Source organism: Dama dama, chromosome X (genome assembly GCF_033118175.1).
Source record: "Dama dama isolate Ldn47 chromosome X, ASM3311817v1, whole genome shotgun sequence".
Taxonomy (NCBI): Eukaryota; Metazoa; Chordata; class Mammalia; order Artiodactyla; family Cervidae; genus Dama; species Dama dama.
Window position 1 is genome coordinate 99,179,595 of NC_083714.1, and position 140,756 is coordinate 99,320,350.

General features: G+C 46.0%; 7 protein-coding genes, 1 non-coding gene and 1 pseudogene across 30 annotated transcripts in view; 2 read left to right on the plus strand and 7 right to left on the minus strand.

The window, feature by feature from the left end:
* The first annotated feature begins 12,592 nt into the window (after positions 1-12,592).
* LOC133053388 (U6 spliceosomal RNA) lies at positions 12,593-12,699 on the plus strand. The gene has a single exon (XR_009692281.1). It is a non-coding gene; the product is annotated as a U6 spliceosomal RNA (small nuclear RNA).
* Positions 12,700-22,816: 10,117 nt separating this feature from the next.
* On the minus strand, positions 22,817-29,621 carry WDR13 (WD repeat domain 13). 9 transcript variants are annotated; one of them, XM_061136226.1, is made up of 10 exons: positions 29,504-29,621; positions 28,991-29,070; positions 28,083-28,289; positions 27,215-27,324; positions 26,966-27,096; positions 26,068-26,375; positions 25,213-25,393; positions 24,751-24,892; positions 23,513-23,631; positions 22,817-23,090 (listed from the first exon to the last, which is right to left on the minus strand). In XM_061136226.1, the coding sequence occupies exons 1-10, from the start codon at positions 29,604-29,606 to the stop codon at positions 22,906-22,908; spliced, it is 1,566 nt and encodes a 521-aa protein (XP_060992209.1). In that variant the 5' UTR covers positions 29,607-29,621; the 3' UTR covers positions 22,817-22,905. The 9 variants fall into 9 exon arrangements, with proteins under 9 accessions (XP_060992209.1, XP_060992206.1, XP_060992205.1 ...); XM_061136223.1 differs by having other exon boundaries at positions 28,083-28,379; XM_061136222.1 differs by having other exon boundaries at positions 28,083-28,323; positions 29,415-29,562.
* Positions 29,622-42,165: 12,544 nt separating this feature from the next.
* On the minus strand, positions 42,166-45,707 carry RBM3 (RNA binding motif protein 3). Of its 4 annotated transcripts, none has more exons than XM_061137519.1 (7): positions 45,553-45,707; positions 44,809-44,928; positions 44,467-44,573; positions 43,720-43,825; positions 43,513-43,618; positions 42,821-42,887; positions 42,166-42,335 (listed from the first exon to the last, which is right to left on the minus strand). In XM_061137519.1, exons 2-6 carry the CDS (start codon positions 44,909-44,911, stop codon positions 42,827-42,829), a joined length of 483 nt encoding a protein of 160 aa, XP_060993502.1. In that variant the 5' UTR covers positions 44,912-44,928; positions 45,553-45,707; the 3' UTR covers positions 42,166-42,335; positions 42,821-42,826. The 4 variants fall into 4 exon arrangements, with proteins under 4 accessions (XP_060993502.1, XP_060993504.1, XP_060993501.1 ...); XM_061137521.1 differs by having other exon boundaries at positions 42,821-42,884; positions 44,809-44,983; positions 45,553-45,685; XM_061137518.1 differs by having other exon boundaries at positions 44,809-44,983; positions 45,553-45,684.
* A 9,489-nt stretch (positions 45,708-55,196) lies between these two features.
* Positions 55,197-68,255, minus strand: TBC1D25 (TBC1 domain family member 25). 2 transcript variants are annotated; one of them, XM_061137517.1, is made up of 7 exons: positions 67,980-68,255; positions 66,016-66,125; positions 64,757-64,911; positions 57,369-57,496; positions 57,040-57,228; positions 56,175-56,795; positions 55,197-55,793 (listed from the first exon to the last, which is right to left on the minus strand). In XM_061137517.1, the coding sequence occupies exons 1-7, from the start codon at positions 68,097-68,099 to the stop codon at positions 55,434-55,436; spliced, it is 1,683 nt and encodes a 560-aa protein (XP_060993500.1). In that variant the 5' UTR covers positions 68,100-68,255; the 3' UTR covers positions 55,197-55,433. The 2 variants fall into 2 exon arrangements, with proteins under 2 accessions (XP_060993500.1, XP_060993499.1); XM_061137516.1 differs by having other exon boundaries at positions 55,197-56,795.
* Positions 68,256-70,783: 2,528 nt separating this feature from the next.
* Positions 70,784-74,797, minus strand: EBP (EBP cholestenol delta-isomerase). 2 transcript variants are annotated; one of them, XM_061136355.1, is made up of 5 exons: positions 74,672-74,797; positions 73,344-73,655; positions 71,952-71,988; positions 71,700-71,830; positions 70,784-71,078 (listed from the first exon to the last, which is right to left on the minus strand). In XM_061136355.1, exons 2-5 carry the CDS (start codon positions 73,642-73,644, stop codon positions 70,855-70,857), a joined length of 693 nt encoding a protein of 230 aa, XP_060992338.1. In that variant the 5' UTR covers positions 73,645-73,655; positions 74,672-74,797; the 3' UTR covers positions 70,784-70,854. The 2 variants fall into 2 exon arrangements, with proteins under 2 accessions (XP_060992338.1, XP_060992337.1); XM_061136354.1 differs by having other exon boundaries at positions 73,344-73,705.
* Positions 74,798-75,912: 1,115 nt separating this feature from the next.
* Positions 75,913-86,269, minus strand: PORCN (porcupine O-acyltransferase). Its single transcript, XM_061137874.1, has 15 exons — positions 86,155-86,269; positions 85,342-85,514; positions 83,986-84,178; positions 83,608-83,651; positions 83,026-83,207; positions 82,815-82,945; positions 82,682-82,699; positions 81,444-81,458; positions 81,221-81,346; positions 80,959-81,059; positions 79,864-79,940; positions 79,708-79,771; positions 79,497-79,582; positions 78,361-78,471; positions 75,913-76,331 (listed from the first exon to the last, which is right to left on the minus strand). Exons 2-15 carry the CDS (start codon positions 85,475-85,477, stop codon positions 76,230-76,232), a joined length of 1,386 nt encoding a protein of 461 aa, XP_060993857.1. The 5' UTR covers positions 85,478-85,514; positions 86,155-86,269; the 3' UTR covers positions 75,913-76,229.
* Positions 86,270-110,048: 23,779 nt separating this feature from the next.
* FTSJ1 (FtsJ RNA 2'-O-methyltransferase 1) lies at positions 110,049-132,712 on the minus strand. Of its 7 annotated transcripts, none has more exons than XM_061137434.1 (13): positions 132,187-132,709; positions 130,119-130,283; positions 129,774-129,843; positions 129,585-129,675; positions 129,164-129,242; positions 127,705-127,757; positions 127,566-127,619; positions 127,377-127,479; positions 127,191-127,274; positions 126,410-126,513; positions 126,123-126,320; positions 125,879-125,920; positions 110,049-110,628 (listed from the first exon to the last, which is right to left on the minus strand). In XM_061137434.1, the coding sequence occupies exons 1-12, from the start codon at positions 132,473-132,475 to the stop codon at positions 125,888-125,890; spliced, it is 1,323 nt and encodes a 440-aa protein (XP_060993417.1). In that variant the 5' UTR covers positions 132,476-132,709; the 3' UTR covers positions 110,049-110,628; positions 125,879-125,887. The 7 variants fall into 7 exon arrangements, with proteins under 7 accessions (XP_060993417.1, XP_060993416.1, XP_060993415.1 ...); XM_061137433.1 differs by lacking the exon at positions 110,049-110,628 and adding an exon at positions 119,075-119,432; XM_061137432.1 differs by lacking the exon at positions 110,049-110,628 and adding an exon at positions 119,075-119,443.
* LOC133053378 (U4 spliceosomal RNA) lies at positions 124,699-124,780 on the minus strand (annotated as a pseudogene).
* Positions 132,713-138,742: 6,030 nt separating the features above from the next.
* Positions 138,743-140,756, plus strand: part of SLC38A5 (solute carrier family 38 member 5) — a 9,157-nt gene continuing 7,143 nt past the window's right edge. For all 4 annotated transcript variants that reach the window (XM_061137426.1, XM_061137428.1, XM_061137430.1 and 1 more), the window contains exons 1-3: positions 138,743-138,832; positions 140,262-140,315; positions 140,403-140,472. In XM_061137426.1, the coding sequence (XP_060993409.1) occupies positions 140,263-140,315; positions 140,403-140,472 (123 nt within the window). In that variant the 5' untranslated portion in view covers positions 138,743-138,832; position 140,262. The remainder of the gene's footprint in view (positions 138,833-140,261; positions 140,316-140,402; positions 140,473-140,756) is intronic.

Genomic DNA, 140,756 nt, shown 5'->3' on the forward strand with positions numbered 1-140,756 from the left:
TCAGTTGTGTCTGACTCTTTGTGACCCCGTGGACTGTAGCACGCCAGGCTTCCCTGTCCTTCACCATCTCTGGAGTTTGTTCAAACTTATGTCCATTGAGTCAGTGATGCCATCCAACCATCACGTCCTCTGTCATCCCCTTCTCCTGCCTTCAATCTTTCCCACCATTAGGCTCTTTCCCAATGAGTTGGCCCTTCACATCAGATGGCCACAAGTACTGGAGCTTCAGCTTCAGCATCATCAATCCTTCCAGTGAATATTCAGGGTTGATTTCCTTTAGGATTGACTGGTTTGATCTCCTTGCTGTCCAAGGGACTCCCAAGAGTCTTCTCCATCACCACAGTTCAAAAGCATCAATTTTTATGTGCTCAGCCTTTTTTTTATTGTGCAGCTCTCACATCCATACATGACCACTGGAAAAACCATAGCTTTGACAATACGGACCTTTGTATGCAAAGTGATGTCTCTGCTTTTTAATATGCTATCTAGGTTGGTCATAGCTTTTCTTCCAAGGAGCAAGCGTCTTTTAATTTCATGGCTGCAGTCACCATCTGCAGTGATTTTGGAGCCCAGAAAAATAAAGTCAGCCACTGTTTCCTTTGTTTCCCCAACTATTTGCCATGAAATGATGGGACCAGATGCCATGATCTTTGTTTTTTGAATGTTGAGCTTTAAGCCAGGTTTTTCACTCTCCTCTTTCACCTTCATCAAGAGGCTCTTTAATTCTTTTTGCTTTCTGCCATAAGGATGGTGTCATCTGCATATCTAAGGTCATTGGTGTTTCTCCAGGGAATCTTGATTCCAGCTTGTGCTTCATTCAGCTCTGCATTCTGCATGATGTACTCTGCATATAAATTAAATAAGCAGGGTGATAATATACAGCCTTGACGTACGCCTTTTCCAAACTTGAACCAGTCAGTTGTTCCACATCTAGTTCTAACTGCTGCTTCTTGACTTGCATACAGGCTTCTCAGGATGCAGGTAAGGTGGTCTGGTATTGCCATCTCTTTAATAATTTTCCAGTTTGTTGTGATCTACATAGTCAAAGGCTTTAGCATAGTCAATGAAGCAGAAGTAGATGTTTTTCTGGAATTCCCTTGCTTTTTCTATGATCCATCGGATGTTGGCAATTTGATCTCTTGTTCCTCTGCCTTTTCTATATCCAGCTTGTACATCTGGAAGTTCTAGGTTCACATACTGTTCCCACTCAGTACACCTGGCCTAGTGCACTCTTTCTCATTCAATGTGGGCCTGGGGTAGGATCTGAGAATTTATTTCTAACACGTCCCCAGTGATGTGGCTGCATCCTCGCTTTGAGACCCTGCGGCCTCATGCCTGGGTTGGCAAACAGAGGAGGACACCCAGAGCCTGGCAAGCTTGTGAGACCTGCAACCTCAGGGCTTGGTGGCTAGGACCCTCCTCCATGCCTTTAGCCTCCAGCATTTCTTGACAATTTGGGAAAATTGCGGGGATCTAACGTAGGGTTAACTCGTATCAATTTACAAAGCCTAGGTCGAGTAGAAATGAAATTCTAAGAAATACAGAACAGACTTTTGAACTCTGTGGGAGAAGGCGAGGGTGGGATGTTTCGAGAGGAATCGGGTGGAGAGGGAGGTGGGAGCGGGGATTGGGATGGGGAAGACATGTAAATCCATGGCTGATTCATATCAATGTATGACAAAACCCACTGGAAAAAAAAAAAGAATCAAAAGCTTAAAAAAAAAATAAATAAATATGTACATTTAAAAAAAAAAGAAATGAAATTCTAGAAGATGTCTCATCAGACTTTGCAGCTTAGACTTCAGATTTATTTCAGATTCATCAAAGGAGAAAGACTGGCAGTACTGCCGAAGTGAGCAGGTTTTCCGCAAACACTGCAGCAAGCAGCTTCCTTCCCAATCACCAAAGGGCTCTGCTGCGTTTTTTTCCGGAAGCGAAAGGCAGGCGAAGAGGCAGTGTAGATGGGGGTGGGGGTGAGGAATTAAGAGTTTCTTGGCATTTCTGGAGCAACATTGCCACCAAGAGGAAAATGCAACAAAGCCTCAAGCCATGTGAGCAAACAAAACGAGGCTGTTGTTCAGTTGCTCAGTTGTGTCCGACTCTTTGCAATCCCATGGATTGCGACACACCAGGTTCCCCTGTCCTTCACTATCTCCTGGAGTCTGCTCAAACTCATGTCCATTGTGTCGGTGATCCCATCCAATCATCTCATCCTCTGTTGCCCCCTTCTCCTCTTACCCTCAATATTTCTACAATACCAGAAAGAAAGGAATGCTTTGGTGGAACAGAAAATCCAGAAGTCATGAATGACTGACTCAGAAGCCAAATTGGAGATGATCTCAGTGAATTGTCGATGGGACAATCTGAGCATGAACAAGTTTGCAATGGTTTGAAATACATGAAATATAAACCTGGGTTTTTGTTTTGTTTTGTTTTGTTTTTTCCCCTGCATCATGTGGTCAGTGGGATATGTTTTTCCACCAGGGGAACCTGTTGTCCCTGCAGTGATAGTATTGAGTCTTAATCCCTGGACCACCAGGGAAGTCTTGGGAAACAGCTCTTTATGTTGGAAACTGATAAATATAGGGAAAGAATCAAGTGTCAATTATTGATCCTGCTTTTCTTATACAAGCAAAGAGTTGGGGGGGATCTTTTTATAAATATATTTGGGCTAATAAGTGAAAGAATAAGAGAATCAAAATATTCTACTTTGTCACCCCCTTGTAAATAAATGGATCCAGTCACTGCCCATCAATGACTTGTGACATCATAAAAAGAGACAACCAACAGTATGTGCCTAATTATGGGGGCGCAAAGCATCCACACTGACAAACCTAAACAGTGTGTTGAAAAGCAGAGGCATTACTCCACCGACAAAGTTCCATATAGTCAAGGCTATGGTCTTCCCAGTGGTCACATACAGTTGTGAGAGCTGGACCTTAAGGAAGGCCAAATGCCAAAGAATTGATGCTTTCGAACTGTGATGCTGGAGAAGACTCCTGAGAGTTCCTTGGACGGCAAGATCAAATCAGTCCATCTTAAAGGATATCAACCCTGAATATTCATTGGAAAGACTGATGCTGAAGCTGAAGCTCCAATACTTTGGCCACCTGATTCGAACATCTGTGGTCATCTGATACCAACAGCTGACTCATTGGAAAAGTCCCTGATGCTAGGAAAGATTGAGGACAGAAGGAGAAGAGGGCATCAGAAGATGAGATGGCTGGATGGCATCACCGATGCAATGGACTTGAACTTAAGCAAACTTCGGGAGATGGTGAGGGACAGGGAGGCCTGGCATGCTGTAGTCCATGGGGTGGAAAAGAGTTGAACATGACTGGATGACTGAACAACAACAATAATAAAGCATCCATATGAAGCCATCCTGAATATATATAAAAAAATCAGGGTAATGTGAAGGCTGAATGGATATTTGAAACTATTTAGGATTTCTTATTATTTTCTTAGATGAGAAAATGGTATTGAGGTTAGATTTTCTAAAAGAGTCCTTATCTTTCTGATACACATACTGACCTATTGTACATTAAAAAATATGATGTCTGAGATTTGCTTCAAAATAATCTGAAGGGTACATAGTGGATGGGATATATAGATGATTGGTCATGAGCTTATCAATTTTGGAGCTAGATGGTGGTATAGAATGTTCATTTTGCTGTTCTCTAGACTTTTGTGTAAGTTTCTAATATGCCCTAATACAAAGTAAAAATAAAATTATGGAAAGGCTGGAATTATGCCTTTTATAAACACAGTGCCCTTAATTCAGATCTAGCTTTGAATACACTCTTAGCACATATTCTATTTATATAATTTGTATACATACAGCTTGTATGAAATGGGACTTAATAAAGTTTTAGATGGCCTAGTTTCATACAATCCTGAGTCATCTCACAATTTATGAGTCATTTCCCAAATCCATGACACCTACTTCCTGTTAAGGAAGTAGCAGTTCAATCCATGTTTAGCATTTCTTTTTTCTGGTAAACACATGCATGAATTCATGTGGTACTGCATTTTATATGTATTTAATACATGGAATTATTGTATGTACATGAGGTCTAGTAAATACAGTCAGAGGGTCTCAACTTGCCCTGATCCATTTCATAGTGAATTTCATGTCTGAAATCCTTGTTTCTGCCACTTGTGAGAAATGAAGCTTCTCGCAATCAGCAGTGTTAGCCGTTAGTGTTACTTAAAACCCTGCAATGACTCCCCACTAAATAAAGGACACATTCTGTCCTTTAACAGTAGGGATGCCTTCTTCTCTTACATCTACTTCTGGTTTTGTCAGCTGTGGCCAAGCTGGAAGGAAGGTACTCAACACGCAGTGAAGGAGTCATTGTAACCTGGACCACAGCACCAAATGGGGCCCACTTCTTCCCAGGGAACAATGTGATTGACAGCCATTTCAAGGCTTCCAGAGCTGGGTTTGGAGCCTGTGCTGAAAAGATGTAGCACAGAAGGGGTGTGACTGCTGTCCTTAGGAAGGCCTGTTTGAAAACTTGGACACTGGTTAGTGTAAGAGACTGAATTGTGCCCCCACCCCAAATTCCTATGTTGCAGCCCTTCACCCAAAGTGATTGTATTTGGAGATAGGGCCTTTAAGGAGGTAATCAAGGTTAAATGAGGCCTTAAGCGTGGGGTCTCACCACCTAATGAGGCCATAAGGGTGGTGTCCTTAGATGAAGAGGAAGTTCAGTTCTGTTCAGTTCAGTTGCCTAGTCGTGTCTGACTCTTTGCGACCCCATGAACCGCAGCATGACAGGCCTCCCTGTCCATCACCAACTCCCGGAGTCCACCCAAACCCATGTCCATTGTGTCGGAGATGCCATCCAACCATCTCATCCTCTATCGTCCCCTTCTCCTCCCGCCCTCAATCTTTCCCAGCATCAGGGTCTTTTCCAATGAGTCAGCTCTCCACATCAGATGGCCAAAGTATTGGAGTTTCAGCTTCAACATCAGTCCCTCCAATGAACACCCAGGACTGATCTCCTTTAGGATGGACCAGTTGGATCTCCTTGCAGTCCAAGGGACTCTCAAGAGTCTTCTCCAACAGCACAGTTCAAAAGCATCAATTCTTCTGTGCTCAGCTTTCTTTATAGCCCAACTCTCACATCCATACATGACTACTGGAATTCCCATTTTGTTGTGATCCACATAGTCAAAGGCTTTAGTATAGTCAGTGAAGCAGAAGTAGATGTTTTTTCTGGAATTCCCTTGCTTTTTCTATGATCCACCAGATGTTGACAGTTTGATCTCTGGTTCCTCTGTCTTTTCTAAATCCAGCTTGTACATCTGTCACTTTACTGCTTGTATTGCTGCCAGCTCCTCAGACGCAGAATGCTTACTTTAGTCATCACTGTATTCTCAGTGCCTAGAAAAGAGTAGGGGCCCAGTGTCTGCTGAGTCATTGGTGGGGGTTGCTTAAAACAACAGAAATTTTGGGAATTCCCTGGCTGTCCAGTGGTTAGATACCCATGCTTTCACTGCCAAGGGCCCAGGTTCAATTCCTGGTCGGAAACTAAGACCTACAAGCCATGCAGTGCTGCCAAAAAAAAAAAAAAGAGAAAAAAAACCAGAAGTTATTTTATAGTTCTGGAAGTTAGAAGTCTGAAATCAAGGTGTTGGTGGCAGGGCCATGTTCCCTCTGAAGGCCCCAGGGGAGGGAACTTTCTTGCCTCTTCCAGCTTCTGGTGGGTTGCCAGCAATCCTTGGTGGCCCATAGCTTGCAGACTTATCACTCTAATTTCTGTATCCATTGTCACATGGCATTCTCCCCATGTGTGTATTTCTGTGCCTCTTCTCATCAGGATGCCAGTGACTGTATTCAGGGCTTGCCCTAATCTAGGATGACCTCATCTTAACTCACATCTTAATTACACCTGCAGAGACTGATTTCCAAATAAGGTCACATTCACAGGTTAAGACTTGAATAAACTTGGGGGGGCAGGGGAACACAGTTCAACCCACAACACCTTGTTTCAGCTATATCAGGATGCCTCATTGGTCAATGCTAATGATTACTGGCAATAATTTCTAATTTTCCCTGAGTACTTGCCATATTGTGGGCACTGGGCTAAGTACTTAATGTGCATTATTGCATATGATTCTCTCCCTCCACCATAGACACTATTATTATACCCATTTAATTGATAAGGAAACTGAGACCTGGTGAGGTGAAGCAACTTGTCAAGTTTCTCATTCAGTTAGTGGTAGATTATAATTTCCAAAATTATGGAAATTATACAGGTGGTAGACTATAATTTTAAAAATTATGAAAATCATACAGATTTCTCCAGACCACCTTACCTCTCTCCTGAGAAACCTGTGTGCAAGTCAAGAAGCAACAGTTAGAACTGGACATGGACTGGTTCAAAATTGAGAAAGGAATACATCAAGGCTGTATATTATCACTCTGCTTATTTAACTTATGTGTAGAGTACATCATGCAAAATGCTGGGCTGGATGAAGCACGAGCTGGAATCAAGATTGCCTGGAGAAATATCAATAACCTCAGATATGCAGATGACACTACCCTTATGGCAGATAGCGAAGAGGAACTAAAGAGCCTCTTGATGAAAGTGAAAGACGAGAGTGAAAAACCTGGCTTAAAACTCAACATTCAAAAAACTAAGATCATGGCATCCAGCCCCATCCCCTCATGGCAAATAGATGGGGAAACAATGGAAACAGTGACAGACTTGAATTTATTGGGCTCCAAAATCACTGCAGATGGTGACTGCAGCCATGAAATTAAAAGACACTTGCTCCTTGGAAGAAAAGCTATGACCAACCTAGATAGCATATTAAAAAGCAGAGACATCACTTTACATACAAAGGTCCTTATTGTTAAACTATGGTTTTTCCAATACTCATGTATGCATGTGAGAATTGGACCATAAAGAAGGCCGAGCATCAAACAATTGATGCTTTTGAACTGTGGTGTTGGAGAAGACTTTTGAGGGTCCTTGGACTGCCAGGAGATCAAACCAGTCAATCCAATCCTGAAGGAAATCAACCCTGAACATTCATAGGAAGGGCTGATGCTGAAGCTGAAGCTCCAATACTTTGGCCACCTGATGTGAAGGGCCAACTCATTAGAAAAGAGCCTGATGCTGGGAAAGATAGAAGGCAGGAGGAGAAGGGGGATGGCAGAGGACGTGATGGTTGGATGGCATCACTGACTCAATGGACATGAGTTTGAGTCAACTCTGTGAGAGAGTGAAGGATAAGGGAACCTGGCATGCTGCAGTCCATGGAGTTGCAAAGAGTCAGACAAGACTGAGCAACTGAACAGCAACAACATAATTTGCAAAAATGGTCGCAGCAACATTTCTGGCCCCACGTGCCTTTCTAGAACCTTGTCACTCCCCATCAAGAAGCAGAACCTTTTTCTTCTCCCTCTGAACCTGGGCAGAACTTTGTGACTGACTCAATGAATAGGGTATAGGGGAAGTGACACTATGTAACTTCCAAAACTGGTCATGAAAGGTACAACTTCCACCCTCCTCTCTGAGTCCTTGGCCTTGGAACCCAGCCATCATGCTGTGAGGAAGCCAAAAGCAACCACATGGAGAGGCCCGGGATACAACCAGCATCAACGTCCATCCATGTGAGTATAGGAGCCTTCAGATGACCCAGGCGCTTGTCTTCAAGTCCCCAGCTCTGGCTGCAGACAAAGAGGAGCAGAGACAAGCCATCATCACTGATGTAACCCTATGGGGCTGTCCCAGAGCTCTGTGGCCAGTCCTAGGGTGGGGGAGTGGGGGACAGGGCCTGGCGAGTAGATTGCTCCTGCTGGCTAGTGTGGCATTTCTTTCATAGGATCTTATGAGTCCAGGACAGTAGAATGGTGGCAACAGACTGATTTGGGGTGACTTTCAGTTGTGTTGTTTATAGGCCAAGTTCAAGGCTCCAGGCCTGAACATTCAGTGCCAGCCCTTGTGCTTGAGCTGCATGTGTATCAGCTCTCACCATGCCTTTTTCATGCCTCCAGTCTAGGGCACCTAAAGGTACAGAGGTGGTGGCAGGTGCCTTTACCTTGTATAGTGTCCAGGGCAATCATTGCCTCCACAGGCTCTGCACCAGGTATCAGGCAGTTCCCTGGGCCATGTCCACTCTCTCTAGGAACTTTCAAGACAATTGCCCCACAACTCCAGTCAGGTCTCTTGGCTCATCAATGTGGTGACATCATGCTCCCCCAGGTGGGTCTCAAGCCCTGCCAGATGAAGAAAATGGCAACCCACTCTAGTATTCTTACTGGAAAATTCCATGGGCAGAGAAGACTGGAGGTTTACAGTCCATGGGGTGGCAAGATGAAGAATGGACATTCTTTAAAAAAAAAAACTTCCCTGATGATCCAGTGGTTAAGGGTCCACCTGCCAGTGCAGCTCACACAGGTTTGATCCCTGGTCCAGGAACTAAGATCCCACATGCCATGGGGCTGCTAAGCCTGAGTGCCACAACTACTGAGCCCATGCACTCTAGAGTCTGTGCTCTGGAAGAAGAGAAGCCACTGCAATGAGAACCCTGCACACAACTAGAAAGTAAACTCCACTTGCTACAACTAGAGAAAGCCCGCTCCCAGCAATGAAGACCCAGTGTGGCCATAAATAAAATTATTTTTAAATGAAATTTATGTATTTATTATTATTATAGATTATTTTTATTTATTTATTTTTGGCCATGCCATGTGGCATGGGGGAATCTTAGTTCCCCAACCGGAGATTGAAGCCATCCATGCCCTGTGCATTGAGAGTGTGGAGTCCTAACCACTGGACTGCCAGGGGAGTCCAAGAATGGACATTCTTTCTACAGTTGAGACTTCTCACTCTGCCATGGGCACCATGCTTTCCTCCCCCATAGTGAGGATGTGTTGAAGGTAGGGGTGCAGTCAAGTTTGCAGTAGATCTCATTCTAGGAATGCAGTGATCATTGTTTAAAGAGTTAAAGAAAAGACATGGCTAGAAGTTTTCTTGTTCTACATTTATGATATAAAATTCCAAACAGAAAATTTAATATGACCAGAAAATGAAGTATTTTTGTTCACATTTCCCCATATACTCTGTGTAAGGTTTGCTGTTGTGGGTCTTATCAGCAAAACACAGAAGTATGAGGAATCATTGGAGGCCAGGATTTATGGGCAGCCCAATGGATGATGCGATGTCCCAAGTAAGATGTAACCAGCATTAAATAAATGCTATTAGGAAACTGCAGAGGCAAGAGCTCTACATTTTCCAGTACAAACAGATTCTAAAGAGCCATGGTATTGTGAGTAATAATGGCGTTGCTACCTTCTTGTGGTAGGAGATGAAATTAGCCAGGAATGGCACTGTGAGAAAATAGAAAATATATATTGTTTCTGCCCCCGAGTCCTGACACAGAGCTCCTGAACACCTTGTAAATTCCTACATGACAAGAGCACTAGCAGCCATATATTAACATGAATCAGCCATAGTTATACATGTTGATGTATGGCAGAAACCAATGCAACATTGTAAAGCAATTATCCTCCAATTAAAAATAAAAAACAGAAACAGAGCACTAGCAACATCTTTTATTCTATTGAGTGACTCTAGGTGGATCTGGATGGCTCCTGGATGGGGGCTGGTCACCAGAAAGACCACACCATAGTTAGAAGCTTGAAATTTTGAGCTCCACCTTCCATCCTTCAGAGAGGGGAAAGGGCTGGAAATGAAGTTAATAATTGATCATGCCTACGTGAGGAAGCCTCCGTAAAATTTCAATAGCATCAAGTTCTGGGAGCTTCCCAGTGGGTGAACCATCCACATACAAGGAGGGTGCTATACCCCAGTGCCACAGGGACAGAAGTTCCTGCACTAAGGAGTCTCCCAGACCTCACGCTAGGTATCTCTTCATCTGACTGTTCATCTGTTTCCTTTATCATGTCCTTTAATAAACTGGTAAACATAAGTATTCCCCAGAGTTCTGTGAGTTGCTCTAGCAAATTAATCTAACTTGAAGAGGAGGTCGTGGGAACCTCTGATTTGCAACCAAATCAGACAGAATTTGTGGGTAACCTGGGGACCTACTACTTGCAACTGGCATCTGAAGTGGGGTGAGGGGCAGTCTCGTGGGGCTGAGCCCTTAACCTCTGGGATCTGATGCATTCTCCAGGTAGATAGTGTTGGAATTGAGTTAAATTATAGGACACCCAGCTGGTGTCATAGAGAATTGCTTGATGTGGGGGGAAAAAACCCACACATCTTGTGTCAGAGGTGTTGTGAGTGTTCTGTGTGAGTAGTATAGGAGACACATTGGAAAGAGAAACACAGAAGGAGGTGGAAAACTTGGTTTTTCCCTACATGGAAGGTGAAGGATTTTTTTTTTTTCCTTTTTAGGCACATTTGACAAAAAAGAACATAAAGAACATAAGGAGATGGCTCCTGGACCTGAAGAGGAAGATGGAGACTGGAAATACAAAGATTATTCAGGTGTATTGACTATACAATAAACAGATACCTAAATATCTCTTCTTGAGAACTTACTGTAGAGCACAGGGAACTCTATTCAGTGCCTTGTTGTGACCTAAATGGGAAAGAAATTTAAAAAAGAGGGGCTATGTGTATATGTATGGCTGATTCACTTTGCTGTACAGTAGAAATTGACACAGTAGTGTAAAGCAACTATATTCCAATAAAAATACCTCTTCTCTACACTTTTTTCTAAATCCTCATCAATAAATCATAATACCACATATGGACCCATGATTTTCAATACACTTTTAATTCAAACTATTCATATAGATGGAGACATTGCAAAAATATTTGTCTGCGGCCCCAAATACCTTAGAGGCAATGTGGTAGGCAGCCTCTGAGATGGTCCCCAATGATCCCTGCCTCCTGGGGCTCATGCACTTATATCATCTCTTCCCCTTGAGTGTGGCCTAGATTTACAGAGTCACTTCTAACAAGTAGAACTAGGCGAAATGATGAGGTAGCATCTCTGAGGTTAGTTTATAAAAAGACTGCAGCTTCCGTTAGGTACACTCTCTCCTGCTGGTTTCCACTGTCCCTGCTGCCACCCATTACCTTTTCCCTCCCTCAACTGGAGCCCAGCCAATTATATAAAGAAGTACAGGCTATCCAGTGAAGGCAATGTGTAGGAGAGAGGCCTTGGAGGGGCTAGCTGCAAGAGGTACAAAGTAACACACCAGATACACTGTGTGGTCTCTTGCCCAACCTCCATTCATTCATTCACAGAGGCCCCCAAATTGTCAGATCATAAAGGCAAATACCCAATCATTGCTGCCACCGATGGGCAATAACTTGGTTACAATAAGCCCAAAACAAACATTTAACAGCCAGCAGGGCAGGCAGTTTGGCCTGGCCTTGACTGTCTATTTTTCTTTTCATCCCTGCAAGGAGCAGGGTGATATGCGGTAAAACTTTTTCCTGCACTATTGTTATTGACTGCCGCTGGAATAGCCTTTCTATAATGCCACACTTATCTTTGTGTTTTCCTTCTCAAGAACCTACAGTGGCTCCCTCCTTCCTGTAATCACATGGATTCAGCTGATCATTTCCTCCTCTTCTGTGCCAACCAGCCATCTGTCCAAATATGCATTGAGGCCGCAGCGCTCACCAGGCATCACAATCATCAAAAGCAAGGCCAGGGGTGGCCTCTGCTCTGAGTCTGCATCGCTGCATGGGTTTTAGGGGTCACCGGGAAGGCTGTTTTCCTGAGGGCAGAGGTTTTATCTGTTTTGTTTCTTGTTAAATCCTGCTGCAGTGCCTTGCAGGGTGTAAAGGCTCATGTAGTACATGTCAAAAGAATGAAAGAACTGACTCCCTAACCCTCAGCTGGGTCCAGAGGAAACTGACCCACAGAGTGGAGAGGTGACTGGCTCAGGACCATGGATTAAAAACCTGGGGCCCCACTCACTCACCCAGAGGCTACCTGTTTCTTTCCCAGCCCTCTCCCTGTACCTCCTAGACCCCCTTTCAAGGAAGCCCTGGCTGCAGTTGTCAGCTCTGCAGGGTGGGCCTCAGGTGATGAAAATCACCTCCCGAGGTCAATCCGTGCCAGCCCACATCTGATGACCCATCAAGGCCGAGTCATAAACCCCCATGGTTTCCTCCCGACAGGGGTCACTCTGATGGGCAGCCCTGGCTCCAGAGCTCCTCTTTGGGACCACCCAGACTCTGTGGGGCCCTCATCACAGATCAACTGGCCCTTCCCCCAATCCCACTTCCTCCTGCTTCCCTGCACAGGAACCAATTCCCTAATAAACATGTTATACCCCAAACTCCATCTCAAATTCTGCTTTCAGAGAACCTCCCTTCTGACACGGACTATTCTCCAAGGGCCCAGTAAAATGTCCCAGTGATCCCAGGGGCCTTAACACTGCCTCCAGTTCTACACCAGTTTGGGGGAAGCAGGTGAATACAATAGCTACCTCGTTTATCAACTAAATGGAGATGTCTAACTAGTTGAAAAAGTCAATGTATTTAAAGTTCACCTGAGAATACTGGAGGCACATGATGCAAAACAAAAGGTGCAGGAAATGACGGTGTGTATTTCACTGGTGCTGAGTTGTATTAAACTCAGTCCAGTGCTCGCTTTGGCAGCACATATACTAAAATTGGAACGATACAGAGAAGATTAGCATGGCCCCTGCGCAAGGATGACACACAAATTCGTGAAGCGTTCCATATTTTTATGAAACTATTCTGACTTCATTAAAAGAAAACTTTGTCTTAAATAAATAAATAAACTCAGTCCAACACAAGCAGGCAGGTGGGATGGAGCGTGAAAACACAGGGATGGCTTTTATTCAGAACACATCTCCATGTGGTTCTGACGGAATTGAAAAAAATCTAAAAGCCCAAGGGAACAGCAGATGGACTGCACTTTTCTGATCTGGGAAATCAGTCTTCCAAGAGCTCCTGAAACATGTAACATGCTGTGTAGCTCAAGAATCGTGTCAAACAGGTTATTTTAGCTTAAGACACACTCAACAATGAGAAGTAGAAAGCAATGATACTTGATGCTTGAATAATCTCTCTGATGCAAGAATGAATAAGACAAGATCAATCCTGTCAGGAAACTAGAGCATCACCTGGGACAGGTGGAGGAAACAGCCTCAGAGAATTCAGCCCAAACCTCATTTAGGGTGGTAGGAAGACCCTGATGTCTTAATTTTTAGAACTGAGTGCTAATTTCTAATCACTATTGCATCATGGTCTGAGAGTATGGTCATTGAAAGTTATTTTTTTAAATAACTTGAGGGCTTCTTGTGGTTCAGTAATAGAGTAGTGCACATCTTTTTTATTCAGACGAGGTTTTGAGGTAGAATTTGACCACGAGTGACTTCTCATTTTGAATAAAACCTGAAAATGGACCTGGAGTGGGGGATGTTCATAGATACAGAGAGCAGATTGGTGGTTGCCAGAGGTGGGGTGGGGGCAGTGTGAAATGGGTGAAGGGAGTCAAAAGGTACAAACTTCCAGTTATAAAACAAGTAAGGGGATATAATGTATCACATGGTGACTATAATACTGTAATATAATAATACTGTTAATAATACTGTGTTGCATATTTGAAAGTACTCTTAAAAGTTCTCATCACAAAAGAAAAATTGTAACTATATATGGTGATGGATGTTTACTAGACTTATGTGATCACTTCACAATATATACAAGTATCAAATCTTAATGTTTTATTATATTTACATCTGAAACTAATATAATATAGTATGTCAAGTATACCTCAATTAAAATTTTAAAAAACATAGGACTTCCCTGGTGGTCCAGTGGTTGAGAATCTGCCTTGCAGTACCCAGGACTTGGGTTCAACTCCTGTTTGGAAAACTAAGATCCCATATGCCATGGGGCAACTAAGCCACAATGAAAGATCCCACATGACATAACAAAAATTCCCCTGTGCCACAACTAAGACTGACACAACCAAATGAATAATAAATACGTATTCTTTTTTTTTAAAATGGGCCTAGAGTAGTCAAGAACTAATACGAATGTTAGACATTATACCTGTGGCCACTCATATTCACTGCAAGAGAGAACACCCAAGGCCATGAGAGTACCCTTCTTTGAGTCCAGAGGTGAGGAAAACAGATAGACCACTTCCTTTATTTTGCTGCATTTTCCACTAAACCTAACTGCAGGCCTATTTCATTTTTAAATGTCTAGCGTGAAGACTGTTCAACTTAATCCAGCCATAAGGAAAAGTTGGCAAGGATTCAATTGGCTATCTTCTAGTTCTTTAGCTGATAGTCTGGTCTGTTATATGGACTATAAAAACTCGTGACTACTATATTTTCAATCTTGATCATGCTCTGGATCAATAAAAAGGGTCCTTTTTTGACTGCTTAATGCTGTCAATTTAACTTGAATTTATATTGAACTTGAACTACTATTTTCTCTGTCTTTACTTTTCTCATACATTTTTGCTTAGTTAAAAAAATCTTTCTGAATTATTTTGATATAGACATTATTTGAATTTTGAATTTTTACTCAATCTGTGTGCCCAATCTGCATGATGCCCTTGTCACTTAATGTATGGAATTTTTTTTAATTATTATTATTATTTTTTTTTGTCATACATTGATATGAATCAGCCGTAGATTTACACGTATTCCCCATCCCGATCTCCCCTCCCACTTCCCTCTCCACCCGATTCCTCTGGGTCTTCCCAGTGCACCAGGTCCAAGCACTTGTCTCATGCATCCCACCTGGGCTGGTGATCTGTTTCACCATAGATAGTATACATGCTGTTCTTTTGAAATATCCCACCCTCACATTCTCACACAGAGTTCAAAAGTCTGATCTGTATTTCTGTGCCTCTTTTTCTGTTTTGCATATAGGGTTATCGTTACCATCTTTCTAAATTCCATATATATGTGTTAGTATGCTAATGTATGGAATTTAATCCATTAATATTTATCCTCAGAATTTTAATTCTGTGTTGTTTTATGTTTTCAGTGTTTTTTATGCCTCCTTGGTATTTCCTTCTTGGTCTACCTTTTGTTACAGAATCATTTCTGTTTTTCAAGTGATGGTAAATTTCTCTCTCCTGTTTTTAATTCAACTTATGATTATCTCTAAGTCTTTTTAAAAAATACTTTGTTGAATCTACCTTTATCTAATTATCCACAACAGAAATGAAGGATATCTATCCATTTCTTGTCTCCTCTGTGAATGGAGTGTGAATGCTCCTATGGTCATACAGACATGCGTTTGAATGCTCCGAGTCACAGAGATTGGCTACAGGCACAGCTGGGGTAACAGCTGGGATGCAGAGTCCCATGAGTCACACACAGAGTAATTTAGAAACAGGTCAGACAGACTGAGTGTAGACATTCCTGTATAACACAGACTGTGGTATGAACACTTCTGGAGTCATACAGACTAGGGTATTGATATGCTCAGGTCAAAAAGGCTAGGTGTGGACACTTCTAGGTACATATATCCTGAGGTAGGGACCTCCTGCAGTCACAGACTGGGGTGTTGACACTTTGGGGGTCTACAGACTGGAGTTTGGACACTTGTGTTCATTAAGACTGTGCTATGGAGACTCCTTGGCTCACACACAGTCAGGTATGCATGATGGGAGTGTCCATATTCCAGCCTGTGACTTCACTAGAATCTACATTTAGCTCTGTGAATGGTTTGGTCCACATTGCAATCTCCCACCCATTATATCTGATTGTAGCCTGTATTTCACCAGTAGTAACCACTTTGAAGTCCTTATAAGTTCAGTAGTTTTTATCTCCAATATTTGAATTCAGACAAGAAGGCCACTAATGCTAGAGTATTTACCATTAGTCCTGGTTTGAAGTTTTACTAAAGGGGCACAGATGATGAAAGACATAACAATGATCCAGGTTCAAGGTCAGAAAACAGGGCATGCATGATAGACTAATTACATGCCAGGGTCTGTGCTCTAAAACAAGAGTGTTGATGGTAAAATGATTAACTGTGTTTAAAGTCAGGCCAGAGGGTCAATAACAGTAGTTTCCTTATCAGAGGCCCCAGTGGAAGGCAACACCACCAGAAGGGAATTGACAGTGGAAGAATTAACAGGGACTGTGGTTCAAAGTCAGATAAGAGGAGCATTGATGGTAGAAGAATTAACACACAGGGTTCAATAATAATAGACCAGAAAAACCACTGATGGTGGAATAAAGAGACCCAGATTTAGGGTCAGATAAGAGAAGCTATTTTTTTATTTAGCTAACAATCATTCTGTTTGATTATATAGACAGAGTGGTGTTGATGTTAGAATAGTTAGCAAATGCTTGAATTCAGACTAGACAGGCATTAACAGTTAACAGAGGCCCTGGTTTAGGGTCAGTCCAGAGAAACAGAGATGGAGACAACTGAATATCTGGGTTTGAGGTCAGTCAAGAGGGGAATTCTAAAATAGTTCACAGAGCCTGGGGTTTGAATTCAGATTCCAGGAACACTGATATTGGAAGAAATAACTGTACCAGTTCAATGACAGACTCACAGGGCAGTCATCAGAAGATCAGGTTTGAGGTCAAGTCAGAGGGGAGTTAAATGGTGGCACATGTAACAGAGGTTTGAGGATAGGCCTGGTATGGATAGTTAGACAGTAGATCATTGAATCTGGAAGAGTAAACATTAGACAGGTGGGAGAGCAAGGATAGTAGAAAAGCTTTGATTAGGAAGCAGGATGACACTGAAGATGGGATGACAATAAAACAGGCCCTGTTTTGAGAACAGACCAGGATACTGTCACAGAAGTTAATAGTGGACCATGTCTAAGGTCAGACTAATGGAGCATTGTGACTCGTGTTAAAATGGCCTGGGTTCAAAGTCAGATCAGAGAGGTTGAAGGTTGAATAGTTCAAAAGAAGCCCAGGCACAACCAAGGTAGGAGTCTTAGATGAAGATTTAATAAGACATCTGGATTTGATCTGATACCAGAAGGACCTTTCAGTTAGAATATAAAGGCCTAGGTTCAGGTCATGTCAGAGGAGCAGTGATGGCAGGATACTTAACAGACACTTCGTTAAGGTGGACCAGAAAGGGCACTGATGGTGGAACTGTTAATAGAGGAGGTCAAACCAGAGAGGCTGGCATCTGAAAACAGTACAAAATTAGATCAGAGGAATTCATGTTGGAATAGTTAACAGAATTCTCCACTCACAGTCAGACCAGAGGGCTGATGATGGTCGAATAGTTTATAGAGGTCAGGGTAGCAGTAGAATAACAAAAGCTCTGGGTTTTGGTTGGATGTGAAGCCTATCATGTAGGATTAGTTAAGAAATTCTCATGTGGTATCAAAAGTGGTCTTGATGCCATGAGAGCCAGCAAAGTCTGAATTTGAGGTCATACCAGAAATGCCTTGATAATTCTAGAGTTCAAAAAGGCCCAGTCAGAGCAGAAAGCAAGGGATGGTGGGATACTAACTAGAGGGCTACATTCAAGTTTGAACCAAAGAACAGTCGGCAGAATTTCATTTCCAAATTAAGACCAGAGGGCTACTGATGATGGCGTGGTTAAGAGTTCCAGATCTGATGTCAAATCAGAGGCACAGTGATGATGGACAAGTTAACAGAGGCCCAGGTTTGACTAAGTTTATTTTTTATTATTTGTTCTTTAATTTCCCCTTAGATTGTAAGTCAAGAAAATCATGAAGATGAATTTAAAACAGAATGTCAACTCTGTTACTTCAGAATTTCACAAGGAGAAAACCCCCCAAGTCATGTATAACATCTATGATCAGTCATCTTGAATCCAGATGTAATAAAGAACATGAAAAATGTGAAGAAATGAAGGTGTTAGAGGAAAATGAGGTTCCCCCAAATGATGTTGAGGTTGACTAATCTTAGTTGAATCTGAGCATATTTTTGGTGCTCTGTACTATGCAGGAAAGAGTTAGCAGCAGGCCTGGAAAAGCCTGCTTCAATAGGGGTCCTTGGCTGGCATCTGGAAACTTCTGGGAAATTTCCACCACTCTCTTAACTGATAAGAGTGACTTGATGTGCCTGAACTGTTCACCCAAGCACTGCAGTTTATGCTAAATAGGTATTCTTTCAGGGAGTCTGGAAGCTGGGTATGTGCTAGGCAAGAGGGTACCTATATGACCAGCCCCCAGTAGAAACCATGGATGCTTCCCTGGTTGATAATGTTTCACATGTGCTATCACACCTGAGGGAATTAAGGGTGTCCTGTGAGGCTTTGCTGAAAGACACCTTGGAGGCTTGTGCCTCGTCTCCTCTGGATTTGACCCCTGTGTGCCATTTCCCTCTGCTGATTGTGCTCTGTATCTTTTTGCTGTAAAAATCATAGCCGTGCATGCTGAGACTGAGAATCCTTCTAGCAAATCACTGATTCTGTGAACAGTCCAGCTCTCTGGACTATCACCACTATCTCATCATCATTTACCTTAAGGTCTGTCAGATGGAACTAGCAGGTACAAATGCTTCTGGCTGCAAGTAACCACACTGTCCGGTAACAGTGGCTTGGATGAACAAGAGGTTACTTTCCTCCATCAACAGGACTGCTGGTGTTAGTTCAGCAGCTCAACTATGTTGGGCCAGGCTGGGGTCTCTGTGACTCTGTGGACTGAGCCTGAGGTCTCAAGGTGGTAGCTACACTTCCCCTTGATGCATCTGGAGCCAGTAGCCTATGAAGCTAGTGGGAAGGGAGCAAGTGGAGCAAGAGCCTCCTTGATATTACGGAACTTTGACATTTTCCGGGTGACTCAGGTCATTGACAAGGGATTTGGGTTATCTGTCTCCCTGCCTATACCCCAAAGTTTCTCTCCTCATTCAGTGCTCAGTAGCTCAGTCATGTCCAACTCTTTGTGACCATATGGACCGTAGCCTGCCTGCCAAACTCCTCTGTCCATGGAATTTTCAGGCAAGAATACACTCAGGGCTCCTCTCAAATACTGAACATTACTCTGTGGTCTCTGAGCTATTCCAGGTCCTGAATTTGGGCCCTGGGTAGGCTTGGGAGGAGGTGGGGGTGGCTTGGGGTTTCTCTGAGGTGGAGAGAGATTACTCATCCCCTTCCTCCCACAACAGGAGCCATCACCTCAGCCTTGGGGTCCATGGTTGCTCTGCACTGCCTTGGCGCTCTCAACACCTCTGCTCCCTACTTGCAGAAAACAACCAATGCCAACAACAGATATGGGGCTCACGGAGTGGCTGCCCCAAAGGTGGGGGGAGCCTAGGAACCTCAGCCTCTCTGAGGAGCAGGTGGAGTCCTGAAGACTAATAGGATGAAACCTCTGTGGTAGAAGCCAACATTCCCTACCTTAGCCCCTCTGCTGCTACCACCCCATCACTGCTTGCCTCAACTAATGCAGGGTCTCCTGACTGGCCCCCCTGCTCCTGCTCCCCTCCTTCAGTCTGTTTTCTCCACAGTGCCCAGGGGGATCCTCTCATAATGAAGTCAGACCATTCCCCTACTGTGCTCAAAATCTTCTGGGAACTCACCCCTCACTCAACAAAAAAGTTCAAGTCTTCACAGTGGCTCCTAAAGCCCTCCAGCATTGGACCTGTCCAACCTTATCTCCTACCAAACCTTGATCCAGCTATACTGGCCTCTATGATGGTCCTTCTGGCACACTCCAGCCTTGGCACATTTGCACTGCCTTTTCTAAACCTATAATATTCTTCTCCCTCACACACAGTGGCTCTCTCACTTCATTCAGGTGTTTGTATAAATTTCACACTGTCAGAGACTCCAGGCTTCCCAGGCGGCTCAGTGGGTAAAGAATCCACCTGCAATACAGGAGACGCAGGAGATGAGGGTTCAATCCCTGGGTCGGTAAGATCCCCTGGAGGAAGGCATGGCAGCCAACTCCAGTATTCTTGCCTGGAGAATCCCACGGACAGAAGAGCCTGGAGGACTACAGTCCATAGGGTTGCAAAGAGTTGGACACAACTGAAGCAACTGAGCATGCACAGAGACCCCAGATAGCCAAAGCAATCTTAAGAAAGAAAAATGGAGCTGAATTAGGCTTCCTGACTTCAAACTATACTACAAAGCTACAGTAATCAAAACATTATGGTACTGGCACAAAAAAACAGAACTATAGATCAATGGAACAGGACAGAATGTCTAGAAATAAACTTACATGCCTATGGTCAATTAATCCATGACAAAGGAGGCAAGAATAGACAATGGAGGAAAGACAGTCTCTTCAGTAAGTGCTGCTGGGAAAACTGGTCAGCTACATGTAAAAGGATGAAATTAGAACATCCCCTGAAACCATATACAAAAATAAATTAAAAATGGATTATAAACCTAAATGTAAGACCAGATACTATAAAACTCTTAAAGGAAAACATAGGCAAAACACTCTTTGACATGAACTGCAGCAATATCTTTTTGGATTCACCTCCTAGAGTAATAAAAATAAAAATAAACAAATGGGACCTAATTAAAGGCTTTTTGCACAGCAAAGAAAACCATAAACAAACCAAAAAAGACAATTTTCTCCCACAGAATGGGAGAAAATATTTGCAAATGATGTGATCAACAAAGGATTCATCTCCAAAATATACAAACAGTTCATGTGGCTCAATATCAAAACAACAAACAACCCTTGGGATCTCTCTGGGGGTCCAGTGGTTCCACACTTCTCTTGCAGGGGGCATGGGTTCAATCCCTGGTTAAAGAACTAAGATCTAGCATACTGTGTGGTGCCGCCAAACAAAAAACAAACAGGCAAAAATGAGCAGATGATCTAAATAGACATTTCCCCAAAAAAGACATACAGATGGCCAAAAAAGCACAAGAAAAGATGCTGAACATTACTAATTATTAGTGAAATGCAATTCAAAACTACAATGAGATATCGCTCACTGGTCAGAATGGCTATTATTAAAATTCTACAAACAATAAATGGTGGAGAGGATGTGGCAAAAAGAGAAACTCCCCTACACTGTTGGTGGGAATGTAATTTGGTACAACCACTATGGAGAACAGTATGGAGGTTCCTTAAAAAACTAAAAATAGAGCTACCATATGGTCCAGCAATCCCACTCCTGGGCATATGTCCCGAGAAAAACATAATTTGAAAAGATACATGCACGCCAGTGTTTACTGTAGCACTATTTACAATAGCCAAGACATGGAAGCAATCTAAATGTCCATCAACAGAGGAATGGGTAAAGATGTGATACACAGAGTTTCCCTGGTGGTCCAGTGGTTAACAGTTCACTCTGCAATGCAGTGACACCAGTTCAATCCCTGCTTAGGGAAGATCCCACATGCCACAGAGTAACTGAGCCCTTATGCCACAACTACCAAGCCCACACTCTAGAGCCCATGAGCCACAATTACTGAACTCACATGCTGCAACTACAGAAGCCCAGGTACCCAGAGCCCATGCTCTGCAACAAGACAGAAGCCACCACAATGAGAAGCCTGCACACCACAACAAAGAGTAACCCCCGCTTGCTCCAACTAAAGAAAGCCAGTCTGCAGCAATGAAGACCCCCATAGCCAAAAAATAAAATAAATCTTTAAAAAAAAGATGTGGTACATATATACAATGCAATATTACTCAACCATAAAAAAGAATGAAATAATGCCATCTACAGCAACATGGATGGAGCTAGAGATTATCACACTAGGTGAAGTCAGACAGAGAAAGATAAATATCATATGATATCTCTTATTTGCAGGATCTAAAAAGAACACAAATGAATTTATTAACAAAATAGAAACAGACTCATAGACTTGGAAAAGAAACTTATGGTTACCAAAAGAAAAGGTGGGAAGAAGGAATATTAATAAATTAGGAGTTTGGAATTAACATACATATACTTCTACACATAAAACAGATAACCAACAAAGACCTACTGTACAGCACAGGGAACTTGGTTCAACATTCTGTCACAACTTTATGGAAAAAGAATCTGAAAAAGAATAGATACATGTATATATATAGTTGAATCACTCTGCTGTACACCTAAAACTAACACAACATTGTACATCAACCATACTCCAATATAATATAAAATCTAAAAAAATAAATAAGGGTTTCCCTGGTGGCTCAGGGGTCAAGATTCTGCCTGTCAATGTAGGAGACAGTGGTTCGATCCCTGGTCCAGGAAGATCCCACATGCCATGGAGAAACTAAGCCCATGGGCCACAACTATTGATCCAGTGCTCTAGAGCCCGGGAGCCACCACTACTGAGCCCATGTGCTACAAATACTGAAGACTGTGCCACAAGAGAAACCACATCAATGATAAGTCTGCACACTGCAATGAAGAGTAGCTCCTGCTCACCGCAACTAGAGAAAAGCCCACACGGCAACGAAGACCCAGCATAGCCAAAAATAAATAAAATTATTTTATAAAATACATAAAAAATAAATTTTACATGGTCAGGAACATCTGTGATCATGATACCAAAAAGAGCCTAATCCTCCCCACCCTCTTGCAACTCTATCCCCTATCCTTTATTCTCACAACACTCAACTTTAGCTGACCCATTATATATTTTTGTTTATTATCTACCTGACTCCACTAGAATGTAAGCCTCACAAGGGCAACGATTTTTGTCAGTTTAGGTCACAGCTGTACCCTCAGTGCCTAGAACAGTTACTGGCATACAATAGGTGCTTGATAATGTCCGTCCAATGCATCACTGTGTAAAACATGTGAAGTAGTGCCTCTGACATGGCAGATGTTCATAAATGGTTGTTGAATGAATGAATGAATCAATGTACGAAGGCATGAATGAGGAGGTGAACCTCACCCCATTTTGGGTCCTAGAGCTGCCCTATCCCCCATCTCACCCCCTGCAGAACTGGAAGCCAGCCATCGGCACAACCACAGGAACTTTATTTACAAATACAAGACTGGGGCAGGAGGTGGGTGGGAAGGTGAACGGTAGCAAGGCTGGAAGTCTCCTACTTCTGCTCCCGCCTCCAGACGATAACCATGCCACTAGCGTCGCTTGAAGCCAGCAGGCTCTCATCACAGTTAAAGCTGACATCCAGCACGGGCGCACTGTGGCCCTGCAGCTTGTTGACGGCGGCCTTGGCTGCCCGCTCCACGTCAAAGAAATGCACGCACATGTCCTCACTGCCAGTCACTGCCCAGATGAGAGGAGAGACCATCAGGAGGTGTCGCAGGAGGCAGTGGGGTGCCCTGCATGTGGAGTCTCTGAGGTGTCTGAGGTGTTGATGGATTTATGTCCAAGGTGTGAAGTCCCAGGGCTAGGGGCCCTGGAGTATACCAGCCCTAGATGGGAGGTCACCTAGCTGTGTTGGTTCTGTGTCCAGAGTGTGAGGTCTCTGTGTTCTTTGTTGGTGGGGGTGAGGAGGGGTCTGTGTCTCAGGCTATGAGGTTTCTGGGGTGTTTGGGGGTCTGTGTTCAAAGTGTGAGGTTTCTTGGAGTTTCTGAAGCCCAGGAAGTCAGGGCATTGGGGTATCCTGATATTTGAGCCAGAACAGCACCACCCCTGGTCCCCAATCCTCCCTGGCCACCCAGACACCCCAATCCCATGGGACTCACCCACACAGGCCCCCTGGCGGAAGGACATGAGAGGGCAGAAGATACTGCGCACAGGGTGTGAGCTCTGCTCAATGGGGAAGCTTCTCTTCAGCTGCAGGGTCCCCTCATTGTCCACCACTCTGAGAGGAGGAGAAGAGTGGGTCGGGGGGCAGCATCAGCACCGGGGGAGACAAATGGTGGGCTAGCCTGTGTCCCCAACCCCCACACCCAAACTCCTTTCAAGGTTCATGAAATCCAGTTTTGAGACCACTGCATAAACGTATAAAGCATGGGCTAGAGTGCAATAGTGACCGTTTGGAAGCTGTATCTGTTGATATATGTGGGGAACCTCTTCTGTTTAACTCACTAGTTCCTTTCTCTAAGGATCCCTAAGAGATCCTGGAGTTAGGACACGCACAGAGAGGAAATGGCTGACCAAACTACAGGACCCCTGCACTGTGGAACACCATATGGCCATTCAAAGGAATGAACCCGAACTACTCCAGGAAGTCTGGGGCATTTCCACAGCAGTTTGGTAAGGAAAGCTTTCTGGCATATAGCCCAGGCTGAGAACTGCATTTAGGTGACATAACTGTGTGGAGATAGTAAAACTCCCTGCTTCAAAAAGAAAAAAAAAAGGAAGGAAAGAAAGCATGCCACTGCTCTAAGGGCATGCTAAGTCACTTCAGTCGTGTCCAACTCTTTGTGACCCCATGAATGGTAGCCTGCCAGGCTCCTCTGTCCATGGGATTCTCCAGGCAAGAATACTAGAGTGGGTTGCCAGGCCCTCCTCCAGGGGGGGTCTTCCCAACCCAGGGATCGAACCAACGTTTCTTACATCTCCTGTACTGGCAGGTGGGTTCTTTACCACTAGCATCACCTGGGAAGCTCTAAGGGGGCTCTAATCCATTTTATGGCTCAGTTTGCTCATCTATAAAATAGATATGATAATAGCACCCACCTCACAGGGTTTTTGTGAGGATTAAATGAGGTGATATGTATAATGTGCTTTGAACACAGCCTGGCCCCAGTAATTGCTATGAACATGCTAGCTACTACTATTACTATTACTTCTCCTATTGCATTACAGCTCCTATTGACGTTGCTATTATCATATTATTAGGAGACCAGATCTCCACCCTCAAGGAAGTTAATCTCCACCCTCCACAGCTCAGTCTGCTGGGAAGAGAAGGCTCTCATGCCAGTCTGACAGAGGGGCCAGGCTCCCCACCTCCAGGTGGCACAGAAAGGAGACCCACCTGTAGAGCAGCAGCTTGTTGAGGCAAGCATTGATGAGTAGTGAGGGGTCCCGGGCCTCACGGCTGACCCAGGAGCGGGCAGAGATGCTGGTCACGGGGCTGCCCTCGTGCACCACCAGACGCTTGGCTTTGGTCAGCTTCCCTGTGGCAGCAGAGAGGAGGCAGAGGTGAGTGCTAGGGCTGTGCACCAGGAGGGTGGGAGTACAAGCACCCAGATGCAGGTCAGGGGCCTGCCTGTGTGTGCTAAGTTGCTTCAGCTGTGTCCAACTCTTTGCGACCCTATGGGCTGATCCTGCCAGGCTCTGTCCATGGGATTCTCCAAGCAAGAATACTAAAGTGGGTTGCCATGCCCTCCTCCAGGGGCTCTTCCCAACCCAGGGATGGAACCTGTGTTTCCTGCAGCTCCTACATTGTAGGATTCTTTACCACTGAGCCACCAGGAAAGCCCGGGTGCCTGCCTACCTGTGGCCATGTCAAAGAGGAAGGAGAAAACACTGCCGCGGTCATCACCCGCCCAGAGAAGTCGGCCAGGGGCATCAAAGGACAGAGCGAGGACGCGGCCCGTCAGCTTGCTGGAACCACCCTTCACTTTCTTGCCCGTGGAGATGTTCATGACGTGCACATTGTGCTTGGCATTCCCCACCTGTGGGTGAAACCCACATACCATCACCCTGCTCCCAGCTAGTCCTCCTTCCTTGAGGCTGCAGTTGATGGAACTGGCTGATCCCTTATGCGCTCTCATTATAGGAGGGTGGGTCGATAGACTGCAAAGTGACCCAGGCTGGTAATCCTCCCCAGCTGGTCCCTCTTGCAATTTGACCAGAACAGACAGCTGCTCCCAGAACTAAAGGGAACTGTCTGGTCTTTCTTGGAGTCTTCGACTAGTCTAGGACATAAGATCCCAGAGCACAGGCTCACAGGGCCAACTCCCCCTACTCCCTGCTCAGGGCTGGGCCAGACTTTTCATTTCCTTCCCCTGCCCTCTGACTCTCCATCCAGATCAGACCACCAAAGAGCTGCCACTGGGACAAGGTTTCCAACCAGTAACCTTGCTCCCCAGCCAGCAACCCCTGCAGCTGGCAAATGGTAGGACTACTGCTGATGGGGCCGTGACCCTACCCACAGACTGCCCCATCCCCACAGTGAGCCCACCCCAGTCCAAGAACTGAGACCCTAGTCCTGCCTTGTTTCCCTCTGAATCTGGCCAAAGGAGGATGGAGGTGATGGACTAGAGGGGACTCCTTATCCCCATTCCCTGAGACACGCCCTCCCGGCCTGGCATCCCTCCCTTGGTGAGGGGGCGCCCTGGAGCCTGACCACGGTAAGGTTGTTGTTGACCGGCTGGAAGGTGCAGCAGAGCAGTTCGGCGCCGTCAGGGTCAGGGATCTCCCGGATGCAGCGGCCATCCTCAGAGGCCCAGATGCGCATGGTGGCATCAAGGGAGGTGGACACAAGGATGTCATTGGAGAGAGACCAGGCAAAGTCGGAGACCCCGCGGGTGTGGCCCCGCAGCACTCGGAGCACGGTGGGCGGGGCAGGTACCAGCTGGCACAGTGAGATGCTGCCATCAAGTGAGCAACAGGCCAGGCGGTGCCGGTCATCATTGGCGAAGCGCACCCTGGGGACTGCAAGGCCAAGGAGCCATTTGGGAGGGTCAGCATGCTCACCGAGTGCTTTCATTTATGGAAGCTTCTGACCTGTGAGCTGGGGGCCAGGATCCACTGCACCAGGCACAGTGGCCTCAGCAAAGGGCTTTCCTTGGCTGAGAAAGAGAGCTGGAACCTGGAAGGCCCTCTGCCAAAAACTCTCTAAATCTTGGCAGGTACCTTATGGACTGTAAATGACTTCTGTAGTGTGAAATGGCTTCCACATCTCAGTTAGCACTTTCTAATTACCAAGGTCTTGGCAGTTTGCAACCCATTCTGCCCTTTGCAAGGGGATTTCTCTGCAGCAGAGGCTTTAAGCTCCTTCAAGTGACTCACGACGCCAGAAGCCAAGTGCTCTTTTAAGCTGCTCAGTTCTTTTATGGTAGATAAAGTAACCAAGGCTTTGCAGATCACTTTGCAGAGGGCTTTTAGGTTTGTGAAAAGTTTGATGTATGGGAACTGCCCCATCAGAGGTGGACCCAAGACTCTGCATTCCAGAAAAGGAGGCACTGGGTTGCTGTCAGTTTGGGCAAATGCATGGTGATGGGACCCACCATCCACTGGCTCACCTGCCTCATCCACGTGCTGGTCAAAAACATGGTACATGCCTGCAAAGGCATAGTTCTCGCTCAGCGATGTGTCCCCAGCCATGGCTCGACTTGCTTCTGCCGCTGAGGTGGGCACCACGCTGCCTGGGGGCCTAGGCCCCAGTAGGAGTGAGGAGTAAGAGAAGGGAGGTACTAGCGTGTGGCCTTTCATTTTCCCGTGGCCCCTCCCCTCCTCACAAACCTCTTCTTTCAGCTGCCCCTGGTGCATACCTGTCCTCATAGACAGCACGGTTCATCTGTGCTTGCAGTTGGTAGGAGCCTCGGCTGACAGAGCGGCGGTGCCCACGGGCCCCCAGGGCCCGAGGATCATCTTCGAAGTCCTGGCAACAGAGGGTCAGAGTGGGCACACCTTGCAAACAGCCCTCAAGAACCTATAAGATCTAGAATCTTCAAAATATATCCAGAACCATGGGAACTTCCTGGCGGTCCAGTGGTTAAGACCACACTTCCACTGCGAGGGCGTGGGTTCAATCCCTGGTTGGAAAACTAAGATCCCATATGCCAGAACCAGATTCCTTCTCACCCCTTCCACAGCCACCACTGCTGGCACTACTGTGGTGGCCTCTGCATTAGTTCCCTTGCTCTTGCCCCACTCAGCAGATATTCAACAAATGTTCTTTGAACAAAGAATGAACACTTTTCCACCAGAAAACCACTTGATTTAGTCTCTTGCCTCATTCAAGTCTCAGCTCAACTGTCACCTCCTCAGAGAGGCCTTCCCTAATCATCTCCATTAGAAACAGCTTTTTTCTGTCCCCTACACCAGTCCTGTTTCATTCCCCAAGTCTGCTTTATTTTTCCACATTAGCACTCCTCACTACAAGCCATGGTAGTTATTCACTTGTTTACCTGCTTTGCTACGTTTATTGACCTATTTATCTCATTTATTGCCTGTTAATCAACCTATTTATCTTATTTGTATTTGTTGATTTATATCACACATTATCTCTTTTTGCCTCCTGCTCATCCTAAGAGCCTAGAACAGTGCCTGGCACATAGCAGGTGCTTGACAAGTCTGTTGAATGAATAAATATGGAGGCAGGTAGTAAACACAGCAGGTGCATGGGGAGGAGCTCACCTCCATGCGGTCAAGGGTAGTGCGGCTGCTGCGGACGATGCTGTTGCTATAGGCACGGGCACTGCCTGGCTCAGAGAGGGGCCCGTAACGCTGGCCCAGCAGCTGCCCACGCAGCCTCAGGTACTGCCGACGCAATGCTGGAGGGTGCCCAGCTTTGGCATTCTCTCGCAGTAGCTGGCTGCGCCGTCGGATATATTGCGTCCGAAACTGTGGAAACGTTGGTGTGCGGTACGCGTTGTACCTGCGATGGCAGGAGGCAAGGCGGGCAGCAGGCACAGGACAGAGGGAGTCAATCAACTCAAGGGATAGGGAAGAAGAATGAGGTGTGTGTCAGGATGGCAAGTGGTCAGAAGTGGTGATGGGGGTCTCTCTGGTGCTGTAATGAGGGTGAGTCCATAATAGTAATGGGCATGGCAAGAAGGTCCGTGTGGGTACAATGGAGGCAGTCTGCAATTTTGCTGGAAGTGGTATGGGGTGACCGAGTCAGTGTAGACAATGGTAGAGGCCAATCTGACATGGTGTGGGAGTTAGTGTGGGCAATGGTGGGGGTCAGTATGGGATGGCGACTGGGTCAGACTGGGGAAATGACGGTGGCAAGAGAAGTCTGGAGGCAAAAGTGGGAACAGGATGTCACCAGCCTGGGCTCTATCAACCCCTCCCAAGGCTCTAATACCAGACGCTCTGCGCATGCCCACATGTGACTGCATTCTCCTAGCATGCTCTTTAACGACCCTCTCTGGCCAGTCATTCTCTCGGTGGGCAAGCCCCACACGCTACTACTGCACATGCTCACCTCCGGCAAGCCCACTCAGCAGCAAAAGGCAAGTTCTCTGCCCAGCCTCATTTATTGCCACTGCGCATGCACCACAGTAACTTCCGCTCCCACGAGCTCCGACCCCACGCCTCACCTCGCGTCTACTGCTAAGACCTGCTGCCACACCGCGGCCATTCCCTGGCCTCCTCTTCCGGCGTGTCCGCCCGCGGGAGCCTGCAGGACAAGGGCCTGGAATGTCAGCGTCTCAAGTGAAGAGATCTAGTTCCGCCCCTTCCGCCAGGCGATTGTTGCCATAGACACAGAGTCCCTCCAGTCCACGAAGTCTCGAAATCCCACCCGGCTGTTAACATGGTCACCACCCCAGTCCTGCCCTTCCCAGGCAGCGCCCCGGTGACTCATAGCAGCGATTCAGATCTGACCCCACCCTTCCCGGTCACCATAGCAACGCCCCTCCCCCACCTAGTAATCCTTGTCGGCAATCCCCAACCATCTTGCCCCCTCCCACCCCACGCATTCCGTTCCAGGGTCCAAGAGCAGGACCCGGGATCAGGGACCACCTCCGGGGCTGCCTCCCGCTCTTGAGGCTCCCGGGGCGGCCCTGAAACCAGTGTCACCCTTCTCTCCTCTCTTTCTCTCTCTCTCTCACAGGCTCCAGCAAGATGGCCGCCTGCTGCCAGGAAGAGCCGCCGAGCGCGGAGCAAGTCGATAGGAATCCTCCCCAGGGCGTGGGAGAAACCACGCAGGCGCATTAAGGAACAGGCACTTTTGGCACAAGGATGGAGGCTCCGCCCTTTTAAGGTCTATTCACCCCCAGTCCCTAATGGCATTTAGGTACACAAGAACAACGTCCAGGGAGGACCGGGGCAGGGCAAGTATGCCAATTATCCACTAAAAAGCAGAAATACTACTTTTAAAAAAGACTTCCTTTTGAAAAGAGTGGCATAAGCTGCTTTTCAGCAGTAAAATCTTCACCAAGCAAGATTAGAAGTGCAGAATAAAAAATAGTCACCCATGCAGAGGCCCCTGAAAGTTCTCCAATTCTTAGGTGACTGATGGGCCTTCAGACATGCCCAGAGTCAGAAGAGTACTTTCTGTGTGTCTGTGATGGAGTGGCGGGGTGGGCTTGGATACTCCCAGGAAGCTTGGTCTGGGCGTCTCTAGAGATGGGAGACATGATTATGTACTACAAGCTTTGGGGTTTGGATCCCAGGAGGCCACCTGAATCATCCTTATTTCAACTCCAACAGGAAGTTGCATCTGTATTCATCTTAATGTGATCAGGTTGTACAGTGTATGGAGTTGGACTACAATGTTTAGTAGCTTCCTGTTGTTCAATCGCTCAGTTGTGTCCAATTCTTTGCAACTCTATGGACTGCAGCACTTCAGGCTTCCCTGTCCTTCGCCATCTCCTAGAGCTTGCTCAAGCTCATGTCCATTGAGTCAGTGATGCCATCCAACCATCTCGTCCTCTGTCCTCTGCTTCTCCTCCTGCCTTCAATCTCTCCCAGCATTGGCCTCTTTTCTAATGAGTTGGCTCATCGCACCAGGTGGCCAAAGTACTGGAGCTTCAGCTTCACCATCAGTCCTTCCAATGAATATTCAGGGTTGATTTCCTTTAGGGTTGACTGGTTTGATCTCCTCGCAGTCCAAGGGACTTTCAAGAGTCTTCTGCAACACCACAGTTCAAAAGCACCAATTCTTTGGCGCTCAGTCTTCTTTATGGTCCAACTCTCACATCCACACATGACTACTGGAAAAAACCATAGCTTTGACTAGACGGACCTTTGTATGCAAAGTAATGTCTCTGCTATTTAATATGCTGTCTAGGTTTGTCATAGCTTTTCTTCCAAGGAGCAAGCCTATGTAAGGGCTTAACAGATCTTAACTGATACAGTTCTCAAAAATGTTGTTCAGATTATTGTTTGTTATAAAAAGTGTTATTTTCACACTATTTATATAATAGAATAATCTAAACAGTATTTTTTAAAGCAACCTTAAATGAAACAGAGCCAAAAACGTATTGCCCTTTGTGTTCTAACAACCTCCCTTGTCCATGTAACTAAGCTATGGGTGGTCTTTTCAGGATGTTGAACACCATTTTGTTTCATGATTGCTAAAGAATAAACTATTTTGCTGCATAAACATGTAACCACTAACATTTATTGGACAACATGCTAGATACTGTTTAAGGTGATTTATATGTATTAATCCACTTAATCCTAATAACTGAATGTTGTGGGTCCCTTTACTATCCCTATTTTACAGCCGAGGAAACCCAAAGCCCAAGGGTGACATTTTGTTGCACCAGACCACTATTTGTGGCCAGCATTGGGTTTACAGTTGGCCCTTGAACAACACAGGTTTGAACTGTGTGGGCCCACTTATATGTGGGTTTTTTTTTCAAGAAATATTACAGTATTACATCATCTATGCTTGGTTGAATCCATAGATGCATAACTGTGGATACAGAGGACCAATTATGGGACTTGAGCATCTATGGATTTTATTATCCATGGCAGGTCCTGGAACCCATCCCCCACAGACACCCCTGATGAACAACTGTAATTGCCAGTTTTTTTTTGCCATAAAGAATGATACAACCAATGCCTTTCTATTCTCCTTGACCCTCCCTGGACAGAACCCCACACCTTCATCCCACCATTCAGCTTCTGTAGAAACGCTGTGGGAAGAAATCACAGGAGAGGCAGGAATAGCATGGAGATCTACTGTCTCCCTGCCAGAATTGTTTTGTTCTTGTTTTTTTACAATTCATGTTAAAATTTCAAAAATTATTTTAGAACTTCATTTGTGATACTAGATAAAACAACCTAATGACAGGGTCCTTATAAATATAAATTAGCTATTTATGTGTAAAACATGTCTATAAGGACACCTGTTGTGAGAACATTTGCTGTCATTCCAGGAAGTAGTACAGTACTTTTCAGAAGGCATTACAACCTGGCCACTGCCACAGTCTCTGACAACTATGTGGTCTTGGGCTTAACCTCTTTGTGACTCAGTCTCCTTATCTGAAAATAAAAACTGCCTCATAGAGTTAGTGAGAGGACTAAATGAGTTAATATTTGTAAAGCTTAGACAAGCATCTGGAACAGAGAATATATCCACTAAATGTTGACTACTGTTAGTTGTTTTAAAAAACTTTCCCCAATAAACAGATCCATCTGCCAGAGGTAAATCTGATGCAAAAATAACAAGAATTAGAATGACCCTGATTACCTCTTGCATTATCTGCTCAGCATTTTTTCAATTTTTGTTTTTAAACATTTACACACTAATACTAGATAAAAAGGGGCTTCACTGGTGGCTCAGCAGTAAAGAATCTGGGCGCGACACAGGAGTGAGTTCAATCCCTGAGTGGGGACGATCCCCTGGAGGAAGGCATGGCAACCCACTCCAGTATTCTTGCCTGGAAAATTCCATGGACAGAGGAGCCTGGTAGGCTACAGTCCATAGGGTTACAGAGTCAGACACGACTGAAGTGACTGAGCATGCATGCACTAGATTAAAAATTGGTTTTGAGGGGCTTCCCTGGTGGTATAGTGGATAAGAATCCACCTGTCAATGCAGAGGACATGGATTTGATCCCTGGTCTGAGAAGATTCTACGTGCTGTGGAGCAAATAAGCCCATGTGCCACAATTGCTGAGCCCACATGCCCTAGAGCCTGAGCTCCACAAGAGAAGTCACCACAGTGAGAAGCCCGCACACTGCAAATAGAGAGTAACCCCCACTTGCTGCAACTAGAGAAAACCTGTGTAGCAACGAAGACCCAACGCAGCCATAAATGAATAAATACATTTTTAAAATGGGTTTTGAACAAGCTGGTAACAGAAGGCACTTTCAGTTTGTTGGGAGCTTGGAGAGAAAGGGGCAGAATTTATGTACATGAATGGCAGGCAGGTCAGTGGGTGGGAAAAGAATGATCTAGGGCCTGGGGGTATCAAGTCACCAGAAGCAGCTCCTGGAGGTTGTGAGTAACCTTGGTTACAATCATGGCATTTAAAAAAGCTCAAGTCCAGGGTGGACCACAAGTCCCACCCACTCTAACAGAATCTGGGGCTATTTCACTGTCAGAGTGACAGTTGAGGGTCCTAGCTGAAAGAACAAACGAAAACAGTTGGACAGAAAAGACAGGTAAGCCAGAGCTGCTTGAAGGTAACACCACATCACAATAGTAGCTTAAGTAATGGCAGAAACAAGCAGGGCCCATGTATTTTTTGGACTCCTTTCTTCATGTGCCTCCTGCCTATTTGGCCCCCAGAGTTTATAACTGCAAAGGCGAACACTGGACCACACTGGTTGTGCCAGCTTCTCATTACACAGGCTGAGATGAAACCTGAAGTTGGGCCTCATCCTCAGGAACTAACAGAAGCGTGATTTGAGGGAAAGTTTAGATGACTGGGAGGTTACAAGAGTGTGCTGGGAATCAAAGCCAGAGAATGAAATAGAAAGACCATGGAGATGACATGTAACTGGCATGTAGACCCCGAGTTCTTATTCTCTTATCTCATCCCTGAGGTTTCTTCCTAAACTGGACAAGTGGGGGTTGGGACACAAGATCATAATTTAAATTTGACCATTTCCTGATGGGAAAATATTTGCCTCTGAAGCCAAAGTTCTCACAATCGCCAAAGGCTTAATGGTGATAACTCCCCAATGCCTGAGTCAGAAACCAGATTCCTACACTTGGGAAAAGTCTCACCAACCACTTAAGCAGCCTCCAGCAAATTGCAATAGCCAGCTTTCCAACAAATAATTATCAAGCCCCTACTAGGTGCCAGGCACTGGAAAGATAGCAGTAACTCAGATAACTGGGCTCCACTCTTGTGGAGCTGCCATTCTAGCTATAAAGATAAGTGATAAATAAGATCATTTTTCAAATTGGTTTTTACTATCATTAAAATAGTAGTTTGGTTAGTGGTTCCCTGGTGACTCAGATGGTAAAGTGTCTGCCTACAATGCTGGAGACCTGGGTTCAATCCCTGGGTCAGGAAGATCTCCCAGAGAAGGAAATGGCAACCCACTCCAATATACTTGCCTGGAGAATCCCATGGACAGAGAAGCCTGGTAGGCTACAGTCCATGGGGTCGCAAAGAGTCGGACATGACTGAGCGACTTCACTTTTCACTTTTGGTTAGCATTGCTGAGCGGTGGGGGAAGGAGGAAGGAGTGAGAAATAAATTTAAGCTGGTCACAACACTGTAAATCAACAGCATTTCAATAAAATTTTTAAAATAAAATGACCAAAAAAGTTAAGCTGGACCCTGAATGAAAAAGCAGCCAGATACATGAAGCTCTAGACAACGAATGTGCGGATAAAGCCGGTGAGGCCAGGTAGTGACTGATTCAGAGGAGACATCACTTTACGGGGCTAGAACTGGAGTCACTCTGCTCTTACAATCTCAATTCCCTTTACCCAGTGATGATTCAGGGCCAGACTGGCAGCCTGAGCAAGCCTAGAACCTGGATTTGGTACCTCAATCTCAGGTGATAGAGCTACATGGGCACAGCCATTGATTTGTCCCACTTTTTTTCTGTTAATACACTGACCTACATCTGGTTGCTTTTCAAATATTAAGCCATTCTTGCTTGGTTTTGGTGACAGCCTGCATTTACCAAGCTCTTACAACATCCATCTTATAGAACTGTCACAACAGCCCTAATGAGGTGCAACATTTGGCCCCACTTTGAAGATGAGGAAAGTGAACCCTTGGATGGGTTTACTGCCCATGGCCACAGATGTAGAAAACATTAGAGCTAGCATTTGGAAGCAGGCAGGAAGTAGAACTGGACTAAGTTTCTTATCCAGGATACCAGAAAGCACCACCCCCCTGGTAACCATCCAGCAGTGCTGACAACAGCATCCCATCCCTCTCCACCTCTCTCTATGTCCCCCCACCCCCACCCCCATATCAAGTCCCAAATCAGTTTCTACTCCTGTCTCTCTTCTGATCTTCTGCACTGGTAGATCAGCCATGAAATCTACAACAGCTTCCAACTGCTGTGCGAAGCTGACCGCTTAGGCCTTCTCCCCAACTTCATCCTGTGTTGCTCTTACTCTTATCTGGTTATGCTCCAGTTACACTGGCTTTCTCAATTTAAAATTGCACAAATTGTTCCTGAGATCTAGAACACGCTCTTCTGTGCATGCAAACACTTCTACTCATCCTACACTAATATTACTGATAGCAAGCACTTTGTGCCAGACACTGTTCCAAATATTTTATGCAGAAAACCGTCTGCATAAAATATTTTATACAACAACCCTCTGAAGTTGGTATTATTATTATCACATGTCACAGATCAGGAAATGGAGGCAAAAAATAACCTGCCCAAGACAGCATAGTCAGTAAGCGATGGAGTTGGATTTACACCTAGGCCACCTGGCTCCACAATCCTTGCTCTTAACCACTACACTAACACCAATTCCCAAGTGACTTTGTGTGAGGTCCTCCAGTGTGGATTCATAACAATTTCTTTCTCCCATCCCACCCCCTTTGTTTGATCTCTCAGCAAGTCCTGTCAGTTCTACCTTCAAAACATATCCAGAATCTAACCTCTCCTCTCCACGTCCACAGCTGCCACCACCATTGCTGGCTTGGACTACTGTGGTGGCCTCCTCACTGCTTCCACCCTTGCTCTCCTTCCGCCCAAGCCTGTCCTCCCAGTAGTCAGAGGATCCTGTTACAATCCAAGGCAGCTCACGGTCCTGCTCTGCTCAGACCCATGCTCCATCTCTCTCAGAGAAAAAGTCAAAGTCCTCCCTGTGGCCAAGGCGGCCCTACAGGACCAGGCTCCAACACCTCTCAGAACTCACCTCCTGCCACTTGCCCCCTTGCTCACTCTGTTACGGCTGCACTGACCTTCTTGCTCTTCCTTACACACACCAAGCAAGCTCCCACCTCAGGGCCTTTGTGTGTGCTTGCTTTTTCTTCTGCCTCTAACTCTCCTCTTCCAGATGCCAAGAAAAGGCAAGGCTGAGATATTTGGCTGGTAAGGAAATGTGTCCTCATTCAATTCAAATGTTTGCTACTTACATAGATAGCAGAAGCGAGAAGAGCCACAGATGCCAGCTCGTGTCCCTTGTACAGTGTAACACAGAAACAAAAAAGAGGCCAGATGACTGCAGCATGAGTGGTAGGACACTGTGGTGCCAAGAAGTTAGTGCATGCTAAGCAGTTCTATAACCTGAAATCAGGGGAGAGAAAGAACAGAAAGCCTCATACCTCATCAGAACCTTGGAAGAGGAGAAACCGTCTCATGGCAGCCTCCTTGGTAGACAGGGAGGTTAGTGAGAAATGGCCTTGTAGCCTCTTGTGCTCTGTGTTCCGAGGATTACAGGGCGTTCTGCCAATACTTAGATGAGCTTGCCTACGTGGCCTATGGGGAGACGTGCTACGCAGTCAGAGTGCCATGCAGAACCATTCCCCTACCATTCTCCAATTTCGTCTCTAGTGTAAGGTCACTTCCTCTGAGTCACCTTCCCTAAACCATCTTGTGTAAGACCCCATCACTCTTCATTCCCTCTGCTTTATTCTCAACACTTGCCACTTTCTAACATTACATCACATACCAATTTATTACTTTATTATCCATAGAACCCAATACATGATTCCTAAGCAAAGAAATTTGTCATAGCTGTTGCTGTGTTCCTACAATTAGTATCTGGCACACATAATAAACACTTGCCAAAATTTACTAACTATACCTAACTACCAGACACTGGTAGGTGTTTCCCATGTCTGGACTCATTCATTGGGGATAATCCCCATCTTACCACTGAGAAGACAGGTTTCTAAGAGGTCCTGGGTTTCGAAAGAAGGAAGAACATGTGGTGCTAGGCAAAGGAATGGTCCACCTACCTGGAGAAGCCAGAGGGGTCCTGAGAGCTGGGATTGGGGAAGGGGAGCAGGAAGGGGTTCTAGGACCCCTTGTGTTTTTGCTTTTGTTTTTTGGCTATGCTGCATGGCATGCAGGATCTTAGTTCTTCAATGAGGGATCAAACCCGTGCCCCCTGCAGTGGAACTGAAGAGTCCTAACCACTGGACTGCCAGGGAACTCCCTAGGACCGGTATCTGGAAAATATTAATGTCAAATGTAAAGAAACAGAAGCTAGCATTTCAGGGTTTCTTGAGGCCCTTGGAACAGAGATGACTGTAACTATTCAGAAGGCTTTGGGGAACAGGGCAGGCCAACAGAAAATAGCTGACTAAATAGAGGACTATAAGTCATCCACTTCCCACACCAATGTGAAGGTCTTACAAACCACACCACTCAGTTTTCTTTTGAACTTTTTATTATGGAAAATCTCAAACTCACAATGCATTGATTTAATGTACTTCCACGTACCTATCACCCAGTTTCCACAATTTTTAACACACTGCATTTTCTAAACTGAAGGTTCCATAAGCATTTGAGTGGTTTGAAGCCAACAGTCTCTGTTAAAATACAACAAGCTAGGAAACATCAGGGCATTTTGCACATTTAATTAATTAAAACTTTCTTCCACTTAAATAAGACAAATGGCTGGACTGTATTCCCCCCCTCTCCAAAATGTACTTTTTTAATGCAAAATGTACTTTTTAAATGCAAAGTTTAAAATAGAGACTGCAAGTTCTGTGCTTGAACAACTATTAAGTAGAAAGAGTAAAGAAAACTTCCTCAGTTTTACTTTAAGGAAGCTTAAAATTGAATTTACAACAGCATATTAGGAGTGTTTATGCAGAACATGCTACAGACTGTTTTCAATTTTAAAAGCCTTAAGTTTGTGCTTTCACTGATATGTTAAAATCCACATCCCATAGACTCTAGTGTAGTTCTCCATAACCAAACGCTAGTATTTCTGCAGTATATTGTATGCATATTCACACTGAATGGGGAAAACAAAGATTATGAAAAACTTCAGGTATTGTCACAAATCTTGAAAAAAAAAAAAAGCTTCTGGTTTTTCAGATCTCCGTGCACTTTGATTATAAGGGATCATGGCTTGTTAGCCTGGAAATGTGCAGGAGGTAGAAGAGGAATGCAGATATGCAGGAACTGTGCCTGTTTTGTCTCTAAAAGCAGGAGGGAGGAACATTGCCCAGTTATCCAATCAATATGCTTTCTAACATATCTTAAGTATTTACAGCAACTTATTTTAAAAACCTTTTAAAAAATATTTGACTGTCCCAGGTGTTACTTGCAGCATGTGGAATCTTTAGTTGCGGCATGTGGATTCAAATGAGATATACCCATTTGAACGCAGAGTTCCAAAGAATAGCAAGGAGAGATAAGAAAGCCTTCCTCAGTGATCAGTGCAAAGAAATAGAGTAAAACAACAGAATGGGAAAGACTAGAGATCTCTTCAAGAAAATTAGAGATACCAAAGGAACATTTCATGCAAAGATGGGCTCAATAAAGGGCATAAATGGTATGGGCCTAACAGAAGCAGAAGATATTAAGAAGAGGTGGCAAGAATACACAGAAGAACTATACAAAAAAGATCTTTAGTACCCAGATAATCACGTTGGTGTGATCACTCACCTAAAGCCAGACATCCTGGAATGTGAAGTGAAGTGGGCCTTAGGAAGCATCACTATGAATAAAGCTAGTGGAGGTGATGCAATTCCAGTTGAGCTGTTTCAAATCCTAAAAGATGATGCTGTGAAAGTGCTGCACTCAATGTGCCAGCAAATTTGGAAAATTCAGCAGTGGTCACAGACTGGAAAAGTTCACTTTTCATTCCAATCCCTAAGAAAGGCAACGCCGAAGAATGTTCAAACTACCGCACACTTGCCCTCATCTCACATGCTAATAATGCTAAAAATTCTCCAAGCCAGGCTTCAACAATATGTGAACCACGAACTTCTAGATGTTCAAGCTTGATTTAGAAAAGGCAGAAGAACCAGAGATCAAATTGCCAACATCTGCTGGATCATTGAAAAAGCAAGAGAGTTACAGAAAAACATCTATTTCTGCTTTATTGACTATGCCAAAGCCTTTGACTGTGTGGATCACAACAAACTGGAAAATTCTGAAAGAGATGGGAATACCAGACCACCTGACCTGCCTCTTGAGAAATCTGTATGCAGGTCAGGAAGCAACAGTTAGAACTGGACATGGAAGAACAGACTGTTTCCAAATCAGGAAAGGAGTACGTCAAAGCTGTATACAGTCACCCTGCTTATTTAACTTATATGCAGAGTACATCATGAGAAACGCTGGGCTGGATGAAGCACAAGCTGGAATCAAGATTGCCGGGAGAAATACCAATAACCTCAGATATGCAGATGACACCACCCTTATGGCAGAAAGTGAAGAACTAAAGAACCTCTTGATGAAAGTGAAAGGAGAGTGAAAATGTTGGCTTAAAGCTCAACATTCAGAAAACTAAAATCATGGCATGTGGTCCCATTACTTCATGGCAAATAGATGGGGAAACAGTGGAAACAGTGGTAGGCTTTTATTTTGGGGCGCTCCAAAATCACTGCAGATGGTGACTGCAGCCATGAAATTAAAATACACTTACTCCTTGGAAGCAAAGTTATGACCAACCTAGACAGCATATTAAAAGGCAGAGACATTACTTTGCCAACGAAGGTCCATCTAGTCAAAGCTATGGTTTTTTAAGTGGTCATGTATGGATGTGAGAGTTGGACTATAAAGAAAGCTGAGCGCTGAAGAATCGATGCTTTTGAACTGTGGTGTTGGAGAAGACTCTCGCGAGTCCCTTGGACTGCAAGGAGATCCAGCCAGTCCATCCTAAAGGTGATCAGTCCTGGGTGTTCATTGGAAGGACTGATGTTGAAGCTGAAACTCCAATACTTTGGCTACATGATGCAAAGAGCTGACTCATCTGAAAAGACCCTGATGCTGGGAAAGATTGAGGGCAGAAGGGGATAACAGTGGATGAGATGGTTGGATGGCATCACCGACTCAATGGACATGAGTGTGAGTAAACTCTGGGAGTTGGTGATGGACAGGGCAGCCTGGTGTTCTGCAGTCCATGGGGTTGCAAAGAGTCGGACACGAATGAACTGAACTCACCAGGGATGGAACACAGGCACCGTGAGTCTTAGCCTCTGGACCACCAGGGAAGTCCCTGAAAATGGTGTTTTGAGTTTCTTACACCCCCAAAACCAGAATGTAGGGAAGGTGTAGGGTTATTACCACAGACCTACCCTTCTCTAAGTATGCCACCTCCAGTACCACTCAGTGAGGTCGATAGTATTATTCCCACTTTGCAGACATAGAACCTGAAGCACATAAAACTAAGCTAGGAAGCAGGGTCAGTGACTTCCATGTGGGGTGAGGGGGAAAGGTTTGGGATTTCTTCTGGACTTCAAAGTGGGCAGGGGGTAGGATGTCTATGAAAATGTTTGTCAAATTCATGGGGAGGGTAGGCAAGATCCAGGGCTTGAAAATACAAATACTTGTAGACCAAGGGTCTGGTCTTCACAGGTTTGGGGACACAGGTTCTCAAAGCACCTTTAAATGTGAGTTCAAGTCTCAGTGGGTTCTTGGGAAACATGCACAGTAGTGAGATTCTGGTCAAACTGAAGACTAATAAGCTTTTAATAAGGGTTTTGAGTCTCACATCTATAAATTGTATTGATGAGTGATGCAGTGTCAAAGAAAACTGTCTCCTAGGCCCCTTTCCTTAGAGCAAGTAAACCAGAGGCTGGGCAAGACTGGATTACCTCAAATTTATGCTCAGTTGTGTCTGATTCTTTGAGACCCTATGGTCTGTAGCCTGCCAGACTCCTCTGTCCATGATTCTCCAGGAAATAGTGGAGTGGGTAGCCATTTCCTTAAGGGGATCTTCCCAACCCAGGGCCACCTGGGAAGTCCAACATTCCTACACAGCACCTCAAGAAAGGCTATTTATAGTTTTTGTCACTTAGGGGATCATTTTGTTGTAGAAATTTTATGGTTACCAGACCCTGTCTCAGGCCACATTGGGAAGACACTGTACTTCCTGAGACATAAGGTGCAGAAGTGCTCCCCACCCTAGGCAATAACAGTGGGCCTCCCACCAGATTCCACTGCCTTAACTTCCTGGAGCCCAGCACAGAATGCCTAGTACTCAACTGCTAAGGAGTAGATGTAAGGCCCCCTTTATCTGGTCCAGACAGGTCTCAGAAGTTCCCAAGTCTCCATCCACCTGGCAAAACAAATTCATGGCTGAGGTAGAGGACACAGGTCATCAGTACTGCAATTTTTCACAGTACAGTGACCCATGTGGTGGCAGCTTGGATTGCTGTTTATTACCACCACCAATTATTGGAATTATTCCACTTATTAGTGGAAAGCAGCAGAGCCTGGGTTTGAACCCTGGAATCAGAATCCAGAGGCTGTGCTCCTAGAATCCTGTTTTCAAATCAGGCTTGTCCTACCTCACAAGATGAGTTTACTATACCTGCATCCACCCCCATTATTTCAGGAGGAGCAGCTGGCACCACAATTTATGACAGGATTTAGTCTCCCATCCCCCACCAGATGCTTACATTCTCAGTACAATCTCCTAAGGAAGGCACCTAAGATGCTCGGAGGAGACAGGGAGATCAAAACTCCAGCAGACTTCCCAAAGCTGACACTGAGATTATCACAATGGGACCAAGAGACCATGTCAGGAAGCCCAATTCCAGCCACAAGGGAATTTCGCTGATTCCCCACCCTTCCCACAGGCCTGATGTATGTATACCCAAAGAAATCCCAAACCCAACTAAACTTTGAACTCAAGGTCTCTACCCTTTTGGCAGCCCCTGCCCACCTAGCTGTATCCTTTTCTCAAAGTCCCCCTCTTGGCCTTCCCCTATTAATTTGTAGTAAGGCTCTATACCTTAATTTGAGCAAGAAAAAACACTTCAATATCGATTTGTTTTCAGGTTTCATCTTTTTAATCAACTCAGTGAAGGACATCCTAAACACTACATGAAACAACAGAATTTTTTTCTTCCAGTTTAAAAAAAATGACATACACAAGTATTTCTTAGAAACTTCTATATAATCAAGGCAGAGATCTTGAGTAAAAAACATGTATAAGTTATCATGCTCTTTGTTTCTTATAGTTGGAAACTGCTTCCTAATCAGGATTCAACATGTGTACAGGTTTTTAAAATGTTTCTAGACGCATATTAGTAAAAGAATCTCACCAAACATTTCTTGTCAGAATAACCCTAAGAGCTGGAACTAAAAAAAAAAAAAAAACTGGTAAAAAAAGGAAGAAATACTCAGACTCTACAAATATCTTCAGACTTTGTCTTTAAATGGGAGAAAATTTTTAAAACAAAACAAAACAAACATGGAGCTTTCTGAAAGATCTTTAATAAGGTACCTTGGGAACTCAATTCATTAAGAAAAAAAACCAGGTTGGTTTAACTATAACAGATGTTTCAGTGCAGCTCCAAAAGTCTTTATAAATACAGTCATTTGGAGAGGTGGTCCTGGTCCTGGATCAGATTATTCATTGTGTTTCTGAGAACAGTAAGAAGGGGGAGAATTGTGATGTTGGAAATATGCTGCTGCTGCTGCTAAGTCACTTCAGTCGTGTCCGACTCTGTGCGACCCCATGGACTGCAGCCTACCAGGTTCCTCCATCCATGGGATTTTCCAGGTAAGAGTACTGGAGTGGGTTGCCATTGCCTTCTCCAGGGAATATGCTAATATGCTTAATTCCGGGGGTTGACAAGGATGCTGAAAGGCTGGAAACCCCTCCATCTCTTACATGCTCAACAAGAGTAGATGATTATAGACAAGACAGGTGGCCCCCCAGCCCCTACTTCCATCAAAGCAGACAAGCCTTAACAGGCACCTGAAAGCAAGGGAGGCCTAGCAATGGTTGTCAGGTGGGCCTGTTGAGGTATGCACATACAGGAGGAAAGATGAGAGGGACAGGATAAGACTGGTGGACAGAGGTCTCTTAAATGGCGACACAGAAGTCTCACATTAGGTGCACATACCTCATCTCAGTTGTCGTAATTGTCCCTGTAATTTCCTCCTGAGTAGCGGTCATAACCACCCTGGCTTCTGGGAAAAAACATACATAGTAGTATCACAGGAATGTATTATATACTCTGCAGTATTACTAAACACCATGATAAGTTAAACATGAATATAAAGTAAAACTCAGTCACATGGTGTATAATATAGCATATTAAATATTACCACCATACATAATCAAGACAATACAATAAACAAAAGTCACCATCTACTGCACATTGCAATTACATGACCTAACAAATTATTTACCAATGTTATACTTAACCCAAAATATTGCTTCATACTTGCTTTATAACTTCATTACAATTTGAAAACACTATTAGCACCACAGCAAGGTATGTATGCTCAGGCAACTGAGCTTTTTAAATTTTTGAGCAAGAAACTGAGTTTGTAAAATTAAAAAAAAATTTTATTCATTCATTTGGCTGTGCTGGGTCTTAGTTGCTACACATGGCATTTTCAATCTTTGTGGCACGTGGCATCTTTTTTAGTTGTGGCATGTAGGGTCTAGTGCCCTGACCAGGGATTGATCCCAGGCCCCCTGCATTGGGAGTACAGGGTCTTAGCCACCGGACCACCAGATAAATCCCTAAGATGAGTTCTTAGGGAGAGGGAAGAAGCACCAGCATACCCTAACCCCTTGGTTACCCACCTGCCACCATAGTCTCTGGTCCTTCCATATCCATATCCGTATCCAAATCCATATGCTCCAGGTCGATTGTCATACCTGCCACTTCCATAGCCCTGGTCCCCACCACCTACAATAGGGAAGAAATATTTGTATGGTAATTGTCTAGATATAGAATGCTAATAGGCAACTCTCCTCTATACCCCATGATCAAGTTACCAAGTAACTTACCTCTAGGGTAGCCACGACCACGTTCATAGCCCCCAAAGGCACCCCCTCGTGTTCCCCGGGCTGACTTGCCAGCGTGGTCTACACGGATCTGACGACCATCCAGAGACTAGGTGTGGGGAGACACAAGGATGGATGGGTTGGTGGTCAAACAGAGCAGGGGTGAGGTAGGAGTGGGCTGGGCAAGTGGGCAAAAGAGCCCAGAAATTCCTGCTGGGCACCAGGTTCTGGGTGCCATATTCCAGAAAAAGCTCCTTTGACCCAAATGGTTTTATCTGGGAGCTACAGAATCCCACAAAATTACCTGAATCCACCATGTTTCCCCTGCTACTACTTACATCTTGACCGAACTCAGGTTGAATTCTCCTCCCCACTCCTCTAAGCTGCCCGACTATTAGGGCTAGACAGACACCTCTCTTGGTCTGAGGCTTCAGAGTCCATCCCAGAAGACTCACGAGGTCCTCTCCGGGCCAGGCCCGCAGGTCTGCAGACTCTACTACCTAAGCCCAGAGCAGGTCAACCATCCACAGGTGGCTTCTCGGCCTCATGCAGGACCAGTCGTCGCCTCCCAGGCAGCCCGGCTCTGTCTGCCGCTGCCCTCCACCCCCTAGAACAGAAGGCAGTCACGCTCCTGTGAGTGGGCACCGCGGGGCTTGGTGGCCGCGCTGCCCCAAGCAGACACAGAGGGAAAAACAGAATGGTCCAAGTGACAGATGGGAGCAGGGCCCCTATGCAGGTAGGAGACCTCACCTCTCCATTCATGGCTCTCATGGCATTTGAGGCATGCTCCGGATTGGTGAAGGTGATAAAGCCAAAACCCCGGGATCGCTGAGTCTCCCGGTCCTTGACGACCACCACTGGGAAAGACAAGGGAAAGAGCTAAGACGACAAGTGGTAAAGGGTGTTAAGAATGGACCCTCCTTCCACTAAAACTCAATGGCAACTTACTGGGTTCTCAGTCTTAGCCCTAGGAACAAAGAGAGGAAAACGGTAAGGCCTACGGTTCTAACCTTTCTCTCCTGTTTGCTGAAATGCATGGGACCCAGACTTTCTTCCACAATCCCCCCATCACGCACCTGGCCCATTTCTCACCCTCAGAAATAGGTCCGAAGCTGCTGAAGTGGTCTTCCAGAGCCCGCTCATCAGTGTTGAAGTTGAGCCCTCCCACGAAGAGCTTCCCTTCTTCAGAAGACATGGCAGTAAATTCAAGTCCTGTGTTGAGGATATGGAGAATAGGAGAAACTGTGGAGATGGGAGAAAGAAGAGGCTGGAGAAGTGAGAAAGGATGAAGGAGAAGAGAACAGAAAAGAGAGAAGACAAAACAAGCAAAAAAAAAAAAAAAAACGGGGTAACTAAGCACAGACAAAGACGAAAAAGACAGGAACCTCCGGAGCCGGCTCAGCGAGGTAGTCTTTCCGAAGGCCACCTTCGCACATGTCCACACAATATCCCCTACCCCCACGCCCGTCATTTTGTACACCTGCGCATGCCCAGAACACCCTTGCTGTCCCTTTGCGCCCACAGAACAAGATGGCGGCGGTCACATGTAAAAAGAGCCCCCCCCCCCCCAATCCATCCGCCTCCGCTGTCGCATGATCACGGCTGCCACCCACGCCGCCAGCCCTTCCCGGCATTTCCTGCACTCAAATATAGCGCGCCAGGCTCACACCAACCAAAAAGTGTCACCTCCAAGCACGGAACCCACCCGACCCAGTGAAGCCCAAGCTTATGTGTCCTATGAGGCCGTTACTCCTCACTCGTGCACCTCGCTCTCTATCGGCGCAGCAAAGTCAGTGAGACGAGGAACAGTCGCTCGGCAAAATATACGCTACTTACCTAGAAACTAACAAGAACTCCGAAGAGAGAGCCACCACGGAGGAGCCGAGACTGGGGAGGCTGCCGCGCGGCAAGACGCTGATAAAGGGCACAGAGTGGACACGTCATGGAACTTCCGTCGCGCGTGCCGCCGTGCGCGCTCATTGGCTAAGGCCAGTGAGGCGGGGCGGGAGGAAGGGACAACAGCTCGAAGGGAGCGAGGCGCTGAGCACGCTTCGGGAAAAGGATGGGAGGTTTGTGAGGTTGATGCAACCTAACATCAGCATCTGCCCAGCCGTCTTCATCCCTTACGCTCTCACACCCATTTCTGTCTCTGACATCACCCTTACCATCCTTGATGTCACTTCCCTCATTGATTCTGACGTCTTTCTCTAGGTTCCTGAGGACGTAATTAGTCCTCTGATACCCTTTAACCTTTTAGTCCTCCGAGCTCATACCCCCTCGAGGGCCCGATGTTTTATCTCCCCACTGACCCTGACGTCATCACCATTCACAGTTCTTAACATCAGACATTCCTTCGTTTATTAGACCCTGACCCTGATCCCTCCGTTTCCTCCTCTGTGCCCAACATCTAGCCACCTGTTATGCGTGCGACTCTTTCCCCTGGCATTGTTTCTTCTCATTTATAATCTCAGCCCTTATCCTTACCTGACAGCTTCCTGAAGCCAGTTTCTCGAATTCCCCATCAATAGACCACCTGAGGTGACTTCTACAAAAGAGGATGCTTCAATCTTCAAAAGGAGCAAATCCCGATCCAACAGAATGATTTCTGCTGTCACTCAGAGTTGCTGATCCTTGATCCACACAGAGGACTTTCACAATAGGTAAGGGACAGAGTGTCTGAGCCCACTGCCCACAATTTGTTCTTGTCCGCCTTCTGAGTGTCTGAGCTACCTTTACAATGAATGAATTTGACAGACTTTTAGTTTCTGAGCTCCCCATCAAGGAAGAATGGGTTAGTTGCCCTCAGAGACTTGAAATATGTCATCCATAGAATGGACTCGTCCAGCCTGTTAAGGATCAGCACCCCAAATACAGACTAGATTTGTTAACTTTTGGGATACAGTATGGTGAAGAAGTGAAAGTGTTATTAGTCACTCAGTTGTGTCTGACTCTTTGTAATCTGATGGACTAGCCTGCCAGTCTCCTCTGTCCATGGGATTCTCCAGTCAAGAATACTGGAGTGGGTTGTCATTACTTCTCCAGGGGATCTTCTCAACCTATGCATTGAACCCAGGTCTCTTGCACTGTAGGCAGATTCTTTACTGTCTGAGGCACCAGGGAAGCCCCCTTACAGAGGACTGTTAGAATAGATTTACCCTAATTCCTAAGAGCCCTGGGATTTTTCAGAATGCTCAATGAGCCTTGTCTTCTTCCTTAAAGTTACCAGTTGCATTAGCCCCTAAAAGAGAGCCAGCTTGTCCTTAGAAACCTTCAAGTCAGTCATTGAATTCTCTTTAACTATGAAAGTACCAGGTGGCATCTTCTTTTGATATAAAGCTGTTGCATCTACAGTGGAAATCTGTTGTTTGGTGTAGCCACATTTATTAGTTATTTTAACTAGATCTGGATAAGTTGCTGCCGCTTCTACATTAGCACTTGTTACTTCAACTTGCACTTTTATGTTCTGGAGACAGCGTTTGTTAACACTCATGATCCAACCTCTGCTAGATTCAGACTTTTCTTCTGCAGCTTCCTTCACCTCTCTTAGGCTTCACAGGACTGAAGAGAGTTACAGCCTTGCTCTGGCTTAAGGGAATGTTGTGGGTGGTTTGATCCTCTATCCAAACCACTAAAACCTTCTCCATATCAGCAGTCAGGTTGTTTCTCTTATCATTTATGTGTTCACTGGAGCATCACTTTTAATATTTTTCCAAGAACTTTCCCTTTGCACTCACAACTTCAGTAACTGGTTACAAGAGGTCTAGATTTCAGCCTGCCTCTACTTCTGATGTGCCTTCCTAACTAAGTGTAGTCATTTCTAGATTTTGATTTGAAGTGAGAGACTATTCCTGTCACTTGAACACTTTGAGGCAATTGTAGGTTTATCAAGTGGCATGATTTCAATATTATTATGTCTCAGGGAAAGCGAGGTCTGAGGAAAGGGAGAGGGACAGAAAGTAGGGCAGTTTGAACACACATCTGTCATTTAAGCTTGCCATCCTAGAGTCACAGATTATTGGTAACATCAAAGATCATTGATCATAGATCATCATAACAAATACAATAATAATGAAAAAGTTTGAAATATTGCAAAAATTACTGTAATGTGACACAGAAATAGGCAGTGAGCAAATGCTATTGCGAAAATGGTGTTAACAGACTTGCTGAATGCTGGGTTGCCCACAAACCTTCAGTTTGTTAAAAAGAAAAAACAAAACCCATGATACAGAAAACACAGAAAACAAACTTAATGGCTACCAAAGTAGGAGGGGTTATTTGGGAATATGGGATTAACAGATGCACATTACCACACATAAAATAGATAAACAACAATGACCTACTATATAGCACAAGGAACTATATGCAATATTTTGTAATAAACTATAATGGAAATGAATTGAATAAAGAAAAAAACTCACAATATCTGTAAAGCACAATAAAGTAAAGCACAATTAAAATGAGGGATGCCTGTACTAAGAGTTGGGGGGAAGTCAGAAGTGGTTTGCAACACTTCCCTGGTAACTTGACTGGTAAAGAATCCACCTGCAAAGCAGGAGATGCCGGTTCAATTCCTTGGTTGAGAAGATCCCCTGGAGAAGGGATAAGCTACCCACTTCAGTAATTTGGGGCTTCCCTGGTGGTTCAGATGGTAAAGAATCTGCCTGCAATGCATGAGACCTGGATTCAATCCCTGGGTTGGGAAGACACCCTGGAGGAGGGCATGTCAACCCACTCCAGTATTCTTCCCTGGAGAGTCGCCATGGACAGAAGAACCTGGTGGGCCCCAATCCATGGGGTTGCAAAGAGTCAGACATGACTGAGTGACTAAGCACAATAAACTATACTGGAAAAGAATTAAAAAAAGAAAAAGACTCACGATATCTGTAAAGCACAATAAAGCAAAGCACAATTAAAATGAGAGGTGCCTGTATTAAGAGTTGGGGAGGGCAGAGGTGGTTCACAACATTTCCTCAGACAATAGTTTCAGAGATGAGCATCCATACACAGGGCAGGAGGAGAAAAACTCATGACCAGTATGGGCAGAAACCAGGCACATAGCTACAGCTTTCACTGATTGGTTGAGCAAGGAGCAGGAGGGGATGTGAAGCTTGTTGCAAAAGAATGAGAAGAGCTGAAGTGTCTTATGGCTCAGTCCATCTAAAGTCTATCATGCCTACTTCAGATCCATTGAAAAACCACAGCCAAAGGACTCAGAGGTTTTCTGCAGTAGATCGTGCCCACTATAATTCCTGTTTCTTGAGGAGATTTCACCAAGACAAACTTCCATAGGAAATCACAGATGAGTCAATGACTGGCATCTGGGCTCTACTGTCTCATAGTGGATCTATAATGCTGATGAAGATGACCTATTGCCAAGACAGAAACTGACCCCAAAAATTCTAGATATATTTTTGAGATCAGCCCCACTGCCCTGCCATTCCATTTTCCAGGGGATCTTCCTGACCCAGGGATCAAATCTGGGTCTCCCACATCGTAGGCAAACTCTTTCCTGTCTGAACCACTAGGGAAGCCCCTGCATCCACAAAATGGACTTGTCTGACTTTTACCATATCCAGACTTCCTACACCTAGGATAGACATGAAGAGATTTCACATTGTCCACATATGTACTAGTTTTAGCCCTCTGAGAATCTGAGCCTCCATGCAAAAAGAGAGGTACTTATTTACCTCTCAAAGTGTCTGAGCTCTGATCACATTCTACAGCTTGTGACACATCATTATAGTTGTTCTATGCAGTCTCTTGTTTTACTTATTTTATTCCTGCACCCAACTATCATTCTTTCCTTCCCACAGTTAACTATGTTGTTGAGTTTTATGTGTATCTCTTGGTGTGATTTCATATAAAATCGGTATTTTGTGTATATTTTTGATTAAAGTAAATGGTAGTGTTATTTTTTAAAACTTTCTTTTTCAACCAGCATTATGTTTTTAAGATCAATCTGTGAGAATTCCCTGGCAGTCCATTGGTTAAGACTCTACGCTTTCATTCATGGGGCCCAGGTTCGATCCCTGGTCGGAGAACTAAGATCACACAAGTTGCACCACACAGCCAAAAACAAACAAAAACAACTGGAAGTTTTGTTGGGAATAACTGTAGTAATAGATTTGGGGCAAAATAATATATTACCTGTGGAGGTTTTAAGGTATGTTCATAAACTCTATGATAGTGCCCTCATCAGGAGTTGGAGCCTAGTTCCCTTGCCCTTGAGGGTGGGCTGGACTTAGTGAGTCACTTGTACTGCACAGAATGAGCCTGTCACTTCCAAGACTAGGTCATAAAAGGCACTTAGGCTTCCTGCTCTCACACAGACTGCTTTCTCTGTGGGATGGTAGCTGGTAGATCAGGCAGCAGCCCTATGGAAGAACTGAGGCCTCCTGCTAACAGCTATGTGAGCGGGCCTTCTTAGAAGTGGAGTCAAGCCTTCAGATAACTACAGCCGCCTTCCACATTCTGACTGCAACCTCATGAGATATTCAAGGCCATAACACAGCTAAGCCACTTCCAGAATTCTTACCCACTGAAACTTAGATAATGTTTATTGTTTTAAGTTTGGGAGTAATTTGATACCAATACATAACTGACACATCATAAAATCTTCCCAGCAAAGAGCATGAAATGTCTTTATTGTGCCCAGCTTGGCATGAAATGTTCCTTTGTTCTTGAAGAGATTTCTAGTCTTTCCCATTCTATTCTCCAGGCAAGAATACTGGAGTGGGTAGCCATTCCCTTCTCCAGGGGATCTTTCTGACCCAGGAATCAAACCCAGGTCTCCTGCATTGCAGGCAGATTCTTTACTATCTGAGCCACCAGGGAAGCTGCCTGGATAAGCCCTAGTTATGACTTTTTTAAAAAACATACACTGTTGAACTCAAGTAGCTAATATTTTACTATAATTTTTACATCTATATTCATAAATGAAATAGGTCTGTATTGTGTTGTATCTTCTTTATCTGGTTTTAGAATGAAGACTATACTAGCCTCAAAAAATGAGCTGGACAGCTTTTGCTTTTTTCCTATTTTCTGGAACAATTTGTATATTTGGGAATTAACAGTTCCTTGAAAGTTTGATAAACTGTATCTGTAAAACCATCTGGGTCTGTGCTTGAAGCTTTTGTTAGAATGAGATAGAGTATCTTTATCATTTCAGTTTTTCTTAAAACTTGTTACAAGTTTTCAATTTCTTTTTGTATCAATTTGAGCACATTTTAATTTTTCCAGAAACTTAAGCCTTCCATCTAGGTTTTACAATGTATTAACCTACCATACTTAGCCTTTTTGTGTCTAGTTTCCCTGTTTTGTTCTGTATTTTGCATTCTTTTAAAGCAGTCTTGGCAGAAGCCTATCAATATTTTCAAAGAACCAGTTTTTCATTTTGCTATTCTTTATCATTACTTTAAAAACTACCTTTGGCATTTATTTCCTTCCTTACAATATTTCCTTCATGAGTCATGGAGTCATGGGGTTTGTTCCTTTGCTCTTTCTCCACCTTTTTTATTTGAATGCTTTGAATCATCTATTTATTTTTCAAACTTTCTTCTCTCCTGATGAATGTACTTAAAGCTATATATTTTCTTTTAATAACTGATTTTGCTGTGTCCCAGAGATTTTGCATGTAGTGTTTTTATTAAGTTCTAAATATTTCTAAAACTCCCTTATGATTTCTTATTTCACCCAGGGGTTATTTAGTAATGATAGTTTTCAAAAATGGGGGTCTTTTTTTTTTTGGCCATCCATGTGGGATGTCAGTTCCTCTACCAGGGACTGAACCTGGTCCATGGTAGTGAAAGCCCAGAATCTTAACCACTAGGTTACCAGAGAACTCCTCGAGCCTTTTGTGTGTGTGTGCAAGAAATAGCTTTTCATTATTGCTAATTTTAGGGCTTCCTAGATAGCACTAGTGATAAAGCAGCTGCTTGCCAATGCAGGGGACACAGGAGACTGGGGTTAGATCCCTGGGTCGGGAGGATCTCCTGGAGGAGGGCATGGCAACCCATTCCAGTATTCTTGCTGGGAGAATCCTATGGAAAGAGGAGCCTGGCAAGCTATGGTCCATAGGGTTGCACAGAGCCGGACATGACTGAAGCACCTTAGTACACTGCTAATTTTATTGCATTGTGTTCAGAGAACATGGTTAATATTGGTACTTTGGAATTCATTGAGGCTTTCATTGTGCCCTCACATGGTCCATTTTTGTAATTAATTGTAAGCATAAAAGGAGTCTTCTCCATTTGTTAAGTAAAGGGTTATATAGCAATGTGTGTCATATACTTGAAATTATATGCCAAGCTTAAAAATGTATTGTTCAGGTCTCCTTACAAGAATGTGTTTATGGTAGACATATATTCTTTGCCAACGAGTATATATCCTTCTCTGTCTTTCATGATCTAAAATTTTGTTAGCTTTAGGATGTCTATCCCAGCTTTCTTTGAGCTTTTATTATTCTACTTTTTCTTCATACTTTCATTCTCATCAGCATCCCTAAACTTTGTGTGTGTATACTGTTGAACCTTTTAAAAAAATCCATTGAGGGTCCCTGTGTTCTAAATATTTTTTGTACTGTTATGTTAAAACTTCTGATAGCTCATTTCATCTTCTCCATTTATAGTATTTTTCTATTTCTTTTCTATCATACTCATACCTAATATTTTGAGTCCTTTTTATATTTCTTGTTCCTGTTTTCTATTTTTTCTTATTTTAGTTATTTAAAATAGTCTTCATCCGTCTGTCCCAGTACTTCTGCTTCAGATACTGTGTATCACCCTGTGTGGTAGCCAGTTTCTGACATAGCCCCCAGTGATCTCTGCCTCCTGGTACTCACATCCTGTGTGGTTCTCCTCTATGTTGTTCTAAGGTTGACCTATGTGACCAAGAAAATACAACACAAATTGTATGCCATTTCAGAGCTTAAGTTATATTAGACATTGCAGTTCTGTCATGGTCACAATCTCTTGCCTGTCTGCTGTGACCACATGTCCTGAGAAGCCTGATTGGAGAGGCTTAAGTGGGGAAGCCTCCCACTAACAGCTCTGTGTGGGCCATATTAGAAGTGGGTCCTTCAGCCAAGTCATCCCTTTAGCCAACTTCAATCCTGGCTGAACATGACTGAAACCTCAGAAGAGACCCTTAGCCAAAACTACATGGCTAAGCTGTTCCCAGATTCCTGACCCTCGGAAACTGAGAAAATAAACATTTGTTGTTTTAAGCGAAGTTTGGCAGTGATTTGTTATACAGCAATAGGTAACGAATGTGCGAGTATTCTCAGTCACATTCGACTCTTTGTGACCCTATGGATTGTAGTCCACTAGGCTCTCCTGCCCATAGAATTTTCCAGACAAGAATACTGGACTGGGTTGCCATTTCCTTCTCCAGGGGATCTTCCTGACCCAGGAATCAAACCCTCATCTACTGCATTGGCAGGCAGATTCTTTACCACTGCACCACCTGGGAAGCCCATAGATAACTAATACATCCAGTTTATTTTTCACTGGAGGTAGTTATACTGCTCTGGTGTATACATTACCCTGACGTGGCAGCTGTTCTGGCTGGTAACTGTATTCATGGAATGCTGAAAGCCAGACTTGACTCTGGTTAATCACCTGGAGTCCAAGGGATAAAAGGATGTGCAGGGAGATGGGCCAGATGGTGGACAGTCCCAGTACCATGCTAGCAGAGCTCTCACTTGCATCTATGATCACATTACCTGACAATTCTGCTGGTAGAGTTTCATCTTTAAACTCTAAGAGGGGGGTCATTTCCCAAGTGGTACCACCCACCTTTGTCTGGAGGGGGACAGTGGAGGAGCAATCACTCCTCTGGCTGCTCATTTCCTCTCCTCAGCAGGGTTCTTGACACCCTGATACTAGCCCTCCCCCCAGACACCTGGACCAGTGGTTTGGATGATTTCTGCAGTGAGGGGGCAGACAAGGCAACATGGGGGAGAGCTTAAATCTCCAACCTCTCCTGTATTTGCTGCCTCCAGCCATCCACCACTCAAAACTCAGGCCAGTTAACGACCACCTTCCAACTCCTCATGGGTCTTCATCACTGTGATAGTTTTCTGGAACTCATATTTCTCTCTGTAGTTTCTTCAGAGAAGTTTCTGGGCAAGGGGATCAGTGTCTTGTGCTGTCTGCCACCTTGGCAGGAATCAGGAGTCGCAAATAACTTTGGAAACTAATAGAGATTTCTGTCCTTTAGGGTATCTGAGCCTCATGTTCACAGAAAGGACTCCTCTGGTCTTCAGAGGTCCCAAGCTGCCATATACAGAATTGACTTGGTTGACCTTTCAAATAGCTAAGCTCATTGATCATGGAATACACCAGAGGGTGTCAGCCAGTTACTGACAAAGAAGGCCAGATTCCCCCATATCTTGGATGGCCCCTGGGGCCAGGGTGCCTGAGCCCCTTATTTTCACTTGTTAGATCTACAGTCTTGGAGACCCTAGGCACAGAATGGTTTTGACCCTGCGCCTCCAGTGACTTGAGCTCTCATCTGAGAAGGGTGGTTAGCTTACTCTCCAATACTGGGGGCAGGGGGGTGACAGGAGCCTTTTAAATTATCCCTAGCTTTATATGGCATTGTTGTGAGAGAGATGATGCCCTGATGCCCATCTGCCTGCATTGCCTAGCACAGCAACTTCTGGCCAGAATCTGGCACAGTGAGGCTACAACTTGAAGGACCCCAGTTATTTCACTCACCACTTGCCATGTCCTCTGTGGAGGGACGGCACTCAGCCTTCTGAGAAGGTAAGTGGGAAAAAAGGCCCTTTTTTGGATCATTATCCTCCACATATGTAGGTGACTTCTTTTAGGGCCTCAGCTTTATTAGAGCTTGATATTTTTGTCCACAGTAATGGGATAGAGAAGACAAATATATGGTTTCCATTGCTGAAATGTTTAAGGTATCCATGAGCTGGAAACCCAGTTTAGTGCTTAGAGCCCTAGGCATGGCAAGGCTGTCCCCAAAGCATGTGACAAGAATAGGAACCTTAGACCCCTGCCCAGGACCACTAGCATTCATGCATAAGACTTACAGGGAAGGGTCTGGATCTTAGAAATGGTGACATGTGCAATGCTAGAGGTAGTTCATCCAATGTTTCTAAGTAGCCCATACTTCCCAGTCTTTGTAACGAATCTTGCCCTTTCTGAGTCAGGAACTCTCTCCCCCATCCCTCATTCAGGGGACTGTCCTAAAAACGTATATTTACAGACATCATCCAGACCCTCACAGGCAGACAGATGTACCACAAAATACCTTCAGGCCGCCTCAAGTGGTGTTTGACCTGGGCTCACCTTCTAGAATTGATTTATCAGTATCCATTCTCCTGTCACCAAGGAAGTGGGAGCCACCCTTCACTTGAAATGGGCAGTGTTTCAGCTCCAGCAGGTAAAGAGGCCCTGGGGGTTCCATTTACAACAAAAACCAGGGAGAAGGCAGAGAAATACACAGACCACAGTGACTTTCGTGTGTGTAAAGTATAGTTGTTAAAATCAAAACAAGAAAAATGGAGAAAGGAGGCCGTGGCCTCCATGGGGCACTGTCAAAGCAAAGCCCCATACTCTCGGACCTGGGGAGAGAGGGTACTATGCTCTCACAGGTCTAGGGCTGGCAGGCAGGGATGTGGGGTCTCATGTGTAGGCCCTCTTGGCAAAGAATGGAGATCTGATGGGGCTGATGGAGGGCTGAAGGGAGTCTGATCAAGATGGGGCTGTGGCCTCGGCTCCCTCCTCTGAGTCCCACATCTCTGACTGCAGGTAGTCAGCGAAGAGAGCCTTGGCCCGGCGTAGGACGCGCCCCAGGTGGTGTTTTCGCACGAGGCGGTCAAAGTGCATGGCCAGCTCGTTGTAATCCAGCCCATTGCGCATGATGTGGTCACGGTGCTCCAGCAGGATGGCGAGGCACAGGAAGAGCATGAATGGGTTCCCTCGGCCAAACTCCTGGGGTGGGGGCAGGCCCAATGGGGGTGGGGGTGGCAAGGACTTCCCAGGGTCTTGTGGGGAGCCCACCTCTGGCATCAAGGGGGATCCAGCAGCCACGTCACCAGCAGGAGAGGCATCCTGGGTAGATGGTGGAGATGAGGAGGATGGGGAATCAGGGTGGGAAGAGGGGGAAAGCAGTGGGTCTGAGGAGTTCAGCAAGGGCTCAGAGAGAGACTTGGAACCAATGAGGGCAGCTGGGTAGGGCAGCTGGATCAGGGGGTCCCTCTTGGGGCCCATTCTACCCCTGAGTTGCTGGAGGTCATCCAGACTGGCTTGCCTCAGAAGACGCCCCCCGCCACCAGGCCCCTGGCTGCTGGTGGTCAAGTGGTCAACAGCATCTTCAAAGGTACCGCCTCCTCCACCGGCGGGCCTCAGCATGTGTCTCTGCCGCATGGGCCGTCCCCGGTGGCCCCCGAAGCCCATGCCCACCACTAGGCTGGGGGGGCCCACGAGCTCTACCTCGTGCTCAGGAGGGTCGGGGGGTAGTGAGCTCCAGGTGACCTCCAGCATGCGCAGAGCATCGTCAAAGGCAAACTCGCGCTTGAGCTCAAGCAGCAGCCAGCGGTAACAGAAAAAGAGATCATCAGCACCGGCTTCCTGCAGGTACTGGTAGAAGTCAGGGTCTGCGTGTCGCAGCAGCAGCTTGAGGTGAGCGAATTTGGTGGCCATGGCACGACCATCAGGGTGGAAGTTCGCGGCCAGGCGCTTCATGATGCCACAAAAGCAGACGAAGGCGTGGCCCTCGTGGTCCATGACAGCAAGGATGGGCGAGGCCAGGTCACTCATGCCCTGGCAGTAGGACACCTGCGGGTGGGTAACGGCATAGGTGGTGAGCAGGTCGTGCAGAGCCCGCAAGTGTGGGCCGTCCTCGGGCCCTGCGTAATAGGGGTGGGCCCGGTCAGTACGCAGCACATCCTTGAGGACTGTGCTGCGGATGAACTCCAGGTCCTCAGGGCTTGCTCGCTGGGCCCACTCGCTCTTGAGCTGCTCATACTCCCGGCTCTTGCGTTTCATGTAGTCCATCCGCTCTCGGCCTGTCAGCCCGTCTGGGTATACATTCAGCAGGTACCGCCACACCACCTGGCCAGGGATGAAAGGGATGAGGCGGCGGGTCTACAGATGAGCTGCCATGCCCTTGTGTGTACCTATCAACACCCAGCCACCCTAGGCCTCTGCTCTTCTTTGGAAAAGCCTGCCTTCCTACAGCTGCATGCACTGGAACACTTCCATACCATCCCCTGAGAGTGTGGCCCAGAGCATGCATCTCTTGAGCTATTCTTGTGTGCGGGCATGCTGGACCTAATGAGTGATGGAGAAGGCTCACCTTTCGCAGGGAGGGCTCAACACCACCATGATAGATCCGCAGGCGCAATTCCTCAGGGCGGGAGAGCTGGCCCTCATGGTTCAGGTAGGTATGAAACTCTGCATCGCTCAGGGGCGGCTTGAAGGGCTTGACATCTTCCCCATATGACCAGCTCAGCACCTGCTGGACCTTAGACAAGGTGCGGCCCACCTGTGAAAGGAGGGGTGGAGGGGGGCACCGTTTAGCTGGGTAGGCCAGGGGCAAGTGCCAACCGGTAGGCTTGGAATTGGGGGTGCCAGGGAGGCACTGCCCTCCAATAACAGCTGGGCCCTGGGGCTCCCTGAAAGCACCTGAGAGATGATGGACTGTGTGAAGGGCAGGGCAGCTGTCGTCAGAGATGACCGCTTCTCAGCCAGTAGCACATCGGAGCCAATGACATCCTTGGGGCTGATTATGTCCCAGTCTTCCAGCAGTGGGCCTGGGCACACAGAATGACATGGTATGAGAACCCCAGAGCTCAGGACCAGGTTCCTCTCCCTCTGAAGCCAGGCCACCCACAAGGTAATGAGCCACTTCACTCGCCCTTCCTATGTCATCCTAATCACACAAAAAATAAAACCATGAATAATCTTCTGGTGGAAACAGTCTCACAGAATGGCTGGTAGACTCTAAAAGTAATATTTTAACAATATAAAGCAATGTTTATTGAGAGCACTATGTGCCAGGCACCGTGCCAGGGCTTAACATCAATGTAAACAATAAGAACACTAGACAACACTTCCATAGGGCTGAGTGACAGGAAGTGTTGTGAGCTCTTTGCAAATGTTAACTCATTTACTATTCATACAGGTAAAAAATCTGCCTGCCAGTGCAAGAGATACAAGAAAAGTGGGTTGGACCCCTGGGTGGGGAAGATTCCCTGGAGAAGAAAATGGCAACCCACTCCAGTATTCTTCCTGGAGAAAGAATTCCATGGACAGAGGAGCCAGGTAGACTACAGTCCATGGGATTGCAGAGATGGACACAACTGAAACAACTGTATATGAAGTACATACACACATGCACTCTCTAAATTGAGCACTATTATTATCACCAATCTTTCTAAGAGGAAACAGGCACAGCCAGGATTAGTATTAATAGTTGCCTAAGGTCCCATAGCGAGTGGGTGAAAGAACTGAAATTTGAAAGTCAGGCCCAAAGCTCAAGAACCCAAACCCTGAATCTTACCTTCCCACTAGTCCTCCTTCCACAATTGGTATAGACTACCATTACTCTCACCTTACAGACCATGACAAAAAGGTTGGAAAAATTAGTAAGTGGCCAAGGACATGGTAGGGCTAGGATCTTTATCTCATTCACCTTACTCCAGGGCCTGGGTAAATTTTAGCAAAAGTATCTGTGGAGCAGGTATGTCATGCATGTTACACAGAAGAGACTTAATGCTTAATTTTATCCAATTCTGGTCCTTGTTCTCTCCCTTCTCTCTCTTCTTTACTCCCCCTTGCATCTTTTCTGCCCACCTCAAATGTCATGTGGCTTGAAGCATCAATGGCCACTTGAGTAAGTTTGAGAGACTCAAAGAGATGTCCACCCTGGCACCACAGAACTGCTAAGCTGACAACAGCAAAGAGCAGTGGCTTTCCAATTCTATTATATGAAACAAATCAACTGGGATTTGTTCAAGCCACTGTCATTTGCAGGCAAATGCCATCCCTAAGCAACATTTCCATGAAGTCCACTGTACTTTCTCCCACAGAGCTGAGGGGGAAGCAAACCCTGAGCCACAAGTTACTGCCTCTCCCTGGATGTCCCACTGGGCACTGCAAACCTAATGGGTCCACAAGGGGAGCCCAAGATCCATTCAAGACATGACCTGCTCTTCAAGTCTGAACAGTGTCTCTATCTCTTCAATTGCTTAAGTCCCAAACCTGAACAAACATCTCTCAACTCCCAGGGCCTAACTGTTGCCAAGACCCATGGCTTCTGCATGCAGAACATACTTCAATTCCACTTCTTCTCTCAGCTCATACCATGCCTCTCATCCAACCAGTCCCTGCTTCCCCTTTGCCCCTCCTTCTTCACTCTCTCCCAACAGATGCCAGAATGGTCTTTCTAAAACATGAAAACACTTAAAATGAAGAAGATCACACTACTCAACAGGTAAAATGAAGAAGGTCACACCAGTAGTCTGAAAGACCAAAGAGAAAAACCCTTTTCAAGGCACACAGCTAAAGCTTAATGATGAGAGGAAAGCAGAGATACCTGGAGGGTGAGTCCAGGAGACCTGAGAGGCAAAAAGTAGGAAATGCAGGAGGAGAAAAGAGGTCACGCAGAGACAGAATTACCAAGATATAAAGGAAAGTGTCCCTGAGATGAAGAAGTGGATTGGCAAGTCTCAGATAGGATCAATCAATGAATAACATAGACCATGGGCCTCTCCCAACTCTTATTAATCTGCTAGCAAAATGCCCACATTCTAAGAATGAAGACAAACTCTTGCCAGCTTCCAAAGATAAAGAACAGGCTGCTTACAACTGGAAGAAGGTCAGACTGCCAAAGGGCTTCTGTTCCACAACTCTGAAAGCAAGATAGCAACTTTCAGTATCCACAGAGCACTGACATGACAGGCCTGAGATCCGAGGGCCCCCATCCAGCCACGTCAGTACATATCCACCACAACCAAAGAAAGAAGTTTCTGATTATTAGCATATATGTTACCCAAGCACTAAAGAGGAATTAAAGAGCCTCTAGATGAAGGTGAAAGAGGACAGTGAAAAAGCTGGCTTAAAATTCAACATTCAAAAAACTAAGATCATGGCATCTGGTCCCATCACTTCATGACAAATAGATGGGGAAACAATTGAAACAGTGACAGACTTTATTTTCTTGGGGTCCAAAATCACTACAGATGGTGACTGCAGCCACAAAATTAAAAGATGCTTGCTCCTTGGAAGAAAAGTTATGATAAACCTAGACAGTGTATTAAAAAGCAGAGACATCACTTTGTTGACAAAGGTCTGCTGTATAATCAAAGCTATGGTTTTCCCAGTAGTCATGTACAGATGTGAGAGTTGAACCATAAAGAAGGCTGAGTGCCAAAGAATTGCTGCTTTGTCTCTGGTGCTGGAGAAGACTTGCGAGTCCCTCGGACAACAAGGAGATCAAACCAGTCAATCCTAAAGGAAATCAACCCTGAATATTCAGTGGAAGGACTGACACTGAAGCTGAAGCTCTAATACTTTGGCCACCTGATGCAAAGAGCTGACTCACTTGAAAAGAGCCTGATTGAGGGCAGGAAGAGAAGGGGGCGACAGAGGATGAGATGGCTGGATCACATCATTGACTCAATGGACTGAGTCTGAGCAAACTCCGGGAGATAGTGAAGGTCAGGGAAGCCTGGCATGCTGCAGTCCATGGGGTTGCAAAGAGTTGGACACGATTGAGCAACTGAACAACAACCACCCATGCACCTTACTGGAAGGGAACAAAGAAGTTGTCTAAGAAATGACTATGAATGACTACAAGGGCTCAAAGTGGGTGGAGGAAGGCAAAAGGGAAGGTACATGGTGCCAAGCCACAAGTTTTTAATATTAGTATATAGTTAGACATAAAATGACAGACTGTCATTGGGAGTGTAATATTGTTACATTAGAATTCCTGAAACATAAGCGACTAACTCTAAAGAAAAGATAATGACAACCTGGAATTGAAAAAGAAAAAAAACAATATTGCCTAAGCAAAGCCCAGAAGTTAAGGGTTAGGGACCAGAAGAATGAGAATGAAAAGTGTTCCAAAGCTTCTGTTTCAAGGGCTAGGGTGAGTGGGGGTGGGGGAGACTGGAGGGGAAAAGTGGTCAAAAGATTTCACTGTCAATTGTGTAAAAAAGCATAAATCCAGCTATGGAGTTTTTGTGAGAGACACAGTAAAACTAGGTGACAAAGAAAGGTTAAAAATTGAAGAAATCTGAAGGTATACCTGGCAAACACAGAGAGCAAGAGCAGCTATGTGAATGTCAGGAAAAGCACTGCTCAAGACCAAAACATGACAAGAAAGAGAGACATTCCATGTTGATATTTTAAAAAGAAAGAAAGAACCCATTAATAAAATGGGCAAAGGATTTCCACAAGCACAAATTCATCTAGTGGCAAAACTGGATCTGAACTGATATGAGACTATATCTAGTCTTTATGTAACCCAGTAAGTATTAATATACACACATTTCCCTGAAGAAACATTCAAGTTTCATTGTAGGGTGCTGTCTCAGGCCCTGCTTGCAGTATTACACAATATGTGCTACAGGTACTACACCTCCTTATGATAAAATTGTCAAATCTCCCAAATGCTAAGTTATATATTCTGCCAATCAGAAATGTAATAGGTTTTTTTCTGAAACCGGGTAAAATTATTTTAATGTTTCTATGAAAGGATTCACATTTAAGAATAGTTAAGAAAAAGAAGAGTCCCCCCCCCAAATTGTGGGAGGAATGCAATGCTTGTCTTGGTAGAATATAATATAGAAAGCCCAGAAATAAATCCAAGTACATGTACTCTGGTCTGGGAAGATTCCACATGTCACAGGGCAACTAAGCCTGTGGGCCACAACTACTGAGTCTGGGCACCACAACAAAAGATCCTCTATGATGCAACCAAGACCTGATGCAGCCAAATAAATAAAAATAAATAAAAAAAAAACTAGGTCCACTAATCACAATGTTGACTGAGTAGACATTTATATGTAAAAGAAAATAATAAGTGTGTTAGAAGAAAATATAGGAGAATATTTGTATAAAATAGAAGAATATAAGCATGTGGATGGGGAAGATGTTCTAAAGAGGAGAAATTCAGAAATCATACAGAAAAAGATATATGTACAAGACTGCATGCAAACAGTTTTTGATAGGACCAAAAGAGCACCACAAACAAGGCCATAAAACAAAAAGATAAGCTTGAGGAAAAAAATCTGCAATACATATGACAGAAAGGGAATTCATATTACGAATGCACAGATTGATTCCGTCTAGGCTTGGGAATTTTCCAACTGAAGAGGTGACAGTAACTGAGTTCTTCCCAGAAAGAAGGACTGGGCCATCTAAGTGATCACAACATGCCTGTTGCTTTCACATTCATGAACACAATCCCAAGAATTCCATTAATATTTATAACAGTTCCATCAATTGGACACTTACCTATTAATGTATAGTATGATTTATGTTAAACACATACCATTTGTGTACATATACAAATACAAATATACTTACATCTGTCTATATGTGGATTAATGTGTGTGTGTGTGTGTGTGTGAATAAAGGACCTGTAAGATTACACATCAAACTGATCAAAGTAGTTCCGGCAGGGCAAAAAGATAGGTCTGTATTGCGTGCTGAGTTACTTCAGTCATGTCTTTGTGACCTGATGGACCATAGCCCACCAGGCTCCTCTATCCATGGGAATCTCCAGGCAGGAATACTGGAGTGGGTTGCCATGCCCTCCTCCAGGGGATCTTCCCAACCCAGGGATCGAACTCATGCCTCTTATGTCTCCTGCATTGGCAGGAGGGTTCTTTACCACTAGTGCCACCTATGAAGCCTAAGGAAGGGGATCAAGATTAGGCACAGTGATTCCAAGAGAGAGACTTCATCATTATTTCTAATATGGACAATGTATTTACTGGATAATTAAAGATTAGTTCCATTAAGGAATTCCCTGGCAGTCCAGTGGTTAGGACTCCGAGATTTCACTGCTAAGGCCTGGGTTCAATCCCTGGTCAGGGAACTAAGATCCTGCAAACTGTGGTATGGAAAAAAAAACAACTCCAGTCAAATTCCCATCAGTATCTTAATGAAATGATAAGCTAATTCTATTAAATGAAAAGAACAGTAAGTGCACAGGAATATTCAGGAATAATTTTAAAAAGGAAAACATATATCAAAACTATGTGATTAAAACAACATGGAACTGGCTTAGGATTTAACAAAGAGATCAATGTAAGAGAATTAGGAATTCGAAAACAAACTCGTGTATTTGCAGGAGTTTTGCAAATAAGACAATGGTACAAATAGAATGGAAATAACGGGAAAGTTGATTCTCTTTATAAAGGTAACTTTTAAATGTCCTTTTGCCAAACTACTGGGTGTCTATCTCGGTGTAATTTGCATTCCTCTCAGTTTGTGTGTAGTTGGGGTTTTCTTCACATGCTTATTGGCAGAGCAGATTTTATTTTTTTTACTGAAATAGTGCTACTGTGTCTATTTTATAGGTAAGGAAATGGAGGCTTGGGGAATTAGCTAAGTGACTGACACAGAGTAGCACACTGGGCTGCTTGTGCAGAGGTTCCTGTGTCTCTGGCTACCAGTCTTTTTCCATTTGTCTCTCTGCCTGTCTCAGTCACTGTCTTTCCTTCTGACTCTTATTTGTCTCTCTCTCTCTCTGATTCTCTTTTTCTCTAATCTCTTTTTTTAAATAAGCCCCATATTTTATAGTCAAATGTTTAAGAGCAAGGACTCTTGAAGCCAGTTCAGCCACCACCTGCTTTCAAATCACACTCCTTCACTGACTGTCTCTGTGACGGGGACAGGTCCTGTCCCCTCTCTGAGCCTCAGTTTCCTCATCTGTAACATGGGGATAACGGTCATCCCTACTCTGTAGGATTGTTTTGCCAATTCAGTGAATAAATACTATGTGTGTAGAATGGCCTCAAGTGTTTGACACATGTTAGTTATTTTATGTTATTATGACATCAATAAAATGCCTATTCAGGCATCTCAAATAGGCACTGTGAATTTCCTGAGACTGGAAACCATATCTTCTACTCTACAACTTTTTACTTTAAAAAAAAATTTTAAATCTATGACAAAGTTAAAAAGATGAATACATTGACCATTCATACATCTTTCATCTACTCCCCTAACTGTTCACATTTTTTGCTGCATTTGCTTCATCTCATTTTATATATATATATATATATATATATATATATATATATACATACATACATTTATTATTTTGCCAAGTTATTTGCAGATATCATAACACCTTACCCCTTAATACTTGTGTTTTTCCCAAGAACAAGGATATTTTCCTTCAATAACCATGATACCATAACCATACCCTGGAAATTTTACACTGACACTATTATTATCTAATGTATGCTTCATAATCAAATTTTCAGGACCATGTCTTAATTTATCTGTGGGCTCCCTGGGACCAGTACAGTCAAAACAAATATGAGTACAGGGGAACAAATATGAGAAGACTGAAAGTGGCTGAGAGATCAAAGGAACAAATCAATGAAAATGAGTACAGGATGAGTGAATGAATAAATACAATTACCATGACTATAATCAGCATTATTATATTTATGATATTATAACTGAAACATATAATACTATAGCTCTATTGTTATACTGCATTCTGTAATTATCACTAGACTATATGCTATAATAAATATGATAATTATTGTCATTAGAGCTAATACTTTTTGAGCATTCACTAGGCAGCCATGTACCTTTTCAGGCATTTTTACATGAATTTCCCTGTTTAATCTTCATGATGGCCCTAAGATACCATTATCTCTACTTTATAGATAAAGAAATTGAGGGCCAGTGGCCAAGCCAGGATTTGGACCTAGGATTCCTTGCTCCTTAGCTCACTGTGAAGGAATGTGTTGTGAGGAGTGGAGTCATCCTATGGGGAAAGGGGGGTATCACAGGGCAGTGCCCCCAGAGCACCGGGTACTCACTGTCCTCAGTGGGCCGGATATCTACACGCAGGTGCAGGTAAGGTTTGGAGGCAGTGGCGAAGGCTGTGCTGAGGTCCCAGTCAGACAAGAGTGAGAGGTAAGCTTCCTGCCCCAGCCGATCTCGGCCCAGGTAGCTGATACCAAAGTTCTTCTTCCTGGACAGAGGAAACACGGCAGCTTTCAGGGCCCCTGTGCCTGGGAAGCCACAGGGACCATTTCCAAAAGAAGCCTGGGAAGTTTGTTTCACAAACGCAGAAACAGATGCACATCTGCTTGTATCTGGAGAACACACTAAACTGGTACTGGGGTCTCCTCTAGGGAGGGTAACCGAGTAGTTGAGGGATGGAAGTGGGAAGAAAGTAGCCTTGTGCATAAAAAATAAAGCAAGCTGTATGGTTGTTATTTTCCACAACAGAAAATGTTTATGTAAAAAAGTCAAATAACAACTAACAACTTGTTCCTTAGGTACACCAGTGCAACTCTATGCAAAGCATGTTGTGTGATAACTACTGTCACCATGAACGTGTTTAGTCACTCAGTTGTGTTCAACTCTTTGTGACCCCAGGGACTGTAGTCTGACAGGCTCCTCTGTCCATATAATTTTCCAGGTAAGAATACTGGAGTGGGTTGCCATTTCCTTCTCCAGGGGAATCTTTCCAACCCAGGAATCAAATCCTCATTTCCTGTGTCCCCTGCATTGCAGGTGGATTCTTTACCTGCTGAGCCATTGCCAGAACCAACTGTCACCATGGAAACCCCCCCTAAATACCCATCATTTTTGTACCCTTTGAGCTTGTTACCATGTGCATATATTCCTCCAAAATAACAATGATACCAAAATAACCATCACATTTGCCCCCAGGAGACACTATTTTTCATCTATCAGGTTGGCAAATTTTCTAATGTTTTTTAGTAACTAGTGTTTGTGAGGGTGTGAGGAAAACAGAAATTTTATGGGCTGCTGCTGAGATGGTAAATTGGTAACACCTACCTGGAGAACATTTTGGAAACATCTGTTGAAACTTTAAAAAGTATACACCCTTTAATTCAGCAATATCACTGCTAGGAATTTATCCTATGACTAGATTTTCCAAAACATTTCCAAGATATGCATGTGGCTATTTGTTTACTGTGGGACTATTTATACTAATAATAACAAAACAAACAACCCTGCCTACCAAACAACAACAATAAAAATGCCAAACAACTGCTGTCAAGGTGGGTGGCCCACTGGTTTTGCCCCACACCCCATTACTCACCCATTCAAGTCAAAGGCTCGGATGAGGATGTGTTGTAACACATCGAGCGAAGTGATTTGGGGGTCCACAGCAAAAGAGCGAAACTCAAGTGGCAAGAAGCTCTCACATTTCTGTGGAGAGAAGACATGGGGTAGGCCATCAGGGGTCACATCACCACAGTGACATGGATGATATGGCAGAAGGTAAGGGTAGAGATGTGGCAGGGGCCAGATCAAGGCAGGGGTTCTGGGCCATGGAGAGAACTGGGACCCATAAAATCTCCAGCCCATAAAATTTCTCTGAGTGAGGGGGGAGGCTTGGGAGGGTTCGAGTAAAGGAGGGATGTGGTTTGATTCAGGATTTAACAGGACCCTTCTGGCTGCTCTAGGAACAGTCTGTGGGGGACAAAGGGGAAAGCAGTGGTCCAGTGAGGAGGAGGCTACTGCAATAGTCCAGGTACCCAATCCTTCTTCTACATCCCCTCAAGGATGGTTGCCAAGACCACCATGAGCAATCTTTTGTTGTTCAGTCGCTCAGTTGTGTTCGACTCTTTGTGACCCCATGGACTGCAGCATGCCAGGCTTTCCTGTCCTTCACTATCTCCCGGAGTTTGCTCAAACTCACGTCCATTGAGTTCGTGACGCCATCCAACCACCTCATCCTCGGATGCCCCCTTCTTCTCCTGCCCTCAATCTCCCCCAGCATCAGGGTCTTTCCCAATGAGCCTTGAGAACCCCATGAACAGTATGAAAAGGCAAAAAGACATGTCCAGCTTGGCCCTTATTAAACCGGTCTTCCACACTGCAACCAAATCTAGCATGTCTATCTACAACACTCTCTTGCTTAAATCTCTTCAAAAGGAACCCCAGGATTCCCAAAGGGAGCTTTTTTGAACTTTACACTCTGGTACTACCAAACTCCCAGAAGTTACTCTGAACACATTCGGGCTCCAGGCCTGTGCTTGTGGACATCCCCCAGTCTGGAAGGTCCTTCCCACTCTTTAACTGGCTCACTCACAACTTAAGCATCTTCTCTTCTTTGAACATCCAAACGTCTACCTTTGAGTTTGCTCTATTACACTGAAGTGATCTGTTAACTTCTCTCGAGAATCTAACCTCTCATCACCACCAGTGCCACCACCCTAGTCTGAGCCAGTAACCACTTGCTGGAACTACTGCAACAGCTTTCTTACTCAAGAATAGAATACATGTCAAAGGCCCTTCACAATCTGCCCCCCTCTGACCTCTCCCATCCACCCCCTACCACTATTCTCCTCACTCTCTGGGCTCCAGCAATATGGAAACCTAAGGGAACATGCCAAGCTCATCTCCACCTCCCAGCTTTCGCCCTTGCTGTTCTCTCGGTCTAAAACACTCTTCCCCCCATGATATGCACACTGGTGACTCCTTTTTATTTGGGTCTCTGTTCCCTCAATACCTTTCTGGATATTTCCCTGCACGACCTTGGCTAAAGCAACTCCCTAGTTCGGAATCTTTTTCGTTATCTCCCCATGACATTCACCAGTGTCTGAAGCATTTCCTTTATTTAGCTGTTTCTCTCCCCGACGAGTGTGTCTGCTCATCCAGTGTGGGGATTTACACAAAAGTGCACTCTCAACACAATGTTAAACCGATGTCAGCGCCTCCTTTTCAGACAGCAACAACCTCCCTCATTTCTCAGGGCTCCACTCCATTAAGTTCCCTCCTCCAACCCTATAGCCCCTCCTCTCTACCCACAATCTCCTCCTATCTATTCCAGAGGGCCCTACCCTTCAATGTGCAATCCCCACGCCCCACCCTCTGCCCCCGCATTCCCAGGTCCAGCCTTCCCCCAGCCCCCACCCAAACCACCAATATTCTGCCCTCAAGCCTCTCCCCTCACGTAACACCCCAATTCTCAAGTCCCGCCCTCCATCCTAGGACAGCCACCACCTTCCCCTCTCCCGGGAGCTCTGGGCGGGCTGAACGACGGGCCACCAGCCTCACCTTGACTCGGACCCGCACCACCTCTCGCTCCTCCTCCTCAGCTGCCGCCGCCTGGGCTCCCCCACCAGGCGGGGGCGCTCCGGAGCCAGCCAAGTCCGAGGACCCAGAGGCCGTCGCCATCCTGCCGCCACCCACCTAGGGGTGACAGTTGACCGTTGCCCCCTACCCTTGTGCGCACGCCAGAATGCGGGAGCCCGCGGCCCCACCTTGTGCCCTGGCGCAGGCGCAGAGGGCGCCACGCGACCCTACCCACCCCCCGCTTGGCACAGGGAGGAGGTCACCTCTGCGCTTGCGCAGTGTGCTGTTGCCAAGAGCCCCGCCCCCCAAAGCCGGGCATTTTGCGTCACTTTAGCCAGTGTGCAGGCGCTTACTGAGGCCCCGCCTCCCTCGTCCTTGATTTGGTCACTTTGCTTCCGGATTCACCTAGGTGTGTGTTAACGCGGCGACCTATTGGGGCGAGAAAAGTGGGCGGGGAAAGGAGGCTGCTGCGCGATAACGTCAACGCCCCACGTCTGCCCCAAGTCGCCTCGTGTCTCTGCTTAGAGATGACGTCATCTATTTAAAATCATTTCAAACGAATCTGCTGAATGGAAGAATAATCCTTTTCCCACAATCTTTTAAAAAATAGCTTACACGTTATGAAAATTAACGGACCTGTACCTTTAGACTTTTGCTGTTTCTGCCTGAATGTTATACTTTAATAAATAATTTACCCATAAAAGCCGTTTGTATGCTCTGTGGACAAGTTTGCCTCTGTTTTTATTGAATCTTTACAACACGTTGAAGTCAGTCCTGTTATTAAACAGTGTGTGCCCACCAAATATCAGCTGAATACTGGACATATTTTAGACTCCTTTGAGAAAGTTTATGTACCACAAAATGCAAAAAGCCATTCTCATTTTACTGTACAACGTCTCTATGGTTTGGACAAAATACATGCTGCTCTTAAAAATGTAATTTGTAACCAAGGAGTCCTGTAAGGTACCTGGACTTCAGCTATTGTTGCAGTATTGTAGGATGTTACCTTTAATGTTACCTTTTAAGAGAAGTCTCCTTTTCTAAAACACTTCTTGTGGCACTGCCAGGTTTTCTGATGGAAACAAGGAGTTTGAAAGTTGCTTTTCATTAAAATTATCACAGAGTGGAATGAGCAAAACATTAGCCTAGAACTTGGAATTTATCCTGAGGGCCCTGGAGCACAGGCTTATGATGTGTTCAGATGCCCCTGTCTTGGTTGTGGCGAAACCTCTGGAAGGAAATATACTGGAAGCAAGAAGAGCAAAAAGGAGGTCCTTGCCATAGTGCAGGGGAGAATTTTCTCTTTCATTTGTTCATTCTTCCATTCAACAAAGTGTATACCAGATAGTGTAAATATATTAATTCACCTAATCTGCATAAAAATCCTGAGGTAGGTACTATCATTATCAGCATTTTACATATGAAAGCACTGAATGAAGGCCATGGGAAAACATGCTCAAGATCAAAGGGATGGTAAATAGGACAGAGAGAAGAGAGTGCAATGGACAGAAGGTGGGGTGGTGCCTGCTGTGCTTGAGGGAGAGCAAGGGCACCATCATGCCTTAAGTAAACAATGAGGTAAGTGATGGATCTGAGGTGAGAAATTAATGCAGGGCTTTGGGTTAACAGTGAGGCACTTCTCAAAAAGTGACACTGTAGGCTCAAGCAGAACCAAGATTTAAACTGAAGTCCTGCCCTGCACAGGTCACCTGGAGCCCATCTACAGGTATCTGCAGTTTAATATGGCCACCTCCACAAAATTCCTCAAGTACCGATTTGTTTTATGACTGAAGGTCTTTGAGGTTAAAGACAGAGACTGCTGGATGAGCAATAGGGGTCTGTAGGGTGAGGGGTATCTGTGGGTACATGATAAGTGGTCTGTGGGGTGAGTGAAGGGATGTCTGTGGGATGAGTGATAGGATATGGTGTAAGTGATGAAAGATCTGTGGGGTAATTGAGGATCTATAGGGTGAGTGATGGGGAATGTAAGGTAAATAAGATTCTTCAAAATCATTATGGGGAGTTTACAGAGTGAGTGATTGAGGGATCTATGGTGAGTGAAAAGAGACCTATGGGGTAAATGATAGGGCATTTTGTAGAAGAGTGATAAGGTCTGTGCAACACATGATGGGGGATCTATGAATGAGTCATAGAGTTGTACGTGATGGAAGGTCTCTTGGGGCAAGTGATGGGGTCTGTGGTGTGATGGAGGTCTGTGAAGTGAATGATTCTCTCTGTCAATGGAGCAAATGAAAGGCTGTTTGTGGGGAGAGTGATGGGTATCTTAGGAGTTAATGATGGAGTATGTGGGGTAGTGGAGTGACTTTTGTGGGGGTCTCTGGTGTGAGTGATGGGAATCTTTAAGGTAGTGATGGGGTTCTTTGGAGTGAGTAATAGGGGATATATGGAGTTAGTAATGGGGTATTTGTGGGATACCTGATCAGGAGATAAGAGGCTGAGTAAACCGAAGAACTTGGATTTGGAAAATTCTCAGCCTGACCATATTTCAAAACAAGAAAGGGTATATTCTGGAGAGAATGCCAAGGGTGTGGATGGACGATCATGCCTTAAAAGACTTTACAGATGTGATTCATGGATCTAATTAACCATCAGGGGAATCTGTAGGGTTAGTGATGGAAAGTTGTGAGGTCATAGGTTCGAGGTCTATGGGATGATGATGCTGGTCTATGGCTGAAAGGATGGTGGTCTGTGGAATGAGTGCTGGAAGGATCTATAGTGTCAGTCATGGGGCATCTCTGGGGTTAATAATTAAAGATCTCTCAGTATAGGGTCAAGATCTTTATTTCCTGATTAAGAGTTCCTCAATAGCCGGTGTTTAAGCCTAGTTCATCACTCTTTAGTTCTGCTTGCTCTTGGCTTTTGGGGCTTTGGCATCCAGTATGCTCTGGGCATGAGCAAGTTGCTTTATAGAATCCAGTATGAGGAGTCCGGGCAGCACCAGCCACAGGGCGTTCAAGAAGACAAAGTAAAACCAGAAGTAGAGCGGGTGGCCCAGCTCTCCGTGCTGGAATCCATCACGGTACTCTGTCAGGAAATAGAGCACATCTCCATATACCTGACCTGTGGGAGGTAGAAGGAGAAGGAAACTCTGTAAGGAGGAGGAACAATTCCAAGCCATTTTCCAAGTCATTAGAGCTCAGAATTCCCAAATTCAGAGACATAAAAGTTCTGAAATCACATGACTGAAGATTTGAGAAATCAGAAATGTGAGAATTCCAGAAATCAGAAGCTGAGACTTTCTGAACTCAAGAGAGTTCATGTCTCCAGAATTTAAGCTCAAAATCCTTTCATTCAAGACAGCTCAGGATTCTAGGACTAAAGAGAACTCACATTTCCAGAAAGCTAACAACATAAGAACCTAACAGGACTGAATTTCAGATGAAGGAATCTCAGAATCTTGATTCAGAAGAATGCAGGGGTTTCCCACCATCATGGGCCACCTCATGTAACTGTAACCCTCATGAGAGACTTTGTGATGGAGTGGGAGGAGAAATGAACTCTCCTGGATTGAGAACACAGGCCTGGAGGGGCATGGCTGTTCCAAAACCTCAGGGAGTTTGTCATTCAGTCTGACTCAGCCCTGGATGGGCACAATTGAGAAGTCCCACCCGCAGGAATGCCCCCCATGTCTGTAGATCCCCCATCAAGCCCTCAAGCACCCATTGTGGGCCTTCTCCTCACCCACAGAGACCACAAGCTGTAGGACAAAGCGGAGGGGTTGCTGGCGGAGAAAAGCGATCACCACCCACAGGCTGAGTGGTCCCCACAGGTAAGCCGTGATGGTCTCCATGCATATCATGAAGTTATCATCCCTGCAAGAGAAAGGATGGAGGGGGCACTGGCATAACTGTGCTCTACCTACAAGGCACCCCTTAATGCTCCCTGACTTACCTCCCCCCAAAACAATGCAGGTCTCCCTTGACAAACACTTACAGGATGTATCGGCTGTCTCCCTTGGCATACTCTTTCCCTGAAGAAGACAAGAAACTTATATGAAGAACATCAGCAGGAAAAGGAAGTCAGACTTGTGAGAGCCAAGGGCTCATGTAAGAAGGCAGGCTTTATAACCTCCCCATGCCTCAGTTTCCTCATCTGTGAAATGGGGCAGCTGTTTTTATATGTATACAAGATAATGTGTGCAAACCTGACACAGAACATTAAGTGTTGCTGTGATTGTCTTGTATTCAATAAATGTTTGTGGAATAAAACCAGGCAGGTGTAAATGATGGAGTGAGGAAAGTAGCCAATGAGAGAAAGAGAGAGAGCTCGAAGGTGAACAGATAAGTAAATGAAAGAGTAAGTAGAGATCACCAAGGAAAAGATAGATTACCCAATATAAAAATAGACAGGAGACTGACATAGGTTTTTCACAAAACAGGATTCTAAATGGTCAATAAACACATGAAAGGTACTTATTAATCACTAAGGGAAAGCAAATTAAAACCATAATGAGATATCACTCACATCCACTCGAAGGACTAAAATTTAATAAATACCCGGTCATATCAAGTATTGATGAGGATGTGGAAAAACTAACTCTAATATACTGCTGGTGGGAATATAAAATGGTGCAGCCATTCTTGAAAAGTTTGGCAGTTTTTCATAACGTTAAACACACATCTACCACAGGACCCAGATATTCTACTCTTCCACATCTACCCAAGAGAAATGAAAGCAGATCTCCACACAGAGACTTGCAGAAGAATGTTCTAGCAGATTTATTCATGAGGCCAAAAAGGAATACTGTTCGTAACAGCAAAAGATTAGGGGAAATACCTATTAATACTGGAAAAGTCAAATAATTCTGTAACATTTATGCTTTCAAACTCTTCATAAACTTATGATGAGTGTCCTCATCAAAAAGAAGCAAAGTTCAGAAGCAAAGTTCATTTTTAAAAAAAAGCATGCTACCATTTATACAAAAGGAAAAATTAAAATGATGATGATGATGATAATAAAGTTATATGGCATGTATTGTCTGCCAAACATTGTTCTAAGTGTCTTACATGTATTTGGGTATGACTATTATCCCTCTTCTACAGTTGAGCAAACTGAGGCTTATGTGTGTAATTTATGTGTAAAACCCTGAAAAGAAACATAAGCAATTATTTGGGAAAACTTGGAGGATAGAAGGTAGATTTTTACTGCATACCTCTAAATGGCTTCATTTTGGACCCATGTGAATATACATGCAACAAAAGTTAAATAAATTTTAAAAATTTATTTTAAACAAATGGAATAAGAGTTGGTGGGTAGGTAAACATCTAAGCCAATCCCTGCCCAGGAAATTCCCTTCCACAGCATATTGAAGAACCCAGGACTCACAGAGTTGAGATAAGATGGCTTGGTCTCCGAGAAGGTCCGCGTGGTAGAGGCTGAACCAGCCCTCAATCACCAAGTGAATGAACCCACATACTGCAAACCAGCACAGGGACAGTCTCCGCCAAGTCCCAAGTGGGACGACCGCAGCACGCCCTGACAATACCCATGTGGTCACAACTAAGACTCCAGAGATGGAGAAGAGGCCAGCCAGGATATGCCAGGTGGGGCAGTCATTAGGCACAAAGTTGTCTAGTCTCAGGTGCTGAGGCCAGTAGGGGTGCGTGGGGCTGGCGTTGGTGGTCATGTCTTTGTAGGCTGATGGTGGTGTGTGGATATGTAGAAAAGAGAATTAAAAACAAAAAAACCTGAACAAATACAAAGGCATAGAATGAGATCATAAAATCATATCCAAATAGTTTATTATGACAAGAAATGTAAGTGGACTCAATTAACCGATTAAGACTGACTCAACTAAAAAAATCTAATTATATACTATTTTAAAAACATGAACATAAGCCCACAGAAAAACTGAAAGCTTGTTCCTGCCCTCTGGGAGCCATAAAAGGTAGACACAGGAACCAGAACAGGTCCCAGCTCTCATTGATCTCATTGGGTAAGACAGGAACCAGGCCTAGTCTCTCCTCTCATTGGTCACAGTCTGGTGGTCAGACACAAGAATCAGACTAGGTCCCAGCCCTCATTGGTCATGCTCTGGCGAAGGAGACACAGTAACCAAGCCTGATCCCTGCCCTCAGGGGTTACAGTCCGCTGGGGGAGACACAGGAGCCAGGCCCGGTGCCATGCCTCACAGGTCTGCTAGGAGAGATTTGCAGGAGTCACTGTCTTGCATCCTGCAACGTAAAGCTATTACCCTCCCCGTAGTCCTGGAAACTGCAGGACAGACAAAAAAGATGACTAATCAGAACTACACCTTCAGGTTCAGTGTATGGGATTATCCGACCCCTCCCGAAATTGCTCACCCTGCAGCCAACCCGCAAGAAAGAGGAAAGTGGAGGGCAGGGGCCTTGCGCCGGGAGCTAAAGAGGAGCTAAAGAGCTAAAGGGAGCTAAAGAGGAGGGACAAATACAGAGACCACCAATCCGAACTAGAACCCTCTGGTTCAGCTGCCCGATGAGAAGGCAGATCTTTTGCAGTCCCGACAACCGCGCAGTAGCCGACCGCCCTGCGCAGGCGCGTGGGTGTGGTGAGGGTGGCAAAGCGGCGGGAGAAGTGGGGGCGGGGGAAGGGTCTCGCGCAGGCGCGCCGAGGGCTGGCCATTTAGCAATTGCGAGCTAAGGGATGGAAAGGCAGTTCAGGCGGAGGGCACTCACTCAACAGCGCGTTTGCAGCGGCCTCTCCCACAGGTTCCCGGGTCTCACTAAGATCGGTCGCTGGCTCCGAAATATCAATACTTCAAATCCAACCCCTCACAGGTTCCGCCTTATGGAACTGGCCAATGGAGGAGCTGGAAAGGAGGCCAGTGCTGCTCTCAACCAATAGTTATTGTCTGTGTGCCGCCGACCCCGCCCTCACGCGTGGTACCATTTTTGCTGCGGAGAAGCCACGGTTGGTGGGCGTTTTCAGCCAGAAGCCAATCTGTGGCAAGTCTTGGCTTCAGTTTCCCTAACCCCTTTATCCATCCCATCAGAAATCGGGTGTTTACCTGCTGTTGAATCAGCATTGCGTTGCCCTCATTTGTAAAAGCAGAGCAACCAAAACTTTCCCCAGATCAACCTTCAATCCTAACCCCCCAAATGGGCAAGGAAACAATACAAATAAGTCCTGGTGGCTCAGCAGTAAAGCATCCACCTGCAATGCAGGAGACGCGGGTTTGATCCCTGGGTCGGGAAGATCCCCTGGAGAAGGGAATGACAATCCACTCCAGTATTCTTGCCTGGGAAATCCCATGGACAGAGGAACCTGCGGTCCATGGGGTTGCAGAGTTGGACACGACTAACAGACAGATCAAATCTTACTGCTGCCTCCGCCTCTCCCTCAGGCCATCGCCATCCTGACTTCAAGTTAGAAGAACCAATCAAAACCCAAGCCCCTCAGCCTTGCTGACCAGTTGACACGGAGGCCCTCAAACCCCCTGTGCCAACACTTAAGAGTGAATTGAAACTCTATAACTCTAACCCAGTGGGCACCCAGACTATTCAGTCAGTCTCCAGACCCAACCCAGGCTTTCTATCCAATTGGAATCCACACCCCTCAGTCCTAAGGACCAATAGGCATCAACTCTTCATCAGTCTTGCTTTTCCTCCACTGTCCCTGTCAGGGCAACCAGTTAGAATGGGAATTCCTGTTTTTCAGCCAATTAGAACAATTAGAATCAGACCTCCCCCACATCCAGGTATCCAATCTGTCCTGGTCCCACTCAGACCTAGCAGTGCTATCCTCAGGCTCATCATTCAATCATGAATGGTAATAAATGAACTACAAACCAATCACAACCTCCCTCTTCATGGTTTCTAGCTTCCAAACCTTTATCCATGCTGTGTCCCCTTCCTAATTAATTTCTATTCCCCACTGAGCAGTGAAGAAAGAGGCTTTTGTATATTTCCTACTTTTATTTGATAATAACAAACTGTATAAAAAGGGAAAAGGAAGGCGGGGAGGCCCTGGATCTCCCCCTCTCTGCTTCCCCAAGCATCCCCCACCCCTAGGCCCCAGGAGGGACCACTCCCTCCCCGCCTTGTGGTGGGGTGGGGATTGACAGGCATGGAAATGGTGTGTGTGTGTGTGTGTGTGTGTGTGTGTGTATGGGTGTTGAGGGGGATCAAGGATGGAGAGAGGGTCAAGAATTAGAGGGCCTTCCCTTATCACCCATCAGAGCTGGCACCCTGAGGAGGGGTCTTGAGGGAGCTTGTGATGGTCCACAGATGTGTCTCAGCCTATGAGACGGTAGAAGATCCAGCATCCAAAAGTGACCCAGTGACTGGCCCAGCTGAGCTCTGACCATTTGTGGACAGTGTATGCCATGCCGTAGCCCTGTGGGAAAGAGGTGACGGTTGGTCCCACTCAGCAAGAATAAAGATCTCAGGAAAACCCATCCTTTGCTCAAGGATGTTTCTGTGACTCCACTGCAACCCTGAGTGAGGCCCCAGAGAAGAGATTGAGTATATATGAAAGGTAAGCAGACTTAGTCTTTTTTCTTTTGTGTTTTCTCCTCTTTAAAAAATTTAAATATGAGACAAGGCAATCCCACTTTCGGACCTGTACTCTCCTTTATATATAAAGAGTTCCTAGAAATTGAGTTTTTAAAAAGACAAACATTAGCAAAGGAGGTGAGTAGGCCATTTTCAGAAAAGGAAAAAAAATGAAATTACTCTTAAACATATCAAAAGATACTCAGCCTCATGTATCACCTCCCTCCACTCAAACTGACAAATGTATCTGTGAAGTCTGAGAGGCACTCTGTTATTGTTGTGACAAACAGGATCACACACTGCTGGTGGGAGGGTGAAAAGGTAATTTCTCCATTGCTATCAAGACTAGATCCTATAGTTCTGTCTGCTCCTCTGTGAATCCACATGGATGTGATATTATTACGTGCTGTAGCATTACTTACAATAGAAAAGGAGTGGAAAATCACCTGGGTGTTCACTGATAAGGGACAAACTATATTATGTCACAATGGAAAAAATGAATGAGGATACTCTGTGTCTTTTTTAAAAAAATTATTTATTTGGCTGTGCCAGGTGTTAGTAGGAGTATGCATTATCTAGTTCCCTGACTGGGGATCAAACCGAGGCCCCCTGCATTGGAAGCACAGGGTCTTAGCCACTGGACCACCAAGGAAGTCCCTACTCTATGTCTTAATGTGGGAAGTTTTCAGGAATTATGTGGAAAAAAAGCAACATGCAGCACAGTGTCATTCATGTGTTACCTTTAGGGTAAAAACCAGGGGGATGGAATTAAAAATATTTTATATCTGCTTATTATGCTTATATTTTAGAATAATAGTTCAATAAAATGAACAAGAGTGGGTACCCATAAGAGGATGGAAGTAAGGTGGTAGGAATAAGACTTTCCCCTGAATATCTTGTACACTGTTTGGTGTTTGAACCATGCGATATGCATTAACTATTTTTTTTTTTAGCTGTGCCTCGAGGATTGCAGGACCTCAGTACCCTGACCAGGGATTGAACCTGGACCCCAACAGTGAAAGTGCATGTGCTAACCACTGGACTGCCAGGGAATTTCCTGCATTAACTGTTTTTTAAAGTTTTAATAAAAAACCAAAAATTTTATTTAAAAAGAAGCAAAACCCAGATTTTATATATTCAACCTGAATGAAAAATCAAAAATTGTTTTTAATGATAAAATATAAAAGTTTTATTTTCAATTAAAAATTGAACTAAGGGAATTCCTGGTGGTCCAGTGGTTAGGACTAGGTGCTTTCACTGTGGTGGCCCAGGGTTCAATTCCTGGTCAGGGAACTAAGATCCCACAAGATGCCTGGCGTGGCCAAAAAAAAAAAAAAAGAGAGAGAGAAGCAAAAGCTGGATCCTGTTAGTGCCATATGAATAAACATTACTTTCAAATTGTTTTTCATTTAAAGAGGAGTAAAACCTGGAATGTGCACACTCTACCTGAATAAAAATAGTATATACATTTTAACATACACTTTTAAAGTAGAATCCAGGATTTGCACAATCAATATAAGTAAAACTATTTTTAACAAATTAAATAAAGAAAACTTGCGAGTTCTACCTAAGTAACAATATGATGAAATAATTAACTTTTAACAAAGGAAAACTCAGATTTTGTATTCTTTCTAGAGAAAATAAATTTTATAAATAAAATAAACATATTTTGCACACTTCATCCAAGTAAAAGACCCAACAGTATCAATCAACCAGAGGGACAATGGGAGAGAAGGACAAAGAAGGACAAGCTGGAGACACTAGATACAAGATCCCCATGTCTTGTCCTCCACACCTTTGTTCTTATGGTTCCGATGAGCAGGTAGCACATCCCTGGGTGACCCCCAGCCCAGGCCCCCCCCCCACCTTACCTGTTCCTCTGTGGTGTCATCCACATCAACATCAAACAGGGAGCCCAGGTAGGCTAGGTGAAAGATGGCCAGGGCCCCAAAGAACAGGTTTAAGGCTCGTACCCCCAGGCCCTGTGGAAGACAGATGGATAAGCCTGGCAGCTGGACCTAATCACTGTCCTCCAATCCCATCTGGGCAGGTGCTCCCAGGGTAACACTCTAGGCACAGGAATAAGGATGTCTGGGGCAGTCCCCACCAGAGTACGAAAGAGATGGTTCTGATCCTCCTGTGGGAGCTCAAGGGGTATCCAAGGATGAGGATACTGTTAGCTTGAGAACGTCCAAATTGGGGGAGATTCAAGCGTTCAGGCAGAGGAAGAAGAATGGTGGGTGGGGCTTTGAGTTGGGGGTTTATGGTAATAAACATTGGCTGTCTGGTTAGAGGCAAATCTGAAATTCTCTGTACTTCTTGTTGCCAAAAGAATGAGAAAAAAAGACACAAACCAAAGCAAATCGCTACTATGACCTACATGGCCCACCTCTCCCGCTCTGACTCACTGCTCAAGCCATCCTGGCCTCCTCACTATTCCTCAAATATTTCAAGCACTCTCCCATCTCAGGGTCTTTACTCTGGTTGTTTCCTTTGCCTGAAATGCTCCCCTTCCTTACCTCCTTCAGTTAAAGAACTCAAAAGTCACTTCCTCACTTAAACTTGAAACAACTCACCCCTGATACTTCCCTCTCCCCTTCCCTTATGTATTTTTTCCTTGGCACTAATCACAACCTAACAAGCTACTATACTTTACTGACTTATTTTTTATTTACTGTCTTCCCTGTTAAAATGTTTGTCCCAGAGGGCTGAGATTTTGGTTTATTTTGTTCATCACTGTGTCTCCAGCACCTAGAACAGTGCCTGGTGCCAGGAGGTGCTCAACACATGTTCATTGGGAAAATAAACGCTAGGTGGGTATACAGCAGTTGCTTGATACATTCTTATTAGAGAGATGGACGCCAGTGAATAGAGGTGAGGTTATGAACATGGTTCAGGACTGGAAGAGAAAGCTGGGCACCCTGAGACAGATATAAGATGGAAAGAGAAGTAATTTTTTTTGAGGGGGGGGGAGTTGACCACACGGCTACCTAGGCTGAATCCTCACCAAGCGATGCTGGTGTGAACAGTCTGGTGGGCACCGTTTTGATAAGACACAGGCACTGAGAATCCGAGCCAGGCGCTTTCGCAGAACTAGGACAGATGAGGGGGAGGGGAAGGTAAGACTGTCAGGTTAGCCTCAGGTAACAGTGGTTCCAGCCCACCACCAGCCAACACCAGCCACCCGTCCCATCTGCTGGGTTGGGTTCTGCACTCACCATGTTCCACGTAAGTGATAAATGCCAGGGACAGCAGTACTGCAGCCAGGTGGAAGCTGAAGCCCTGGGGTGGGGTTGGGGGCAGTGAGGTGAGTGAGCAGGAGGCCCCACCACCCCCACCCAGCTACCATCCTGATCCCACTCTGCTCTGCTCACGTGCAGGAGGGCGCTGGCTGCATAGGTGACTAGCACGGCTGAGAAGGTCCCCAGGTGGAGAGCATTCTTGAAAACATCTATGGGGAGGGGGGGAGAGGTGGGGCAACAGTCTCCTGAGCTTTTCCCCTGCCCTTCCTAGGGGGCCATTAGGGCAGGGTGAGGATACCCACAACCTCTCAGGGCCCCCAGGATGAAGTCTCTCTATAATGGCCTCCAATTTCACATTATCTAAACTTAGCTCCTGATTGTCCCTCCCAACCTGTTCCTCCTGTAGTCTTTCCAAGTGTAACCAATGTCAACTAAACCCTTCCAATTCATCAGGACCAAAAGCCTCACTATCACCTTTGATCTGCTCCTCCCCTGACTCCTATAACCAAACTCTTAGCATATCCTGCCAGTTTCAGCTTTGGAGTTTATCACTGCTGCCCTCCCCAACACCCTGTCTTTCCTCACAATAGCCAGAGGATCCTGTTACAACCCAAGGCAGCCTGTGGCTCTCCTCTGCTCATACCCCTGCTCTGTCTCTCTCAGAGAAAAAGCCAAAGTCCTCCCCATGGCCAGAGAGACCCTATAGGACCAGGCTCTGTCACCTCTTGGACCTCACCTCCTGCCACTCATCCCCTTGCGCACTCTGCTTCGGCTCTACTGGTCTCCTCACTGTACCTCAAATGTGCCAGGTATACACCTGCCTCAGGGCCTGTGCACTGCTGTTCCTGCCATCTGTTACATTTCTCCCATATATATTTGCATTGATTGCTTTCTCACCTCTAAGTCTTTGCTCAGACTAGCTCCTCAGTGAGACCTTCTCTGGTTGATTTATTTAAAATTGCATCCACTCCCACCCACACATTCCTAACACTCCCAGATCATCTTCACCTTCTCTCTTTATTTTTCTTACCACAGCACATATCACCACCTGAACTACTGTCTATTTTTTAAAATTATACTGCTCCCCCAACAAAAATGTCAACTCTACAAGGACAGGAGTTATTTGGGAGGTTTTTTGGTCCCTACTATCTTCAACTTGTATGAATGTGAAAAGGGGTGTGGGTTGATGACTGCCAGCCCTCTTGGAATGATGACTTTGTGACTCACAGTTATTTAACCAATAAGACATGGGCAGGTTCCAGCTTGTGACAACTTCCACCATGGACCGGGGCAGCTCCACATTCAGTGGCTTAGAGACTGTCAGGTCCCTGTGGGAAAAAGAGACACGCAAACTCATTTGGGATTTAACCCACCTGAGAGTCACACTTTTGTTCTTAGCTGTTCCCTCCCCTGGGAGCATCCCCCCTCCTCCCTGACGCTCCTCTAGGCAGCACCCTGTGGGAGATGGAGCCCCCCCAGCCCTCCCCACCATTCCAGGTGATCCTTCTCCTCGGTGAAGCCAGCCCCTGCCAACGTGGCCGTGGCTTCGGACAGAAAGCCCACAAAGTAGTTGCTGAAGTGGAAGGAGACAGCACTCTCGTAGGCTCGCAGCCACCTGGGGGAAAAGGAGCCAGAGAGAGAGGCATCATGCTCAGGTCCAGGTGTGACACACCCCAGTTGCCAGCATCCCTGGCCCCACTCTGTAGACTCACCTTACCATGGTGCCCCTAGGGGTCAGGAAGGCAGCAGAGAAGAAAGGAAAGAGAGTCAGAGAGGCCCTGGAAACTGGTCTGAGTCGTTCATCAACAATACAAACAGAAACATGGCAGCAAAAGAGGTGAGAGTCATGCTACGATAGTCACACACATCCATCCTTCCATGCCCTGTTGGTCAGTTTCAGGTGGCTCAAATTGATGTGTGAGCTGCTCTATGATATGACATGGTCCCACGGCCTCACCTGGCCAGACATCCAGACCCAGCCACTGTTAGAGGCTGACCTCACAGCTACATGGGCAGACACACATACTATTAGACTCCCAGCTCTCTGACCAGATTCAGTGACCATAAGACACATGGAAGACCTTTAGTTAGGCTCAGACATCATCAAGCACCCAGTTATGTACACATACACAATTCTACACTTAAGACAGTCATCCTGTCAGTTGTATAATCAGACATGGTCAAAGACAGGCAACATCTTCCACTGGAAAAAGTGTAGGTTCTGGATTCAGGCCTGGGATTAATGTCTGGCTATAGTTGGGTGACAGTGGGCAAGTCATTCCACCTTTCAGAGCCTCATTCAGCATCAGACACAATCAGCGGCCAGTGAGGAGGGGAGAAGTTCATGTAATCAAAGAGCTGGATGAAATCCTAGTCACACCAGGGGTGGATGGTCAGTCCTGCCCCTCCGTTGGACAATAATGAGGAGCCAGATAAGGCAGATCCATTGGCAGAATCATTACAGACACACACACAACACACCACAGATCCATTCCCAGCCACAGTTAGAGACAAGCCAGGTTCATCCTATCTAGTGACAGCCACATGCTCCCATCACAGACAACTGCACAGCCAGCCAGCCAGCCAGAACTCCAGTCCCACACAAGGAGTCCCTGGCTGACAGGCAAAAACCCACACACACTTCTAGCCAGTGTCACAGACAGGTCAGCATCGCTAACCAACACATATCTGTTGCTGTCTATTGCACTCATATAACTTGCTTCTAATGGTGGAATAGCAGAACAGATGGACAGACAGACACAGTATGTAATGGAGGATCTACTGTACATGAAGTTATAGGGCCAGTCGTGGTCAAACCAGAGCCTCAGACAAACACTCACTCACTGGGTAGATGGTCGGACAGTATCAGACTTACAGAACCAGTCAGTTACAGACTATGCCCCCACGCCCCAGTCAGCCCCACGCGCCCTCAGCACCTGCCCTCATTTACCTGACTTTGCGTTTCTTGCTGTAGTAACAGAAGACAGACAAAAGCATTAAGAGACAAGCTCAGAGCTGGGGAGACCCCAGGTCCCTCCCCAACCCCCTCACTGCCGGGCAGAGGCCTCGAAGGTTGTGCTCACTTGCGAAGGAGGCGGTCACCATCGAGGGGAATAAAGTACGGGAAGAGGTAGGGCCCCACACAGGTGGACAGCACAAGGCACAGCAGGGCCAGCGCCAGGCTCCGCGCCGCCTTCTGCAGCCATCGGCGGCTCTGTGGGGATCAAGGCTCCGTGAATACTGCCTCGGGGTGGCTCCCACGGTCCCTGCCCACCTGTCCACCCGGGGCCTCACCAGCGGGCGACCTTGGACGGCCTGTAGGTAGCTGTGGAAGGATATCCAGGGCCCGAACACGATGGTGCCCACGAAGTAGAGGTAGCCCATGAACTCCACAGGCGAGGGCACTGCGCCCACCTCGCCCCTGTCCAGGTCGAAGCCCAGAGACACCGCCTTCATGGCCACGATCATCTGGGCCCCTACATGTGGTGCCCATGGTCAAGTGGATGAGAAGAGAGCAGGTAGCCATGGGGGGGATGTGGGGATCACCAGGTGAAAGGCGGTAGGAAAGAAGAGTGCAAGGGTGGAGAGGTGGGCACAGGGTCGGACAGGCAGTGGAGCAGGTGGGCCCAGGACCGGCAGACGTTCTGACTCTATAGAGAGTCAGGCGCGGACATGAGATGGGACAGACAGATGGGGTGGGGGAAGAGGCATGGTAGAGAGAAACACAGACGTGAGGGGAGTCTGACGGCTGTGTGGCCAGTGAGCTAGGCAGATGAGGGAGAAGCATGGGGAAGGAAAGAGACGGGGTGGGGGGATTTAGGAGAGGTGGTGGGGGGCTGGAGGGCTGGAGCAGGGGACAGAGCCAGGGCTGCCTACCTCGCATCTTGTGCCATGTCACGGTATCCACCATGTGCATCTCACTGAGGAAAAAGGTGGTGATCTTGGCCCTATGACTCCCCTGGCCTCAGACAGGGCAAAGGGGGGAAACCGAGGTGCAGAGAGGGCATATTTTCCCTGCCCTGCACAACCTCATGGAGGAAGAGTTCTCCAGGGCTGCCTCCTCCAGGGGGAGCTCAAGTCCCACCTGTCCAGTGTAGCCCTTTGGAAAGAACAAGTCTCCCAGATTTCCACCGCCTCCAGAAACATCCTATGCCCTCCCTGTCCTGGACAGTCTCATGAGGGGTGGCCTGGGGACCCACCCACCCCCACCCACTCTTCTGCTGATGGTACAGGGATGAGGACTCACGCCCATACCCCATAAGCAGGTAGATGAGGATGGTGACGGAGAGGAAGACGCCCCGATGGGAAGAATGTCGGCAGAGGAACAAGACGAGGTAGCACAGGAGGCTGAGCAGCACGACCCAAACCATGTGCAGCTGGAAGAAGTGGTAGAGGCTGAAGAAGCCACCTGCCACGGTGCTTGCATGCTTCAGGTAGGATGGCAACCCTTTGGGTGAAAGAAAGAGAGAACATGATAGGGAATTAGAGGAGGGTTGGTAGAAGGGCAACCTGGGCAGAGTTCACAGCTCAGGCAAAGGCTTAGAGGTTGGAATGTGGTGGGATTGCAGGTGACACAAAGCAGGTTTTGGGGAACTGGGGAGGCAGCTTGGGTTTAAAGAAAAGAGACATCTATAAAGGTTATTTTAGGACCCCTGGAGGAAATCTGAATAACTTATATTGGATAACACTATAGCATTGAGATTAAATTTCCTGAGGGGTGATGGTTGAGGCTATGGTTGTGGGGGAAAGATGTCCTTATTCTTGGGGGACACGTGCAAGAGGATTTGGGGTGAAGTGCAGCAGGTTATTCAAGTGATTCAGGAAGATGATCGAGCAATCGACAGAGCGAGCTAATGTGGCAGGATGTTGACAGTTGGAGAATCAGGTGATGCATATATGAGTGTTCATTGTACTATTCTTTCAACTTAGCTTTGCAGTAACTTTGAAATTTTTCAAAATGATAAACCTGGGGAAAAATAAAACATCCATTTAAGATAAAAGAACAAGAAAAAAGAAAGTGTAGAACTTCTGAGTCTCAGATTTCCGAAATTCTCAGCATCCTATAGGAACCTTGGGGACTTGGAATCTTATCTTTTAGATAAAGGCATGCCCTGGTTTGTGGAAACATTTCAGAATCTTAGAATCCAGAAATCATATTATGATTCTAAAAATCCAGAATGCCAGCATTTTGGAAACATAGTGTGTGAGAATTTCAATGTGTCAGAATCCCCAAACCCTGTAACATGGTACCTTGGGATACATGGTACTTTTCATAGCCCTGTGGCATGTGCATTTCAGAATTTTATAACCTTGGGATGTAGGCCTTTCAAGATCCCAAGATTCAAGAACCTTAGCTTTCAAGAGTCCCAGAACCCAGGGATACTGAAAGGCATGACTTGGCATGGCAGGATGAGACTTGGTGCATGGGGTGGCCAGGTTAGTAGGATGTGGGGTGGTAGAGTGGGGCTTAGCCTGGTGGGATGTGGTAGGCTGGACATATAGGAGCCTGGCTTGGCAAGATGTGGCAGAATAAAGTGGGCCTTGGTATGGATAAATGTGGCAGGTGTGATATGGCTTGGCATGGTGGCCCATGGTGGGGCAGGCACTTACCAAGCCTCCAGAGGAGGCGGCAGGCGAGGCAGATGGCAAGGAGCAACCAGATCTGGTCAAGGCCCTGCTGGGCAGTAGGCAGGAGACAGCCCTGTAGCAGCTGCTGGAAAAATTCCTGGCGGCTGAAGGTAGCCATTGCGGACCCCCACGGATGGATGGACAGATGGATAGACCTGCCAAAGGAGGGACACAGAGGAGGCTAGCTGGGATGTCCATGGGGCAGATGATGCTCAAGGGATGGATTTGAGCACCCAGATTTCAGCTTAGGGTATGGCGGGGGGGAGGGTGCGAGTGTCAGGTACATCAGACTGAGCCGCCCCTGTGTGTGTATGTGTGTGTGTGGGGGGGGGTGTCCCGGGTGCCCATACACAGCCTGTGACCTGAGGTGAATGAAGGATCTGTGTTCTTGTACACTGGGAACAGTCCGGGTCCGACAGTGATTGAATGGTGTACATTCTAGGCCTGTATATCAAATTGAGGGGCTCCCTGGTTTGCAAGGTAGAGTCACGCTGCGTGGAGGGCAGAGAGGGAGATCCTGTGACACTCGGGGACCGTGTGCATCTCTCCTTGAACGGAGGTTGGGGGTGTCCTGTATCCCCCGCGTGCCCCATCCCACCCCCACCCGGCCGCCAACAAAGCCCTTCCCAGGCCCGGGGGCTGCAGGGAGGTGGAGATGGCGGTAAGGGACACGGCAGAAGAGGGAGTTGGAAAGGTGATGGAGAGGGGGCCCTAGCACACGCACTGCAGACCCACAAGGGGAGGCCGGCTCAGGATGCAAGCGGGAGAGCCGAGCGTGCACCACCGGCGACCTACCTGGCAGTAAGGAAGCTGCGGTCCAAGGGGCTGGGGAAGTGCCGCCGCCGCCGCCGTCGTCGCTGCCTCCTCCCGGCAGCCTCCCCCGCAGGCCGCAAGGCCGGGACCAGCTGCAGCTCTCAGGGCGGCGCGGTGAGCGGGCCCTTTAAATCCCGGGCCGGCCCGGTCGGCCAATAAGAGAACGGGAGCGGGGCGGGGACGAAGAAGGAGGGGAGCGGGAGGATTGAGGGAAGGAGCTGGAGGTTGAGTGGAGCCGGGCGCGGAGGACGTCGGCTCGCGGAACGTTGGCTCCCGCAACTTTCCGACCTTTTAGTGTGCCAGCCCCTGAAGGGTCGTGTCGGGAGGTCTTCTGACCATCCAAGAACAAACCGTCCAATCACCAAATTCCTAAACCGTGGAAGCCAAGATGGGAAAGATGGGGGAGGGAGGAGAGAAAGCCCGCTCCTCCACTCATCCGCCTCGCCCTGAAACTGCCCACCCGCGCACGTCTTCGTGACACTGTTATGCCCCCGTTTCACAGATGGGAAAATACACCGAGGTCTCTCCTTACCCATCCTTTGAGGGAACTATGGGAATTTCCAACCATCCCCACCATCAAAGACCAGCCAGAAACACAAGTACAGACTGTCACCTGGGAGCACGAATTAGGCGCCTAGGCGTCCCCCTAGGGACTCCCGGTGAGCACTTAGCTTATCATTGAGAACTGATTTGCAGGTTGACTTCCCCACCAGACTCACTCCTGCATTGAGGGTGACCCCAGCAACTACTGAGTGTTTCCTATGAACCAGGAGGCCAGTGCAGAGCACCAATTTCCCGGTGGCTCAGCGGTAAAGAATCCGCCTGCAATGCAGGAGACATAAGAGACGCGCGTTCGATCCCTGAGTGGGGAAGATCACCTGGAGAAGGAAATGGCAACCCACTCCAGTGTTCTTGCCTGGAGAATCCCATGGACAGACGAGCCTGGCGGACTACAGTCCATGGGCTCCTAAAGAGTCAGACATGACTTGGTGACTAACTTAGTGTCCCCAACAATGCCAACAATGGTTTGAATTTGGGCTTTATCTGCACCAACTCTGAGGATTTACGCAGCACTTGGTATTTGCCTCTCCTTTCCCCTAGGCTGATGAAGGGACTTTTTCCAAAGGAGCATTTACTGGGCATGGATTGCAAATTTAGCTATCAAGTGGAAGAAAGAAGAAAGCTAAAGTCAAGCTGGACCCCACCCTGGCCTGAGGAGCTAAATCAAACAGGTTCTAATCAGATTAATGCTTGCCTGTATGGAGCTGGGCAAGCCATACCCATTCCCCAGGCTTCAATGTCCCTTTCTGTTAAACAAAATAGTGGGATTAGCACAAAATAGTGGGAAATACCAATGGCAATTGAAAAAAAAGGTATGTCTCCTCTCTTTAAAAAATGTTAACATAAAGTTAAATAGAGTTTAAACACACAACATATATTACAAATAAAAAGTATTTAAAATAATACTATACATAATAATATTTAATAAAATATTTATTATTGTTGTTGTTAGTCACCCAGTCATATCTGGCTCTTTGTGACCCCATGGACTGCAGCACGCCAGGCCTTTCTGTCCCTCACCATCTCTCGAAGTTTGCCCAAGTTCATGTCCATTGCATTCTTGATGCCATCCAGCCGTCCGTCTCATCCTCTGACGCCCTCTTCTCCTTCTGCCCCAGCAGCATGGACTTTTCCAATGAGTCAGATGTTCACATCAGATGACCAAAATACTGGAGTTTCAACTTCAGCATCAGTCCTTCCAATGAGTATTCAGGGTTGATTTCCCTTGAGATTGACTGGTTTGATCTCCTTGCTGTCTAAGGGGCTCTTAGGAGTCTTCTCCAGCACCACAGTTCAAAAGTATCAATTCTTCGGTGCTCAGTCTTCTTTATGGTCCAACTCTCACATCTGTACATGACTACTAGAAAAACCATAGCTTTGACTATAAAGGTCCGTAAGTGGGTAATTTTTTCTTTTAATTAATTGTCCTCTCAAGCCAGTCACCTCTTTGGGGGGGGGGGGTGGGCGTCCAAAGGCATCAATTCTTCAGTGCTCCGTCTTCTTTGCAGTCCAGTTCTCATAACCTTAGCTTATTAGATTGGCAAAAACAAAAAAATTGCCAAGCCTCAGAATAATACCATTTTTTCTCTCTCTCTCCTTCTCTTTTTCTCTCTGTATCTATCTAAATTTCTTCTAAAGTATTTGATCATAGTTGCAGATGTGATGCCCCTTCAATTAAATTCAGTATTAATTTTCTAAAAACAAGGACATTTTCTTACATTCTTACCAGCAGAGCATGAGGGTTTCGATTTCTCCACATCTTCTCAAGCACTGTGTTATCTGACTCTTTTGGGTCTAGCCATCCTAGTGGGTGTGCTGATACTGTTGTTTTATAGGAAAAGGAAATCCTGGGTCACGAGCTACCTTCCTTTATCAGGTCTTTTGGATTTCTTCCAATCTGGAACAACATCTCGCTCTTCCATTAACTGACATGATCTTGATGTTTTTGAAGAGCATAGGTCACTGCTTTGGAAGAATGTCCTTAAATTTGGGTTTATCTGCTGTTATTTCAAGATTAGATTTGGATTATGCATTTTTGGCAGGAATTCCACAGCAGTGACGTTGTGTTCTCTTCAGTGTCTCCAGAATCACAAAGTATTTGTTAACTCATTTAATTAATACCAACTCAGACATGTTGGTATTAGTTTTGATCATTCAATTAAGGTGCTGTCTTCCAGGTTTCTCCACCAAAATGTGCCCTTTCTCCTTTGTGAATAACATTAAGAAGTATCTTGTAGGGACATACTTTGAGATTATGTATCTCTCCTATTTTTCCTCTGAACTTCCACTCACCAGTTTAGCATCCATTGGTGATTCTTGCCTGAAGCAATTAGTATTATGATGGTGACTATATGATGATTTTCTTTTATTAATACATGTATAGCCAGTCCCAAAGAAAGGCAATGCCAAAGAATGTTCAAACTACTGCACAATTGTGCTCATTTCACATACCAGCAAGGTAATGCTCAAAATCCTTCAGGCTAAGCTTCAACAGTACGTGAACCGAAAACTTCCAGATGTAAAAGTTGGATTTAGAAAAGGCAGAGGAACCAGAGATCAAATTGCCAATATTCATTGGATCATAGCAAAAGCAAGGGAATTCCAGAAAAACATCTACTTCTGCTTCATTGACTAGGCTAAAACCTTTGATTGTGTAGATCACAACAAACTGTCGAAAATTCTTAATGAGATGGGAGTACCAGACCACCTTACCTGTCTACTGAGAAACCTGTGTGCAGGTCAAGAAGCAGCAGTTAGAACCAGACACAGAACAGCAGACTGGTTCAAAATTGGCAAAGGAGTATGTCCAGGCTGTGTATTTTCACCCTGCTTATTTAACTTATATGCAGAGTACATTATGCAAAATGCCAGGCTAATGAATCACAGTTCAGTTCAGTCCAGTTGCTGAGTTGTGTCCGACTCTTTGCGAACCAATGAACCGCAGCACGCCAGGCTTCCCTGTCCATCACCAACTCCCAGAGTCCACCCAAACCCATGTCCATCGAGTCGATGATGCCATCCATCCTCTGTCGTCCCCTTCTCCTCCTGCCCCCAATCCCTCCCAGCATCAGGGTCTTTTCAAATGAGTCAGCTCTTCGCATCAGGTGGCCAAAGTATTGGAGTTTCAGCTTCAACATCAGTCCTTCCAATGAACACCCAGAACTGATTTCCTTTAGGATGGACTGGTTGGATCTCCTTGCAGTCCAAGGGACTCTCAAGAGTCTTCTCCAACACCACAGTTCAAAAGCATCAGTTATTCGGCACTCAGCTTTCTTTAAAGTCCAACTCTCACATCCATTCATGACCACTGGAAAAACCATAGCCTTGATTAGATGGACCTTTGTTGGCAAACTAATGTCTCTGCTTTTTAATATGCTGTCTAGGTTGGTCATAACTTTCCTTCCAAGGAGTAAGTGTCTTTAAATTTCATTGCTACAATCACCATCTGCAGTGATTTTGGAGCCCAGAAAAATAAAGTCAGTCCCTGTTTCCACTGTTTCCCCATCTGTCTGCCATGAAGTAATGGGACCGGATGCCATGATCTCAGTTTTCTGAATGTTGAGCTTTAAGCCAACTTTTTCACTCTCCTCTTTCACTTTCATCAAGAGGCTCTTTAGTTCTTCTTCACTTTCTGCCATAAGGGTGGTGTCATCTGCATATCTGAGGTTATTGATATTTCTCCCAGCAATCTTGATTCCAGCTTGTGCCTCCTCCAGCCCAGCATTTCTCATAATGTACTCTGCATATAAGTTAAATAAACAGGGTGACAATATACAGCCTTGACATACTCCTTTTCCTATTTGGAACCAGTCTGTTTTTCCATGTCCAGTTCTAACTGTTGCTTCCTGACCTGCATACAGATTTCTCAAGAGGCAGGTCAGGTGGTCTGGTATTCCAATCTCTTTCAGAATTTTCCACAGTTTATTGTGATCCACACAGTCAAAGGCTTTGGCATAGTCAATAAAGCAGAAATAGATGTTTTTCTGGAACTCTCTTGCTTTTTTGATGATTCAGCAGATGTTGGCAATTTGATCTCTGGTTCCTCTGCCTTTTCTAAAACCAGCTTGAACATCTGAAGTTCACGGTTCACAGAATCAAGATTTCTGGGAGAAATATCAACAACCTCAGATATGCAGATGATACCACTCTAATGGCAGAAAGTGAAGAGGAACTAAAGAGCCTCTTGATGAGGGTGAAAGGGGAGAGTGAAAAAGCTGACTTGAAACTCAGCATTAAAAAAAAAACTAAGATCATGTCATCCGATCCCATCTCTTCATGGCAAATAGATGGGGAAAAAGTAGAAATGGTGGCAGATTTTATTTTCTTGGGCTCCAAAATCACTGCAGATGGTGACTGCAGCCATGAAATTAAAAGACGCTTGCCCCTTGAAAGATGGGTCAATGACCAACCTAGACAAAGCTATGACAAACCTAGACAGTGTATTAAAAAGCAGAGACATCACTTTGCTGACAAAGGTCCATATAGTCAAAGCTATGGTTTTTCCAGTAGTCATGTGTGGATGTGAGAGCTGGACCATAAAGAAGGCTGAGAGCTGAAGAATTGAGGCTTTTGAACTGTGGTACTTGAGAAGACTTTTTTTTTCCTTTGCATTTTCTTTTTTTTTCAATTAATTTATTTAATTGGAGGATAATTACTTTACAATATTGTGATGGTTTTTTGCCATACATCAACATGAATCAGCTACAAGTATACATGTCCCCCCCTCCCACCTCCCTCCCCACCCTATTCCTTTGGGTTGTCCAAGAGTACCAGCTTTGGGTGCCCTGCTTCATGCATCGAACTTTCATTGGTCATCTGTTTTACATATGATAATATACATGTTTCAATGCTATTCTCTCAAATCACCCTACGCTCACCTTCTCCCACTGAGTCCAAAAGTCTGTTCTTTTCAGCAATCCCACTGCTGGGCATACACCCCGAGGAAACCAGAATGGAAAGAGACACATGTACTCCAATGTTCATTGCAGCACTATTTATGATAGCTAGGACATGGAAGCCACCTAGATGTCCATCAGCAAATGAATGGATAAGGAAGTTGTGGTATATATACACAATGGAACATTACTAAGCTATAAAAAAGAATGCATTTGAGTCAGTTCTAATGAGGTGGATGAACCTGGAGCCTATTATACAGAGTGAAATAAGTCAGAAAGAGAAAGACAAATGCTGCATATTAATGCATATATATGGAATTTAAAAAGACGGTACTGATGATCCTACATGCAGGGCACCAAAGGAGACACAGATGTAAAGAACAGACTTATGGAGGAGACTCTTGAGAGTTCCTTGGACAGCAGGGGGATCAAACCAGTCAATCCTAAAGGAAATCAACCCTGAATATTCATTGGAAGGACTCATGCTGAAGTTGAAGCTCCAATACTTTGGCTACCTGATGCAAAGAGCTGACTCAATGGAAAAAAACTCTGATGCTGGGAAAGATTGAGGGTAAGAGGAGAAAGGGGCAACAGAGGATGAGATAGTTGGATGCCATCACTGACTCAGTGGACATGAGTTTGAGCAAAATCCAGGAGAAAGTGAAGGACATGGAAGCCTGGCATGCTGCAGTTCATGGGGTCATAAAGAGTTGGACACAATTTAGTGACTGAACAAGCTGGAATTTTACTGGGAAAAAGAACTTTGTCTTCTTCTCCATGTATTTATTCATTTGTTTATTTGTTTCAGTATAGGACTCATAATTTACAGGTTAAAATTTTAAAATAGTTAAAAGTTATTATTGTTATGTAGTTATAAAAGTAGCTTGAGGTAAAATTTGCATACCATAAAATTCACCCAAGTTAGTTGTACAATGCAGTGGTAATTAGTATATTTATATAGGTTTAAGCAAAAATCACCAAAATCTAATTTTAGGACATGGTGATCACCCCAAAAGAAACCTTGTGACTGTTAGCATTCACTCCTTCTGTCCCTGAGCCCTAGGCAACCACTAATCTCTTTCTAGATTTGCTTATTCTGGACATTTCATATAAATGAAGTCATACAATCACAAATCTTTTATGTCTTGTTTCTTTCACCGAGCGTAATTTTGAAAACTGTGATAAAATACACATAACATAGAATTTAGCATCTTAACCATTTTAAGTGTACAGTTCAGTGATCAAATATATTCACATTGTTGTACAATGTCAACACCACTATCCATCTCCAGAACTTTTTTCATCTTTCCAAACTTAATCTCTATACCTATTAAACACCAACTCCTCCTTCCTTCTTCCCCCAACCCCTGGCAACCACCATTTTACTTTCTCTTTCTATGAATTTGGTTACTCTAAGTACCTCATGTAAATGGAATCATGTAGTATTTGCCCTTTTGTGACTGGCTTATTTCACTTAGTATAATGTCCTCAAGATTCATCCATATTGTAGCATGTGTCAGAATCTCCTTCCTTCTTCAGACTGAATAATATTCTGTTGTATATATATGCCACATTTTGTTTCTCCATTCATCCATCAGTGAATGCTTGAGTTGCGTCCACCAAATTTTGGCTGCTATGAACACACACAGGTGTATAAACACCTCTCCAAGTCCCTGCTTTCAATTCTTTTCATATTGTATGTCCAGACATGGAATTGCTGTATCATTTGGTAATTCTATTTTTAGTTTTCTGAAGAACTGCCATATTGTTTCCCACAGTAACTGTATCATTTTATATTTCCACCAACAGTGCACAGGAGTTCCAACAAGGTTAACCTCACCAACCCTTGTCATTTTTTGCTATTTTATTTATTTATTGTTATAGTAGTCACCCTAATGAGTATGAGGTAGTATCTCACTGTGATTTTGCCTTGTAGTTCCCTACTGATTAGTGATGTTTATAATCTTTTCATGTGATTATTGACCCCATTTATATATATTCCTTGGTGAAATGTCTATTCAAGCCCTTTGCTCATTTTGAAATGGTTGTTGTTGTTGAGTTGTAAGGGTTCTTTGTATGTTCTGGATACTAGCCCCTTATCAGAGATATATGATTCATAGATATTCTTTCCCATTCCATGGATTGCCTTTTCATTCTGTTGATTGTGTTCTTTGATGTACAGTTCTTAATTTTGACATAACCAATTTACCTATTTTTTCTTTTGTTGCCTGTGGTTTTGGTGTCATATCCAAGAAATCATTACCAAATCCAATGCCATGAAGCTTTCTCCTCTGTTTCCTTGCAAGAGTTTTACAGTTTTAGGCCATACATTTATATGTTTGATCCATTGTGAGTTAATTTTTGTATACAATATGATCCAACTTCATTCTTTTGCATGTGGATATCCAGTTTTCCCAACATCATTTGTTTAAAACAATTATTATTTTTTATTTTAATGCTCAGATTTTTCTAGTTTTGGCCAGTGGGGTTCTCTTCAAGCTGGCGCCTGTGTCCTTTTGACACGTCTCCATCATTTTTTTAGCACATCTTTTCTTTAGATCACATCAAGAGGTTTCAGGCTCATCTTGTACTTTCCAAGTCCTGGCTCTGGAGTCAGTCATTTCTCCCAAGAAGCTTCATTTCTTTTTAGTGGATAATGGCACTTACGACACCAAGATCTGGGTACTAAAAGTGCTCATTTCTTCTTTAAGTTTGCTGACTCTAGGCCCTCTCAGTGGACAGAATTAGGACATAAATATAGACACGTGTGAGTTATGAATCTATATATACATATGTTTGTAAATCCATACACACATCTATCTTTCTCCTTATGTATTCAAATCCTTGAGTTCCTACTGACATCTACAATACCAATCCAACACACCAGAGTGTTTATCCGAGCCTTTCCCTTTTCTGTTTGTAACTCCCTTCTCCAATAGTAAGAAACCTGATTCTCATTAGCCACAAGAATTTTACTTATTTGCTCAGCCCTAAAATACACATTCAGGAGTTTCAGATTTACTAACCTGATTCACTGTGGAAGAGAAGTCTACCAACTAGAGGTCAGTATTTTTTAAATAGTCCTTTTTTTCTGTAGCCTGCTGGATACCTGTTTAAAAGTTGCTTGGGTTTGGGACTTCCCTGGTGGTCCAGTGATTAGGACTCTGCACTGTCACTGCAGAAGGCATGGGAGATCCCCTGGAGAAGGAAATGGCAACCCACTCCAGTATTCTTGCCCAGAGAATTCCATGGACAGAGGAGCCTGGTGGGCTACAGTCCACGGGGTCGAAAAGAGTCAGACATGACTGAGTGACTAACATTTTTCACTTTCACTTTGGGGAACTAAGATGTTAAAAAAAAATTATTTGGGTTTGTTCTTCCTGGTCCCCTTCAGTGAAGCTGTGTTTGAAATGTGATTAAGGTTCATTTGTTTCTGTCTGTTTTAGGATTTTCCCCCACCCTGGTTAACTTCCATTTATTTTTTAAAGTATGTGAAATATTAACATGGTTTCAAAAGTCAGAACTATATCAACAAGTGTGTTGTGACAACAAGAAATGTTATTTCTCTGTCCCATTCCTTCCAGCTGGCACCCACCCACCCCTCTAGGCAACCAGTTTCAATGCTTGATGGTTTAGCCTCCGTGTGTTTCTTTTTGGTAAAGGTAAGCAAGTTTACATGTGTTTTCGTATATCATCTTCTTATTACACAAAGGGTTGCATGCTATAGATCCTTTTGGGTACTTTGCTTTTTTTCCACTTAATGGTATGTCCTAGAAATCATTCCTCATCCATCCATAACTTTCTTTCTCTATCTTTTTGCAGCTACCTAGGACTCCATTATATGACTATACCACAGTTTGTTCAACCAGTCTACATATAGAAAATCATACTGTTGACAAGATTTTGCAATTATCAATCATGCTGCAGGGAATAACCTTGTGCATATGTATTTTCACACTGTTGGAGGTGTATCTTTAGGGCCAAATGCTGGAAGTGGGATTGCTAGGGTGAAAGAGAAACGAGTGCATTTTTGTTAGATGTCATGTTCCCCTGCACTGGGGTTGTAAAAAGGTTGTTTAAAAAGCACAAAGAAGAAAAGCTGCTATTCACAAAAGAAATCAAATCATCTTTCTTGCAGCCATTCAATAGTCCATATTGGTTTCAAGATTTGAGGGATTTAATTACCCAAAGACTGGTTTTAACAGTCATTGAATTTCGCTGATATTGTCAGGGCCTCTGCAGGTGGGTGCACCCTCCCCCACACAACCTGATGCTGCTATAGAAGCTTCTTTCCCTGGTGGCTCAGATAAAGAATCTGCCTGTAATGCAGGAGACCCGGGTTTGATCCCTGGGTCAGGAAGATCCCCTGAAGAAGGGAATGGTTACCCACTCCAGTATTCTTATCAGGAGAATTGCGTGGTCAGAAGAACTTGGTGGGCTAAGGTCCACGGAGTTGCAAAGAGTCGGACATGACTAAGTGACTAACACTTTCACTTTGGGCTTCCCTTGTGGCTCAGCTGGTAAAGAATCTGCCTGCAGTGTGGGAAATCTGGGTTCGATCCCCAGGTCGGGAAGATTCCCTGGAGAAGGGAAAGGCTACCCACTCCACTATTCTGGCCTGGAGAATTCCATGGACTATATAGTCGATGGCGTTGCAAAGTTGGACACGACTGAGCTACTTTCACTTTCATGTCAATTTCATTTTCCAGAGGCAGCAACTGAGGTCACACATGACAAGTCATATGCAGGGCCATCTTGAAAGGTGATTTTAAACCTGTCTGGGCTCTAGGTGATTTTAAAAAAATTTATTTATTTGCTTATTGGTTACACCATGCAGCATGTGGACTCTTAGTTCTTTGACCAGGGATCGAACCTGTGCCCCCATACTTTGGAAGGCAGAGTCTCAACCACTGGACCTCCAGGGAAGACCTCTAGGCGGTTTTAGAGATTAAGTATTTGTTTCTTTGTGAGATCCAAGATCTTCTAGAAAATCTAATTAAAGCCCTCTCCTTAGGAACACACTGAGAAAGAGAAAAGCAGCCCCCCACACCCAGGAGCTGGCCTCAAACTCACAACCAGAACCTGGTGTTCTCCTGTTGAATGTGATCAGTTTTGTAGCATATCTGCCTTAGACAAGGCCACTCTGCAGCCGCCCTAGATCGGGACACAAACAAGAGACCATGTCATAATCACATCTGAACACAGACAGAGCATGTGCATTGTCCAAGTCATAAAAATGACCAAGTGATCCCATAACCTGGCTAATATGCTGTTCTTTACCAATTACAACCCACTTTAGTCTTCCCTCTTTCAAGATAAGATTTACTGACACCCAATCATAGAATAACTCCACCTCTAATCCAAAGCAAAACCCTGCTTCCTTAAACCCTCCTCCAAGTCACCTAACAGCAGCCCAAATCCTACAGGAAATCCTCTCTAGTACCCTCTTACTTAGACACCCCACAGTGTGAGCTGTCCCTTGTTGCAAGGAGCAATCGACTTGTTCAAGCACAGGTGTGGGGTCCTTTGACTGGAGGGCTTTGACTGCACTTAGAGATTTCACAGCAAATTCAAGGACTCTTTGGAACCTCTAGTCCATGGACTCTTAATTAAATGGCCTTGTGGCTAGAGTATTGGTCATGTCATTAAATAGTTGAAGAAAGTGAGGTCTAGACAGATGAACGGACTTCCCCAAGTACTCCTCTGAGCTGGTAGCTGGGTGGCAACTGGAAACCATGGTGGCTAGGCCCAGGAAGAGATATATGTCCAGTAGATATGGGACCTGTCCCCAGGCCCATTCCGGCCCAGCCAGGCCCCAAGAGGAGGTCAACAGCGCCCCCTGCCCCCAGCACAGGCCACCGAACTCCCAGCAGCACTCCCGTGTGATTGTGTCTGAAGGATGGCTTCTTGCCCTCCCTGACCCAGCTTTCTCTCTGCATATTGGAACAGTAAGATCCAAGGTTGAGGCGAGGGATAAAGGAACCCCCACCCCTGGACTGCCCTCGAGGAATTTCAGGCTGTGAGGTATCAGCCCAAAGGGTTTCATCTTCCCTGGTCCAGCTGCTCTGAGTCGCAGAGCCTGGTCCCTCACAGTCACCGGAAGCATACCTTATTCCCATCTGTTTCCCTTCTCATACCTCCCTGCCTTTGCCCATGCCATGCCCTCTGCCTGGAATGCTGTTCCTCTACTTGTCATCCTTGAGCTCTCCTGATTTCCCTTCAAGATCCAGCTTGCTATCACCTGTGAGGTATGGGGGTAATCGTTCCCACCTCCTGCTTTTGGCACTCCCACACCCTGGGCAGACACTCCCTTCATAAGCCTTATCACACAGGAGTGCCTGTCTCCCCACTAGGCAGGGCCTGCACATCTGTTCTGTCTGGGGCCCCCAGTGCCTGTGCTGGGCTGCTCTGGGCTTCCAGGGGGTGCCCAGCAAGGACTGACTACAGGACTCTATCGAGCAGCCAGCTAGTGTGGGTGAAGGAGGGAGGTGCTGCGGCCTCTGTCTGCCCAGAGTGTGCTTGGGATAGGGCTGCCAAGAGGACCTTCTGGATTTATGGGGGTACTGAGGCTCCCTGTCCAGTCCTGTTGCCCTCAGCTTCCTGCTCCACTCCACCTGCTGGCTGCTGCCTCTGTTCCTTCCAGAGTCCATGTGGGCTTCTCCATAGCTCCTGGCACCCCAGGGCCTCCTAGCACACTGTCCCCTACCCCAGGGCCCCCTGGTGCCCCAAGATCTGAATGCACTGATCTCATGTCGATCTGTTAAAGCTGTGGGCTTATGCTAACTAGGGCTTCCCTTGTGGCTCAGCTGGTAAAGAATCTGCCCGCAATGCAGGAGATCCTGGTTCAATTCCTGGGTTGGGAAGATCTGCTGGAGAAGGGAGAGGCTACCCACTCCGGTATTCTTGGGCTTCCTTAATGGCTCAGGTGGTAAAAAATCCGCCCGCAATGAGGGAGACCTGGGTTTGATCCCTGGGTTGGGAAGATCCCCTGGAGAAGGGAAAGGCTACCCACTCCAGTATTCTGGCCTGGAGAATCCCATGGACTGTATAGTCCATGGGGTTGCAAAGAGTTGGACACGACTGAGTGACTTTCACTTTCACTTTGTGCTAACTGACCCTGACACCTGGAAGGCTGCAGCATGGGTGTCTGTTCAGCCACCGAGCCCCATCCCCTACCAGGGATATCATTTCTATGGCACATCCTCGACTGTTCTACCTGTGAAAGACAATGCCATCCCACAGAGTCAACGGAGACCAGTGCTCCTGACAAGGGGCCTAGGATGGTTTCTTAGATAAAGATTCAGCTACACCCAGGAAGTTTCAGAAGCTTTGTCTTGCCAGGAAATTTTTATTTAGAACCCCAGCTAGCAGTGGCCTCCACCTCCTGGTTAGAGACACCCAGTGCGCCCTTCCTTCCTCTTCCTTTGGTGATGTGGCCAGGCATCCTTCAAGGCCCTCAGCCCTGCAGAGCTGGGTACACTGTGATGCACATGCCCAGTGCCCTCAACCACACTGGGTCCCTCACACGTCCCCAGAGCATGTGGCATGAGTCAGAATTCATGATGGCATCCGCATACCAACCAGTCATCTATGCATCCATCTCAGAGACAGATCCCACAAAGGCATCCTTTCTGAGATTTCGAGTCTTTTTTTCCTTTGAACTGCAGGCTGGACTTGACATGCATGTCTCCTTGGGGCCTGAAGCAATAGCGGGCTGGTCACCCAAAGGTCTCTAGCCACACCGTCTGGGTTCTGGCTCTTTCGCTCAAACGTCACTCCTGGCTTCCTAGGGCCAGGAATGAAAGGTTTCTGCTCCTCTTTCCAGAGTCACCTTCTGCCTCAGCCCTTCATCTACCTGACTCTTCTACCACAGTCCTCTCTTACATCTCCCAGAATTCACCCATGCTGTTCCCACTTCCAGGAATGCCCTTCCTTCTTCTCTCTCTTGAGGCCTCCATAGCATTGATCACAGAGTCATGCATTAAGATATGCCTGTGGCTGTCTCTCCAGCCAGACTGGGGGCTGCTTAAAAGCAAGGGGGTGGACATGATTCATCTCTGTGCTTCCAGTGCATATGGTATGGACTGGATCCATAATAGTCTCCAGTTATGTGGGTGGGTGGATGGGTAAGTGGGTGAATGAATGAGTGGGTAGGTGGGTCACCGATGGGTGGATGAATGGGCGTAAGGCTAGGTGAGTGGTTGGGTGATGGGTGAGTGTATGGATGGATGGAAGAGTGGGTGATGACTGTTCTAGTGTTTTGACCTGCCCTATCTGCTTTCTGGAGCCTCCCCTCTGACCCTCCCACACAGAACTTATCTGTAATCATCCAGAAGAGCAGACCTCCCTCTTTAGAAGGTTTTTTCCTCAGCATTCCCTGATAGCTCAGTTGGTAAAGAGTCCACCTGCAATGCAGGAGACCCCGGTTTGATTCCTGGGTTGTGAAGATCTGATGGAGAAGGGACAGGCTACCCACTCCGGTATTCTTGGGCTTCCTTAGTGGCTCAGCTGGTAAAGAATTTGCCTGCAATGCAGGAGACCTGGGTTCGATCCCTGGGTTGGGAAGATCCCCTGGAGAAGGGAAAGGCTACGCACTCCAGTATTCTGGCCTGGAGAGTTCCATGGACTGCCTAGTCCATGGGGTCACAAAGAGTTGGACATGACTCAGAGACTTTCACTTCCTCAGCATTAGAAATTAGTGCTTGATGAATACACATCAACCTAATAACTTTGGAGCAGAACTGAAGTGACAGGTTGACAGCTGGGCAGACAGCCCTCAGAGGAAGGGAACAGAAGTGCCTGGGAGGGCCATCTGCCTTGCATGGAGACCTAAGATAGGAAAGAAATTTCTTTTTCCTCTTGCACTGCCTTGGGGCTTCTAGATCCACTGTGTACTTGGAAGTCTCCCCAGAGATCTCCCCTTCCTATTGCCACACTGCCCTAAATTCCACCACTGGATCAAGTCATTTCCAATGAAGCTTTGCCTCTGCCATAAACATTCTCGCTGCTTCTTGAAGACATTGACATTTTATTTTTTTATTTTAATATTATTTTTTGGCCACACTTATGAGGGTTGTGGGATCTTAGTTCCCCAACTTAGTTCCCCGGGGATCAAACCCGGGTCCTTTGTGGTGAAAGCATGGAGTCCTAACCACTGGACTGCCAGGGAAGTCTGGACATTGGGAGAATGTGAGGGTGGGATATTTCAAAAGAACAGCATGTATACTATCTATGGTGAAACAGATCACCAGCCCAGGTGGGATGCACGAGACAAGTGCTCCGGCCTGGTGCACTGGGAAGACCCAGAGGAATCGGGTGGAGAGGGAGGTGGGAGGGGGGATCGGGATTGGGAATACATGTAAATCCATGGCTGATTCATAGCAATGTATGACAAAACCCACTGGAAAAAAAAAAATAATAAAAATTAAAAAAAAAAAAAAGATATTTTAGTATAAAATACCTTTTAATCGGAGAAAGAAATGGCAACTCAGTCCAGTATTCTTGCCTGGGAAATCCCATGGACAGAGGAGCCTGGTGGGCTACGGTCTATAGGATCACAAGAGTGTCAGACAAGACTGAACAGCTAAAACAACAAATAACAACCTTTTATTCTGTCACAAGAGGCAGAATTTCTGATGGCTGAGAGGGACGAGGTAAGTTTACTGTGTAAGCCTGAGGCCCTCCAAATAGTGGGCAGAGAGGGGACTAAGTCTGCCAGTGATTTTATTTAGGAATTCAGTCATGGCCAATTGTAGTAGGCAGGCATTCCTTTTGTCAACTCAGCAGCCTTCCCCTCTTCTATTAAACACTACCCTCCATTTTCTTTTTGACAAGACACCTCACTCCACCACAGCATGTTTAGTTCTAATGGGGCTAATAACCCCCAACCCTGCCCAGAGCTCCAAAAGTGGACCTGTGACTAGCCTGGCTGTTCAGAGCAATCTGTCATGCTGACGACAGGGTTAGGAATGAGCATGTGACCCAAGCTAGGCAACATGACCTAAAGCTGTGACTACAGGGGAAAAGACTTCTCTTTCCCCCTTGGGGCCCCCACCTATTCAGGTGGAGGTGAGGTGGCGACCCCAGGAGTGGCCAACTGAGAGTAAAGCTGTCAAAGAAGAAGCAGAGCCCACTCCTGGTGAGAGGAGGAGTCCTCAGATGTGGGGTACAGGCCCAACACTAGCTCTGCCCAAGCCAGGTCTCTTCAGTTACCCAAGTAAGTCCCTTTTCCTTCAGCTGCTTTGACTTGGCTTTCTGTCACTTACAACCCACAGATCTCTGAAGAATACACCCACCTTTCTGCCCTCGCCTGCCCCAGTGAGATTCTCTGCTCATTTTCAGGATGGATGCTTGAGGTCAGAGCATGCCACAGCCAGGATTCAGGTCCAAGAACTGGCCACTGAGTCCATCCCCTCAGCCCTACAAGTTCCCCAGGCAGGCCTCGGGAGTGACCTGGACCAAAATCTCCTCCAGATGAGACTTGAGCATCTGGGCACCTGGGCTCTTGGCCAGTTCTCTTATCCTGTTGGGCAACTTCTTTGTTGTGGAGGGATGTGCCTTACCCCCTCTGGTCTGCAGTGCTTTATCTCTGAAAGCAGGACCTGGGGTGAGGGAGAGCTTCAGCTCCTGGATGTTATGATCTCAGAGACCATCTATTCGTCTCTAAAAGGTGGCTACAAAGGTCCTCAGCAATTCTTAGCTCCAAAATGCCCATTGTGCAGATGGAGAAACCAAGGCCCTAAGTGGTAACTTCTCCCAGGGTGCCCCACAGTCACCTGATGGAAATTCATCTTTCTTTGTGCTCCTTTCCCCTTTGTCCTCTGGGCCCCAGGATCCCCTGGTGGCAGCCAGGGGAGTGCCAGAGACTGCAAGCCAGACACGTCTTCATAGGACAAGGATCTGACTCACCAATCCATCACGCAGGGAGCACTTACTGGGTGTCTTAGCCCGGGATGGAGCAGCTGGGTCCTGCTAGGAAGGGGGCCCAAGCATCCTTTGTAAGATGTCTGCCATTGTAAATTCTGCCAAGCAGACAGACCTAATGACTGGTAGCTGACATTTATTGAGTGCTTGCTCTGTGCTGGACTATTTAGAGAGCTTCTTATCCATTATCTTGGTTAATCTGCTCCAAACCACTGTAAGGCAGGAACCATATTACCTGGGTTTCATTGATAAGGCAGCTGAGGCTCAGTAGTTGAAATAATCTGCCTAAGAATAAAGCCATTCCTACTGGTGTCAACAGCCCAGCGGCCCAGGATGGCAACGGGCTGCCAAACATCTTCATGTCCTGAATAAGCCCACCTCGATAGCCACTGTCCGAGATGGGAATGGGAAGCTTGCTGTGTCTTAGATCTGAATCAGAGCACAGCACTGAAGGAGGTATCAATGGAGGCGGGTCCCTCACCCCAGAGGGTCATTCCACATCCTCAGGGTGGGGGAGTATCACAGCAACCCCCACCCCCACTATTCCACACCCTGTGTGAAGTATAGCCCCTCCCTCCAGGAGCAGGGCAGAACCCAGGATGGCCTGGATTCAACTCTGTTTCCACATTTCAGCCCTTGACGCTCATTTCACATGAGTCCCTTCCCCTCCCACCTCGGTGACCTCATCTGTACTATGAGCTGGTAGATGCAGTTTAAGGGAAATTTCCATAATGGTAATATCATGACTCATACACATAAAGAGTGAACACATGTCAAAGATTTTACTTAGGACTTTTATTAATGAGAGAACGGGTAAGATGTTACAATCAGCTCAAAGGAGAATCTGCAGAATAGACATATATAGATAAATTTGCCAATCGATGTGCTAGGATATTTGGAATCATACTGTCTACAGGGCAGAAATCAGTTGTATCTCAACACGACAAAACTCACTTGCATGTTTAATAATGGAACTCTGCAGGTCTGTGCATGTTAACTCCTGTCTCTATAGAGTTTCAAAATGGTGCTGTCAGGGACAAGGGTGCTGCCCCTATGGATCAGATAAGCCATAAAGGCCCCCTAGACACACCAGTGTTCCATGGAAACAATACCTAAGAATAATTCTGCCCCTTTAAAACCCTTTCACAATTTTTCCTGAAAATGTATAGGGCTGAACTAGACATTGGCTGAGACTTTTTCCAGCTCAGAAGCATTCCTGGGTTGAGGCAACTCCAGCCCCTGGGGTTATATCTGCTTTCTGACTCATCTATCCCTTCACTTGTTTGCTTTCAAGATCTGGATGCTGAGGGGTGCCACTAGCTCACCTAGGGCATTTCTGGCCCTGCTTTCCTCCTTGGCCAGGTGTCCCCAGTTAGGGCACAGCCTGCTCAGCTGAATGAAGGAAGGGGCGATTTCCCAGCTTCAGCTTTGTCCCAGGTAACAAGGGTGGAGAATAGCAAGATGGTCATGAATTCCGCTCGCCCAGCTCTGCCAAAACCTGGATTCATAGAGGAAGCATCTTTCTTGGTTTCTCTTATAATCCCCAGCCAAGTGGAGGGGAAGGGAAGCAGCGTGTCCATCCCCCACACAGATGACATATGTGTGCCCCCAAAGAGACATGTGCACGAACACCAAGATCCAAGCTCAGGAGCATATCTGAACACTTGAGTATATGCTGTGCCTGGGCCCCTAGGGGTACACGTACAGACATTCCCTGACCCAGGCCCACATCCACACATGAAACCATGCACACACATGTGCATGGGCCCCCAGAGTTGCACAGGCACAGATAATGAGGCCCAGGACCATGGGCACACCTGTAGCCACACACACACACACAAGCACATTCATACAGGGCCTGTGGACCAATATGCCCCCGTGCACACACACATTCATGGGTGCCCGGAGATCCATGTGCACAGACACCACAGTCCAGGCTCCTGTGCACTTGTGCGTCCATCCACACCCACATGTGCATTCATGAGTCCCCCAGAGGACATAAGTACAGCCAGCCATGCCCAGGTTGATGGAAATACCTGCATCCATGCCCACAGACATGCCCAGCTCAGGCTCCCAGGGATACGTGTGTCCTGACACCCAGGATCAGCCCCATGTGTGCACTTGGTCAATCACACTGGCAAATACCAAGCACCTGGGGTATATAAACACAGATGCTGGACACACAAGCCTGGGCCAACGGGGTCCCCTGCACCTGTATACTTACACACAGCCACGCGTGTGCACCCTGGGGTATACACTTACACACAGACATAGAAACACTCAGGCTTGCACCTGTGGCAGTAGGGGTTTGAACTCAGACTCTCAGTCATAAGCACATCCTCATCCATGTACACAATTGTTTTTCACAAGCATCCTGGGCAGGGTACAGGCCCCTGTGTCCCTACTGGGCTCATCAGTACCCTAGCATCTCCATGAAAATGCACACTTGCACCTGTGTAATGCACATGCACACCGACACCCAAACCAGCAAATCCTGAGTGCACTGCATACCACGTATGTGTGCATGTGTGAACACTATAAATGTGCACTCCAAGGCATAGGCACACCCGGCACATTTGCATATAACTTCATATATGCTGGAATGCACAGGTGTGCACACACACATACATGCAGGCACATGCACCCAATTACCCACAGAAGCTTTCATTCACCACCTCCTGTCTGGCAGGTAATTACTTTCAGCTCCTGGGTCTGGCAGAACTTTCTCATGAGATGAGGGCTGTGACTGATGATCCACCTCAGCTTTCACCAGCTCCTGCCTTCTAGAGGGATTCAGACATTTGTCCTTAACCTCGGGCTGCCACCCAGCCTGAGATAACACCATTACAGCTACTCCCCCAAACCACAGCACCAGTGGCTCTAAACTGCGTATGTATTCCTTGGGAGAACAGCCTGGAATGAACCAGGTGTGGGTGGGGCTTTAGAAGGAAACGTACAGCAGTTCTAAAACCTCCCCAAATAATTCTTACCCATCTTGCAGTGTGGCTGTGGGTGTCTTGTGGATTCAGTTCAGTTCAGTTGCTCAGTTGTGTCCAACTCTTTGTGACCCCATGGACTGCAGCACACCAGGCTTCTCTGTCCATCACCAACTCCCAGAGCTCGCTCAGACTCATGCCCATTGAATCGGTGATGCTATCCAACCATCTCATCCTCTGTCATCCCCTTTTCCTCCTGCCCCCAATCCCTCCCAGCATCAGGGTCTTTTCCAAGGAATCAGTTTTTCGCATCAGGCGGCCAAAGTACTGGAGTTTCGGCTTCAGCATCAGTCCTTCCAATGAATATTCAGGACTGATTTCCTTTAGGATTGACTGGTTTGATCTCCTTGCAGCCCAAGGGACTCTCAAGAGTTTTCTCCAACACCACAGTTCAAAAGCATCAATTTCTCAGTGCTCAGCTTTCTTTATAGTCCAACTCTCACATCCATACATGACTACTGGAAAAACCATAGCTTTGACTAGACGGACCTTTGTTGGCAAAGTAATGTCTCTGCTTTTTAATATGCTGTCTAGGTTGGTCATAACTTTCCTTCCAAGGAGCAAGCATCTTTTAATTTCATGGCTGCAGTCACCACCTGCAGTGATTTTTGGAGCCCCCCAAAATAAAGTCAGCCACTGTTTCCATTGTTTCCCCATCTAGTTCCCATGAAGTAATGGGACCAGATGCCATGATCTTAGTTTTCTGAAAGTTGAGTTTTAAGCCAACTTTTTCACTCTCCTCTTTCACTTTCATCAAGAGGCTCTTTAATTCTTTGCTTTCTGCCATAAAGGTGGTGTCATCTGCATATCTAAGGTTATTGATATTTCTCCTGGAAATCTTGATTCCAGCTTGTGCTTTATCCAGTCCAGCATTTCGTATAATGTACTATGCATGGAGTTAAATAACCAGGGTGACAATATACAGCCTTGACGTACTCCTTTCCCAATTGGGAACCAGTCTGTTGTTCTATGTCCGGTTCTAACTGTTGCTTCTTGACCTGCATACAGATTTCTCAGGAGGCAGGTAAGGTGGTCTGGTATTCCCACCTCTTGAAGAATTTTCCAGAGTTTATTGTGATCTACACAGTCAAAGCCTTTGGCATAATCAATAAAGCAAAAGTAGTTGTTTTTCTGGAACTCTCTTGCTTTTTCGATGATCCAATGGATGTTGGCAATTTGATCTATGATTCCTCTGCATTTTCTAAATCCAGCTTGAACATCTATCTGGAAGTTCACAGTTCATGTACTGTTGAAATCTGGCTTGGAGAATCTTGAGTATTACTTTGCTAGCATGTGAGATGAGTGCAATTGTGTGGTAGTTTGAACATTCTTTGGCAGTGCCTTTCTTTGTGATTGGATTGAAAACTGACCTTTTCCAGTCCCGTGGCCACTGCTGAGTTTTCCAAATTTGCTGGCATATTGAGCACAGCACTTTCACAGCATCATCTTTTAGGATTTGAATTAGCTCAACTGGAATTCCATCACCTCCACTAGCTTTTCTGGTTGTGATGCTTCCTAAGGCCCACTTGACTTCGCATTCCAGGATGTCTGGCTCTAGGTGAGTGATCACGTCATCGTGGTTATGTGGGTCATGAAGATCTTTTTTGTATAGTTCTTCTGTTCTTCTGTGTATTCTTGTCATCTCTTCTTAGAATACCTCTGGTTAAGGAAGCTTCCATAAGCCTCTTATCCTTATCTCTCAGAGGGAAGACAGAATGAAAACCACAGTGACAGAAAACTAATCAAACTGATCACATGGACCACAGCCTTGTCTAACTCAATGAAACTATGAGCCATGCCATGTAGGGCCACCCAAGACGGACAGGTCATGGTGGAGAGTTCTGACAAAATGTGGTCCTCTCGAGAAGGAAATGGCAAACCACTTCAGTATTCTTGCCTTGAGAACCCCATGAACAGTATGAAAAGGCAAAAAGACATGACACTGAGAGATGAATTCCCCAGGTTGGTAGGTGCCCAATATGCTACTGGAGAAGAGTGGAGAAATAACTCCAGAAAGAATAAAGAGACAGAGCCAAAGCAAAAACAATGCCCAGTTGTGGATGTGACTGGTGATGGAAGTAAAGCTCAATGCTATAAAGAACAATATCACATAGGAACCTGGAATGTTAGGTCCATGAATCAAGGTAAATTGGAAGTGGTCAAACAGGAGATGGCAAGAGTGAACATTGACACTTTAGGAATTAGTAAATTAAAATGGGCTGGAATTGGTTAATTTAATTCAGATGACCATTATATCTACTACTGTGGGCAAGAATCCCTTAGAAGAAATGGAGTAGCCCTCATAGTCTTGTGGATACAGCCCCCAGAATCTGATCCATGGGAGTGCTGCAGATTTCAGCCTGCGTTTCTCTGGGCTACCCCTCTCTTCTCTGAGCTTCAGAGTTCCCTTCAACTAGACAAGGAAGATGGGCCAAATTTCCCTTCTTTCATTTGAAATGCCTGCCGCCCTCCTCAATGGCCAAAATGAGTCTCCTGGAGTCAAATCTGAAACCGAGAGGCAATGTATTAGTTTGCTCTGCCATAACAAAATACCACAGACAGGGTGGCTTAAACAATAGACACTATTTCCTCAAAGTTCTAGAGGCTGGAAGTCCAAGATCAGGGTGCCATCTGAGTTGGTTTCTTGTGAGGCATCTCTTTCTGATTTGTAGATGGCCACCCCCTCACCGTGTCCTCACATGGTCCTTCCTCTGTGCACATGCACATGGGAAGAACTCACTGGTGTCTCTTTCTGTTCTTATAAGGCCCCCAGTCCTATTGGATTAAGATCAACCCTTATGACCTCATTTTAAAATGACTTTCTTTAACCTATCTTCAGAAATAGTCACACGAGGGATGAGGGCTTCAACATATGAATTTGTGTGTCTGTTAGTTGCTCAGTTGTGTCCAACGCTTTGAGACCTTATGGACTGTAGCCCACCAGGCTCCTCTGTACATGGAGTTCTCCAGGTAAGAATACTGGAATAGGTTGCCATTCCCTTCTCCAGGGGTTCTTCCTGACCCAGGGATGGAACCCAGGTCTCTTGCACTGCAGGCAAATTCTTTACCAGCTGAGCCACCAGGGAAGCCCTATGAATTTGTGGGACGACACAATTCAGGTCCTAACAGTCAACAAAGTGCTACTTTGAAGTGCAGCAGGATGGCTACAGCTCCTCCTTTTCCTCTGATGCATTCCTGAGATGTGTCTGTGCAGAAACCAGGAGAGGAGGAGTACCAACAGGCGTGATCACAGCCCTTTTTGCAGACATAGAATTCTTTATTGCTTGTGAAGTAGTGCACTTAAAAAAAGTCACATTTACTGAGGTATATTTATTTACATACAGTAAAATGTCTCCTTTGTACCATACCAGTTCTCTGAGACTTGATAAACAAAAGCTAATTGGTTAACTGCCACTAGTAGGAAAGAAATTCTCTCACTCTAAATAGTTCTTTGTGTGGCCATGCTGAAGTCAGCCTCTCCCTCCACTCCTAACCACCCGCTGGTGACCACTGATCTGTCTGCTATTCCTAGGCATTCCACTTTGCGCGTGCTCAGTCGTGTCTGACTCTTTGTGACCCTATGGACTGTAGCCTGTCGGGCTCTTCTGTCCATGGAATTTTCCAGGCAAGAATACTGGAGTGGGTTGCCATTTCCTCTTGCAGGGGATCTTCACATATCAGGAATTAAACCCACATGTCCTGCATTGCAGGCAGATTCTTTACCACTGAGCCAACCAGGGAAGCCCTATAATTTTGCTTTTTCCAGAATGCCATATAGGCAGAATTGGACATTATGTAGTCTTGTTATTCAGGCTTCTTTCACTCAGTCTAGTGCATTTGAGGGTCATCTATGTTGGATACATCAGTAGTTTGCTATTCATTGCTGAGTAGTAAGTAAGGATGTATTAGCTTCTTTATTTGCCAGCAGTTGAAAGACGTTTGGGTTGTTTCCAGGTTGGGGTGATTGCGAATAAAGTTGTTATGGATATTTGCATATAGGTTTTTGTATAAACATTAGTTTTCATTTTTTTTTGTATAAACATAACTTTTCATTTTTCTTAAATACCTATGAGTGGGATTGCTGGGTTGTGTGGTAGGTGTATATTTCACTTTATAAGAAACTGCCAAACTGCTTTCCAAAGCGACTTAACCATTTAACATTCCCACTAGCACCATGGGAGAGTTTCAGTCTCACCGACAGTTAGTATAGTCAGTCTTTTTAAGTTTTGCCTTTCTATTAAGTGTGTATAATATCTCACTGTGGTTTTAATTTGCATTTTTCTAGTGATTAATGATGTTGAGTGTTGTTTCACATGTTTATTTGCTATCTGTATATCCTCTTTGGTGCAGTGTCTGTTCAAGTCTTTTGCCCATTTTGAAATTGGGTTGTTGGTTTTCTTATTATTGAATTGTGGAAATTCTTTTTATATTCTGCATACTGCTCCTTTGTCAGATAACTCATTTTGAAAATATTTTCTCCAAGTCTATGGCTCATCCTTTCACTTTAAAAAAGAATTATAATTCATTGGAGTGTTGTTGATTTACAATGTCATGTTAGTTTCAGGTGTACAGCAAACTGGATCTATTATACATATACATATATCCACTCTTTTAAAAAAATATTTATTTGGCTGGACTGGATCATTGCTGTGGCACATGGCATCTCTGATCTTAAAATAATTTTATGTATTTATTTTTGGCTGTGCTGTATCTTCATTGCTGGGTGGTCTATCCTCTAGTTGTGGTTCACCGGCTTCTTACTGTGGTGGCTTTTCTTATGGAGCATGTGCTCTAGGGCGTGCATGGGCTTCAGTAGTTGTGGTGCCTGGGCTCTAGAGCACAGGCTCAGTAGTTGAGATGCATGGGCTTAGTTGCTCCATGGCATGCGGGATCTTCGCAGACCAGGGAACAAACCCATGTCTCCTGAACTGGCAGGCAGATTCTTTACCACTGAGCCACCAGGGAAGCCCGGGGGATCTCTTGATCTTCATTGCAGCATGCAGATCTTTAGTTGCAGCATGTGAACTCTTGGTTTCGGCATGTGGTATCTAGTTTTCTGATGAGGGTCAAACCCAGGTCCCCTGCATTAAAACGTTGGAGACTTAGCTACTGGACCACCAGAGAAATCTCTATATCCACTCTTTTTTAGATTCTTTTTCCATACAGACCATTACAAAATATTGAGCAGAGTTCTCTGTGCTATGCTGCTGCTGCTGCTGCTAAGTCACTTCAGTTGTGTCCGACTCTGTGCGACCCCATAGACGGCAGCCCACCAGGCTCCGCCTTCCCTGGGATTCTCCAGGTAAGAACACTGGAGTGGGATGCCATTTCCTTCTCCAATGCATGAAAATGAAAAGTGAAAGTGAAGTCGCCCAGTTGTATCTGACTCTTTGCGATCCCATGGACTGCAGCCCACCAGGCTCCTCTGCCCATGGGATTTTCCAGGCAAGAGTACTGGAGTGGGTTGACATTGCCTTCTCCATCTCTGTGCTATATAGAGGTATAAATAAGTTATCTATTTTATATATGTGTGTGTTCAGTTGCTCATTTATGTTCAACTCTTTGTGGCTCTGTGGACTGTAGCCCACAAGGCTCCTCTGTCCATGGAATTCTCCAGGCAAGAATACTGGAGTGAGCTGCTATTTCCTACTCCAGGGAATCTTCCCAATTCAGGAATCAAACACGTGTCTCTTGCATCTCCTGCATTGGCAGGCAGATTCTTTACCACTAGCATCACCTGAGAACTGATTTTACATGTAGTATGTGCATATGTCATTCCCAATGTCCCAGTTTATCCCCCCACCCCATCTCCTCATAACTCAGCTGGTAAAGAATCCGCTTGCAATGCAGGAGACCCCGGTTAGAGTCCTGTGCTGGAAAGATCTGATGGAGAAGAGATAGGCTACCCATTCTAGTATTCTTGGGCTTCCCTGGTGGCTTGGATAGTAAAGAATTCACCTGCAATGTGGGAGACCTGGGTTTGATCCCTGGGTTGGGAAGATCCCCTGGAGAAGGGAAAGGCTACCCACTGCAGTATTCTGGCCTGGAGAATTCCATGGACAGAGGAGCCTTGCAGGCTACAGTCCATGGCATCTCAAAGAGTCGGACACGATTGAGCAACTTTCACTTCACTTATCTCCTGGTAATCATAAGTTTGTTTTCTATAGCCATGACTCTACTTCTGTTTTGTAAATAAGTTCGTTTGTACCCTCTCTTCTTTTTTAGATTCCACATATAAATGATATCATATGGTATTTGTCCTTCTGTGTCTGACTTAATTCACTCAGTATGATAATATTTAGGTCCATCCACGTTGCTGCAAATGGCATTATTTTGTTCTTTTTAATTGCTAACTAACATTCCATTGTATATATGTACCACGTCTTCTTTATCCATTTCTCTGTTGGTGGACATTTAGGTTGCTTCCATGTCCTGGCTATTGTAAATAGTGCTGCAATTAAAATTGGGGTGAATGTATCTTTTTGAATTATGATTTTCTCTGGGTATATGCCCAGGGGTGGGATTGCTGGGTCATACGGTAGTTCTATTTTTCGTTTTTAAAGGAACCTACATACTGTTCTTCATAGTTGCTATATCAATTTACATTCCCCCAACAGTGTAGGAGAGTTTTCTTTTCTCCACACTCTAGCCAGCATTTATTGTTTGCAGATTTTTTTAAAACTTAAAAAAACACATTTATTTATTTTTGGCTGCCTTGGGTCTTTGTATGGGCTTTCTCTAGTTACAGCAAGCAGGGGCTGCTCTTTAGTTGCAGTGCATGGGCTTCTCATTGGGGTGGCTTTCCTTCTTGCAGAGCATGGGCTCTAGGTCACATGGCCTTCATAGATGTGCTGCATGGGCTTAGCTGCCCTGCTGCACATGGAATCTTCCTGGAACAGGGATCAAACCTGTGTCCCCTGCATTGGCAGGTGGATTCTTACCCACTGGACCACCAGAGAAGTCCTGTAGATTTTTTGAGGCTGGCCATTCTGACCGGTGTGAGGTGATACCTCATTGTAGTTTTGATTTGTATTTCTCTAATAATTAGTGATATTGAGCATCTTTTCATGTGCTTTTTGGCCATCTGTGTATCTTCTTTGGAGAAATGTCTATTTAGATCTTCTGCACATTTTTTTGATTGGGTTTTGTTTTTATATTGAGCTGCATGAGCTGTTTGTATATTTTGGAGGTTAATCCCTTGCAAATATTTTATCCCATTCTGAGGGTAGTCTTTGGTTTTGTTTATAGTTTCCTTTGCTGTGTAAAAGCTTTTAAGTTTAATTAGATCCCACTTGTTTATTTTGTTTCTATTTTCACTACTCTACGACGTGGATCAAAAAAGATCTTGCTATGATTTATGTCAAAGAGTGTTCTGTGTATGTTTTACTCCAAGAGTTTTATAATGTCCAGTTTTTTTTTTAATCTTTTTTTTCATTTATTTTTATTAGTTGGAGGCTAATTACTTTACAATATTGTAGTGGTTTTTGTCATACATTGACATGAATTAGCCATGGATTTACATGTATTCCCCATCCCGATCCCCCCTCCCACCTCCCTCTCTACCCGATCCCTCTGGGTCTTCCCAGTGCACCAGGCCCGAGCACTTGTCTCATGCATCCAACCTGGGCTGGTGATCTGTTTCACCCTAGATAATATACATGTTTCGATGCTGTTCTCTCAAAACATCCCACCCTCGCCTTCTCCCACAGAGTCCAGAAGTCTGTTCTGTACATCTGTGTCTCTTTTTCTGTTTTGCATATAGGGTTATCATATAATGTCCAGTCTTATATTTAGGTCTCTAACTCATTTTGAGGTTTTCTTTGTGTATGCTATTAGGGAGTGTTATAATTTCATTCTTTTACATGTAGCTGCCCAGTTTTCCCAGCACCACTTATTGAAGTCATGCTTTCACTTTTGCATTATTTTATACCTATTACTTTATTTATTTGTTGTTGTTGTTCAATCACTAAGTTGTGTCTATTTGTGACCCCATGGACAGCAGCATGCCAGGTTTCCCTGTCTTTCACTATCTCCTGGAGTTTGCTCAAACCCATGTCGACTGAGTCAGTGATGCTATCTAACCATCTCATCCTCTACTGCCCCCTTCTCCTCCTGCCCTCAATCTTTCCCAGCACAGGGTCTTTTCTGAGTCAGCTCTTCACATCAAGTGGTCAAAGTATTGGAACTTCAGCTTCAGCATCAGTCCATTCTTTCATTTATACTTTCAACAAATATTTATTAAATGTGCCACACACTGCTCTAGATACCAAAAACACAGGAAACCCAGCAAGCATAAACACCTGTCTTCAGCAACCTCCCATGCTCAGTATTATTCAATAGGTAATGAAAAATACTATATTAACATGTTTGGTATTCTATTTGTCCCCTGCCCCCAATCCTTCCCTGTGTCCCTGTGACTTCATCAGCCATGCCCTGCCCCTTCTGGCTTCTAGTTGGGTTGGCCAATGAGAGACCCTGATAGGTGACTGGAGAATGCAAGGACAGAGAAAGCTGGGTGTTCATTGGCTGGGGCTGAGTTCCAGCTCTTCCTTTCTGGGTTTTGGGGTTCCCTTTCCTGCCCATTCAGGCCTGGGAATGGTGGCAGAACCCCTCTGATGCCAGTCCTTGGATAAGCTGGCAACCTTATGGGTTTACTGAACCCTCTCTGCACCTCTGTAATGGTCCTCTCATTTAGGTCTCTTCAAAATTCCACCTGTGCATGCTTTGTTTGTCCTCACCCACACTGCAGGGCTCTGGCTGACTCTACAAGTAAATATGTAATGTACTAGGAAGTTCAATGAAGAAAAACTAAGAAGGATGCACGGATACAGGGGCACTATTTTGGATAGCCAGGGAAGGTTTCCTGAGGAGATCTTTAAGCAGAGATAAGAAGAAAGCGAAGGGGCAGCCATATAACTGTGAGCGATGCACATGTCTTGGGAAGAGAGTTCAAGCAGAGGGGAAACAGCAGGCACCAAAGGCCCTGAAGTGGGAATAATGCTTTGGTGTGTTTGAGGAACTATCAAGGAGGCTGATGTCGATGGAGAGAATAGGTGAGTAGAGACGCTGGAGAGATTGGCAGGACAAGAATTATTATACTCATCTGCCAAAGGTGGGAACCCAGGGCCCAGGGAAAGGGGAGGGGCTGGCCTGAGGTCTCACAGTGAGGTCATTTCCACTCAGTCCCCATTGCTTCTCCTCAGTATATCCTGTGTTTCTGGTGCACAGGAGGAGGGCTGCCATATGCCCCAGAGAGAATGTAGAGCCTCCTGGGGAGGCCTGTCAAGTGGCCATGGTCCTGGCCCCTTGGGCCCCCACCTTCCATGGCCCAGCCTGATCTCTGATCTGACTTAAGGACTTCAGCCTGTCCTCACAGTAGCCAGAGGATTCTATTACAACCCAAGGCAGCCCACGGCCCTCCTCTGCTCAGACCCCTGCTCCACTTCTCTCAGAGAAAAAGCCAAAGTCCTCCCTGTAGTCAAGGAGGCCCTACAGGACCAGGCTCCATCACCTCTTGGACCTCACCTCCTGTCACTCACCACCTTACTCACTCTACTCCGGCTCTACTGGTCTCCTCACTGTATATCAAATATGCCAGGTATGCTCCTGCCTCGGGGCCTTTGCACAGGCTTTCCCCTTTTGTCTGGTTCACTTTTCCTGTACGTGTAACCCTTCCTGGGGTCATACTGACTTGTGTATGGACCCTCCCAGGATTGCATAGCCTGGAGTGTGGATGCTCTTGGGATCAAACAGATGAGGATATAGACATTCATGTGGTCGCTAGATTTGGGTGCCAGCAATCCTGGGGTCACACTGATTGGGATGTGGACCTCCTGAGGTCACATACTTGGGTGTGAGGGCTCTAGGTGGTCACACTGCCTGCAATGTGAACATGATTGAGGTCATGCAGGATGGGGCGTGGCCACTTCTGAAGTTCCTGGGCTGGGATGTGTTCTCCTAGAGTCTTTCAAGATTGGTGTGTGGACACTTCTGGAATCACATGGACTATGATCAGGTACCTCCTGGTTTCACCCAGGTTCAACTTTGGACACCCTCGGAGTCACCCTCTGGGATCTGGACACTACTGGGGTCACACAGACTGGGACAAGGACTTGAGTGAGGACACATTCACTGGGGGGGCACTGTGGTCAAATGCTTGTGGTATGGCCACTACTGGAATATCATTTACTCTGCTGGCAACACCTCTGTAGTCACGCTGCTTGCAGTGTGGCCTGTGCTGGAATCACACCAACTAAAGCAGGGATGCCTCTCAGGACAGACAGACAGGGGTGGACACAGGTGTGGTCACACCAATTTTGGTGTGGGCATTCCTCTAATTGGGCTTCCCTGGTGGCTCATTCTGGTAAAGAATCTGCCTGCAATGTGGGAGACCTGGGTTCAATCCCTGGGTTGGGAAGATCCCCTGGAGGAGGGCATGGCAACTCACTCCAGTGTTTTTGCCCAGAGAATCCCCATGGCCAGAGGAGCCTGGCAAGCTACAGTCCATGGGGTCACAGAGAGTCGGACACAACTGAGTGACTAAGCACAGCACAAACACACATTCCTCTAATCACACTGAATGGGGGACCAGTGCCCCTGTAGTCACAGACACTGGAGCATGTAGACACCTTTGTCACACAGATGGGGGGTTATCTCCCCCTGGGTCACCCAGACCCGAGTGGAGACCGGCCAGCAGTCACAGGCACGAGAGGTTCATACTCCCGTAGTTACACTGACAGGAGCAAATTCTATTGAGGCCACAGACAGAGAGACTGGGGGGTTTGAACAACACTAGGGTCACATACACTCAAGACTGACTGCCTCTGCCACAAAACCAGGTGTGGACACTCCTGGGCCATGGAGGCTGGAGTGTGGACACCTCTGTGATCACAGAGTTTGAGATGAGCACACTTATGGTGCCACTCAGACTGCACTGCAAAAACTTCCAAGATCACACAGACTAAGCTATTGCCACTTCTGGACTCTTGACTGTGGGGTGAACACTGCTGGAGGTCACAAAGGCTGGGCTGTGGATGTTTCTGTAGTCAAACATTGGGATGATGACACAGCCATGGTAAAACCCACTGGCTCCATCTAGGGCCACAGACAATGGGAGGATGTTTTTGTGGTCACACAGACTAGCATGTGGACACCCCTTTGCTCACATTGTTTGGGATGTGGGCACACATGGCATCATGCAGACTGGAGTTCAGCTACTCCTAGGGTGACATGGACGATGTAGTGAATGAGCTTGGGGCAAGAGAAATTGAGGTGGAGACACTCCTTGTTCCCACATTGGGTGGAAAGTTCTGGAATTGCAGGCTTGAGAATGACACCGCAGTGGTCACAGATCCTGGGGCACGGAGACTTTGTTGATCACACAGTCAAGGGTGTACCATCCTGGAGAGATGCAGACTGGGTGGTGGCCACTCTTGTGGTCACACAAAGTTGATCATCTTGGGGTCATGCATATTATTATGTGTACAATTTTGGAGAAACACAGGCTGACTGTGGGTCCTCCTGGGGTTACATACCCTGGGGTGTAGATACTCCTGGCATTTCAGTCTGAGGAATGATCACTCCTAGTTCAGTTCAGTCGCTCAGTCATGTCCGACTCTTTGCGACCCCATGAACCGCAGCACGCCAGGCCTCCCTGTCCATCACCAACTCCTGGGGTCCACCCAAAGCCATGTCCTTTGAGTCGGCGATGCCATCCAACCATCTCATCCTCTGTCGTCCCCTTCTCCTCCTGCCCTCAATCTTTCCCAGAATCAGGGTCTTTTCAAATGAGTCAGCTCTTTGCATCAGGTGACCAAAGTATTGGAGTTGCAGCTTCAACATCAGTCCTTCTAATGAACACCCAGGACTGATCTTTAGGATGGACTGGTTGGATCTCCTTGCAGTCCAAGGGACTCTCAAGAGTCTTCTCCAACACCACAGTTCAAAAGCATCAGTTATTTGGTGCTCAGCTTTCTTTATAGTCCAACTCTCATATCCATACATGACCACTGGAAAAACCATAGCCTTGATTAGACAGACCTTTGTAGGCAAAGTAATGTCTCTGCTTTTTAAAATATGCTGTCTAGGTTGGTCATAACTTTCCTTCCAAGGAGTAAGTGTCTTTAAATTTCATTGCTACAATCACCATCTGCAGTGATTTTGGAGCCCAGAAAAATAAAGTCAGCCCCTGTTTCCACTGTTTCCCCATCTGTCTGCCATGAAGTGATGGGACTGGTTGCCATGATCTTAGTTTTCTGAATGTTGAGCTTTAAGCCAACTTTTTCACTCTCCTCTTTCACTTTCATCAAGAGGCTCTTTAGTTCTTCTTCACTTTCTGCCATAAGGGTGGTGTCATCACTCCTAGGGAACAGTGCTTTTTCATACTGCTCATGGGGTTTTCAACAGTTAGAACCATACATGGAACAGCTGACTGGTTCAAAATTGGGAAAAGGGTAAGACAATGTTGTATATTGCCACCCTTTTAATCTAATTTATATTCAGAGCACACTATATGAAATGCCAGGCTGGATGAAGTTCAAGCTGGAATCAAGATTGCTGGGAGAAATACCAATAACCTCAGATATGCAGATGACACCACCCTTATGGCAGAAAGCAAAGAGAAACTAAAGAGCCTCTTGAAGAAGTTGAAAGAGGAGTGAAAAAGCTGGCTTAAAACTCAACATTCAAAAAAACTAAGACCATGGCACCTGGTCCCATCACTTCATGGCAAACAGAAGGGGAAAAAGTAGCAGCAGTGACAGATTTTATTCTCTTGGGCTCCAGAATCACTGCAGACAGTGACTGCAGTCCTGTAATTAAAAGACAGCTTGCTCCTTGGAAGAAAAGCTATGACAAAGCTAGACAGTGTATTAAAAAGCAGAGACATCACTTTGCTGACAAAGGTCCTTCTAGTCAGAAATATGGTTTTTGAAGTAGTCATGTATGGATGTGAGAGTTGGACCATAAAGAAGGCTTAGTGCTGAAGAATTGATGCCTTTGAGCTCTGGTGCTGGAGAAGATTCCCGGGAGTCCCTTGGATAGCAAGGAGATCAAACCAGTCAATCCTAAAGGAAATCAGTCCTGACCATTCATTGGAAGGACTGATACTGAAGCTGAAGCACCAATATTTTGGCCACCTGCTGGGAAGAGCTGACTCCTTGGAAAAGACCCTGATGCTGGGAAAGACTGAAGGCAGAAGGGGACAACAGAGGATGAGATGGTTATAGACAGCGTCACTGACTTGATGGATATGAATCTGAGCAAACTCCAGGACATAGTGAAGGACAAGGAGGCTTGGCATGCTGCAGTCCATGGGGTCGCAGAGTCAGACGCAACTGACTGAACACCAGCAAGGGGATACTGACTGGCAGGTGAAAAGTCAACAGTGACAGACCTGGGGTGTGAACACTGCTGTAATGCAGACTAGGGGTGTGCTTCCCTCAGGACACACATTGGTGTTACTGAGAGTGTGTATGCGGGGATCTGGCTGCTCACCGCTCAATAGTCAGTGAACAGGACAGGTTGGTGGAAAGTATGTTTTATTTCAGATGCCAACAAGTGAGGGGGGGGGGGGGGAGGGTAGCAGACATCTGTCCAAAGGCAGACTTCCACCCCCTGACAAGCAGGGGATGGAAGATAAAAGGGAGAGCTTTTATAGACAGAGTGGGAGGCAGTTACAAGTAGAAACAGTACAGTCATCTTCAATTGGTCATCAGTGTCCTGACTAGCATCACCTTGGTTGTTTCAGGTACAGTTAATCAATACTTTCAGGGTGAAATTGTTCCCATTTCTTTGCAGTCAATTCTCAGAATTGTGGCAGCTCATGTTCTGGGTATAGTCAGTCTGGTCATCACGTAGTTAACTTCTCCATCTGGGGTTTTGGTATCTATAAGACAGCTCACAGGATATGGCGAATATTATCTATAGCCCCTGAGAAAGAACTAAAGGTCCTTGACTATGCTTAATGACTACATTATTATTCTTTAGTCTCCTCTGACTGTTTTCCTTTGTTTCAGTATTTCTCACTTCTCTGATTAAATTTTTTGACTGTAGTTTTCCACAGGCAAAAGGCAGGCAGAGGACTTGGTGACTGGAGGGGGGTGGTGGCAAGGGACATATGGTCCTGCTCCATTTTATTGGGGTCTGGAGACTCCTGGCATCACACACAGGGGGTGACAAAGGCAGAAATATAGCCATTGGTGAAGTCACCAGATTGAAACATGGGCACTGCCGCTGACTGACATACTTGGCAGGTCCATGGACACCCCTGTTGTAAAACACTATAGAGTTTTCACAATTCTGTGGTCAGAAGCTTTAGGATATGCACACTTCTGGGGACACAGACTGTGTTTTGAATACTCCAGGTGACACACGGACTAAAGTGTATACCTTCCTGTGGTGACATGGACTACACTGTAGACACTTTTGGGGATGACAATGACCGAGCTGTGGTAACCCCTGGGGTTACAGTAACAGGAGAATGGGCACCCATTGTTGTTACACAGTCTAGGCAGTTGACAAATCTGAGATCAAACTGACCAGAATGTGTACACTTTGGTGGTAACACAGGTTGTGTTGTGGAAAGCCTGGGATCACAAAGACTGGAGAATAAACATTTCTGTCATCACAGACTGGGGTGGAAACACTCTAGGAGTCACTCAGACTAATGTTAAGTACTCCACTGGGGACACAGTCTGGGGTGTATGTACCTCTGCGGACAAACTGACTTTAGTGTGGAAAATTCTGGGGTCACACAGAGGGGTGTGGGCACTCCTGAAGTCACAAGACTAGGGCTAGATAGGTGGAGAGCGGGCACTCTGGAGATGTCAGAGACCAGGCCTAGGCCAGATGGGCCCCTTCTAGGCTGTACACTTGGGGGTGTGGACACTGCTGGCTTGCACAGACTGGGGATTAGACACTGCTCCCATCAGAGAGACTTTTGGTGTATACTTCTGATGTAATATAGATGGGATGGACATAACTAGGGACACAGCCTGAGGTGAGTATGTTCACAGGTTCCCAAAGGCTGTTGTGTTTTTGCTCCTCAAAATGGAGACATGGACACTCCTGGGATTATACAAATGGGACTGTCCATACTCCCTGGCCCTTGCTGATTTGTATGTGGATGCTGCCTGAATATACATGGTGATAGGGGTGGATACTCTTATGTCACACCACCTTTTGTGTGGATACTTCTGTTTTACATCCCTGAAGTCACACAGACTTGGGTGTGGACATTCCTGTGGTCATACTGACGTGAATGAGAAGACTCCTGCATTAACAAGCTGTGGTGTGGGCTCCCTGGGGTTAGAAGTGGTATGGACACTCCCAGGTTCACAAAGTCATGTACAAACACCTGGGGTTACAGACTGGGATGTCAGTAGTCCTGAGCTCAGTGGATGGGGGTGTGGACAGAGAATGGTGATTTTCTAAAGATATGTGAGTGAGCTGCAGAAACCAGACCTGCCAACGTAGCTATCAGCTCCTGTTTGCTAAAATGTAAATTCAGGACTGCACTCATGACAAACTTTATGACATTCCTTTAAGAAAGGGGTTCTTAACATAAAAAAGGAAAATTTGTTCTGGGGAGTTCCCTGGTGGCCTAGTGGTTAGGATTCTGGGCTTTCACTGCTATGGTGCAGGTTCAATCCCTGATTGAGGAGCTGAGATCCCCATAAACCATGTGACACAACCCCCTCCCCCCCGCCCTCCCCCAGAAACACTTTATTCTAGGGAATCCCATGGCATCTGATCTGACCAAGTCTGTGAACTCCTTCATAGAATGTTTTTAAAAGCATGTGTGTGCATATACACACACACACTCTCTCAAATACACAGGATTATTATGGATACCAAGTGAAACAGTATGGTGGTTCCTCAAAAATTTAAACAAAACTTACCATATAATCCCGCAATCCCTGGATCCCAAATATATACTTTTGGGTCTGTATCCAAAGGAGATGAAGTCACTACTCAAAGAGATATCTGTAACCCCATGTCCCTGCAGTATTACTCACAACAGCAAAAATATGGAAACAACCCAGGTGTCTTGTCAATATACAAATGGACAAAGAAGATTTGGTATATGCATATGACAGAGTATTATTCAGCCATAAAAAAAGGCTGGTAGTGGTGGTTTAGTTGCTAAGTCGTGTCTGACTCTTGCGACCCCATGGACTGTAGTCCGCCAGGCTCCTCTGTACACGGGATTTTCCAGGCAAGAATACTGGAGTGGATTACCATTTCCTTCTCCAGGGGATCTTCCCAACCCAGGAATCGAACCCAGGTCTCCTGCATTGCAGGCAGATTCTTTACCAACTGAGCTATGAGGGAAATCCATTTGTGACTACATGGATAGACCTCAAGGGCATTATGCTAAATGAAGTCAGAAAACACAAATGCTGCATATGGAATCTAAAAATGGGGGAAGGTGGTGAAAAGGTAGAGCTTCCAGTTATAAGTTCTGGGATGTAATAGTGCATAGTGACTATACTTCTCAATACTATTTTGTATATTTGAAAGTTTCTTAGAGAGCAAATCTTTTTAAAATTAATTTACATTTGGCTGTGCTGGGTCTTTGTTCCTGCATATGGGCTTCCTCTAGTTGTGGCGAGTGGGGGCTACTCTGTAGTTACGGAGCACAGGCTTCAGCAGTTGTGCACGGGCTTAGATGCTCCGCTGCATGTAGAATCTTCCTGGACCAGGGATCAAACCCGTGTCCCCTGCATTGGCAGGCAGACTCTTAATCACTGGACCTCTAGGGAACTCCAAGAGCAAATCTTAAAAGCTCATATCACAAGGAAAAAACTCTAACTATGTGATGTGATAGATGTTAACTAAACTTATGGTAGTCATTTTGCAATATATAAGTATATTAAGTCATTATGTTATATACTTTCGAATTATACATATTATATTAATATGTCAATTACAGTTCCAATAAAAGAAAAAGTATCGTATTAAAATGAAACAACATTGGGGTGCTACAATAAATGAACTTTTCTAATTAGTACCTCAAATTGTAAGATCTTATTCACTACAAACAAGGTTAAAAGACAACCCTTAGAATGGGAGAAAATAATAGCAAATGATACACCTGACAAATAATTAATTTCCAAAATATACAAGCAGCTCATACAACTCAAAACCAGAAAAACAAACAGCCCAATCAAAAAGTGGGAAAAAGACCTAAACAGACATTTTCCCAAAGAAGACATACAGATAACAAACACATGAAAAGATGCTCAACATCATTCATTATTAGAGAGATGCAAATCAAAACTATAACGAGATACCACCTCATACAAGTCAGAATGGCCATGATCAAAAAGTCTACAAACAATAAATGCTGGAGAAAAGGGAACCCTCTTGCATTGCCTGTGGGAACATAAACTGATATAGCCACTATGGAAGATGGTATTGAGATTCCTTAAAAAGCTAGGAATAAAACCACCATATGACCCAGCAATCCTACTCGTAAGCATGTACCCTGAGGAAACCAAAACTGAAAAAGACACGTGTACCCCCGATGTTCATTGCAGCACTATTTATAATAGCCACAACACGGAAGCAACCTAGATGTCCACTGACAGACGAATGGATAAAGAAGTTGTGGTACATATATACAATGGAATACTATTCAGCCATAAAAAGGAACACATTTGAGTCAGTTCTAATGAGGTGGACAAACCTAGAGCCTATTACACACAGTGAAGTAAATCAGAAAGAGAAATATAAATATTGTGTACTGATGCATATATATGGAATCTAGAATGATGGTACTGATGAATTAATTTTCAGGGCAGCAATGGAGGAACAGACATAGAGAACAGGCCTAAGGACGTGGTTGGGGAGGAGAGGAGGGAGAGGGTGAGATGTATGGAAACTTACAATACCATATGTAAAATAGATAGCCAATGGGAAATTGCTATATGACTCAGAGAACTCAAACAGGGGCTCTGTGAAAATCTAGAAGGGTGGGATGAAAAGGGAGTTGGGAGGGAGGGGATGTGGGTGTTCCTATGGCTGATTCTTGTTGATTTGTGACAGAAAACCACAAAATTCTGTAAAGCATTTATCCTTCAATTAAAAAAATAAATTAAAAAATATCTTATTCAAAGTAGTGACCAGTATTTTAAGATGCCCATGACAACATAACATAAACAAGTAACTGTGATATATATTGATGAGAAAATTGCAGGCACTGCTTTTACTATTGTAAAAGTAATTTTACAATACTGATTTGCTGCCAGCATTCAGATTCTGGAGTAAAGCTAAAATTTCAGTTAGTAAAACTGAACTGATTTCCCTCCATTAAGTTCACAAATACCCCTGACTTCTACCCAGGGTTAAGAAGCCCTGCTTTCAGGGTGAGTTCTGGACATATTCAGGACACATGGCTGGAAAAGTTTAGAGAAAGGCAAGACTCTACTCAAGAATACCCCCTACAGTGCAGACGGACACGGCGGGATGTTTCTTTCCTTGTTGTGTTCGTGGTGGTTGCTGGAGGTTCCTACTCAGAGCCTGTATGTTTAGGATGGGTTGACGAGGTATTTGAAAACAAGTTCATCAACTTAAGTTCTGGTTTTCCTGACAGCAAACAGCTTCCGAGTCCTTATCAGATTGCCAGCTAACTAAAAGGTCAAAGTAAAAGAAGTTTTAAACTAAAATATGTTTCCCACTGTCTTCTACTATAATCATTGTTTTCTCAGCTACATTTTTGTGCAGTTTTTGCCTCTACTTTCATTGTGAACCATAACACACAGAAAATGCATAAAACATATAATGTTCATTCTTTTTGATATGTAGTCCTCCACTGTGAATAAACCAGGATTTAACAATCCATCCTATAGCTAATGGGTGTTTGGGCTGTATTTAGTCTGGGGGTACTACAAATAGGCTGGTTAGGAACATTCAAGTACACTTTTCTTAGTGTAACTAAACACACATGCAGTTTTAGCGGATAATTCCTAACAATTATCTAGCAGTTACAACATTATATGCTGCCCTTGGTCTATACAAGGGTTCCAATGCTGCACATCCTTTCAGATATTTAGTATTGTTAATCTCTTTAGTTTTAGCTTGTATTTCTCTGAAGAGCAGCTTTTCATGTACTTACGGGGCATTCTCATATTTTCTTTTCCTTATTGATTTATAGCAGTTTTTTTTTTGAATTAGCAATAATCGCGCCTCGGATAAACCTCATTGGCTACGATACTGCCACTGCACAAAGCTATATAGCAGTTTTTAAAATATCATGGATACTATACATGTACGGATTATAAATATCTTTTCCCACTGTGATCTGCCATTTCATTTTTTTAAGGTGTCTTTTTTACTTCTTATTTTAATGGTAGACTTGGTCTGAATAAACTGCAAAGCCATTGTCAGACGGGGATGTCCTCTAACGTGGTGTCCTGAGGATGAGAAGCCCTCTAGCACTGATAGGTTTAGCCCAGACTGTTCCAGGGAAACTGGCTCCTCACTGCTCCCCCACCATTCCACCTCAGGGCCTTTGCACTTGCTAGAATGTTCTTACCCTAGATTAATACATGGATTCCCTCCCTCATCTCCTCAGGTCTCTGCTCAAACATCACCTCAGTGAGACCTTCCACGATAACCTTCTTAAAAACTGCAAACTGCCAGATCCTAGAATTCTTGATCTCTTGTGTGCTACGTGCTTAGTCTCTTCAGTTGTGTCTGATTTGTTATGATCCTATGGACTGCAGCCCACTGGGCTCCTCTGTCCATGGGATTCTCCAGGCAAGAATACTGGAGTGGGTTGCCACGCCCTTCTCCAGGGGATCTTCCTGACCCAAGGATCAAACCTGTGTCTCTTATGTCTTCTGTATTGGCAAGTGGGTTCTTTACCTCTAGCACCATCTGTGAAGCCCTTATCTCTTTACATTGCTTTAAAATTTTTTCATATCCCAGGTTACTTTTACATATTATATACATATGGGTGGACATAGAGAGAACAAGATAAATAGTACGTGTATGTGTGGGTGGAAACTCCTGCATTCAGATTGTGAATTATCTCTTTCCTAAACTAGAAGCTCTGAGGGTCAGGGAATCTGCCTGTTTTGTTCCCTGCTCCATCTTCAAATCTAAAACAATGCCCAGCACATAGCATGTGTCCAATAAACATTTACTGAGTACCTCAATGTGTAAAATCATTAAGGCAGTTCCTGGCACATAACATCAGGAGTTTTAGTAATGGTCTGCTGACTGAAATCTTACCAGTTGATGTTAAAAAAAAAAAGTAGAATTTTACTCAGTTTTTTCTTAAAGGTGCTGTTTACTCAAATTCTTAGATTAAAAAGGCAAATTTACCTTAACGTGTTAAGACGAGCAATTCACTCCACTGTCTTCCACCTACCCAAGAAAAAGAAGAGAGACTCAGATATTTGGTTAAGCTTTTCTGCTCACTATACTTGGTTTACCCATTGATTTTTATAGCTATTGGGAGGTAGGAAACAGAAGTTTGTCCCAGATACCACATGATTTGGGGCAGAAAGGAGCACATGAGGAGGGGGTCACTGTGGGCATTGAGGGCTCTGGGTCCATGTTTTCAGACCTCAGACGTCTGCAGGGTGTAGCGCTGTGGGGTGGCCAGGGACTGGGGCAACATGTCCACTGTGCTCATGGGGCAGTCCTGGGGGCAGATCTCCTTGGCCAGCTGCCCCTTCTTCTTCAATGCGCAGGCCTCCTGGTAGGGTGGTGAGATGGGGGGCTGCGTGGGTGGAGTGTACTTGTATTCTGAGCCATCCTCTAGCTGCAGGGACACACGTTGGGAGGGATGGTGAGGACCTGGGAACAGAGGATAGCACCTCCCACCCAACCCACTGTTGGCAGGGCACTTACGTCCAGTGGGTAACTGCGGTCTGAATCATAGGCGCTCAGGTCCCCACAGGTCACAAATGGCACAATGATGCGGGTGGGGCCATCCAACTGGTTGAAATCTGGATCTGACAAGCAGCGAGAGATGAGACAAGACAGGGCCAGGGTGTCTGGGGTCAGCTGTGACTCAGGCTGCACCCAAGATGGGTACGGAGGCCTCCCTCACATGTCCACCAGCTACTCTCTACACTCCTGCACCAGAAATCCTTCATTTGGTTCAGATCACCTCCTCAGGGAGGCCCTCCATGATCACCCATTCTAAAACAGCCCTCCCCCATCTGCTTTTCTCCCACTGCACGTATGGCCACCTGCCATAGGCTGCCTGGACTTTCTCTCACTCAGGCATGCTTGACACAAGAGCAGCCTTGTGCTTTTTCCCTCTAGGAGCCAGGCTGAAGGCCCTCACAAGACAAAATTCCCACACAGAGGTGGGGTTTCTACCTGGGGGTGTGACTGAGTCTTCCTAGGCTAGAAACTCCTTAGACAGGTACAGTGTCCCTTGGGGTAGGACTCAGAACTTTCACCAGGTCTAAGAGTCATCACTAGGGAACTAAGCCAAAGATCCTCCTAGACCAAAATATTCCTATGGAGTGGAATTTCCAGAGGGTGGGGCTGAGGATCCTTTTGGGACAGCATTCCCTTGAGGGGCAGGGTTTTACCAGGGCATGGGGCTAAGGGCCCTCCTGGGACATAAAATTTCACTGGTAGACAGACTCTCCCCAGGGATGGGGCCCAGGGCTCTCACCATAAGAGTGGTCCAGCAGGGGTTTGGTCAGGTCCGGCAGGAAGCCCTCAGGGGGGTCGTAACCCTTACAGACAGCAAAGGCCTCTATGGGGAGAAGGTGGAGTGAGGGGCAACTGCTGCCTTCACTCCATGTGGGATGGGTCCCTGAGATTCGAAACCCCTGCCCGGCCCCTCCACCCCACTGACCAATGCTGGAGTTCCGGCTGCTTCTGGGCTTGGCACAGAGCACGCTGGAGAAGAAGACACGCAGCTGGCTATAGATCAGCGTCACATCCCGGCCTCGGAAGATCTGCAGGATGGGGAGGCAGAGATGGAGGCATGAGGATGACCTTTGGGGACTCCTCTCTACCCCCTACCAGATTCCCTGAGACTTACCTTAGCTACAAAGCAGCCCCCTGGCTTCAAGACGTGTGTAGCAATGTTCAGAGCCTATGGGCAGGACAGATGGCTAAGGCTGAGGTAGAGACAGCCAGGAGGGGGCCAAACTGAGGTAGGGACAGCCAGGGTTACTCACAGCTAGGAGGAGCTGGGCCTGCATATACTCATCAACATCGTGGAGGCCGGTTACTGTGGCAAGAGGAACAGCATTAGGGGGCCATACAGTCTAGCTATCTTCCTGTCTCAGAGAGGTTAGAGTGCTCAAAACATTTACCAAGCTCTCTTACTGCTAAGGTTCTGCATGCAAATGACTACATCTGCCAACTGGATGCATATTCTGATCTCCTAAGCCTAAGGCACTCATTTTCAATCTCAAAACAATCTTAGGCATGAGTATTGTTTCTTCTATCTCCAGTCCAGATCCAGATCAGAACGAACATCTCAGATGCAACACATCCAAAAACAAAACTCGTGACTTTCTTGCTGGAACTTGCTCCTCCCATCATCTTCCCCATCTCATCTGATCCTTCCAGTTGTTCAAGCCAAAACCTTCAAGGTAGTTACCTTTGATACACACACACACCCTCCACTCTCTTCTCACACCCACATTTAAGCCATTGGCAAACTTTCTCAATTCTACTTTCAAAAGATCTCCTCTACTCATGTCTACCACCATCGCCACTCACCTGGATGACTACAGTGGCCTCCCCTCCCCAGGTATCAGCCCTCACACTGCTCACAGCAGCCAGAGGGATCCTGTCATGACACACGTCAGGCATGGCCTTCCTCTGCTCACAACCATCCCATGGCTTTCTCCATGCTCTTGTCTTAGCGAAGGATCCAGTCACCACTGTGGCCCAGAAAGATCCACCTGAGGATCTGATTCCCACCACCTCACTGACCTTACCTCCTACCACTCTCACACTTGCTTACTCTGATCCAGCCACAGTGATCTCACTCTTCACCCGCCTATCTCAAGTCCTTTATATGTGCCAATCACTTTACCTGGATTGCTCTTTCTCCAGATGTGCCCTAGCCCACTCCCTTGCCTGCTTTAGGTCTTTATGCTAAAGGCAGTGAGGCCTTCTCCACTTTACTTAAAATTCCTCCAGGTATTTCCTCCCTCCCTCTCATTTTCATTATTTCCCCATGGTGCCTATCACCTTTTGACATGCTATATAGTTCAATCATTTGTTTCTTTTCTGTCTGCTCCCACTAGAACACCAGATCTACGAGGTCAGAGATTAGTAGAATTTTATTCACGTTATACTCCCAACATGTATAACAGGGCCTGACACAAGACAGATGCTCAGTAAATGCACTGAATGGATGGATAGATGGCTGACTTAAAAAAAAAAAAAAAAAAAAAAAAAGAAGTGAACAGTAATGGAACAGTTGCAGAGAGATGACAAAAGGATGGACAAAACCCAAACAGTAGAAGACAGAGGCAGAGAACAGGAAACAGAGGTAGGGAGAAGTTGCCAGATGTGGGAACAGCTGACAGTGCAGGGAAGAAGCAATAGAAGAAGCCAATAGAGGTGGGAGAGGAACATGCAAAGGACCCCCTGCCTGGACTCCCAATCCCTGCTGTTTACCATCAGGAGCCCCGTCACACACCACTAGGTCCGCGGGGCAGCCTTCAAAGTGCTGGATGATCTCCTTGGCAGTGGACAGCTATGGAAGAGAGGGATGATGAGTGGCCCCATAGCACCCCCACCACAGCCCTCTAAGCCCACCTGTCGTTGGCCCTGGCCCGCAGCATTAGGTCAGCCAAATTCTCAGGCTTTGCCTGAGACTGGGCTCCATCTCTGGGAATATTTTTTTGCTGTCTCTCTGTGATGACAACTCATTGGCTCTGTTCCTCTGCTGTTATCCTCTCTTGGTTTCTCTCAGTTACTATACCCCTGTCTGTCTTTCTTGGTCTCTTTGTCTTTTTCTTTCTTCCACTTGCTGCAAACCCCAGATCTGGGGGGCCTTTGTCCAAGATACACCCCAACACCCCAGCCATGCTCTCACCTGGGTGATATCCCCCTGGATCTGTAACACACCTGGCAGTGGAGCCATAGCCTGAAGGTCCACAGCCACCACGTGGCCAGACCCTTGGCCCCTGTGGACAACACAGTCCATGTCAGCCCAGTTTTTACTCCGGGTCCACCCTCCACCTAGTCTTCCCTCCCAGCCTCCCATCTGGGACTCCACACTCACCCAATCTTCTGGCTCAGCACCTGGCTCCAGCTGCCTGGGGCCGCACACAGGTCAACTGCCCGCGTCACACCTGAGCGCACACAGCAGGGTGCACTGGTCAGCTGCACCCACCTCTCCAACCTGGGACCCTGCAAAGTTTACCCCTTTCCCCCAGGAAGCACCTAGGCACCCGTATCTACCTGCTGCCCAGATGCCCAGCTCCTTTTGAGTACCTGCCATCTTCCTGACTGCCCTGTGGACCCTCCAAGTCAGCCCACCTACCACACGGAGCTCTGTAGACCTAGCCCACTTGTCTATTCCCTTCGCCCACCCCATCCCCCAGTGAATCGCCCGCCAAATGGAGACCTTGGAAGAGTTGGAATTCCTCGTCAAGTTGTAGCAGCTTGAAGGCACTGCGGGCACGCCAGCCATTCTCCTTGGCTAGGCGGTAGTAGACATCTCGCTTGTCCTTTGACGTCCGTCCCATCTCCCACACTGTTTGCCCAGGGACCTGCCAACAGTAAGCTGATGCTGTCCCATATCAGTAAGTGGGTGAGTGGACCATTACCTATCTCTGCAGGGCTGTGAGAACCACATGAACTAAACCAGGCTCATCTGATCAACGTGACAGCTCTCTCAACAGGTGGCGAGGTTGGAGCCCAGTCACTAACCCACTGAGCTCACCGAGCCTGAAGGATCCCATCACTGAGGTCTCAGGCTCCACTGCTCACCCTACAGATTCCATCACTAAACCAACAGACCCCCCCAAAGTCCGACAAACCCAACACTTATCACATAGATGATGTTACTGACCCTGTCCACCTCCCACTGCTGTCATTTACACTCCACATATTAAACCCTGCAAGTCTCACCATCAACCCTTCTCTGCCCACCTTATCCCCAATAACATCTCACCACCACCCCCAGCTCTCCTCGCTACCCCTAGTCATAAAGCCCTACTCAGTTCAGTTCAGTTGCTCAGTCATGTCCGACTCTTTGCGACCCCGTGAATCGCAGCACGCCAGGCCTCCCTGTCCATCACCAACTCCTGGAGTTTACTCAAACTCATGTCCAAGCCCTACTAGGCCCCATTAATCCCCTGCTTTCACTCCATTACCCTCACACTACCTCACTGCATTCCCCACCTCCTTAATCTCTCTCCCCTGAAATATTAGGCCCCCAATTATTCCTTTTGTTGTTGTTTAGTTGTTAAGTCGTGTCCGACTCTTTTGTGACCCCCATGGACTGTAGCCTGCCAGGCTCCTCTGTCCATGGGATTTTCCAGGCAAGAATACTGGAGTAGGTAACCAATCCCTTCTCCAGGGGATCTTCCTGACCCAGGGATTGAACCCACATCTCCTGCACTGCAGGCAGATTCTTTACTACTGAGCCACTTGGGAAGCCCGATAATTCTTTTATCATCCCCCATTAATACCTGGAGGATCATGGTCTATTAGTTCCCCATTAAACTCTCAGTTACTTTGATTTATCAGCCCCCATTAGCTCAGCCCTCCAATGGCTCCTTCACAGATCACTAGACCCTTGTAACTCTTCTTACCACACTCACCTTAATCCCTGATAATCATACATCAGTTCTCCAGTCTCCCCTCACTGCCCACCTGTCTCCTCGCCCAGTAATCAAATCACTTTATGATCACACCCAACAGCTTACTATTACCCTCTCTTTGCTCACTCTGTTCTCATTACTTCTTCAATGATCATGCCATCATCACAAACTAAAATCCTTTGATCACAATACCCCGTGAGCTTCCCATTGTCTCTTCTTTGATCACTATTCCATTAGTTCCTTGATCATGACCCTCACCTCTATTATTCCCTCCAGAGCCTCACCATTATCCTTTGAATCACTATGCTCCATCACTCTTTATTAACCCCTTGAATATCATAACTCCATCTGTCCCCCAGGGATCACACTGCTACTTGCCTCCCATTATCTTCCAGTTGCCCAGTCTACCATCCCCTCATTAATTAACGAACACATCCCCACCGGCCCCCATGAACACATGGACTAAAACACACCTATTAGCCCCCACTGATTCCCCAATAACACTCCCACCAGACCTCTATTACACCCACGCAGCCCACCAAACCTCCACACCTACCCTCTGGCTACACCGCCGGTCCCTCCTCATCATTACCTCAAAGCCCAAGTCCCCACTGGGACCACAAGACCCCCTTCAAGGCAGCTCCGCCGGTATCTGGACCCCTGCGGCCCCGTCCCCCACCCCTAGCCCATCCCGCAGGAGCGGTCCTATTCTCCAAACAAACCTTGGGTCTGGAGCCTACCCAATGCCAGCTGCCAAACAGTTGCAGCACCAAGGGCGAACTTCCCTCCTTCCCTCACTCGCGGGACAGTGCAGGCATGCCTTAACTGTCTCAGTCGGGACCAAGTCCTCCGCGCCCCAGGGCCTACCTCCAACTTTCGGAGTGGGGAGAAAAGGAACGAAGGTCCGTGAGCAGCACAAGCCTCGGCGAGAGCGCAAACCGGTGAGAAGTCGTAGGTTTTCAGTTTGGGTTCTTAGTTGCTCCAAAAGTCTGTCGCGCATGCCTAACAGCACATGCCTAACGGCCACCAGACTGCCACGCCTGTCATCGTGGAACGCGGTGGCTCGCGCGAAGCCGGGACCGGACCTGAACTTACCACGTGAGTTCCGGCAACTCCTGCCGACGTAGCCGGTCTGGCGAATTGCCGTTCCCAGCATGCAACGGGCCGAGTAAAGCCACCGAAGTCTCGCACGGCGAGGCCGAAATGTCGCGAGGCATGAGAACTGACTGTGCTCTTTTGTTACAAGGCGAAAAATCGCCTTTTTTCTCCTCCCCTCCCTTCTTGGACAACTGTATGTCTTGAGCCTGTGAACTACATTTCCCAAGACACTACGCGTACGCCGGCACCTACTTAGTTTTCGCGAAGTGCAGTTACCTTTGGGGTGGTGAACTTGAGAGGAAGGAGAGTGCCTTAGTTAAGTGCGCGGGCGCGCGAAAGCTACTGGTCTGCGATTTCAAATCTCACTTCCGCCAAATGATAGCTCATTCTGATTGTTACCTTCTCAGAACTTCGGTTTCTCTATCTGTAGAAAGGGGATAATAAATAGTACAGACTCCACCTAGAGTTACTGGGAAGATTAAATAGGTGCAGTTGAGCACACTAATTCTTTGTGATTCTGTGTTCTTCAAACACTTTTAACTCGGACCTAGAAAAAAAGACTCCGTCTGGACTCAGTGCACAAGCAAATATAGTAATGGATACATTATAGCATTTACCATGTATCAGGCACTCTTCTGAGTGCTCTCAGTGATGTGCTGGTAAATGGTTAACAAGCATTTATTTGGGTGGAGAGGGAAAGGAAGCCCTGATTTCTAACATTTGCCAGTTTCCATGGTTTACATACTATTATCTTGTCAGATTTCAGCTTACCAAGGTGTAGTCACGGAACACGGAGTCTAGAAGAGATGCAGTAGTGCACCATGTGTATTATCTCTATTGTACAAATAAAATAGGGATAAATGATCTCTCAGGAGCATAGAAATAATGAAATGTAGTAAAATAATAAGTGATGAATTTTGAGTATCACCTTTCAGAATTTAATTTAGTTGTAAGTTTATACAATTTCATGTTTAATAATAGCTATGTTTCCCCCATTTACAGATGAGGAAAAGGAGGATATGTATACATGCATATATTAGTAGATATGTAAACACATGCCATTTACTATGTATATGGTGACATAGAAATATATAGTGATGTCTAATTTTTACTGGTATATAAATTATAAATTAGTAAACAATACAATGGGCTTCTGTGGTGGCTCAGAGGTTAAAGCGTCTGCCTGCAATGCGGGAGACCTGGGTTCGATCCCTGGGTCGGGAAGATCCCCTGGAGAAGGAAATGGCAACCCACTCCAGTATTCCTACCTGGAGAATCCCATGGACGGAGGAGCCTGGTAGGCTACAGTCCACGGTGTCGCAAAGAGTCGGACAGGACTGAGCGACTTCACTTTCACTAAACAATACAATATATGTATGCCATTATATGGAAATATAGAATATATTTTTGCATTTTGTATAGTATATGTACTATATATATCATCTTATATAAATGTATATGCTTATAGATATATATATATAAATCTGCTATATATATCGCCTTACTAAAGTAACTGCACTAAATATAAATAAATAATGTTATGTCAGGTGGTGATAAAAGCTATGAAGAATAATAAAAGATGAAAGGAATGGAGAGTAACAGGGGTTGAATTGCTATTTTAGTGTGGTCAGGTAAGGCTTTCAGAGGAGAGGTGAAATTTGAGCTGAGCCTGAAGGGGAGCACATGCTATGAATATTTGGAGGAAGAGCATTCCAGGCAGAGGGACCTCCAAGAGCAAAGACCCTGAGGTGGGAATGAGCTTGGCGAGTATCCAAAGAACTGAACAACCAATTCATCATTCCTCAGAAATGTGAGCTTTGCTAGGCAGGGGTTTCTTTTGTTTTGTTTACTGTTGCCTCCCTGGCGCCTAGAATAGGGCTCACATTTGTATTCAATAGATGTTTGCTGAATTCACCCTTTTATTGCTTTTTTCCTTCACTCTTTCCTTAGTGGTATGCTCTGCATTTATGTGGGGCCCTGGGAGGTGTAGACAGCCAGTCACAAACCCTGGAGAGCCAAGGAGGAAGCCAGAGTTTGTCACTGGAGTTCAAGGGCATTGTGGGGGGCAGTGGGAACATGGCCCCCCTTCAGAGGTTAGCATGTGTGAGAAAGCAAGGGTTCAAGCCACCAGGCGCTGCTCCACAGAAAGGAGGAGGTGCCAGGCATTGGGGGTCCAGGTTCACCCTGTGGGACGCTTCCCACGTCCTGTTTTCTTGCCTCTCACAAAGAGGATGTTTAACTTTTTGCAAAGAAACTTGCTTCCTCCAGCAGGGCTGGGGGGATTGGGGAACAGGAGCCAAGCTCTGAACTCTCCAGGCTCTTCCCGAAGTGAGGTGTCCGCCTGCAACTCCCACCCAGCACCCCACTGAGTGTAAAGTTGTCCTCCCCTCAGCCTCCAGAAAAGGTCAAAGAGAGGGGAGCTGCCAGGCCAGCCCTGTGCTGGAGGGCATCTTACCACGTGAGGGAAACGTGGGGGCGGGGGGTGGGTGTCCAGGCGCAGGGGACCAGACGCTGACAAGAAGTCTTGCCGTCCACGGGCTGCTTTGAGGGACAGAAAAGTTGTTCATGGGGAGCCTGCCTGAAAGGAGAGATTAGAATCCTAAATCCAGCTCAGTGGGGGACTGCTTTCACTGGTGAAGAGTTTATTAATTCCTTTCACAAAGATGTTATTGAGCAATTACTGTATGTCAAGCATAGTTCTTAGCGCTTTACCTGTACTAATTCCTTCAATCTTCCCCATGGTCCTGAGTTAGGCAGTAGTTAGCCCCGTGGGAAGCCCCGTTTCTCAGCAGAGCTGGGAAAACTCAAGCTATTAGCTGCTTTGCTCCATGGTTCCCTCCCCTGAAGGCTGCTGTGCAGTGATTTAATGAAAAGCAGGGGTCTGCTTAGAAGAACTGACAAGAACTTAAACCAACTTTTAATAGATTTGATAGCAATCCCAAATGTCACACGAGGGTCTGCTTTACTGAACCAACAAAAGCCTTAAATGACCCCTAGAGAGGGCCCTACTTTGATGAACGAATACCACGTTCTTATCCTTGGCACAGCCTCAAGGCCTCAGTCAAGCTTAAAGACATCTGTTCCTTCTAAAGCAGGCTGCCTCTGCAGCCAGATTTCACTTTCCCTTTGTTTTTCCTCCTACCAGCATATGTGGAACACCTGCTATTTGCAGTGCCCTGAAACTTAGCTGAGCGATGGGGTGTAGAGCTGGATGAAGGCTTGCTCCTCCCCTAGAAGAGTTCACTAGGCAGAAATGAAAATAATAATGATGATAATATGACACTTGATAAGTAGCATTTATCAGCCTCCTGCCATGTACCCGAGTGGCCCTGTGCTGGGCAGTGTTTAAAGGCTGGGGTGGCCCTGGAAGGGGAGGACAATGATCAGAGTAGGAAGGTGCTGCTGGGTGGTAATGGGTGAGGGCATCTGTTTTTTGTTCAAGTTTCACCAGTTCTTTGGACGGGATACTTCAGACTTTTCTTGAAATCTAGACACCGGCCTAGCCAGTCCCCATCCCCCCGCCCCCTAGTCATTTGGGCCAAGGTCTCGGCTGACAGGTGTCTCTTTCCCTGGCTGGCCTGGGGCACAGGTGTGTAATGGCTCTTGGGGGGAAGAGGAGCGAGACTAGAGACACAGTAGGCCCAGATAGACAGGGGAGTAGTGTGTGTGCACGCATGCATGCATGCATGTGTTGTGAATACCCTGAGGGTATCTCAGCTGCCTATACGTGGTCCCAGCCACAAACACATGTATGTGAGCTCCACATGTGTCTTAGTATGTTACTTGCCTGGTTGTGTCTTATGTCCACAGTTGCCTATCCAACTTGTGTTTCCTTTTTGGCAACTGTGTGTTGGTCCCATCTGCTTGTGCAGTTCATCTTTATGAGGCTGTGTGTGTGTTCTCTGAGTGCTTCTGTGTCTTCTTTGTAATGCTCATGGGTGAGAAGTCTGCCTCTTCTCTGTGCATCTGTCTCTGATGTCTGTGTGTCTTTCTTCTCTGTTACCATGTTTGTATCTCTACTTGTGAGTGGCTGTAGGTGTGTATGCCCTATGTGTGCTTAGTCAGTCAGTCAGTCGTGTCCAACTCTTTGCAACCCCCTGGGCTGTAGATCATCAGGCTCCTCTGTCCATGAGTATTCTCCAGGCAAGAATACTGGAATGTGTGTCCTAAGGGTATTTCCTCTGGTGCAAACAAATGCTCCTTTGTTTCTTCTTCAAGCAGTTTTAGGTGTATTTTATGGATTTCCTCTTTGTATTGATAGTAGGTGTACTTTCTGCATCCCTGTTTCTCCCGTTTGTGTGCCTATATGTGTGTTCTCTGTGCACATCTTCCCTGACTTAATTTGTGTGAATAGCTGTGTATACACAGCTGTGTGCCCGTTTTCCTGAGTGCAGTTGTGCATGTATCTGTGACTGCAGCTTCTCTGTCTCTACAATCGTGTCTGCCTGTGGGTGCCTCTCTCTCTGACCAGAGCTGTATGTGGTCACAAGTTCATACACAAGTTCACATGCACAGAGGTATCTCTATAGAGGCTGAACCTGAATGTTGGCCTCCAGGGTCGTCTGAACCTGGAGCCATGTGTGTGGGAGATTCTGGGACTGTGTATAATGTTGTTGGTTATGTGGAATTGTATTTGTCTGTGTGTTCTGGCTCTGTGTGTGGCTGTGAGTCTGTGTGTGATTTGCCCATTGGTTCTCTTTAAAGTGGCTGTGAGTCTGTGGGTGACGATGATATCTGTGAGTCTGCAGTAGCAGTAAAGCAGTGTGAGCCTATTTCTGTAACTGTCTGTTATCTCCATGTGCAGCACTGAGGCTGTGGATGACGATACTTATAAGACTAAGTCCCTCTGCATGGCTGTCCCATCGCCTTGGCTCTCCATGTGCAGTCTGTGTGTGTTCGAATCAGTCAGCCTGTACTCTGTGTATGTGGCTGTGAGTCTACACGGGAGTTTGTGTACCTCTGTGGGTGGTGGTGAGTCTGCCTCCATCTCTAAGCCCCCAGTGGGGCTGTGATCCCTGAGTGTTTGAGAGTTCTTCTCCTGCTGTGGGGAAGGAAACGCCCCATCCCTCACCCTCCTCCCACTGCCAGTGGGGTGGAAGCCTCGAGGCTAGCTTTGAAGCCCTAGCCAGCCCCTGGCGTTTCCGGGAATTCTTTGCTCCCTGTGGGGGGCAGGCAGGTAGGTGGAGGGGCCGGGACAGAGGCTTCTTGTCCACTTGGGCCTAAAGCAGCCCAGTCAAGTGGGGCCTGGACCCCATGTCCACCTGCCTGATTTCCTGCAGGAGACACATGCTTCGCCTGAAACAGACATGCCTGTCGCATGCCCGAATGGAGTCAACACACAGACCCCTATTTAAGAGAGACAGATAGACAGACAGTGGGACTCCTCAGTTAGGGCGTGGACAGGCTCCACCCAATGCCTAGGCTGAGGTCCAGGAATTCAGAGCGTGCCTAATTTACGGACAGCGTGTATCCACACTCTCCACCCAACTACAAATGCCCTCCCTGCCTCCCTCTGGGGACCCCCAAGATCTAGGGTCCTTTCTCCATTGGATTATCTGTCTGAGGTCAGCTTATGGTGGCCTGGCTGTGTCTCTCTCTGCACCTGTCCCACTGCTGTCCTCAGATCTGTCTGCTCTTCTGCCTGAATCTGACTTTCTCTGCCCTGTTGCCACCTGCCCCCCTATGTGTCTCTCAGCCTCAGCCACTTGCTCTGTCCCTTTGGGCCAGTGTGTCTGTTCCAAATCTCTGTTTGTGGATGTGCCTGGCTGTGTCCACCTGTCCATCTGCATTTATCCAGGAGCTTGCATGAGCCTCTCCCTGTCCACTGTTTCTGAGTCTTTCTCCTCTTACTGCTCAGCTGCCTGTCTATCACTCTCTCACACTCCCCATGTCTTTCTACCCCTTCTTGTTTTCTGTCCTTGTGCTATTTCTTCTGCCTGCTTGTCTCTATTTGAGATCATTTCTCTTCCTATCTCTGTCTCTCTCCTGCCATCCATCCCATTCTGCCGTGTGTCTGACCTGAGTCAGTTCCCTCTGTCTGTCTTTTCCTTTCTAGATGTGTGTCTGTTCCCTTGATCTTTCAGTCCATCTCCACCGCCTGCCCAGGAAACCTGTTTCCTTCAACGTGGGTTCAGATGAAAGGAGGCAACCCCTCTGTTTCCCCCACTCAGAACCAGAAGAGGGAAACTGAATAAAAGTTAAAACTTTACAGGGGAGGAAAAAAAAAAAAAAAAAAAACCGCGGGGCAGATGGAGCACCGGCAGTGCTGATTAGCCACTGACAAAACCCGAAGTGTTGATTGGTCAGAGGGCAGGCGAAGGCAGGGTCTGGCTGAGTGGGAGCCCTGCCGCCCCGTGACGGGGTCCCAGAGCCCCAGTTCTGAGTTGCCGCTTCAACAGCTGAGAGGAGCAGGGAGGTGAGCAGGGGGTGCTGGCCATCGAGGGGGCTCCTGAGATGCCAAGGCACGAACAGGGGTCCCGGGAGGGGGCTCAGGGGTTCCCTGGAGATTTTTTTAGTCCTAGTGAGGAATTAAATGGGAGGGGGAGTCCTTTTGGTACCCAGATCCCAGGAAATGAATCCAGGAGTGAGTGGGAGTCTTGAAAGAGTACTCACGCTTGATGATGGGGCTCCTTGAGAGCCTTCCCTGACCCACTGAGGGGATTCAGGGCTTGGGTAGGGGGTTTCCTGGAGGCAGTTTTAGTGATGATGGGGACCTTGAATGGGGTTTTCTGAGATACGGCATTCCCAGGAAGTGAGTTCAGGGCTGGGGGGGTTCTTTAGAGACACCCCATCCAGAAGAGGGGGACTCCAGGTTTGCATGGGGATTGCAGAGACACCCCACCCCAGGAAACACATCAGGCACTGGGAGTGGGCTTTTGATGACTGTCTGAGGGACCACTTCTCCTCACGAGGGGAAATTAGGGCTCAGGCGAGGTTCCTGAGACACCCCAAGTTCAGAAACAATCTCAAGCCTGGAAGTGTCTCTAAAGTGACTTCTACTAAAATAAGGGTGTATAAGACTTGACAACGGTCCTGGAGAATACCTCTCTAGTCCCTAGGAAGGGAATTAAATGGGAGTCCCCGGGTCACTTCTATCCCTGGAAGGGGGTTCAGTTTGGAGAATTGCCTTTGGCCTCTAGCGAGAATATTCAGAGTTGTGGCAGAGAGCAGTTTGCCGTGTCCTGTCCCCAGCAGGACTGGGGTCGCCGAGCCTGCCCCTCATCCCATCCCCAGCCCCTTCAACAGGTTGCATCAGCTCTTGCTCAGGCTGGCGGCCCAGGCGGGGAGGAGGGGGGTAGGGGGCGTTAGGAGGGGTGGGGCAGTCGGGTTGACACGTGTCCCTGTAAGGAGTAAGAGGCCTAACCACACGGTGAGGGTGGAGGGAAGGGGGAGGTGCTCGGGGGACCGGGGAAGGAGAGAAACCGAGAGCAAGAGAGAGTGAGTCTGGGGTCTGAGAGGAGAGGCTGTCCCCACTCCAGATGGCCATCTCGTCTGCTGAGGGGTCGGTATCTCTCATTCTGTCTCTGTCCCTACCCCTTTATCTCTGGTTGCCTTCTTTTTTCTCCATGTCTCAATGAGTAAGGTGTTGGCGTCTCTCCCTCTCTGATTCCCTTCTGTCTCTCCCATCTCTTTTTCCCTCAGCCTCTCCCTCTTGTCTCCAATCCTCTCCACTTTCCTTCCTGTCTCTCTCATCCCTCTGTCCCCGTTCCCCTCGCCTCATCTGTGTCTCTGTTTCTGTATCTGTCCATCGCCATCAGAGCCCCAGTCCCCTTCATCTAGGTCACCCCACTTTGTAAGCTGCCCTGCTCCATAACTGACCCCCCGACCCATTTCTCTGCCCACAGGATGGAACTGCAGGATCCAAAGATGAACAGAGCCCTCCCTGGGAGTGCTGTGGAGTGAGTCGGGAGCCCAAGGGGTCAAGGTCAGGGGTCGGAATTACCTTCTCATCACCTCCTCAATTTCTCTGCCTATTCTACCTGCAGGCAGGAGCATGAGGGCTTCCTGCCCAGCCGTAGTCCTTCTCCTGGGAGGAAACCGGCCCAGTTCATGGATGTGAGTGACCCCACAGGACCCATCCCAGTTGTATCTTGCCCAACTTAGCTCCTCCCCTACTGGTCCCTCTTCCCCGGCTCTTCCCTTTGGCTGTTTAGCCTCTGATCTCTGCCCCACCCTCCCCTGTTCCTCTCTACTTCCAGCTGCTCCCCTCTAGAATCTCCCTTCCCCGCTCTCCCTTTCCCAGCTTCTTCCCATCTTCAAATTCTTTTCCTTCTTCTGATGGCCCTTCCTGGGTTTCTCCCTGCCCCCATCACTTCTTCCCTAGCCTTTCCCAAGGCCCC

What these genes read in the sequence shown, in the direction of transcription:
- WDR13 (XM_061136223.1), bottom strand. Translation starts at nt 29,606, where the DNA reads ATGCGCCTGCGTGGTTTCTCCCACGCCCTGGGGAGGATTCCTATCGAC. An exon ending in CCAGCACGTGGATGAGGCAG is followed by an intron (nt 26,376 to 26,965) that starts GTGAGCCAGTGG and finishes TTGGCCTTGCAG; the next exon opens with TCCCCAGGGTGCGCTTCGCC. An exon ending in TCAACAACAACCTTACCGTG is followed by an intron (nt 25,394 to 26,067) that starts GTCAGGCTCCAG and finishes TTTCACCCACAG; the next exon opens with GTGGGGAATGCCAAGCACAA.
- RBM3 (XM_061137519.1), bottom strand. Translation starts at nt 44,911, where the DNA reads ATGTCTTCTGAAGAAGGGAAGCTCTTCGTGGGAGGGCTCAACTTCAAC. An exon ending in CTTCGGACCTATTTCTGAGG is followed by an intron (nt 44,574 to 44,808) that starts GTGAGAAATGGG and finishes TGTCTTTCCCAG; the next exon opens with TGGTGGTCGTCAAGGACCGG. An exon ending in TGGTCGTGGCTACCCTAGAG is followed by an intron (nt 43,619 to 43,719) that starts GTAAGTTACTTG and finishes TCCCTATTGTAG; the next exon opens with GTGGTGGGGACCAGGGCTAT.
- TBC1D25 (XM_061137516.1), bottom strand. Translation starts at nt 68,099, where the DNA reads ATGGCGACGGCCTCTGGGTCCTCGGACTTGGCTGGCTCCGGAGCGCCC. An exon ending in TGGTGCGGGTCCGAGTCAAG is followed by an intron (nt 66,126 to 67,979) that starts GTGAGGCTGGTG and finishes TTCTCTCCACAG; the next exon opens with AAATGTGAGAGCTTCTTGCC. An exon ending in CGAGCCTTTGACTTGAATGG is followed by an intron (nt 64,912 to 66,015) that starts GTGAGTAATGGG and finishes TCCTCTGTCCAG; the next exon opens with GAAGAAGAACTTTGGTATCA.
- EBP (XM_061136355.1), bottom strand. Translation starts at nt 73,644, where the DNA reads ATGACCACCAACGCCAGCCCCACGCACCCCTACTGGCCTCAGCACCTG. An exon ending in GGAGACAGCCGATACATCCT is followed by an intron (nt 71,831 to 71,951) that starts GTAAGTGTTTGT and finishes TTTCTCTTGCAG; the next exon opens with GGATGATAACTTCATGATAT. An exon ending in ACAGCTTGTGGTCTCTGTGG is followed by an intron (nt 71,079 to 71,699) that starts GTGAGGAGAAGG and finishes TACCTCCCACAG; the next exon opens with GTCAGGTATATGGAGATGTG.
- PORCN (XM_061137874.1), bottom strand. Translation starts at nt 85,477, where the DNA reads ATGGCTACCTTCAGCCGCCAGGAATTTTTCCAGCAGCTGCTACAGGGC. An exon ending in GACATGGCACAAGATGCGAG is followed by an intron (nt 83,208 to 83,607) that starts GTAGGCAGCCCT and finishes CACCACATGTAG; the next exon opens with GGGCCCAGATGATCGTGGCC. An exon ending in CCGTCCAAGGTCGCCCGCTG is followed by an intron (nt 82,946 to 83,025) that starts GTGAGGCCCCGG and finishes TGATCCCCACAG; the next exon opens with AGCCGCCGATGGCTGCAGAA.
- FTSJ1 (XM_061137434.1), bottom strand. Translation starts at nt 132,475, where the DNA reads ATGCTGGGAACGGCAATTCGCCAGACCGGCTACGTCGGCAGGAGTTGC. An exon ending in GTGTGACGGGGCTCCTGATG is followed by an intron (nt 127,758 to 129,163) that starts GTAAACAGCAGG and finishes CTCTTGCCACAG; the next exon opens with TAACCGGCCTCCACGATGTT. An exon ending in CAGCCGGAACTCCAGCATTG is followed by an intron (nt 127,275 to 127,376) that starts GTCAGTGGGGTG and finishes TTCTCCCCATAG; the next exon opens with AGGCCTTTGCTGTCTGTAAG.